The following is a 125,821-nucleotide window of genomic DNA, read 5'->3' on the forward strand; positions in this document are numbered from 1 at the left end:
CTAATGTTTTAGTGTAATTTTTCTTGTAGCCATATACTTTTAATGCACTTTTACACAGCTGACTTTATTGTTTTAAATGTGCTATGTAAATAAACATGACCTTGACATGATAGGAAGGCAACAGCAATTTAAATAACTACTTGTTATATTTAAAGTATGCAGAAGAGATGTACGCCTCGAAGCAGAAGACCACACCGTGATTTCTGCTGCAACATTCAGATAGGAGTGTCAGAATCTGGTGTAAAGTATATGAAAGCATGGGTCAGGCTGCTGGAGGTGTAATGGTGTGGGGGATAATTTCTTGGTTTATTGTGTTTCCCTTAGTTAAACCCACAGCCTATCTGAGGGTTATTGTTGTGGGAGATCGTCATCACAGTTGAGCAGCCGACAAATCAGCAGTAACTGTGATGTCATCATATTAATATGGGGGGAAAAGTCTGAGGAATGGTTGCAGCATCGTTGAATCCCACGAAGAACCAAAAACGAGAGCCAACCATGTACTAGCAAGATGCACCTGATAAAGTGTTAATTGAATGTATTATAACGTTCAGTGATAGACAAAGTTCCAGCTTCTAAATGTTCAACTGTTTTTCAGCAGTTTGAGTGTCTTTTTCTGCCTTAAAGGTAATAATTGATCACTTAAGAATTTCTAATTTCCCACATAACACTCTTCCCTCTCGCATTTTCAAGGAAGCTTTGGAGACTATTGGGCCCTGTATTTTACTTTTTTTGAGTGCATCACTGACATTAGGTTGTGTACCAACTGCCTTCAAACATGCTGTTGTGCAAACCTTCACCCTAATGCTCTCTCTAATTACAGGCTGATCTCCAAATTCCCTTTTATGTCCAAAATCCTGAAAAACATAGTTCTTAAGCAACTTCAGGCCTTTTTAGATGTTAATGATATTGGTGAAAACTTCTAGTCTGGTTTCAAACCCCGCCACAGTACTGAGACAGCTTTATTAAGAGTTTTTAATGATCTTCTTTTAACCGCTTATTCGGGTTGCTCTGTGGTTTTAGTTTTACTAGATTGGACTTTGCTTTTCATGCGGTTGGTCATAACATTCTTTTATCAAGGCTAGAGGTCGTTCTCCGTTGCTATGGTGCAATTCTCCTCCTCTTCTTTCCGTATTTACTGTGGTGTCCCACAGGGGTCTGTTTTGGGTCCAACTCTTCTCCTTGTACATGCTGCACTTGGGATCCATTTTCAAAAAATACAATATCTCCTTCCACTGCCATGCCGATGACATCTAAATTTACTTTCCCCTGAACTTGGATGTCTCTACCACACTGCAACCACTGTTTAACTGTCTTCACGATGTCAAAGTCTGGTCATCAAATAATTTTCTCTCCCTGAATGAAAATACAACCAAAGTTATTATTTTTGATAATCATAGCCCTTTGGGCCAGCAAACTGATACTCTTGGTCCTCTTGCTAGCCATCTCTCCCACACTGTAAGAAACCTCGGAGTATTTTTGGATAGCTCTTTCAAATTACAGAATTTTACCAGTTACGTTAGATTTCCAAAGCGAAGCCCTATCTTCCTCTGAAATACCTTGAAAAACTTATTCATGCATTTATCACCGCTAGACTGGACTGCAACTCTCTCTACTTGGGCCTCCACGACTCTTCTCTCCATCGTTTGCAGTTAGGTCAAAATGCTGCTGCACGCCTTTAAACTGGTACTAGAATGTATGATCACATCACTCCAGTTTTAGCTAACTTACACTGGCTCCCTGTCAAATATCACATTGATTTTAAAATTATCTTGCTTACTTTTAAAATTTTAAACAACTTGGCACCTAGCTATCTAACTAAAGTCCTCTACTTGTATAACCCCAAAAGAGCACCAAGATCTTCTTGTCAGATGCTCTTAGTACAACCAAGGTCTCGGCTGAAGTCCAGAGGTGATCGTGCCTTTGCAACTGCAGCACCTAGACTCTGGAATAACCTTCCTGTTGATATTCATACATCTTAAAACTCACTTTTTTACTTTGGCTTTTGAATCAAACTAGGGATAGCTCAGTAGGTAGAGTGGTTGCCCCATGATCGGAAGGTCGGGGGTTCGATTCCCCTTAACAGCTACCCTGAGGTACCCCTGAGCAAGGTACCGTCCCTACACACTGCTCCCCGGGCGCCCAATGGCTGCCCACTGCTTCACTGAGTGAATGGGTTAAATGCAGAGAGCAATTTCCCCACGGGGCTCAATAAAGTACAACAATGTACACACTTTCTTCTTCATCCAGCTTGTTTTTTAATGTTTGTCACCTGTGTTGTTTGTTGGTCTGTTTTCTTTCTTAATGCTTCATTTTTTAATTTTTCCATTCTCTTTGAACCTTCACAAATGCCCCTTTTTATGTAAGATTTATCAAGAAGTATCATTCTCATATATTTACATGTGGAAAATGACCAGTAGCTGGATTATTTGCGCCAGCTTCCTCCTGATTGCCTTTCCCGCTGCCCGAAAGTACCAAAAATCCAACTTAAACACTACGCTGTGCTTCACTGTATCCCAGTGGACATGCCACACATACACAACATCGAACACTGCTGCGGCTCAAAGAAATAACAGGGTAATATCAGACTCAAGTAATAAAAGAGTCAAGTTTAGTAACTCCTTTACTCACCACATAACATCTAAAATTTTGACAATACAAAACAGTTTCAGATTATTGTTAAAGGGAGTTTCTTTTCCACATTTAAAATAGTCCTGGATCAACCAGAATAAGCAATGTTTTCTTTGTGGATACTTCTTAGCAACATGTAATCATACTAAAAACACAAATATTCTTTATTTAAAAAAAAATGTTATTACTATAACAACACTACTTTATAATGGGATCAGCTCACAAATACGTTTAAGCCTAAAATAATAAGAAACAGTAAAAAATAAAGGTGTCTACAGCAGGACTGAATAAATAGAAACTGAGTGTCTGGAGTTCTCATTACTGCTCACACAGCGAAGCTGCTAATTAAATCTACATTAGAGGACGTTGTTTCTCTTTGTGGTTTCTTCACATCATTAATGCTCATTTAGCAATTTTGGCACTATATAACTGTGTGTGTGTGTGTGTGTGTGTGTGTGTGTGGGGGGGGGGGTGGGGGGGGTGGGGGTGGGGGTGGGGGGGTGTGTGTCCATCAGTGCAGTATGGTGATACTGCGGTCAGTCACGGCAAAGGCCGGCAGCAGCGGGGCACTGAAGTTCTGTGAGACTGAGTACAGCACAGCGCAGGAGTGTGGCTCGTAAAACAGCAGCGTCTGACTTTGCCAGTCCAGCAGCAGGCCCACCCTCTCTGGCCTCCTCGCCACTTGTAGCGGCACCTTCTTCCCTGCGTGGCAGAAGGAGTAGTCTCCGTCGTAGTGAGACAGCACCCAGGACTGACTGTTGTGGCCCAGTCGAGCTTCGTTCCCAGAACCTTTGCGCTCCAGGGAGGCGTAGCAGACCCCGACTTTAAAGGCGCCGCTCTGGCCCACGTCTACCACCCAACTGTGGGTGCCAGAGGACATAGACACCGAGCCTAAGGCGTTGGGCCAAGAGTCAAATCGTGCTGGGTCGTAGGGTGGAGACTGGCGCGGTTTTTTGTGGAGGAAAGTTAAAGTGCAGAAGTCCTCAGACAGAGAGAGAAGAGGGCTGACTGTGCGCTCATCGAACTTTAAACATGATGATCCAGAAGCTGTGAGAAGAAAGGAAAAGGGTGGATTACTATCATGTTTTTGTTTTTATATTGTTTCGTTATTAAACATGAGAATATGCATGAATACAGAGAATATAAACAGGACATCAAGCAAATTCCGAGCGCTGCCAAACAGATGGCACATGGCCTCTTCTCCAAACACAGAATACCTGGAATTACTTTACAGTACTGCCCCGTTCATCTTCCAGATCTTCCTGATATACCAGTAACTCCTGAATTTCTAAGTTGCACAAGTATAATGTGTTTCAGTTTACCCTACATTCAGATGTCCAGGCACAACAAACACACACGCATTAGGAAATCAGATCATCTTTGGAGATAAATGGGTGATTACATGCTTAAATTTGTGTCGCTAAAAAATAAATGTAAGTACTGTATGTGCTTTATGTTCAATTTGCTACAGTTAGCAGGGATATTTTGTAGGGTGTCAGTCTGTGTCTGTATGACAACGAGAGTGACGATGTCATCATCTTATTATGAAACCTCTGTCTTTCTGCATACTCACCCTACACAGCAGGAGTAGCACACATGTGTATCTTAGGTGTCTGAAGGTTGTTATCTATATCACGCATTATGATGTCATCATGTTGTTTAGCAACCACCTACCAACGACCTAAAATGATCCACTTGTAGAATTTGTGCATCAGTAACACCTTTTGTTTTGATTTCACCACAGTAACACCTGACTGAAGATATTCTATCTGTTTTTTAGGAGAGGGACCACACCCCAAAAACTCCTTACACACATACATTTATGAACTTGCCTAACAACCACCTTACAATGGACTACAATAACATTTATATAGTAGAGCAGGACGTGAGCACTGCAGGGGACCCACAAATAAGGACTCTAAGGATTCTTCCTGCCCAGAATTTATTCATCTTCAATTTATTTATATAAACAAGCTCCAACATCCCTGCTTTTAAAACTTTTATTACAAATTTAGTAGACCAACACATATAACATTTATGCAACAGCTGCAAATGAAGAGTAATGATATTTACCAACATTTTTTAATAAAATTATATTTTTAATGTTAGTATAATTGTTGTAAATGTAATTATACAATTTAAAATTCACTACTTTACAAAAAAAAAAAAAAAAGCAGGGGAAAAAAAATGAAGCACATTTATTTTTAGATTAAGATGCCAAATTATTTAGTTGGATTCCTGAATAGAAAAATGAGTTTTAGTAGCTGAATGTTGTTCTTCATGAACTCCTGACCTCTCAGACACAAGTGCCAGATCAAATTTGGGTATAAAAACATGAACTCAGTTTGTTATTTCTCTAATAAATAACACAACTTTTTAAAAAATCAATTAATTCAGAAAATATTGTGCTAAACTAAACTTAAAATGGTAATTATTTTTATGCCTCATTTCAAGGCATAATTTTACTAACCGTCACATTTTAAAGAGTATTTTAGAATAATCATTGAGTTTCAGTTAGGTTTGACTCTGCCATTTCACTGTGGCGGTACAATAACTACTTTCCTTTTATGTGAGAAACAAAAAAACATAATTGGTTTTAACTAGGGCTGGGTATCGTCACTGATTTCTAGAACCGATTTGATTCTGATTCACAAGGTCCCGAATCGATTCGATCCACGATTCGATTCAATTCGATTTGAATCTGGGAAATTTTGCCTTAGACAGTCAGGAATATTATAATTCAGATCAGTACATTTACATATTTTTGTATCTATAAAAAGAAAGCTGACACTCGCAAGACTTTAGCAAAGGTGTGAGCATCACAGCAGATGCCTTTGTGTCAAAGTAGCTGAAGATAAAACACAGAAAAACATGAAGGTGATTTTCCTGGCCTGGGATTTTATAAAAATATTCTGCAGTACATCAAAAACGAAAGAAAACCATTGATGAACATTACCTCTGAAGTTACAGCGGTTTTATTAGAGACACGGCTAAGCGTTTTGCAAAATTTTAAAAAGTTTAAATTTGTTCAGAAGCCTACTGAACAGCAGAAATTAGGTTTTCTTTTTGGAAGTAAGCAAAAGGGGAAAAAAACAGCGACAGTGCTGTAAACAACGGCAGACTTGTGCGTAACAAGCAAGGGAATAATGAAGAAAACATCAGAATCAGCGAGCTGTCGGCTTTCAGCCCCGACCGTGTCCGTGCCGTCGAGTGAGAAAGGCGACATCTCACCGATTCTGATGCGTCGGCGGTCTTTGTGCAGAATCCGTGCACCTGCTCTCATTTACTGTTTTAGCTGTTTGGTGGTTGTCGAAACTGAGATTCTGGCATTTCAGGCAAAATAAATTTATATTAAAAAAAATCTATTCAGGATTTTAATGAATCGATATCACGTTATCCAAGCCAGAATCGATTTTAATCGATAAATCGATTATCAAAACCCACCCCTAGTTTTAACCATATTTTGGATATTTAGTTTATGGAATATAATGTACTGTTGTTAAAGAATGGGGTTGCATCCAGGACAGAAATATCTGCATTATGCTGCTAACACAATCTCGACTTTGCAAGCACCTACACAGACGCTAAGCTAGCCAAGAACCCAGAGTGATAAATGGTAAATGGCCTGTATTTATATAGCGCTTTACTAGTCCCTAAGGACCCCAAAGCGCTTTACATATCCAGTCATCCACCCATTCACACACACACATTCACACTGATGTTAAAGCTGAGTGAACACTGACCCCAGCCCAGCAGCCAGACCCTGAACTTTAACAGGTAACAACATGATGAGCAGTCAGGCCTCTGTTTCTACCTGTTCATGTGTCTAAAGTAGAATCTGTGTGTTTGCAGCCTCAGGTTTATATAGTTAAATGCTGATTATGAGACAATGCATTTAAGGTGATTTTATGGAGAAATGTGAAATGAAGTAGTAAAACAAATTACTTACTCCTAGGTGTAATTAAGTAACATACTGCAATACTTTTAATAGAAGTGTTCTGTGTAATAATTCCTTTTTTTTTGATTGATGATCCCAACACTTATCACAGGAAGCAGGGGAAATGCCTCCATCGTGAATAACCATTTGACCCTCAGCATGAATGTAATATCTTTGACATGCTGCTTAGCGATGGCGGTGACACTCAAAGCCGAGCCAATGAGAATCAGTAATGGAACAGGAGCCGTTTTCTTACATCTGTATAAACTGTAATCGGATATTATACTTTTTTCTGAGCATACTCTACAAAATCCACTCCGTTCATAGATTTTTAAGGTTGGTAAATACACCTTGTAGTGCTGCAGTGAAAACTTTTATGCTTTTGAATTTTGAATGTGCTGCATTTACACAAAATGATTAACAAGTATAATAGAAATCTACTGACTGTTTGGCCCGAGCAGCACTGCAGTAGCCCACAGACCCCTCAGCAGCTTGCTTTCAGTGCAGCACGGGTTCAGGCTGAGCTGGTCTGTGTCACAGGGCTCCCCGACCCCCTCTGCCTCCTCCACCCTGAGCAGAGAAGCAGAGAAAAGAGGTTTAATGATACAGCTCCTGAGCAAGAAAATAGTATTCACAAAATATTGCTTCATAAAAAAGAAACATTACCTTTCAGCTATCTCCTGGACACTGGTCTGAAAAATGAGACATTAAGCAGGTGATTACTCTCAGTGATTATGACTGTTATCAGGATACAGTTATTAGAGCCGCCCCTGTTAACCCCTTCCTGCTAAAGCTTCCCGAGTCTCTCACCACCAGCTGTGCGTCGGGAGTGTGCGTCAGCGTGTGCACCAGACGGGAGCGTGTTTGCGACAGATTTGTCAACGCTTGGCCCCAGTGGGCTCTCTGGGTCAGGAGACACTGCTCCACACGCTCCTCCTCTCTCTGCACCTCCTCTAAGAGACGCTGCTCCTCCTCCTCCAGGGCTTCACGTGCCGCGCTCACCTGAGCCAGCACCTGCTCCCTCGCCCTGCTCGCCGCTGCCTGCATAATAAGACAGCAGGGAAGAAGAAATGCATGAGTGTGAAGTGAATACTTGTGGTTTGGAATCCAACTGCATAAATGATAAATCCTTTATTGATTTATCAATGATTTTAAAATGATTTCCTTTAAAATCTGGCACGAGAAAACTGAAAATGAAACATTTACTGTCTCCAAAATTAAAATCTTTATCCTTGTGCATGTCTGTGAAGGTTCTCAGTCATCCAGGTCATCGTAGTCAAAGCGATGACCTGGATGACTGAGAACCCTCTAAGCCTGAAGGGAAAAAGAAGGAACACACGCATGTAAAGGAAGCACTCAAAACGTGCGGCTATCCTAAATGGGCGTTCTTAAAGTCAGCAAAGAGGCACAGAAAAGAAGACCAGACACCAGCGAGGGAGGATAAGAAAGACAGACGCAACAACATTGTCATCCCCTATGTAGCCGGTGTATCAGAGAAACTCAGGAGAGTTTTCTCCAAGCATGACATCCCGGTGCATTTCAGACCCAGCAACACGCTCAGACAAAAACTGGTTCACCCGAAAGACAAAACGCCAAAACACAAACTTAACAATGTGGTGTATGCTGTACAGTGCAGCGAGGAATGCCCAGACCTCTACATTGGAGAGACCAAACAGCCACTTCACAAGCGCATGGCACAACACAGAAGAGCCACCTCCACAGGACAAGACTCAGCAGTCCATCTGCATCTTAAGCATAAAGGACACTCTTTCGAGGATGCCAATGTTCACATTTTGGACAGACAGGACAGATGGTTTGAAAGAGGAGTGAAAGAAGCCATCTATGTCCACTGTGAGCGACCATCTTTGAACAGAGGCGGGGGTTTACGACACCAACTCTCTGCCATCTATAATCCAGTTTTGAGATCCCTCCCCAGACGCCTTAACGCCCACTCACATCCTGGGCCATCTGACCTCAGGAATTCGCATGATAAGGTGGGGCCAGGTTTCACAATGAACACACCCGAAACTCTGGCTGATTGGGACCCACGCCCAGTTTCCCACCTTGGCTCAGGCGATTAGAGGATCATCAGGGGGTCCTTTTGTCCCTCTGTGGGGGGAAACTCCCACTAGGTTTATATCTGGGACTCTCCACCATTTGACCTTAGAACTGAAGAAGCTTCTCGGATGAGAGGTGAAACGTCTTCAAGCAACTTAAAGAAGTCCAGACGCTTTTCTTTGCAAGATCCTTGTGCATCTCCTGTGAATTAGTCTCACATGGTTTTTACTCTCTTTTAATCATTTAGCGTCACTTGTACAGTTCTTTGAATATCACAAATGCGTGAAAAATGCCATAAAAACCACATCCACAGTCCCAGCACTAATTTTCACATCTTCATACTTTAACTGACTAACATGACAATATACATACGGCACACCGTGAGCCAATCAAACTGTGTCAGCTATCTGAGATGTTGGCCTGCAGTAGCATGGGTATTATTTTTAGTTAAATAGAATAAAAATAAAAAACAGACTTTAAAAAAAATGTAAATCTAAGTGAAACGCTTTGTGAAATCTCATTATTAGTATCATAGTAACATCCCTCCTTTAGTATCTATTATTTTGGTAACAATTTTATTACAACTTGCCTGATGGGTCAGTAGTGGATGGTTGAAGGTCTACAAGTCTGTTTTTTTAAAAATGTTTTAATGTAACACCTGCGCTGCTGTAATAAATTTAAGTGCACGTAGCATATAATTTATTTTCTATTATCCATAGCATAAAATTTGTCATACTGTGACGTCGTCTCTCTTTTTAATGCCCACTTCCTATCTGGTATTCTCTCCTATAACTCAAACACTGGCCTACACCTGCGCCTAATGGAAGCTGCTGCTCCTCATAAGCAGTGACACAAGCGCTCGTTAATGATACTTGTGACTCGCACATCTGACCAAGCACAGCAAAGTGTACAGAGATTCACTGACCACGCTCTCCCCCCCCCACCCCCCACTGTGTAAAGCTATTTTGTTACAGAAACATTTGATTCCTGCTCAGGTGTGGTGGTAGTTTTCCACTTATCAGACTTTTCTTGTTTGCTTGAGGCTCGATTTGGTCTCTTTAGTGCACAAGCACGACTTGTCCTGAACACCCATTAAGCTAAGAGAGGCTGCAGACTTTGCTACGTGCACTGAATCAGCAAGACTTGCCCCATGCTTTGTTGTTACAGTCTTCATCTGTTACATTTTTATATATTTTTAAGTCAGTGATTATATCAAAGTCTTTTAAACCATGTGAAGCACATGTTATAAAATATATTATCATTATCTTTTCATTATTATACCCCCGGGTTAATACTTAATTGTAAGAGAAAATAAATAATTGCCTCCTAATATTTATAGAACTTACACATACGGTCATATAAAGGAATAAACGGGTAAATGCATGTTAAGTTTTGTTTTACGTGCAAAAAAATTCAAAAGAAAAATTTACCAATAATCAATTAGTTTGCATATTTATCAAAGAAATGTCCCAGTTTTGTTTGTTTTTCTGAAATATGTCGATTTGCTTCCGTTTCTCTGCTCTAATGTGAACTGAATAATTTGGGTTTAGATGGACAAAACAGTCAAAATAAAGACTTCCCTTTGGGCTCAGAGAGTTGATTTATATATGTATATTATACTAATAGTAAAAGAAAAAAAATTTATAAATTGACTGATCAGTAGAAACAGATAGCAGCTTGTAGAAATTTCTATCACTATACACAAACCCAAAATGTGGCCAAAAATTCACATCTGAAACAGGATCCAGCAAATGTCAACACAATGCACTTGCTAAACAGGTTCCATAGCATTTGGATGCTGAGATCATCATGAGTGTGTGGTGAGCCTGGGTGGGTGTGGATCACCTGAAGCTTCTGCTCTTTGGCTGCCAGTGTCTGCTCGATAAACCTCTCAATCCTCAGGGCCTGCAGCTGCATTTTCTCACACACGTCCACCAGTTTGTCCTGATAAGAAAAAGGAAAAAAAGAAAAACCTAAATAGCCTGCACACTGTCTGCAGTTCAGGAATAAAAAAAAACACATTAAAAACCACGTGGAATTCATCAGCTGGAAACACAGCAAGAAAATCCTGTATTCTCAAATACCGCTGAGAGGAATCAGCCAGTGTGGCACTCCCAAAAAAGCCCTAAGAGCTACACAAACAATAACTTAACAAATATGGAAACACCCGGGCCACTTTGTTTCATAATAACTGTTATCTGGATAACTGTTATGGTTATACAACTGTAGGTGAAATATAAAAATCCACACTTTGTCAGTCATGATGGGCAAAATCTTTCACAAAAACTCAATTAAATCAAAGTATTTTTACTTTTTAAACATGTATTTTGTTAAGTTTAGTCAGAAAAAGGTCATTTTATGTTAAATAGGGTTAGAAGAAAATAGTTGCCCTTAAAGATAGTTCCACTCAGACAAAGTGAAACCTTCCTGAAGCCATTTGGAGACCTGCAGGCAGATTATTGCGGGTGAAAATGTGTATTTATTGTAGCTATACACCCCTGAACTGAAAATGATCACTATGAGTGAAATATGTTAAAACAGCTGTTGCTTGGCTGCCCGAGACTCACCCTGACTCTGGTGACTCTGGTGGCCAGAGGGGTCACGGTGTGTCCCTGGCAGGAGCCCACGGTGGCGCAGTGGGAGCAGATGAGTTTCTGCTCGGTGCCGCAGAACCAGTCCAGCTCGGATTCGTGGTCTACACACAGCTCACTCTCAACAGAGTAGATCCCGGACTCGGTGTCGGAGGTGGCCGCAGCCAGTGAGGTTTTTCCGGGACTGCCGCTCATAGTCGGCCGCGGAGCGTCGACTGTCTTCTGCAGCTTCATTCCGCCTCCCAGCGCGGAGAAAATGGGCTGCTCGCACTCCATACTCCAGCTTTTAACTTTTAGAGTCTCCTCTGGGTCACCCGATGGGGACGAGCATGTTAAATCACACGTTTCGAAGTCCTCGGTCATGGCACGAAAGCAGGACAGGTGCACCGGCGGAGGAGGAGTCGCATCAAGAGCGTAGCAGTAACACAGGTGTAACAGGTGAGCGGAACGCGGAAGTAACAGGGATCTCAGAGGTCAGAGCTCAAAGAAAGAAAAAAGAAAAAAAAAAGCTTCTGGTTTTCACACGAGCGTCACCTGATAACCGTCCGTAGAGTCTGAAATCATGCCATCATGCAAGCAGGTGTGCCTTATGGCCTAATAGCCTGCGGTTACATATTCATAGTATCTCTCATTTCCCTGTTTCACTGGTGTTCCTGATTTTGGCCACTTGAGAACCTTTTTTTTTCTTTTTCAATATGCAGATAACACCTTTGGTTTTAAAACAGTTACTTTGTTTAATAAAGCACAGCTCAAAGGGCAGGAGTTCAACCTTAGTCAACTTTAATTCATAGCCCTACATTGTGGTTATTTCAGAAGAAATTCATATATAGATAATATTTTAAAAATCCTACTAACTGAGCAAAGTCCCTAAAATTCAGCATGAGTAAAAACTGAGTGGGATATTGTAGAACAGGTCAGGGTACATTAGGTAAATCACACTCCGATAATTAATGAGAATGTTTCTTTGTAGACATTTATACTTTTTATATACTTAAAATGTGTCAAATTGAGTTTTGCTATACTTCAAACAAAGTAAAACTCTCACGTGTAAAATAAAAAGGCTTTATTTCCTCATTTTGGCTCATTTATGGTGAGTTTCTGACCGTATCAATGCAACAATAGGACCCTGGAGTGTCTGTTAGATACCTGTGTGTGAGCAGAGCGTAATTATATTTTTCAGGAAGGACAGGTGTGATAGAAACTCATGGTTCATTTTATGACTATGTGCAGGGATCGGCGGTGCGGCCACACCTTGAGACAGTTCATTTAGCAATACTGAGCAACACCCACTCCCTGGAAAAGCCAGTGAATCCAGAGAGACCTGGGAATACCCAATGTACACTTTGGAAGATGGTCTGCTATCACATATCATACCACAGCCAAGTCCATTAACAAAAAAATGCCACTTGCTTTGTAAGGTGTGCCATCCAAAAAAACTCTTTAGCCGCCTCTTATTTCATTACATTTTGCTGGGATGAGAAACAGGTGCAGTGATTTATTGAGCTTCAGGCTTCTTGAGGACGTTCAAAGCTCTTCTTTGGATGTTGGTTTCCTTTTGTTCTGTTCTCTGCCCACATGATCCCACGCAGCTCCATTAATGTTGAGGTTCACGCTCTAATCAATGAGTCATAGTTTTCCACTGTGTGTCTTTCTATTCAGGTAAGTAAATAAGTAAGTAAGTTGAGTAAGTAAAGTTTATTTATAGAGAGCTTTTCACAGATATAAATGTCACACAGAGCTGTACAACAATTAAAACACAATTAATAAGAAAAACAGACTAAAAATAGCCCTGATTAAACAGAAAAGTGTTTAATAGTTTTTTTAAAGACTCCACAGACACACACTGTTGTGACTCTCCCCTGATGACCTCCATATATAGATAATATTCAAATTTGGATTCATCGCTCCATCAGACCTGTTGCCACTGATTTTCAGTCCAGTTCTTGTGTAATTTGGCACAACTCAGCCTTGACTCCTTGTTTCCCTTCCTTAAGAATGGATTAATGACAGCCAGCTGAGACCATTTCTGATGAGGCTTCAGTGAACTGCAGATAGATCAACTGAAGGTCCAGATGCATCTCTCATTTCCTGTTTCATGAGGAAATGTAGATAGTTTTTTTTTTAGGTTTGGCATGTCTTTTTTGTCCTCCACTTTTCCAGATTTTTCCATTTTTTTAAGTCACACTGCACGCCATGCTGAGATATATTAAGCATTCATCTAATAGCTAACTAGCAATCCCCTTTCTGGAGCAATGTTATGCCTGTCAAACTGTGCTATCTTTGACTTCTTTTGTAGATGTGCTATTGTGATAGGCTAAAAAAAAAGTGCCTTAAGATACGTTTTAAAATTGGTTCTTTGCCCAGTTTTCATGTTTAGACACAGCTCTGGTTCATCCTTTCAGTTAGATGCTTTTCTTATGCTTGAATGATTTACGTGCCAGTGTTATGCAGTTCAGCAAATAAAAAAACACCCCTTGGAAAATGGTCACATACAAGGAGTACAGTGAAAAGTGAGAAAAACAGCTGATGTCCAAAGAAAAACTGACAGACATTTGGAAAAAATGAATAATGGTCAAAAGCACTTTAAATAGTAACAAGAAAGTCACCTGTACATTTTGGAGCAAACAGATCAGATCTCAAGAAACTCAAACCAGCAGGAAGAGACACCCCCACCCCCGACCCCCACCCACTCCTCCCAGAGCCATGTCTTTAGAGAAATGAATAGGAGTGATTGACAGGACAGCATCATGCCTTTTGGCTCAGATAAGGTGGGTTTCCACTCAGTTCACTTTGAACTGAGAACAACAGAGAAACAGGGCTACCATTGTTATACTGACATAAAAAGCTGTTTTGTAAAGGGGAAACAAGTAAACACAAGACAAAGAGGTGCTTATATCATGAAATGATTAAGGGTTTCCAGCACACTGAGTTTGTTGTGGGAGAATGATGACTATGTGATTACACAGTAAAAGAAGGAAAACAATAAAAAGATTTTTTATAATCCAGACAAAAAACAAATGAAGCTCATGCTTTTCTGTCTCTTGATGCATCCTGATGAGTTCCATTAGAAAATAAAGTTACATCTGATATGATCTTCGTGATCAGTGATCTTAAAGAAGTAACTGCAGCTTCCCATCAATCTGGAAAGGGTTATAAGACCATTACCAAATGATTTAAAGTCATACATTATACCGTTATGCCATTATAGAGTATGAAAGATTATTCACAAGTGGAAAACATTCAAGACAGTTGCCAGTTTTCCCAGGAGTCGACGTCCTAGAAAATTCACTCCAAGGTCAGAGTGTGCCGTGCTCAGAGAAGCTACAAAAGCTGAGAGCTACATTTCAGACTCTACATGCCTGAAAAATGTTCAGCAAATGTTCAAGTTCATGATAACACAATTAGAAAAACACTGAACAAGTTTGGCGTGTTTGGAAAGGTTGCCAGGTTAAAGCCACTTCTTTCTCAAAAGAACGTGGCAGCACGGCTTAACTTTGCAAAAGTGCACCTGAACAAACTACAAGACTTCTGGAACAATGTCCTTTGCAAGATGAGACCAAAGAGACCATTTTTGGCCATAAAGAATATCAATACAAAAATCTAAATTTAACAAAAATCAAACAAAGCATATCAGCACAAATGCCTCATATGAACTGTCAGTGTGGTGGGGGAGGGGAGATCATTTGGGCTTGTTTTGCAGTAACAGCACCTGAGCAACTCTGTATACCAAAGTATATGTCAAATGTGAGGCCATCTGTGCAAGAGGGATCCTAACAACAGCAGCAAATTTCAACAGAATAACTTAAAAAGAAAAGGAATAAAGAAATTCTTACATATTTGCTCTTTTATTAAGCATTTCTTCTACATTTTCAGTCTAACTCAAGCTGCTTGGTTTGAGGTTTCTGTAATACTGTTCCTGATCTCCAGAGGGCGCTGGCTCCCCTTAACTAAACATAACGTGTGTTGGTGTGAGGTTCCAGACTGAGAGACCACAAAGATTATTCTAAATGAGGACTCTACATGATAGGCTTCCTTAAAAAGAATTCATTTTTAATGGCTTCATATTCCAGATTTTCCATGTTTTCTCGGCACATTCACTTTGAAGAAAAAAAACTAATGGCATCTAAGCCATTAGTTTTACTTTGTCTCTTTTCTGCAATTGCAAAATTGTTAGGATTCTGTAATCAGGGGTGTCGAACTCCAGGCCTCGAGGCCCAGTGTCCTGCAGGTTTTAGATCTCACCCTGGGTCAACACACCCAAATAACACGATTAGTTTATTAGCAGGTTTCTGGAGAACTACAAGAGTTGAGGAGGTAATTTAGCAATTTGAACCAGCTGTGTTGGATCAAGGACACATCTAAAACCTGCAGGACAGCGGTCCTCCAGGCCTGGAGTTCGACACATGTGCTGTAAATTGTCATGATCCCTGGGTCTTGACCCAAGGTGTTGTTTGTCTGTGTGTTTTGTTTCCATTTTATCTTTAAGGATCACATCCCTGCGTCTCTCTGTGTTCTGTCACCATGTTTGTCTTCTGTTCCTGTAAAGTTTGCATGTTTTAGGCTCAGTCTCAAAAGTAGTTATGCTTTCTGTTTTATTGTGATAACCTCTTGTCTCATGTGCATTGTGTTGACTTTAACTTCCCTTGTCATGTTATTCCTGGTTTGCTCCCGCTGTGTTTTCCGCCCGTTTCCTCCTCCCTCGTTATCTGTGTGTATATATTGTCTTAGTCTTCCTTTGTTTTGTTGTCCCTTGTCTCACCTTTGTAACTTCCTAGTTAGCAATTTTCTAGTATCTCCCCAGTTTAAGTTCTTTTACATTTTTATGTAGGGAAGTCCATAAATAAAGCTGTATTATGAGATCAGTGCTGCTTCTGAGTCCTACAAAGTAACAAAATGTTTGAACTTGGAAAAGTAATTTTTAATTTGATGGCAGCAACAGATCTCAAAAATGTTTGGGACAGGGTTGTGTTTCTTTTAACAACAGGTCATAAGGTCTAGAAACTATGAAGGCTAGCTGATGGGCTTTTGGTAGAGAAATGTTGCACCTCACACTATAGAAGTGCAGGCTTTTGAATTGAGTGCTGATAACATGCCAAATGGTCCCAATCCTTTTTAGTCTAGAGCAGGGGTCCCCAATCCCAGTCCACGAGGGCCGGTGTCCCTGCAGGTTTTTTTTTTTTTTTTTGCCTGTCCCATTTGGTTCTTTAGCCATCACAATTGTTGTCTGAAGACCAACAAGGATACCCAATGGATTTATTTTGCCAAATGGATCATCATGGCATTGCCGTATTGGTCCACTTGATCGACCTTTGTTTTTATTATTTATTTTATTTTATTTTCAGTTGTTACAGACAGGACAGACATGAGTGAGGGATAGGAAAGGGAGAAAGAAAGAGGAAGAAAAAGAAAAACAGAAGGGGAGAGGGACAGTGAGAAAGGGGAAAAAAATCTCCTGGATCACCTGTTGAGAGAAAAAGAATAGAAAACAAGCAAAAAAAAACAAAGCAACATACTAAACACAACACCATCGCATTAATCTAGCTAAGTGTAAACAGCAGTACTACTAATACTAAATATTGAATGTTGTTGTGCAGCATGCAGGACAGACAGCACACAATGTGCTTTGAAGTAGCAGCCAAGAAAGGTGTAGTTTATGTCTATGAACAGTGAACACCCGTGTGCACACCTGTGTGGATCAGCGCGCTTGTATTCAAATGGTTTCCACATGTAATGGTCTGCAAGAGGATGTAGAGAGCCATAGCCCTGTCCCCCAGGGCATGCAGCAGGCATGGAGGAGATCCAGGCCCCAGACATCCAGAGGCCCCAGAGTGCGAGAGCCCAAGGAGGACCACCAGAGGGGCATCCGTGCCACCCTCATGGGAAGGGCTGGGGATCCCCAGACTAGGGGTCACCCAGTAGCCACCGAGCAGAAGCTAGAGGGGGCTGCACTGGCGTGCCCGCCGGCTCTACCGGCAGCCAGCTGTGCCAGAGTGAACCGAGCTGCAGGCCCAGAGGCCGGAGGCCCGAGGGCCCCCCGCACCCCGGAAGAGGCCTGACTGAGCAACAGGCGCCAGGCCCCGCCAAGTAGCCACCGGGAGTGAGCCGGTACATACCTGAGCGCCCAGCCCCGGACACCCTGCAGGTTTTAGATCTCACCCTGGGTCAACACACCTGAATCAAATGATTAGTTCATTACCAGGCCTCTGGAGAACTTCAAGACATGTTGAGGTCATTTATCCATTTAAATCAGCTGTGATGGATCAAGGACACATCTAAACCCTGCAGGGACACCAGCCCTCGTGGACTGGGATTGGGGACCCCTGGTCTAGAGGATGCAGCATCCAGAATTTCCAAAAACAATTTCAAATTCTGACCAAAGAACATATGGCTTCTTCTTTGAATGATGGAGCTTTAATCTGCATTTTTGGATGCATGGTGTTGATAGGCAATGGTTTTGGAAGCGTTCCTAAGCCAGTGCGGTAATTTCCATGACAGAATCATACTTGTGTTAGTGCATTTCCACCTGAAGACTTGAAGCTTTCAGGCTTCCAAGATTGATTTTTGGCCTTTATCCTTGCGCGCAGAGATTTCTCCAGGTTCTCTAAACCTTTTAATATATTACACACTATTCATGACACAATACTCAAAATCGTCACATTTTTACACTGTGGATCATTATTCTGTAATTGTTCCACTACCTGTGGATGCAGTCTTTTGTGGACTGGTGAATCTCTGCCTCTCTAAGATGCCCTTTTTATAACCAGAACCAAAATATTCCCGCAGGTGTTTCTTTTTATTACCACCTACTTTTGCAGTCTTTTGTTACCACATAACACATTTCTGGGATGTTTTACATACATTAAATTCAAAATAAGCCCATATTTTTCATGAAATAATTAAATATTTGATATATTTTTTATGATCTGTTGTCAATTTAAAAAGGGTTTTGAGAGATTAGCAAATCATTGCAGAATGCTTTTATTTACAATTTGCACAGCCTCCTAACTTTTTTGGAATTTGGTTAGTAGTTCCTGAAAACCCCCTTTTGTTTGATCATCTCTTAATAAATCTAATTACACTATATCTACTTCCTTCTCTAATATATATCTAATATCAACCAACGATTTCTTTTCAGCAATGTAGCCAGGCTGCTAAGAGTCAGAGCTCTCTTGAACCAAGTATTACTTTAATAATAATGACTTAAAATGACTTAGGTTAATGACCTCCAGGATACAAAGTATTGAATAATCAGGCCCCACCATATGTTAAAGACCTCATAACGCCATATTATCCAAACAGAGTACAGGCTTACTTATGGTTCTTTGTGTTTGGCAGAGGCAGACTGTATGTATTGTGAAGAGTGGACCCAAAATGCAGACGCGAAGGAACTTGGACCAAAGCTTGAGTATTAACAAAAACCAAGCAGTTTAATAAGACTGGAAAAAAAGGTACAAACAAAGGGCAAGGCATACTGAAGTAAAACTAACATTAACCTAAACTGGGAGAACTAAACAAACAAACAACAAGAAAAACCTAGACATGAAACATGGCGTGGACAACAGATGACCTGACCAGGAATGAACAGAAACACACAGACTAAATACACACAAGGGTGATTAGGGGAAGTGGAAACACATGGGGAAACAGCTGACACTAGTCTGACATAACAAAACAAAGGAAGCAAAGCTGACTACACTGACATAGGACACAGACCTTCAAAATAAAACAGAAAACATGAGACAATATAACCTTGACAACATAAGACACGGAGCATGAAACACATAAAGGGCAAAAGGAGACTAAAAGAAACTAAACAACCAAATAAACAATCTGGAGCACTCAGTCCAAACACAAGTGCATAGGAGTTCAAGAACATAGTTCAGGAAGGCGACCCAGATCTCGGTAGAACAGGAGTTCATGGCGAAGCTGTTCAGGTGGCTGACCAGGGGGTCGAGGGCACAACAGTCCGTAGTTGAAAAGTTCAGGGGGCCGACCCGGAGGCTGACAGCACAGGAGTTCATGACCGAAGAGTTCAGGCGGCCAGCCACAGGTCCAGCGATGGCGACGGAGCAGATCAGGGGGCCAGCCACGTGGAAAGTGGCGGTGGTGAAGCGGGCATGGCTGACCACACTTGGATGACTTGGCAGGCGGCTGGCGGCATGGACGAGACCTGTCAGGTGGCTCAGTCAAAGTCCAGACAGAAATGCTGTGGTGTGACCTTAAGAGAGCTATGTGTAAATGAATAGTCCGTCATAAAGAAGAGTGGGGTAAAATTCCAGTGCATTTATTTTACACCATATCACAACTGCTGACAAACACAGAATCCAGTATAAGGTGCTGAAAAGCCAAAATGTAATGGGGTTGTGTAGCAAGAAATGCTACACAATGTAGGAAGAAATGCCTTCTATTAACTATGAGCAAATGTTATGCAGTCAGTGAATTAAGTGATTGTAAAAAGAAACCGATCTTTCAAAATACACAAAGAACTATATCAGATTCAGTGCGTCTGTGTAGGTTCTCAGTCGTCCAGGTCATGGTAGGTCTGGCTAGGTCAGCTATATTCCACACATGTAAAGAAAGCTCTTGAAACATGTGGTTATCTCAACTGGGCCTTCATTAAATCATCAAAAATGCACAGAAGAGAAGGGCAGACGCCAACTAGGGACAAACAGAAAGACAGCTGGACAGCAATATTGTTTACCCTTGTGTAGCAGGTTTGTCAGAGAAACTTGGAAGAATTTTCTCCAAACTCCCAAGCACAAGGTAAACAACATAGTGTATGCTGGGCAGTGCAGTGAGGCGTGTTCATACCTCAGTATTAGAGAAACCAAACTGCAAAAAAAAACCCACAAACACATGGGCCCAAGACTCATCTCTAAGCCTGCACTTAAAGGACAATGGGCAGTCTTTTGAGGACGCAAATGTTGACATTTTGGACCGAGATGACAGATTGTTCGAGAGAAGAGTGAAGACACCCATCTACATCCCCTGTAAACGACCATCGTTGACCCCATTACCAGAACATAGTCTTGAGATCCCTTCCCAGGCTCTTAAACCCCCTTCCACACTCAGCCTTGACTCAGGTGACTTCAGTAGCTCACATGGGTTGAGCCAAGATCACACAGTGATTTCACCCATAACCCCGGGTGACAGTGAAGATTTCACCCTTTTTTCACACCTTGATGATGTGATTACTCACATGATCAATAACTGGTTAATGACCATATCCATGGCACACAACACTCACTAAGGTTTAAATAACCGGGACTCTCCACCTTTTGTTAGTAAAACAAATTAATCAATGAAAGATGAAACGTCTTCACAAACCTAAAGAACTGCAATTACCTTTTTAAGCTCTCCATATCAGGTTTTTCAATTTGTTTTTTGCTCCTTAGATGCTAAAGTAATAGTAAACTATCATCTGAACACTGGCCAATTTTCTCATTTTATTATGTTTTTGTTCTTGCATTGAGCTATAAACTGAATACACTGTGTACTTTATCCTTGATCCTGAAGAGTAAGTGGCCCAGCTTTCTACTGACTCTTTTTTTTTGTCCTTTTGTCTTTATTATATTTATTATCTCTATTTTTCCAGTCTTATGATGTTCTTTTATCCATGTGTACCAGTTTCTCTTATTCCACTGGGCTCAGTGTTTACCTTATGAATCATTGTTAGCCTCCTCTATAGGCTTACGCAATGCACATTCAATGCCTGTCGCCAAATTTAGCAGCAAACGGCGCATCATGACGTCAAAGCCCTCTGCAATAATCCCACCCAGCCATCAAACATTTCGCGCGAAAATGGCTGGAAGTGGTCACGAGAGTGTGATGACGTTATAACTGAAAATAGGCGGTCTTTTGAAACTGCCGCTTCCTATTTGGCAGCGTGAGGTGACGTGTTGTATTAAAAAGCCTTAACGCCACGCTTGATTGGACGCTGCAGTTAGAGGTACCTCCCGCCCCTCCCAGCAGCGGCAGCTCGTTCGGCTTTCCTGCGCCAGCGGCGGTGTGTCACCGAGGCTGGGCTGCTGCCGGAGAGATCCGGACTCAGAATATACCCAACCATTTAACGCAACCTGGCAAACGGGGCTAAGAGGCGGGTTTTGAACCTGAATACAGTTTAGGCTGGACCCTACGCTTCTTCTTGTCGCCTCCGCCCGTCCTCCTGATGTCGGATTTCAAGCTCGGGATCGTACGGCTCGGCCGTGTGGCCGGGAAGGTGAGCTGGATCCCAGGACTGCCATGTGCGGCCGGGGGAGGGCCCGCGGGGAAGAGAAAAGTCACCAGAAAAGATATAGTTAGCGATGCTCAATCAGCTCTAGCCAACAGAGTTGTTTATTATGAAGCAGTCGCAAATGCGGGAGTAGTTCGGCTTTACCGATTTAAAGGCGTTTGAGCGGATTAGAAAAGCCGGCCGTGCCGAGCCAGACTGGTTTCTCAAACTCCGCCGCTAACGCTAATTAGCATGTAGCGCGTTACGCTAGCCGCTGGCTAACATTTAACGACCAAACAGCGCCAGAAACGTAAACACGTGCTCAGTTTTTGTCACAGCCGCTGTCGGTGGACTGGAAACCCCTCGGCGGTCGTGTCATACCCAAACACTCGGCGGTGCAGTTAGCAGAGCCACGCTAGCCATGTTACTAGGATTACCCTCAAGTGTCGGCTAATGAGGAAGCCATTGCCATCAACTGATTCTTTTGTGCAGTGTGACAAAGCACCGATAGGACGACACTGCCCAACATCTGTGCCTGTGTCGGCTTTGGCTTTAATCGTACTAATTAACGCTTGAAGCAGAAACTGTGGCGAGCGGTGGGTCAGAAAGCGCTCCCAGCTGCTAACGCTGAAGTCAGGGGACACACTGGGAATAAACCGTATTTGAACCGTGAGCAGCCGGTTGCCCACCTGCTGAGTGGCAGGGCTCCGGTCACTCAGCTGTAAACATGATGTCACTCGTGGAAACGCCACACACATGCAATCATAGAAAGAAGAAAGTGTCACACAGGTTTCATCTGCTTCATGTTGTGTTGCTGGAGAAGAGCTCAGGTGTCTGTGAGACAACTGGGACTGCTTCAGAAACGTGTTGCTGCTGTGGTCAGTGTAAAAAGTTTGGAAGGTTGAAACTTGTCCTAGAAGTAGTGCCCCCGTTTATGACTCTGCTAGTGCTAATTCACAAACAATAAAGCTCCCCTGAGAGTGGGGATTCTGTTGTTGCAGTTGTAGGTTTAAACATGAAAATGAACCTGAATTTTCTTATTTCAGACAAAGTACACGCTGATCGATGAGCAGGACATACCACTGGTGGAGAACTATGCCTTTGAGGTAAGCGTGTTTGATTTTTCACTACTGCTCTGATATCCGGATACAGTTGAGAAAAAATATAGAGCAGTGTTTTTCTGTTTCCAGGCACGCATGGAAGTAGATGCAGATGGCAATGGAGCTAAGATCTTTGCTTATGCTTTTGACGTCGGCAAAGGACGCTGGGCAGGAAGGCCGCTGCACGAGCTGCTCTGGTAAGTCTGTTTAAACTGTGTCAAGGTGTTGTTTTTTTTCTTCTGTGACTGCATATCGTAGTCGTTTACACACTGCTTTAACAAGCGACAGGTCTCAGGTTTGCAAGCTTGTGGACTTGCATCTGGGATTTAAAAATAGACAACCTGCCAAATCAAACATGTGGAACTGCCTGCTGGAAATGGCTTCTTCTGTGGTTTATCCTCTGCTGGAAAATCTATGAGCATGCTTCTTGTGAAAGCGCCCTCCATTGTAAGGCTCATCTTAGTTTAATCAGTGTTAAAGTTGTCAGATAAGATAAGTGGGTGCTCATGAGAATTGCTTCAGCTTAACAAAAGTAGGGGAAGGGGCTAAAATGGCAAAACGTATTCTCTCGGCGCAGCGACACAGGTGTCACTTAAACCATCAACTGTTTAGCGAGCTAGCTTTTCAGTTTTATCACTAGTCGTGAGAAATAGAGGTTGTATAGTAAACTAGTGCATGCTCAAGCTCTGTAGTGGACTTGGCTTTCAATAACGCTTCATATTGGATAAGAAGTGTTCTGAGCTAGCATCAGCTCCTTACTGAGGAGTCCTTGGAATAAACACTCTTCTTATCCAAGGTCAGATTTTCGTCCTGCTGGTTGCAGACTGGCTAACTTTTAATGTCTTTACCCAGGGAGAAGCACAGAGGAGGCATCGCCCCTAGTTTTCAAGTTATCCACATCAACTCTGTGACGGTGGACAACCGACTAGACAACCTTCGACTGGTTCCAGTAGGCTGGAGCCCTAAACCAGAGGAGATTTCCAGCAAGCAGAGGTAAAACATTGCTTATAGGTACATGTGAAAATGCTAGAAAGGACACACTGCTGTTGAGGGGAAATGAGTCTTAAATCCTTTTGTGATTTATTCCAGGGTTATCCAAACAAGTAATGCATGCCGAACATTTCTCATGTTATCTGTACAGAGAGCAGTCCCTCTACTGGCTGGCTATCCAGCAGGTACCAGCCGACCCTGTGGAAGAGCAATATCTGGAGCTGAGTCGCACACGTTACTACAACGCAAATGGGGAGCTGGTGGAGGAAGAGGAGTGTTCTTGCACCTACTACGAGTGTCACTACCCTCCTTGTTCGCTCATTGAGAGGAGGGTATGTATTCCAACTCGTGTAGCAAAGCATTCCCATTCGAAAGCTCCGTGCTCTCAGAGCCAAAGATGATCTTCTTCCTTGTCTTTCCACAGCTGCGGGAGTTCAACATATGCGGCCGCTGCCAGGTGGCGCGCTACTGCGGGTCCCAGTGCCAGCAGAGGGACTGGCCGGCCCACAAGAAACAGTGTCGCGAGCGTAAGCGGGCGCTGGCCCTGGAGTCTGAGCCCGAGCGGTGATCCGTCTTCATCCTTGCTTGGAAGGGGAGGAGGAGGATGATCATCGGGGAGGGAATGGGGTTACACTTGGGAGGGGGAGCGGGGATTAAGTGCGGGGTGGGGGGGGGCTTCCTGAGAAGAGACAATGTTGATTGGTTGAGTGATTGAAGGAGTTCAGGACTGAGAAGACGAGGGCACGGAGAGTAACGCAAAAAGACATCTGCCACTTCCCAGGACTGGTAATTCTCCATAGCTTGCTTTTCATGTGGATGACAGGGATGGGATTTTTTTTTTTTTTTTTTTCGGTTTGTTGGTTTTTGTTGTTTTTTGGGGGGGGGGGTCTTTGTTTTCTCTCGAGGGAGAACCTCGGGCACTACCTGCTGCTACGGTTTTGTATGTAAGGAGGAGAAAGTCATCTTGTTGATGAACTGAACAAGCTTCTCCGGACCACAGTCGGAATACAGACCGCCGTCATCCCATTGGGTGTCACTTCGTCTGTCCAAACAGGGGACTTGGGGGGCTGCAGCATCTGTCATTCAGCTGGTACAATGGGACATGGACCTTTTCACTGTATCGCTCCCTTTTCTGACCTCTCTCGTGCACACGGCTGCTGCGCTCACAGTCATCGACACTTTAGCTGCCATCGCCGCGGCCTCCCTGTCTGTATTCCCCACACAGCAAACCACGACACAGATTATCAGAGATTTCACAGAGTCCCACTACCAGTATTGTGTGTGTGTGTGTGTGTGTGTGTGTGTGTGTGTGTGTGTGAGCGCCTGTGCTGCCAACATGTACAAAAAAGGACTTTGAGGTGGTCACCATTGCTAATGAGTCGAGGTTAACGGACATCTTTGCTCTACTTAAAGGGGGCCATATTACTTAATTTAAAAATGTCCTATTTAATTATAAATTGGTGGTCTGACAGTAAGATCATTGTTCTGTAATAAAGTAGCTGCCAAATAAAGGCGTCACTTTTTTATTTTTTATATATATAATTTTAATGGTTAAAGACTTCAGTTTGTGCTGGAAGTAGGTGGTGTGTGTGTGTGGTTTTTTTTTTTTTTTAAGAATTTCCAGTTAACATTTAAAAAAAGAAAAGTGGTTTCTATGGAAGCTTGTTTCTGCAACTGTTAAAAAAAAAAAAAAAAATTAAATACATTTGGGGTGGAAACAAACAAAACTAAAACATTTTTAAATTTATTGCATTTATGTTGAAATTTTGACTTATGAACTCAGTCTTCTGAGAAAGTAACTGGCGTTTTTGTTTGTTTTTCTACTTTGGCAGAAACCAGCTTCAGTACGACCAGTGTTGTTGATGCTCTTACACACAATTTGTCCCAGTAAAAGTGAGCACTGATGGCGTAATATAAAAGCAATTTATTATTTGATGTTCAATAGCTTAACCTGTAAGAATGATCTTTACCAAAGTCTTCTCTGACCTTCCGTAGCTTACCACTCCTGTCAGCTGGTATAAATCCCTCTTGGGCTCAGTTTGCTGGGTTTTTTTGGGGGGGAGGGGGTTGTTTCTTCCGAACAGACACCTGCCTTTTCAAACTGTATTTTTACATCTCCAGGGTTACGCTGAATGTGTGCATTGATTGGCGAGGAGGAGCTAGTGCTCAGTTTCTCGCATGTGTGTTTGTAAGGGTTTTTTTTTTTTTTTTTTTTTTTGAAGAAAATCTTATCTATGGAGCTATATTTATTTTAAAAAATTGATTGTGAACCTTTCTTTTGTCCTGGTGATATTTGAAGGCATAAGTCATCGTTATAAAAAGTGCTCATTGTGGGACCTTTTTTTTTTGTTGTTGTATATCTGTGAGGTGATGAGGTTAGATGGGCTGAAACATTTCATCGCTGTTACTTGATTTATTTTACTTTCCTGATTCTAGATGGATGATTGAATGATTGAGTTCTGGCTGTTGCCTTCCCAGTGTTTTTTTTTTTTTTTTTTTTTTGTAAATCCCATGAGAACACTGCACACAGTCATGTGACAAAAAAACAATCTTCCACGTGAGAGGTGTCTTGGAGTGTAAAACTTGAATCCCTCCCACGGCCCTCTTTTTGTGACTTTAATTTTGGAAAGTGGTTTGATGAACTGAACCATTTCCTGCTCTGGAGCTTTTTTTATTTTTTTATTTTTTTATTTATAGACATGGTGGTCCTTGTCGACTTTATCCACAAATCACCTGCCTTCCTTGTGTTACCTACAATGCACACCTGCTTAATGTGTCCTCTTGTTTCTTAGGTGAGAATTCCCAACACTTAATAAGCATGTGTATATGTGATTTATTTGCTTTCCTTGTGTGTGCGCGTGTGTGAATGTGAAAGTTTTTGAACACTGCACTAAAATTTGGCTCTCGTGTTGGCATACCTGTCGTAGATGAGGTGAGGGGTGTGGTGTGGATTTGGACAGCGTGTACAGATTGTGTCTAAAATAAATTTTTATTTTTTTTTTTTTTTGGGTAAAAATATACGCATTAATCACCTAGAAATAAAGAGCTACAATATGTGAATGGAAGTACAACTGGGATAACCGACAGTTGCTTTTCCAATGTTAAATGATAATAAATAAAAATGAACCTCATTTGGTGGAGTTTGGTTCGATGTGCATACAGGGGCCACATACAGTGAGAGCAGGGAGCAGGTAGAGGTATGCACTGCAGAGATCGGTGATAAAAGCGAGACAAGGTGAATGAGAGGGAAGGTGGACAGGTTTAAATACCTGGGGTTGACATCCAACGCAATGGACAGGGCGCAAGAAGGGAGTGCAGGCAGGGTGGAGTGGTTGGAGATGAGTGTCAGAGGGTTATTTGTGAAAGAGGTTTAGAGGAGCATAATGAGACCTGCTGTGATAACAAACAGGAGGCTGCGGTGCAGATGCTCAGTCTTTCTCTGGGAGTTAGGATTACAAATGAGTACATTAGATGGACAGCTCAGCTCGAGTGGGTTTGGACATGGTTTTGGTGCAGAGGAGGGATAGTGTTTTAAGGCGGGGGGGAAAGAAGATCACAGTGGTGATGGAGGCAGATGATCCGCTGTGGTGACTCCTGAACGGAGCAGTTGATTCCTAAAGTGTCTTGATTATCTGAACTCTTGGTATCACAAAGAAATGCCTCCAAGTACTAGAATGATTCATTAATTGAGTGGAGGGGATTCATCTGTGTAACTTTGTCATGCTCCGATCAAAAATATCTACAGTCACCAGTTCGCACCCGAGTTATACTTACAAATGTGCTGTCTTTCTGCTGCCTCAAAACCATACATCATTGCAGGTGTGAGCATCATAGTCCACAGAAACTCCTGCCTGACCTCATCTGTCAACCTGTCCATCACCATCGCAAACGAAAATGAACTCAAAGTCAATACGTGATGTAATCCACCTCCCCATCTTAAACCTGTGTCAATCCTACTGCACTCCTCACCGCAGTCTCACCACCCTCACTCCAGACTTCCTCATACAGTACCACAGTTCCTCTCTTGGCACCAGCCATACTGCTGCTCATCACTTGTCTTCATGACTGAGCATAACAACTCTTTCACAACTCTTTTAGATATTACAGCGCTGCACATCAGCCTGCTTCTTGACCATCAACACTTCATTTCTTCAAGCATGGTGTTAAATAATCTGGTCTTAAAGGCAACTGCTCTCTCTCCACTCTTCATAGCTGCCCTCACTTCCTCTGCACTTTACGATTCTCTAACTTTCCTCACTCAGCATACCCGGGACATCTTTCCCTTTTCTGAATTCACTTACGATTGAGATGAATAGTCACACAAATAGGGTGGCATTGGCAGCATTTGACAAATCAGAAAGGGAGGAGGGAGGTCCACGGATCATATGACTTTTCTTCCGCGGAAAACCATCACTGTGAGTGCCACCTACTCCAGACATGTCATCAAAGGGTAATAAAAAAATCTCTAAAGAGCATAAAAATATACCAGCAAAATCCAACACTGCTGTAAATGCAAATTCATCAGCTTAAATACAGTTAATGATTTTGTCACTGAGTGAGCTCCCAGTGCTGTTGATTATTTATAAGGTGACAGCAGCACATTAGATCTCTGATACTTTAAACTGGATCCATTTAAACATTAAAGCGTGCTGTGGACATCGCTGCAGTTTGTCGCAGATCAAAGTGCGATGAATGTGATTGGTTGAACGGGTTTCCTTTGTGTGTTTCCAGGAGTGTAAAACAAACCAATCAGCCGGTTAGAATGAAGCAGAACAACATTTATAATATTTTTTCATTACGAACATTCCCGCGACAAAGAAACATTACACGACATTTATAAAATAAAATAAAAAGTACAGAAGTAGAGTCAGGGCTAACCTGCAGTTACTTGGACAAACCAAAATCAGGTACGGGAGAGTCCGCTCGCTACTACTTCTTTCTCCATCTTTACCTCAACTTCCAGCACTTCTTCTTTTCTCAGCTCCATTCTCTTCCGCGTCAAAATTTCTCGCCCGAACAGGGACTTGAACCCTGGACCCTCAGATTAAAAGTCTGATGCTCTACCGACTGAGCTATCCGGGCTCTGACGTGTGTTCAGCTAAAATGTAGACTTTACCAGGATGTAGTGTATTTAGCTATTTTTTTTCATGTCCGCTGTATATGTTTCCATTCAGTCCAAAAGACCTCCTGGGGTAAAATATTCTTTTCATTATTATTATTATTATTATTATTGTTTTAATTTAGACCAAACTCTTCACAAATATGCATGTCTTGTAAATAACCCACTAAAATTAATACTAAAGATACAAAAACCAGCTTATGTTCTGTCATGCATATGATGTCTTAAAAGATGCATATAAAATGTAGCTAGTTTGCAATAATGACTGACGTCATTAGTGCTGCCTGAGAGGGGCAGCCAATCAGGAGCAAGTTGCTTTAAATGGAAGGAAAGAGATTATTTTGAACTGTGAATCAGCAAAGCTAGTCCACTTTAAGTAAAAATAAATACACTTAAGAGTATCAAACCCAAAATTTGACCAAAAACATACCAGCTGTATTATTTTACCCCAACTGTCTGAGGCAGAGCTATTACTATTTTATCACTCTGTTTCAAGGCAACAGACCCGGGTCTTAAATAGAGCCACTGGATAAATCAAAGGGAAAGGAAGAAAATAAGTAATCAGATCAGTATTTATTTTCAGTTACATTTTACATTTTATTGTGAAAAATTTCTTTATTAGTTATATGAATGAAAATAGAGAAGCTGAGAAGATTAAAGGGGAAGTCGCTCTTTAATGGAGCTGTTGTCTTCCATCACGTTGCTTTGGCACTGACTGAACCTATTAAGCCTATTAGCTCACTTTTAATCTCAATATTTATGCTCTTATTGTGAAAGTATGATGAATAATAAATGAAACATTATATGCATCATCACAGTCACCACCTTGAGAGCTAATGTTTTCTTACAGTCTATGCTTCATGTATCTCCAGCAGTCCTTTGCCCTTTGTTTTCTCTCCTCTGTAACAAGCAACAGATGTTCGGATGCTCTGCTGTGGCCTCCCTGTAACTCTACCCTTGGTGTTGTTTCTTGGGTCTCAGCAGTTGGATTCTTTCCATCTGCCTGTTCTTTCTCTTCTAGGACAGAAACTGCTCTCAGGTCTTTAAATCTTTTAGGCCACTGTGGTGTCAGAGTTCAACAGACCGGTCACAGACATCAGCAGAGAGTCTGGGCACTTGCAGATTATTGAGATTTGATCTATCTGACATTTTTGTAGTGCTAACAAGAAGAATTTTTATTTCTGAGTATAGATTAGAGACCATTTTGGTGAAGTAGTTCAACAGTGAAGCCCAGTGGTACCCAACAAAGGAGATAAATACAATCCTGAATGAAAAGTTTGATAGTTCAAGTCTGCATTTGTGCTGAAAGCGCCACATGTGGTGGTTTAGGTGCCCTTTGTTATGTGTCTGCTAGGCAAAGAAGTTTGGGTAGCACTGGCTAAACCATCTTTTTTAAACGTCGAGATAACATCCGAAACACCCAGAGGTCAGGTTCTGCACATGCGCACAACAAAGAGGAGAAAACCTTATTCTTATGGAAATGAGGAAAGTGTATTTCCATAAGAATACATTTTTTGCTTTGTGTGTGTGTGTTCCTTGTCTACTGCACGACTTAATGCTGGTATTGTCTGTTGCTCTAAATTGTGGACCTTTACCACTGCAGAAGATAAATCTCCCCATCATGTGTAAGTACAGCACTTAAATTTCTTCAGTCTGGGGGAAAATCTTAAATGGACCCTCTCTAATATATAAGTACTTTCAGAATGAGTGTTTGTTGTCTCTCATATTATATATATTTTTTTTCTTACTGTTGAACTTCACAACACCAGGCAAGGATTTTTTTAAAAAATGTTTTAATCTTCTGGGAGCTTGCATGATTTGTAGCCTCAGTTTCCTGTTCTTAGTTGACAGGAGTGGCAGTCTGCTTCTAGGTTCGGTATGTTATGTATTCAGAGATGTTCTTCTGCATACGTTGGTTTTAACAAGTGGTTATTTAAGTTACCATTGCCTTCTTATCAGCAGCTCAAAGAGTGGCTGTTTTTCCTCAGCCAGGCATTTTCTCACACAGAACCAATACATATTTCCTCTTTCCCCAGAGATGGCTGTGTGGGACAAACCCAGTAGATGAACAGTTTATGAAATCCTGAGACCAGCCAGTCTGGCACCAACAACCACACCACAATCAAAATCTGTTAAACTACCTTTCCTGACAATGCCCACCATGTGGTTGGCTGATTAGATATTTTCGTTAGTGAGTTAGTATATATTTCATTCATGTATGTATTTTCTTGTGTTTTTCTTTCTTGCAACCTCTAAAATGCTACCTTGAGTTAGCAAGGGTGCAGTACCACTCTCCCTCCATTAGATGACGCCACAGTTTTGGACAGACTGCTCTATTTTTCCTTCTTCGGTGTTTGTTGTTCTCAAACACGGAACTTTCATAATAGTACATCTACAGCAAGCTGTGGACTAAGAAGTTAGGGAATGAGTTAAAGTGGTTATTTCTTATATATAAAAAAAAGTTACCTCCAGCTTCAACATGGTTAATCTGGGGCTCACCAAAGTGGACGACGCGTTGGTGGCCAAACATCCGGTGGGTTTTGTGTTTGTTTTTATGCGTTTTTATTACCTGTGCACTCTGGAGGACACTGTCCCTCTGCACACTTGGAATAAACCAGCAGCTGCTCACATTGATACAACAGAAATGTGTAACACAGGTGAGAGCTGTTTTTATTTGTTGTCTCTCAGGGTTTGGAGAGCTACGCCGCCTGTCAGTCTCATGCTTTCATGAAGGGGTCTGGGACCTTTGTGCTGGGTAATACTTTTATTTATTATTTATTAAAAGTCACACACTTAAAATAAGAAATATTTCAGTCCATGTTACAATCTTTGACTTTCTCCTATTTGTACATTCTTAATGCTTTCATGCTTTCATCCAAATTCTTGTTGGCTGTGTTGCTCTAACTTTGACCCAGTCAGTGCTGCTGTTTTTATGTGTAATTCTGAACCTCAGTTGTTATAATTTTTTTTCTGCATTGTGTTGACATTTTTAATGAAAATCAAGACACTGAAGTAAGGTCAAAGTGAATGTAGGCAAACAATACAGATGTCAGGATTTGCAGACAGAATGTACCACAAGAGGGAGCTGTATCACCCACAATGATCACACTGATCTCAGCACAGGGAGAAAATGATTGTATTATTAAAGTTAAAATAACTATTGTTGTTATTATATCTATTTATGTTTTTGATGTTGCTTTTTAGCATCCTGGACTGTTTTTGTTTTTATGCCAGCAGTTCATACTGTAAATGATTTAATGAAGAAATGATAACAGAAATGTACTGAAGGATACCCAAACATAGCTCTGACAATATACTCACCGATCACTTTGTAATGTACATTGATTTAACTGTTTCTTAATGCAAATATCTAATCAGCCAATCACATGGCAGCAACTCAGTGCATTTAGGCATGTAGACATGGTCAGGACGACCTGCTGGAGTTCAAACTGAGCATCAGTGTGGGGAAGAAAGGTGAAGCTGCTGTCCTAGTAAAAAAAATTGTAACAACCATCTCTATGATTGATAGAGGATAGTGTGAAAAAGACAAAATATCCCGTGATCAGCACTTTTCTGGTTGAAAATACCTTGTTGATGTCAGAGGTTGGAGGAGAATGGCCAGCCTGCTTTGAGTTGATAGGAAGTCTAGAGTAACTCACTGCTTCAGTAACTGACCATGTCCGTTCCTCTGTGACCACAGTGTAACCATCTTCTAATGGCTGTCACAAAGGTCAGGTCATCTTGAACTGGTTTCAAACACAAGGACATAGGACAAAGAAATAAGCCATTTTTGAAGGCCTTGTACTAATAAAGTGTCCAGTGAGAGGATTTATGCCTTTTTTGTCCAAGGGAAACTAGTACACCTACCACCCTCCAAACAAAAGCTTGACTGTTTGGCATTTTCAGTTTTATTCAGAGCCAACAAGAGACAAGAAAGTGAAAGAAAGTGTGGGAATGACAGTGAATGTCCAGTCAGCTGGGAATCAAATCCAGTGCCCACTGCTGATGGCATTTACCCGTCTGTGTCCTACCCACTCAGCTGTCAGGTCATCTGTCATTTTAGGTTTAACCTAGAAATTAGTTTAATTGAAAAAAACAAAACAAAAAAACCAACCAGCAGCAATAAGAAAATCTGCACAGTTACAAGTGTAAATGTTTCTCCCTGGTTTTAGATGTGTGACAGTGAGTTGTGTTGTTGGTGCAGGTGTTGCAGGTTTTTTTGCTATTCAGAAGGCCCTACAGAGGAAGCTTCCTTATCCCCTTCAGTGGAACCTGCTCATTTCAATAGGTGAGGAGTAAAATATTTGGATTGTGCTATTAAAAATACATAAAGAAATGTATTTAGCTCTCAAATGTAGATCTTACATCAGTGCTGCCACTGAAACCACTGTCTCTCCCCTGTGTGCTCTCAGTGGCATCATCAGTGGGCAGTTACGCAGTGACTCGCTGGGAAACGCAGAAATGCTCAGACCTCTGGTTGCTCCTAGAAACAGGCAAAGTCCCAGACAGGTCACCACCTCCAGGTGAGCACAGTGCAGAACTGTATGAAATGTGAATTTAATGTTGTGTTAACTGTTGTCTTGGATATAAGATTGAAGAGTCAACCTATTGAGGTATATAGATTTATGATCAGAAAAGTTATTGGCGCGTATCATTTCATCACTTATGATTCACCAAATGAAGACCGTATGCTTCATCTCTACCTTTCTCTTTACTGTCTTTCAGTACCCCAACAAGAGGAACCAACAGCACCACAGAAGACAAAATATGGTGACGTGATGGAATGAAGAAGTTTCAAACAAATTTTATTATCTACAATATAAAGATTATAAATATGTAAAGAGAAAGAGCTCAGTGGTGCTCTGCACATTTTGCATGGCCCACATGATTGTGTATTATATTTATTCTGGTTGTGGAGCTCTTAAATTTCATAACAGTATCAATGTGTGGATTAAAAAACAAACAAACCCTGGGTTTTCCTGACTCAGAGATGTAATGCTTGTAATCCGGTGTTGTTGTTATTAACAGGGTTCGTACGGGTGCTTGAAACCTTGAAAATGCTTGAATTTTAATGTTGTCTTCTCAAGGTTTGAAAAGTGCTTGAATTTCAGATGTGGTGCTTAAAAGTGCTTGAAAGTGTAACTGTATTTCATTCACCACACATAACTATCTGATTGAATAGTTTTCTTATCAGATAGAGAAATAAAATGAGTCGCAAAATGTAAAAGCAAAATTTCGCCGTCTGGGCTGCCTCGTGTCTGTTTCAACGTGTGACCCCGCCCCTCCGTCGGACAGTCGGGGATGAGTGCGCTAACATACCTGTAGGTTGCTGTTTTAATGAGTGTTTGATGGAACAAATGGCGGAGTTTGCGCTCTCCGGTCGCATGATGAGTCCTAGTAAATAATATTCCAGTGCGTGTACGTTACACACGCTATTTTTATTTTTTTTTTAAATTATGATTATTATTTTGCCAGCTGTCAAACTCGCTGGAGAAATGATTGAAATGCACTGAGTGTGATGCAGTATGGCAGCGCTATTATGGAATATGCTGTGAACTTGGCTAACATTACTTAGCAGTAATATGAGTTCATTTACTCAAGTGAAAGCTTTAAACATTAGCCCGATACATAACTAGCCAACTTAAGGCTTTATTCTGATTAACCCTCTGGGGTCGACGGACCCAGAGTCTCCATTTCAACTTGGGTCGAACGTGCGGACTTCAAACTATGTACCAGGTTTTAAATTGTGTTGATAGGCCACGTAAAGCCGATGTTTGTTTGTTCTTCTCTCTCTTCTGAATAGAACTGGCGTTTACTCCGGGAAGAAACGGTAAAAACAGCCTTTTCTAAGGAGAGCGCTAGCAAACACGCTTTGATTGTGAGTGAAAAAAGAAAAAGAAAAAACACTCCTTCCCTATTGGTGGAAAAATGTACCGTGTGGACCAATCAAAAAATCACATGGCAACATGTGGTATCTGGTTGTTTGGGAAGAGGGGGAAGTTTTAGGAGTGAGCGAAAGAGAGACAGAGAGTTTTGATACGTGAGAGATTTGTGACGTTTACGGTGTTTGGAGTCTCAAGTTAGTTTGTTGTCTTGTGTAGTTAGTGTGCGGTGTAGTCGTTGTTTTGTTTTGTGTGTCAGTTCTACTAGTGAACATCACAGTTGCTGCCTTAAAGCCACCAAAGGCAGATTGTAGTGTAAACACTGAGTGACACACCTGCTGTCAGACCTGCAGGTTTATCCCTGTGCTGTTCTCATCTGTGTTATAGTGGACACAAACAATTTTTTGGAGTTGCATAAATAATTTAAGTGCCTTCTTCTTTGATGCAGAACACCTGATTGTTCTGTAAATAGTTTGAAATGGTTATATTGTGGTGGACCAGTAGAGGGCTCCACTCACACCCAGTGTATAGGAAGTGTGTTCCTGTGTATTGTGGCGCGATATGCGCAGTTGATGTTGGAGACGAATAAAGGAGGAGTGAGAACTGAGAGCTCTGTGTCGTTGATGCTTACCTCCACATTGGTGACCCCTGACTCGAGCATGCAACGAGCCGCAGATAACGCAGACTCCGCTATGGATGCATCAGCGGCCGCCGGACCTCCGCCTCCTGTTGCAGCTACGTTCGCTGTGGCGCTGAAACTGCCGGACTTTTGGCTCCATGACCCCCCGTCATGGTTTGTACTAGAGATGGACCGATCCGATATTACGTATCGGTATCGGTCCGATACTGACCTAAATTACTGGATCGGATATCGGAGAGAAATAAAAAATGTAATCCGATCCATTAAATATCAGAAAAGCACCTCACAAAACTTGCAACACGGCGCAACTCGGCTCATAACCGTAGCATGTCGGAGCAGTATGCGTCACGTGATAGAGCGGCTGTGTGTATTTGTAGCCTCACTACCAAACCAGCGTTTCATCTCTGAAGTGATCCCAGAGAGAAGTAAAGCAAGTGTCTAAGTTTATCTCTGAATGTTTGTAAAGCATTCCCACGCTAAGCTTAACAACCGATATATGGAGCGACTGGCTCTTCTCTCTTCCTCCCTCTCCTGCTGCTACTTCAATCATGAAACTGATCAATGATCAGCTGATCGGCTTTTCTGTTGTGAGTCTGTCTCTCTTCTTTGCTTTTGGCCCACTTTGCACCAGAAAGACGAAACCAGCGGCTGAACAACAGCAGCACGTTTAAGCTTGATAAGCTGTTGTTAGAATTTATTTAATATTACTTTCTACACCAGGATCCTTTTCTACGCAGCTGACGGCTAGTAACTGTGCAGGGGCGGATCTAGCAAAGTTTAGCCAGGGGGGGGGGGGGGGGGCGATAGGGCACGAACAGGGAAAAGGGGGGCACAAAGGCATACTTTTCTTTCTTATTCTCATTTAAAATGTCTAGCTTTTAATAAATAATTATCTGAATCTTACACCCAAAATTTTAATCTGATGTAAAATGAATAAAAGTCCATTACTGTATACATTAACTATTAAGTCTAATATACCCTAGTAAGCTATAGTACTTTTTCCTTTGGGAAGGTACCATCTAAGATAAGATAAGATAGAACTTTATTAATCCCTCGGGTGGGTTCCTCTGGGAAATTCGACTTCCAAAAAAAAAGCACAGCAACGACCGAAGTTACAGTTACAGAATTGTTATATATACACACACACACACACACACACACACACACACACACACACACACACACACACATATATATAAATACAGAGACAAATATAAATAAAATATACAAAGGGGATAAATAGAATAAATAGGAATAAAAAATAAAAATACAAGTGAATTGCACATTTCAAGTATTGAGTCTATTGCACTGTTGACTATTTACAAAAAGTATTGCACAAGGTATTGTACAGTGAGGTGAAGAGGCACTACAGCTTAGTTGTTCCCCCCTCCTTTGTCCTCCTGTTTCCTGTTTCCCCTCCCTCTCCCCTCCAGAGAGGAGTTAAACAGTCTGATGGCGTGTGGGACAAAGGGGTTTTTAAGTCTGTTAGTTCTTGTCTTGGGGAGAAGCAACCTGTCACTGAACAGACTCTTCTGGTTGTTTATGGCCGTGTGCAGAGGATGCCCAGCATTGTTCATAATGTCCAGCAGTTTCTTTAATGTCCTTTTCTCTGCCACTGTCACCAGAGTGTCCAGCTTCATGCCGACCACAGAGCCAGCCTTCCTGATCAGTTTCTCCAGCCTGGATGAGTCCTTCTTTGCTGTGCTGCTCCCCCAGCACACCACAGCATAGAAAAGTACTCCAGCAACCACCGACTGGTAAAACATCCTCAGGAGCTTCCTGCAGATGTTAAAAGGCCTCCTGAGGAAGTACAGTCGGCTTTGTGCAGTCTGTGCAGTCTGCAATTCTGTAGAAGAAAGATGTTGAATCTATTTAATTATTCTTGAAAAATAATTGATTTCTATGCATTTTTTCCCCCCACACTGCATCAAATTAAAGTTGATTACGTCGATTAAGCATCATGAGGTGGAGGATGGGTGGTGGTTCCCTATTTTTTTTGCTGGGAGTTTGCAACCCTATTAGTTAGGTTGCTTAATATTTCTGCTAAGTACTATTTAAAATACCAGAATAGGGAGGATGGAGTAGGTTTAAGTTTATTAGATTGATCAGTATTGCTATTACTATGAAATATTTTGTTGTACTTTTTACATACAGGTATAACAGAATAGCTTTAGTGTTGTTGTTTATTTAAACTTGAGTATGAACTTATACAAAATGCAGCAAGATATAAAAAAACAGTTTTGTTGATTAAAAAACACTATATCGGATTCATATCGGTATCGGCAGATATCAAAATTTATGATATCGGTATCGGTGGCCTCAGAATCTCATCTCTGATTTTTGCAGATGATGTGGTTCTGTTGGCTTCATCGGGTGAGGGCCTCCAGCTCGCACTGGAACGGTTCGCAGCCGAGTGTGAAGCAGCGGGAATGAGGATCAGCACCTCCAAATCTGAGGCCATGGTTCTCAGCCGAAAAAGGGTGGAGTGCCCACTCCGGGTCGGGGATGAGTTCCTGCCCCAAGTGGAGGAGTTCAAGTATCTCGGGGTCTTGTTCGCGAGTGATGGGAGAAGGGAGCCGGAGATCGACAGACGGATTGGGGCTGCAGCTGCAGTAATGCGGACGCTGCACCGATCCGTCGTGGTGAAGAGGGAGCTGAGTGTAAAAGCGAAGCTCTCAATTTACCGGTCGATCTACGTCCCTACCCTCACCTATGGCCACGAGCTGTGGGTAGTGACCGAAAGAACGAGATCGTGGATACAAGCGGCAGAAATGAGCTTCCTCCGAAGGGTGGCTGGCCTCTCCCTTAGAGATAGGGTGAGAAGTTCGGCCATCTGGGAGGGGCTCAGAGTAGAGCAGCTGCTGCTCCACATCGAAAGGAGCCAGCTGAGGTGGTTCGGGCATCTGACAAGGATGCCCCCTGGGCGCCTCCTGGGTGAGGTGTTCCAGGCATGTCCCACCGGGAGGAGGCCCCGGGGCAGACACGCTGGAGAGATTATATCTCTCGGCTGGCCTGGGAACGCCTTGGTATTCCCCCGGATAAGCTGGAGGAGGTGGCTGGGGAGAGGGAGGTCTGGGCCTCTTTGCTTAGGCTGCTGCCCCCGCGACCCGGCCCCGGACAAAGCGGATGAAGATGGATGGATGGTATCGGTATCGGACATAAAAAAGTGGTATCGTGCCATCTCTAGTTTGTACACGTGGAGGCTCAGTTCGCCCTTCGCGGCATCTCGGCTGACGACACGAAGTATCACCATGTAGTGGCCTCGCTCGACCCGCTGGCCACCCGTCGCGCGATGGCGCTCCTCCGGGACCCACCCGCCCAAGGGAAATACGCCGCCCTCAAAGAGCTGCTTCTTCGGCGCTATGCCCTCTCCAACGCTGGACGAGCTGAAAAGCTCCTCAACCTGTCAGGCTTGGGTGGCGGTACCGTGCTCGAGCTCATGGAGAACATGCTATCGTTGCTTGGGCCGGATGACGGTGGTTTCCTCTTCGCCCACCTCTTCCTCCTCCAACTACCGGCCGCCGTGAGAGCTGTCCTCGCAAACTCCCCGCTTCTGCCTGCGAAGGATTATCGCTCTCTGGCTGAAGAAGCGGATCGCATTCTCCTGGCTAGCCGCACTTTCGACGTTCACGCCCTGGCTACGGACTCGCCGGCGGCACCTTCCACGCCTCCACCAGCATCCGCCCCCTTGCTGACAGCAGGGATTGCTACACGCCGGCACCGCGGAAAGAGCATCTGTTTCTACCATCAGCGTTTTGGCGACAGAGCGCGTCGCTGCCTGCCGCCTTGCGCTTTCACGGCCCAGGGAAACGGACCCGCCAGCGCGCCGTAGCAGCCGCGACCGCTGACAATACAGAAAGGCTGCTCTTCATAGAGGACTCGCACTCCGGGAGACGTTTTCTCGTGGACTCCGGCTCCCAGAAGAGCCTCCTTCCCCCTACCGCTGCTGACGGACTAGCAGCGAACTGTGGGCCGCAGCTCATTGCAGCTAATGGCTCTCCCATCAAAACGTTTGGGGAAAGGTTGGTGACTGTTTGTTTTCATGGCCGGGATTTCCAGTGGAACTTTGTTGTTGCCGCTAGCTCTGTACCTATTTTAGGTGCTGATTTCCTGTGTGCTCATGGACTGCTTGTCGATGTTGCTAACAGACGTTTAATCGATGCTCTCTCGTTTTCTTCGCTACCCTGTTTTACTCGGGCAGCCGAGCCCCTGATTCGGGATAATGTAGTGACCTCCGGGGATGCTTTTCAGCATTTGCTTTTAGAGTTTCCATCGCTGTCTGTCCCTAATTTCTCTAGCATGGTAACGAAGCACGGGGTTGAGCATTATAGTCCCACGGTCGGGCCCCCAGTGTTCGCGCGCTGCCTCGACCCCGCGAAACTGTCCGTCGCTCGGGAAGAGTTTGCAACCATGGAGCGCCTTGGCATTGTACAGCGTTCGAACAGTGCATGGGCCTCTCCGCTTCACATGGTGCCCAAATCGGACGGTTGGTGGCGGCCATGCGGAGATTTCCGCCGTTTAAATAATGCCACGGAGAATGAACGTTACCCCATCCCCCACATTCAGGATTTTTCTGCCAATCTCGCCGGAACGTCGATTTTTTTCTAAAATTGACTTGGTGCGGGGGTATCACCAGGTTCCCGTGCGCGCCGAAGACGTTCCTAAAACCGCTGTCATTACCCCCTTCGGCTTGTTCGAGTTTTTGCGCATGCCGTTTGGCCTGAAAGGTGTCGCCCAGACCTTTCAGCGGTGGTTCCCCTTTCGTGGCGTCGTCGTGTTTTTGACTTGGTGCATGCCCTCTCTAATCCCGGCGTCCGGGCCTCGGTCAAACTGGTCAGCGCCAGGTTTGTTTGGCCGGGCCTTCGCAAGACGGTGAAAGAATGGGCGGCGGTTTGTATCCCATGCCAACGCTCAAAAATCCACCGGCACACACAGGCACCCCTCGAACCTTTCCGTGTCCCGGGTAGGCGTTTCGATCACGTACATGTGGACCTGGTTGGTCCCTTGCCGCAGTCACAGGGTTTCACGCACCTTTTGACTGTGGTGGACCGCACAACCAGGTGGCCGGAGGCGGTACCCCTGGCGTCCATGACAGCGGTGACGGTGGCCAGGGCATTTTTGTCAACATGGGTTTCACGTTTCGGGCCCCCTGCTGACATTACCTCGGACAGGGGCCCCCAGTTTGTTTCTGAGCTTTGGTCTGCTATGGCTGACGGCCTGGGAGTCAAGGTCCACCGCACCACAGCATACCACCCGCAAGCTAATGGGATGTGCGAACGGTTTCACCGGTCACTTAAGGCTGCGCTCTGGGCTTCCTTAACAAGTGGCGACTGGGTCGACCGTCTTCCGTGGGTTTTTCTGGGATTGCGTAGCGCGGTTAAAGAAGACCTCGGGGTTTCCCCGGCTGAACTGGTCCTCAGCCAGCCTCTCCAGGTCCCCGGGGAATTCTTACCTGAGAGCCCTCCCCCATGTTTCGATACCTCTTTGTTGCCTTTTCGCCCCCCAAGAGACTCATTTCCTGTTCCTGGTCCTGTGCACCACTTCCTGCCTGACACTTTTGTTCCGAGTTCGTTGGACTCTGCTCGTTTCGCTTTCGTCAGGCACGATGCCCATAGGACTCCGCTGCATCCACCATATGACGGGCCATACAGGGTTCTTAAACCAGGCAACAAACATTTCATTTTGGACTTTGGCAGGAGGTTGTCTCTGTTGACAGACTTAAGCCTGCACATGTTATGCAGGAGGATCAGGTGGTCCCGGCCCAGGCCCCTCGCCGCGGCCGCCTACCTGCCACCGGGCTGACGGATTCCGTTTTTCCCCCCAGGAGCGACCCAAAATCAACGGAGTCCGAGTCGTCTGCAGCTTTTTCTGACCGCCAGTGCCAGCCTCGCTCCCGGGCTGGGTTGCCCTCTGTCAGTTCCCCACCCCCCCAGTTCAGCCGTTTGCTTAAGCCCCGGGTCCTGGACTAGTTCTGCTGGGTGTTCGGGGGGGGGGATGTGTGGTGGACCACTAGAGGGCTCCACTCACACCCAGTGTATAGGAAGTGTGTTCCTGTGTATTGTGGCGCGATATGCGCAGTTGATGTTGGAGACGAATAAAGAAGGAGTGAGAACTGAGAGCTCTGTGTCGTTGATGCTTACCTCCACAATATAAAAACCGCCTGAGCCTTGGCTGCATTTTTAAGTAAATAGTACCATATAACTTTGTTGTTTGCTAAACTTGTGCATATTTTTTAAAAATGTACAATTTTTATTTGCATTTCAAGTTATGAAAATGATTCATTAAACATGCTTGTGGTTTTTACAGTCAGAAATATCACTTTCTACTCATGTTTTAAGCACAATATTTACATATTTACAGTATGTCAAAATGAGTAAATAACAGATTGGCAAGATAAACAGTTTTTAAAGGTGAAATATAGAGGCCAAATCAAAAGTAGTCAGAAACGGCCAGTTATACCCTGGACCCCAGAGGGTTAAAGGCTAAAAGCAAAGTTGCCACCAAGTACTGTTTATATTTGTGTGTATTGCTGCAGCTTTTTTGAATATTAATTTGGTGCCTTTGGGTGAAATAATGGTAATATGAGTGATCCATATGGTCACAAAGAATAGCCACTTGTTTCTGTGCTACCAAAGTTTCATTCAAAATGTGTTTATGGTCGGCACCTACACATTAAACTACTTAAACATTATAAATGTCTTCAAGCTCACACTGAGGCCTGTGGGGCACTATCAGCCACTGAGACAGTACACACATTTATATGTGTATTTGTATATGAATATTTCATACTTTAAGGCTGCCTGTTTATTTAAGTGAGATGAACAAAATACATTAGAATTGTACATAATAATATGACAGATGATAAATTAAATAATTTTAAGTAGATGCTTGTGCATTCTTAAAGTCTTATATGTTGAATTGAACTATGTGATCTGTTCAAAGCCTCCCAGTCAGTGCTGTTCTCCATGCCTGTCTGACTGTACATGATGGTATTAGCACAAACACTTTGAACGTGACGTTTAGGACTTCAGCAATAATACAGACAGCAATGTAGTTAGCAATAAAACAGTTTTATTGGGAATTAACTTAAAAAACAAACAAACATCTGTCTCCTATTTTCTGTCACACAGGAAAGAAGCATCAATATCTGATGAGAAGACTTATTTATTTCTTTTTGGGCTTTTTTTTTTCAACAGGAGAAGAATATCCCTAACAAGTTGATTTGTTCACATCTTAATTTTTAAGTGAAATGTGCATTTTGAGTTTATACACTATGTACATAAGGCGACCGTCCTTTTGCAGTATTTTTGTGTGGTGTGTTTCTCTGTCTTAACAAAAGGGGATCAAAGGTGTTCAAGTTCACCTAGGATGATTTGTTTTAATTTTCACATGGTCTTACAGAGGTGATGCGAATTGAAACATGCACTTTTTTTTGGGGGGGGGGGGGGGGTGCTGGAAAAAAGCTTGAAAAGGGACCTTGAAAGTACTTAACAAGTACTTGAATTTCACCCAGAAAAAGGTGTATGAACCCTGTATTAATATTTGGATGTGTTGGGTTGTCGTGCAACAGAATTAACAGTGCACTTCCAAAACCAGCTTCTACTTGTTACTGTAAAGCTAATGATGTAGAGCTGCTTATTGGACTCTCTGGTGGGCCAAACCAGTAAATGACAAGCAAGTTACTAACCTTTTATTTAAACATGTGCCTGAACTACACAGAGTAAATCATGTGGGGACAGTTATTCCTTTTAAATCCTTGCTTTCTCAGAGTAGCAGCATATTAATCCTGACAACATTTAGCTTTCAGCCCCTGGACGTCTAATGGTTCAGGTGTGCTGTAATAGAGTCTTTAGGTTACCTTTTTTTGTCTGCATTATGACAGACTGAGAAGAATTCAGTGTTTTTCCTTTGGAAGTTTTTGCTTTAACTCTATTCTGCTAATAACCTTGTAATATTTTCTTCAATAATATGTAAAAATTACAAAGTATTCTGTTTTTCAGTATTTAAACTATACGGCCACTATTTAAAATATACAGTACCAGAACCAAACATTTATTTCATACATTGCATTCATTCCACACGTCCACACATCAGATTGAGGAAGAAAGGAGACTTAAGTGACTTTAAATGTGGCGTGGTTGTTGGTGCCAGAAGCGTCTGAGTGTTTTAGAAACTGCTGGGATTTCCCCACTCAGCCATCTCTAAGGTTCACAGAGAATGGTCTGAAAATGAGAAAATGGCTTATTGATACCAGAGGTCAGAGGAAAATGACCAGGCTTCTTTAAGCTATTGTAGATGGACAACAGCAGCAGAAGACTGCTGTTGGCTATTAGGCTACTTTCATGCAAAAAGAAGACTTGCATTGTCATGCCAGATGCAAAACAAAATCTAATGTAAATATGAATAGACTCGAGCTATTTATATAACAACCAACTAAATACTGCAAATCCTGCATTACTGAGACTGCATTATTTTAAGATTACAAGGATACCTCGAAAATGGGGACCATAAATATTCACAAAGATAGTATTCTATCAATATGGGATTTAGTGGACGCAAACATGAACAGTCTGTTTTCTCCAGCCTTATTTGCACAATAAGGCATTAGTAGTGTAAATTCTGAACCATGCAGTGCAACCCATTGAAACAATAGAGTCTTTCAAGCATACTTTTAATACCTTAAGTGAATGAAAAATCCAAAGTTCAAGCCTTCGAAATATAGAGAATTATTCTGAGAGCTGGAAACACAAACTCAAACCAGAGATGTGGAAAGCACGTTTGAGAGAGACAGCGGATATGGGAGATTCTCATAGTAAATGAAAATCTGAATAATGAACCATTTTGGCTTCGTTATAATATTCCTTTTATTTTTCCTGCTGCTCAGCTTGAGTCAACCCCCACTCTTTTAATTCCTCTCGCTCTCTTCCTCCCACAATATTTCAGATTTGATTTAACACCTCCAGCATTTGAAGGTTTTGAAGTCTCTTTGTGTCTTTCCAAAAAAAAAAAAAAAAAAAAAAATCATGCATCATGTACTGAATAAGCTCTCAAATCCTTTGTCACATGCACACCGATACTGCTGAAGGGGAAGACTTTGAGAATCAGAGCAAACAGGAGATAATGAGAGGAGAGAGAGTGTTACATGAGAGGACTGACTGGCCAGTGAAGCAAAGGATCAGTACATGACCACAAAACCCCCCCCAAAACCTTAAACAGCATTATGGACTGGCCTTTCGGGGCACCCTCAGCAAAACCTGGCATGATTAACAATGCCCAGTGTTTGTTGGTTCGAGTCTGTCTGTGTGTCTGGCACGTGCATGACAACATGAGAGGGAGAGATGGGGGAGAGCAGGAGTAAGCGCTCAGTTGTCTGACCCTGTGAGCGATTACGCTGAGCTGTAGCTGGACAGTGCATCCGTCTCTCCTATTTCTTTCACTCTCTTTCAATGGTTACATAAAAATTGAGCCAGGGATGCAAAAAAATCCTAAAAACGATCTTGGGCCCACAGTGGAAAAATCAAAACCTCTTTAATTTTTTGGCTCTTCTTTGTGGCCTGCAGTGGCGATCAATCCACAGAAATCGATGTGTTAAGAAGAAGAACTGGTGTGTGATTGACGTGCACTGGAGGGGCAGGGGGTGGTATTGATTATGTGTCCTGACTGTGCATTTGGTACACGAGGCAAGGAAAGCGTGCAATTTAAAATCTGGACCAACAGGAAAAATAACTGTAAAGTAAGCATTAGATGGTAATTACAAGACATTCTTTAGGACACGGCATGTTTCAGGTAAATCACCGGTTCACCCTGTGTTGATGACAATGGTAAGGAAAGTTCAAGCCTGGGCAGGTCCGAGATAAACATACATCTGTGCACACAGTTTTTCCATGTTACTCACTGCTAAAGTGGGAGGAAAAGTGTCAGAAAAGATGTGTTTCGACTCTGTGTAAACATTGGATATAAAGACTGAGTCAACTCGCTGAAAGAAAACCTTGTCATAATGCATGTTACATAATATTTAAGCTGATGTATGATGAAGGAAGTCGTAAAGATGCATAGCACACCCTGTAACCTGATTTAAAGGCCTTTAAATCAGGTTACTATCAATTCCTATTTACATACTGACAGAATCTCCCCTGTTAAAGGTGTATAACAATAATCTTTTATCTGATGAGAACGGTTCTTGTGCCATTTTAGTGTTGATGGACCTCAATCAACCATAACATTCTTTTAAAACATTTGGTGCTTGTGGTCAGTCTACAGGGTCACGTTTTACGTGGGTTTTCCTCATATTTGAAAAATATAGACCTTTTCTGTTCTTGTGGGAAACCCTTATCCCCAGCTTCCGTTAACCTTGGTATCCCTCAAGGATCCGTTTTAGGTCCTCTTTTTTTCATGATATGTGTTACCTCCTTGGCTTCATCTTTCAAAAACACAAAATTGACAATCACTGTTATGCAGATGACACACATTTTTATCTATCTGCCACACCTAAACAGTGACCACTCCATTAGGAACATATTTGACTGTTTGGGTGGTTTGAAATCCTGAATGGCAAAAAAAAATAAAAAATCCTTCAGCTAATGAACTGAAAAACTGAAGTTTTTCTATTCAGCTTGGATTGTTTTTTATCCAGATGTGGACAAACTGTAGTGAAAAATGTTGGGGGTTTTTTAAATGTAGATTTCCTTGTCTTTTAAATTAAATCTGGAAATTTTGTTATGGGAAGCTTTTACCAAATGAGAACCATGACTAAATTAAAACCTGCTTTGACACCAAAAGATTTTGAAACAGTTATCCACACCTTTATTACCTTTTGAGTGTATTACTGGAACTCCCTATAGGATTGCCCAATTCCACTCTCTCTCGCTCTGGTTTGCAGATAATTCAGAATATGGCTGTTTGTCAAGAACACAAAGGATCGTCTCACATAAAAAAAAAAAACATTCTGATGATCCCCAGGCCTTTTGGGAAAATATTCTATAGAATGGAGATATAAAAAAAAAAATAATAATAATTTTGGAAGATTTGTGTTGCGTCACATCTGGCATAAAATTAAAACAGCATTTCATAAAACATAAAAAGAGCAATGCAGCAACATGGTGGTGGTAGTGTGATGGTCTGGGGCTGCATTGTTGCTTCAGGACCTAAACAAAGGCATATTTGATGAAAACATGAACTCTGTTCTCTACCAAACAAATTCTGAAATAGAATGACTGGTCATCACGGGACAATAATCTGAAAAGATACTAGGAAGTCCACCTCTGAATTAATAAAATAAATAAATAAAATAAAGGTTTTGTGGTGGCATAGTGAAAATTTGGACTTAAATCAAATTGACATACTTTAGCATGACCTTAAACAGACTGTTTATGCTCCAAAACTCTACAATTCTGCAAAGAAGTATGAGCCAATTTCCTCCACAGTGATGCAGAGACATGTTTCCAGATATTGCAAATGCTTGACTGCAGTTCTTGTTGCCAAGGTCGGCACAACCATTTATTAGGTTTAGGGGACACATATCAAGACTTTTAAACCATCATTTAAAAACAGCATTTGTATTTATTCTGGCTTTCTTTGTCTAATATCAAAAATATTGAATGATTAAAACATGTTAATGTGACAAATATGCAAAACAAAAATTAAGAAACCAGGAAGAGAGCAAATACTTTTATTGCAATACTTGACACTGCTGCCTGCAATGAATATCTAGACCATGCATGCAGGCACCAGAATGATGAGGAGATAACTTGAATACCTGCAACAAGCAACTTTCTACTGTCTTGTAGAATACTTGCCTTTATTTTTGCCTGCTAGACTTCTTTATGGAGCACAGAAGTATTTTTTATACACAGTCGGTATGTGTTAGTCAGTTTAATGCAGACAAAGAGATGTTAAACAAATGTTAATGTTAAACAAAGGGGTTCTGTATCGGATATGACGTGTGTAAGGTGAAAGTTTGCACGTCTTTTTTATTTAAAAACGCCCTGTATGTAATTATATCCAGGCTTTATGAATAACGTCTGCGCAGCTTTAGTAATAACAAAAGCACAACTCAAACTGGAGCCTACCTAAGGTCAGAGCCAATGAGCGCGGAGCTCGTGCACACCGCGGCCAATGGCTGGTCCCGGGATGCTCGCGCACAACCGTTTGAAGGGCGGTCCTGGGCAGAAAAAGGAAAGTATGGATCTCAGAGCGGCGGAGGTAGTTATTCCCGAAATATATGCAGCGGAGGCGTTTTGGGGGATAAAAGTTAATGAACATATATGTTTTCTTGCTCAGTAAGTAAGCGGGAATTTATTTTACACTCTGTATCTTCATCTTTGCGTTTACACGCAGTTAGGCAACCCGTGTAGTGTGTTTTTGACTGATTAGCTGGGGACTATCAATACCTTCATGGCTCTGATCGCGACTGACCAGAGCTGCAAGCTGAACGGGACTTCAGTGATTTACGGCAGAGCTGGTTCGAGGAAAGAGGTGTTTCGGGGACCCGCGGACGGCTTTAAAACTGCCAAAATGCAGCCCAAAGAAAGTGAGTATTCAACAGATGGTTTGCCCAAAGCCTTTCTGCACAGCCTGAGGACCCTCTTTGACATTTTGGATGACGGTGGTCGGGGCTACGTCCATATCTCAGAGATCGAGAGCCGCTGGCAGGGCGCAGACACTCGGGACCTGCCAGGCGGAGTGCTGGGCTGCCTCAGGAGGGTCACACCACCGCACGGCTGCCTCACTTTTGAGCGCTTTGTTGCCGGGCTCCGGTACTCCATGCTCAACCCGGAGAACAGCTCCAACTTTAAGGCCCAGGCGGCCGTGCACCCGCAGCAGGCTCCGAAGCAGCACCACAAACTCGCACCACTGTCCAAATGCAATGTCGGGACTCGGGTTGAGAACAAGGTCCGCCCGCTGGGGCCGAGTAACGTAACGAACACCCAGCAGCACCGGGCACCCCCTCAGCACAACCGGGCCAGGCCGGAGGAAGGGTCCGGGTACCCGGCGTGTGGACCGGCGCGGTACAGCGCGGGCCTCGATAGACCCGGGCGGAGTTTGGAGCGGATTCCCGTCGCTCCAGAGGGTGGGTGTTACCGCACCGACACGAGCCATGTTACCAACCCGAGCCATGTTACCAACCCGGCACAGCACCAGCAGAGCAGGGGCAGGTCCATTGAGTCGCTGGCATTGGAGTCTCCACAGCTCCAGAGACCAAGTAAGTGCCACTAGAAAACTGCAAGTGTGTGAGGGGGCAGCGAGTTCATGCAGGACTCATTATGTCATCATTTATAACAGCAACTCATAACTGCTCACTGAAAACAGATCCATATTTGCTCAGTTATGGATCTGTTTCTCATGCTCAGATGCAAAGACTCACAATATGCTGCTTTCATGTAATTATATGAAATTCCGCGACCTCTGAAATTTCTAGCCAGAGCGATGAATCTTTCAAAGTGTTAATAACTTACTAATAAATGCCAGACATAATTATCAAAGTCCAGTATGATGGCTTTAAATTAGTCTGACTGGCAGAGATTGATCTGAGGTCTGTAAAACAAAGACATTTCTGGCATTTCTTAACCAAAATTAACAATCATTTATTAATGTGCTCGCAGATATTTTGGGGGGCGCATTAACTAAATCGATTTTTATTGTTCCAAAACTAAAGCATCTAATCTGCATCTGAGAAGCTGCTAATTAAGAACACCAGGGCTCAGAAGTAATGACACTAAATTTCTGTGATGAGTCCTTACATTGCATGCATAACCTGAGCTGATATGTCCACTGCAGTCCTACGCTCTTCATTCCCCTATTATAATTTGACTGGGGCTACTGAACCGTGATGTCCACACAAGTGCACAATATCTTCAGAGTTTCTTGCAAGTCACTGTTTGTTATTCAGCTGGGGTTTTTCACATGTGAAAAAAGGGAACATTGAAGAGAGTCCAGTAACAGTCTCTGGGATTTTGATAGCACGTTATGGCATTATGTCATGGCTTAAACAGAGGGTCTGCTGCAGTCACGAGTGCTTAGTTGAATAATTGCCATCGTTAACCCTAAGATAGGTCAGAGATTATGTTAGAAACTACAGAGATTTAGAGTTTCATTCGAGTCTTCAGTATTTAGCTTTCTGGTCTTACACCACTACTGTGGTGAAGTTCTTAAATATATACATGCTGTCATATATGGAATGACAGTTCTTTTTTGCCCTTTCATATAGTCACATACACTCAGCTTGAGTCTGTTCGAGTTTGCATCATATCTGTACACTCAGGCCTGTGCGGAGCTACAATAAGAGTGACACTCTTGCCATCTCTCTGTTGAGCCCACAGGGCTTTAGTTGCATATACCATTTGAGAACAGTGTGAATTCTGATTTTCACTCATGCTCAGATGCAAAGACTCACATACGTCTATTCTGCTTTTTGTCTTTTGTGGCGCTGTGATTAAATGAAATCGAGGGAAACCCTTACATTTTAAACAGCATTGTTCTTCCAGCTTTGTGACCCCACCTCTGGGATGAACTGGAATTAGGTGCTGACTACGATCCGGATTCCAAAATCAGCAAAAGTTTGCATGCTGATATAATGGCGCATTAATGGCAGAAATGTTAAAGCATCAAAGCAAGAGTGTGCAGCTTATGTGTCCACACACTTTGGGGCATAATACAGACTGACCAGCAGTGTTCATGCTGTAATCTCTCACATGCAGCCAAACCCTGTTGGATTAGTCCAGATTACAGCACACAGGCCAGGACTTTCTGAATCACGGCAGCAGTGAAATCCTCCTCAACGCTGTGAACTTCATCACATATCCCAGACACTCACTCTGTCTTTCTCTGTCTCCTGGTTTAGTGAAAGCTGTGCACTCTAATCTAAAAATCTGATGATGATAAAATACCACAGAGTACCACTGAGATGTGGTACATATAGATTTTGAATAGTTTGGAGATAGTGCCCACTTAACGTGAACCTGCATGTACTTCAGCTGTGACAGCATGATCTTGGAAAGAGGAAAACATTCACTTAACTCCACATTCATAGGTATAGAGGCCAGGAGAAGAGTTAAAGTAGATGTGGGCAAAAGAATAAGGATGATTTTTAATTAGATTAGACTGATACCAGCGCTGCTGTCGAATCAGTTCACAGCTTTGATTCTTTATTGATTCGCTCACTGATTCCTGATTATTATTCATGTGGAAAAAAGCAGGCCTGTGCAGATTCAGTGTCAGTGATGCAAGAGTTTCATTAACTCTCTGTCTGAATGGAGTGTAGAAACAGTATTTTAAAAAAAAGGGCTTGACTGCCTCAAGTTTGACATCACTGTTTTGCAATTTGCTACTGTTAGACAAACATTCAAGCATTGGTGAAAGAATGTGATACACCTCAAGGGAAGAGATTGTGACGGATTAGACAATCTGGAACCAGTTTGCAACCTGAACCGCTTCTCTGTCACTGCAGAGAAACCTTGTTAGATCTATAGAGTAACTGGAAGCAGATCTACACCTGCTTGGACTGAAATCAAAGTCTGTCCCTTTTTTTTAAGAAATAATCCTAACCCGATGTCTTCTGTCAGTCCTTCCCTTGTTAAACATTAAAGTGCTGCACACTGCTGGCTTTAGAAGCACCAACAAGGCTCAGGAAACAGCTCAGATGCTTTACATCCCTATAAGCATTCACACAAGGGACAATGACCATATGCACACTTTAAAATAAAACAGAAAATAGAAATGCTGCCACATCAGTGCACATTTACAGAGTGCAGCTCCCTCCTGTGGTAAAAACTGGCAGCCCAAATACATCAGTTCAAGCATTTTCTTACTCTTTGTGAACTGTTAGAGTAACATGCATTCTCATATGCGACGTTTTTCATCTGAAAGTACTTTGGAAATCAGAGTATGACAAACAATTAAATAAATTAATTAAAAAAATCTTTTAAAATAACTGGAAAAAAGCAGCCAGTGTCCAAAGAAAACATTTGATTTGAAAGACCTTCAAATAGCCTGAAGAGATATTGCTCAAGACAACAAAAAATTACAAGAAAGTTTCCTAGAAAGAAATGAGGAGTGGCTCAAGAGGAACAGAGTGTTGGTGTGACAGAGGAGGATGCTGAGGATAGTGTGAGATGGAGGCAGATGATCCATTGTGGCGACCCTTAAAGCGAGCAGCCAAAAGAAGAATAATTATAGAAGTATGTCATAGTGCAGCAAAGAATAGGAGTATTTTTACTTTACTGTGCAAGATTGTCACTTTTTCAAATGTTTTTACAGCACAGTGTATTGTGTTTTTAATCCACTGTCATCAGGAATAACCGAGTGCACGCCAGACTGCATTGCTATGCTGAAACTGTCTGTTTCACGTTTGTCTAGGTGTTGTGAAATCAGGTTTGCCGAGGTCTCAAAGTGAATCAGCTACAGGATTTACCGGCGGCTCAAGGAGACACGGGCGGAGCCGGGAAGAGCAGAGGAGGCATACCATTTCCAATGGAGTGGATTACGGAATGGTTGGTGAATGAAAAGCAGACAAACACATTCGTTTCAGGTTTTTATGAAGTTACCATGCAAACGGGAATAAACAGACCAGCTGGAAAATGTTACATGTTTAAGCCTGTTTGGAAAAGCAAAGATAAGTTAAGCAGTGACCCTTAAGCCATATACACGTTGTAGTTTAGCAGGCGGCCCTTTTCACTGTTTTATTTGTGCTGGAGTTTCATAGAGAGACTGAGGCCTGTGTGGAAACTTAATGAAAAACAGACAAATATCTATTTTGACAAGTTTAGAAAACATTTCCAGAGCAGGCTCTATTCTGCTTCACCTCCTATTGGCCCACACATTCCCCTCCCATCCCTCTGCCCCCCTGCCTCCCCCTCTGACTTCGCCCCTCCCACCCTCTGGTCCAGCGCTCGCTCTCCCTCTCTCCCCCTGCCTCAACGTTTTCCACTCTTTCCAGCTCACCTCTTCTCCCTCTTCCTTTTGCGTGTTTTTGTCAGCGTCTCCGTGTCTTTCTTTTTCCCCTGGCCTCTGTGTCTGGAGAAATTTACTGACCGGCTCCCCTCCTTCTTCCTCTATCCCAGCCCCTTTCCTCCTCCTCCCCTCACTCCCCTCTGTCCCTCCCACCCCAGGCCGGCTTGGCCCGCTGCTGCCCTGATGGTAGTGAGCCGAGTTGGGCCCAGGGGCCTAGTAGAAGTAGAGGACTCGCTTGGCAGGCCTGGCCCAGCTTTAACGGCTGTGTGGGTGGCCTACACTACCGTCTTCATCCCCCTCAGCAGTAGCCTCTACAGCAGCAAGGCCCTGCACTTTTTCCTCTGGGTGAGTAGGTTGAGAGGGATGGAGAAGGAGAGGGAGAGATAGCCTCTATCCTCTTTGACTATCTGTGAGATGGTTTTGTAAAGAAAAGGTTACACTGTTGAAGATTTTGTATTGGTATTTAATTGTGTCAGCGTCAGTAAAGATTTCCCAGTAGCTTTTTGATGTATGAGCTGAAATGGACAGTAGAAATTAACGATTTGTACTTATGAGGTTTTTCTTTGTGCCCAAAATTGTGAGAAAGTTACAAAGTAACAAAGATTTTTTTTGGTGGTTACAGTGTCTCCATTGTGAGGATTTGATACAGTTTGAGTGTAAGTTTGACTTTTTGGGTTATGATTTTTAAAAAAAAGTCTCTAAGAAGTCTGATTAATTAAAGAAAATGTAACTAAATGATGTGAGTTAGCTGATTGACAGCATGCCATTTTAAACCATTTCTTCACCAATGTATGCACTTCCTGCCTTAGTTTCTTTAATATTCAGGTATATTAAATATGTCAGGAAAGGAGACTTGCCAATTAATCAAATGATCAGAATAAGTCTTCATAAATATCCTTGTTTTTATCACTTTTAGCTTGAAAACACCTTGTGTTCTTTGAATCAGTTTGGTATCTAATCTGTGCTTTTGTGTGCATTCATGACAGCACGGAAGCACAAGTCTTCCATAACCCTTTAAGCTTTTTGCTGTTCTACTTCTTCTGTGAGTATTTTCTCTTTTTTGCACCCTTTGGGAGATTTGATACTGGTGCTTCATTCTAAACATGGACTCCCCCCTCCGACCATTTCATTATCAGAGGCCCCCTCCTCTCCTCTTCATTTGTGAACACTCTCACTTTAGTGTGAGTGAGAGTGAGTTTTGGTGAAGGATTTTAGTGTGTTGTCAGGCAGTGTTTCCCGCATGTTTACTGGTGTATGAGCGATGATCTGTGGAATGTAGGGAGCTGTGCAGGGTTGGCTGGATGGATGGAGCCATGGGTGGATAGATAGACATAGATGACACACCAGGTGGCTGAATGCCAACAGTGAGGCCTTGACTGTGGCTGCTTGCTGCATGGACAGCCTGGTCAGCACAACTCATTGCAGCCTTGCTGGGCTGCAAACACACACACACACAAACATGCTTTTTCTCTCACACATCTCTTCCTCTCTGTCTCTCTTTCACAAACACTGGGGTGGCCATAGCTGAAGTGCTGTTTACCCCATTCTTAGGTTGCTGTGCGGTTGCCATAGGGCTGGGGGTGATTGCTCCTCTAAACATTGTTCATGATGGGAGAGAGTCCCACACAATTGGTGTGGCGCTATTGTCTCAGCCAGCACAAAAGAGCGTGCTGCGGATGCCCTTGTGAAAGGACTGGAGTTTGTCTACCATGCAGAGTGCTGGCAAAAAAATAAAAATAAATCAGTGATTAGATTTCATCTTGATTCGAAAGCGCACTTAGTGATGTCACGAAACTTAAATGTTTTCATTCATTAGAGTCTCAGTGGGGAATCTATCCAGAAATTAACTTCAGGCGAGTTTGGTTTAGGTTCTTAACCAAGCTTTTCTCTTCCTCTTTCTTTTCACTCTCCTACATCTGCTTTTCAATTTCAACTCACGCAGTTGAAGCAAATGAAAGAGCTGGAGCAGGAGAAGGATTCCCTGCTGGCGGGCCTGGAAGTGGTGGAGCGGGCCCGAGAATGGTACCAGGACCAAATCCACAATGTCACAGAGAGACAGCGGCACATCGGCCAAAGCTCACACTGTGCGGTCAGTTCAAACACTACTGTGAAACAGCTACAATGTGTGATATGCATTTAAAATAAAACTTATAGACCATGTTGCATCACAAGACGGTGCTTCTGAAATATCTAGAATAAGGACTAATTGTTTAAAACAATTATAAATTGTTAGTCTGTGAAATGAATGAAAACACTAAGAATGAGGCTGCGACTGTCTCAGTAATTTGTTGTGATATTGCATTCAGTGTGAACTGGAGGTTGCACGGTTTGAGTGCTCTTCGTGAAAATTGAAGTAGGCAATATGTTTTGTTTTATTTTATTTTTTTTAAATTAACACAAGTTGCCCAACAGGGATCTACGACCGTGCACTATTTCAGGCTTTAGAAAATCTAGTTAATTATGGGTGACTTTAGGGAATCACATTTCTTAAAAGATCAGCTGAATATTATGAAGCATTAGAAAAAGTACAAAAGGCTGTATTCTATCATTGTAAAGTCTTTACCTTTCAATATAAAGCACCTTAAGGCAACTCCTGTGATTTCATGATATGAATAAAAATGTGAATATAAATAATAGACATGGTGATGGAGCTGATTAAAGAGAAGACTTTCATGTCAGAAAGTTGGGTTTGAAATGTTGTATTTATTTGTTTTTTTAATTGAAGGGCTTATAGTAATCTGCAGGATGATGGTGGAGTCTTTATTTTCTTATTTCTGCCTACTGCAGCTTTGATATGATTTGACTTTGCTTCAAATCAGTTATTAATTAATCAACTTTGCTCACCTCGTGTCACAGAAGTATGACATTTTTTCAGTCATTTATATAGACTGTATATAAAAGATGGATGTGGCTAACATCTGATCCTTTTTTGAAGTCACTAATTTAGTAGTGCATTGTTAGTCACAGAGTAAAAGAAAGTGCTTACCAAGGTTATTATCGTTAACGAAAACTAACGAAATAACGAAAACTAGAAGTGAAAAAACATTTTCGTTAACGGAAATAAAAATAAAAACAAAAAAAGGAAAACTAACTAAAACTGTAATGAGTGTTCACAAAACTAACTAAAATTAACTGAATTTATAGCAAAAATGTGTTTAGTTTTCATTGATGTGTGCGTGTCATACAATAGTCAAGGGTGAAAATGAAGTTTAGTTTCTTGCTGTGTCTCATTATGCCAGCAGGTGGCAGTACGTTAGTCGAGTCGTCTGTGTTGCTGCTCCGTCCACGCGCAGAATCATGTCAGGAAAAGTCGGGAGAAAACGCCAGAGTCCAATTTGGGATTACTTTGAATATGACTGTGTTTTGGATAAAGCAATTGTCTTGTAGTGGAAAGAGACAAATTATGAGGGACATTTCTAAAGGGGAAAAAAATCCCACAAACCTTAAAGTGCACTTGAAAAGCTCACACAAGAAGGCTAACCTAGCTTACCTTGAGAAGGTAAGGGAGCGCACTCAAACCTCATCCCCAGAAAACAGAAGCTAACCCCAGGCAGGCAGCGTGATGCATCCCGAGACAACAGGACGGGGATATCTACATAACTGTGTGAGTCAATTGCCTTCAAAAGGTTTATCAATTCACTTGAACCAAAATTACGAACACCCGGTGCTGCAAGAGTTAAGTCTCATTGGGGCCAAGATATAAATTTTATATTTGCCTGGTATCAATGGTTGTTCATCTGCCTTTATTTATTTATTTATTTAAAGAACCCATAGGTGGGAATGTGAGTTGTCTGTCTCTGCGTGTTAGCCCTGCGACAGACAGGCGACCTGTCCAGAGTGCAGGGTATGGTAGCTGGAATAGCAACATACCCAAGGATAAGCAGAAGAGCATGACTGATATGATGAAACTGGGATTTTGTTGCACTTAATTATTGCAAACACAACTAAAACTATAACTGAAACTAATCAAAACTAAACTGAAACTAAGGATTTTCAAAAAAATAAAAACTAAACTAAACTAGCAAACAATTGGTAAAAACTAATTAAAACTGATATAAAATTGAAAATCTGAAGTCAAAACTAAATAAAAATAAAAACTAATGAAAATTGCAAAACTATTAAAACCCTGGTGCTTACTGAGCAAATAAATCAAAGTCACTTTCACAGTGGTAGGCTGTAATGGTACTGGAGGTGGGGTGAGGGGTCATTTAAAAGTTTTTTTTTAAAAATATAATAATAACAACAACAACAACAACAACAACAACAATAATATGAATAATAAAATATATAAGATTATATAAGAATTTAAGATTTAAAAAAATATATAAATACAAAGGAATTCATAATGTTAAAAATGGCAACTTAAAAAAAACTAGTAGCACAAGCTGATATATACATATATACATTTTTCCCCCATTATGTTTTTCTTTTGAAATCCTGGGGGGAAAAAAACGTTAGTATCTAAAAGTGATTTTTCATTTTTCTGACCAATTTTTGATCTTAAACTTGTCTTATCTTTTGTTATTAGCTTGAAAGAAATTTAAATGGGAAAGTAAGGCTGTTGATGGAAAATCATCAGGATTAATGAATGAGGACACATAGGAAATGCTTTATTTTCCACAGAGTCTCAGTTTTAAGGTTGGGCGGATTAAGCAGTGTGAAGTTTGGGAATGGCTGCTACATACAAAAAGAAGTGACCCCCTGCTGGCCATTAGAAAGAATGCAGGTTTAAGGCACTACTTCCATCTTTTATATACAACTTTCTGCTATAGCCTTTCCAGTCACTGCTTGTAAATGTGAGCGAGAAATGCAGGAAACTGATAATTTAAGGGCAGGAGAAGAGTAATTCAGTTACCTCAGACAAAATAAAAATATGTAACAAGGCTTGGTTTATGTCTCTGCAACTGTTTTTCAAGCACTTTTACCTGATTGGACACAATTTTTGACCTGAGCTTACAAATGCTTTGTCAAGTCACCATCCCAGCTTGCCATGGGATCTTTCTTTCTCTTGATGCTTGAATGTCACCCTGATCGTTTTTTCATGCTCTCTCGTTTGCAGGATTTTTTCACAGAAGCCAATCAGAGTCGCATGAATGCTCTCATTCCCAAATTACAAGAAGCCAACCGCTGCCTTAATGAGCTTATTTCCTGCACGGGAATGGTGAGTTTATCTTTTGTTTTTCTTTGTTTTAGGATTTAAGCAGAGTCAGGCATTGCTAATGATTTGGGATTTATTAGTGTAATCTAATTACAACCCCTAAGTTTGGATTTAAACTTTTCTCGACCTTTTCAAAATGTCCAATAGCCAGAACATGCTTAGCACGCCCAGCTCCTGAGGAACTCTTTATGTGGGGTTTCAATATTGTCTTTCTCTGTTGTCTGTAGATAAAGTGCAATGTCAGCTTGTGTAAATTGTGTAATGTTGTAATGTATGTGTTTGTAATAAGCCAACCACAACCCTACCAGGCCTGAATATTTGCTACTCTAATGAAAGACTTGGGGTTAAGAATCAGCATTTTTTAGAATAAAATCCCCGAGAGTCACAAAACCTGAGAAACAGTATGCTTATAATCATTTAGCTGTAATAAAGCACGTGGGTCTCGGCATTATCAGAGTTTTATTAAATGACATTAAATGAAAGAAATTAAATAAAAATAAGTGGAATGTATTTAAAACCTAATTTTGTCCTACTCAGAGTATCTCTTTTCTTTTTGTTACCTGGAAATGTTGAATGCAGTAAATATTTCTCAAAATAATAATAAATAGCCTGAAGCAGGCAAAGCAGTTAAAGGGAAGCCAGGTTAATGTTCAACATGTTAATTTTGTTACTCTGTGACACACTGTGGCAGAGCTGAAGTGTAACAGGTTCCTGTTCGTTTCTTAGCAGCCATTTCCTTCCAGCGGCGCTCAGACAGCAGCTCTCTCAGCTAACGCCCAGCCTCCTGCTCCAGCTCCTCCACAAGCCATTCAGAGACTGAAGGACCAGAACCGCCTCCTCACGCAGGTTTTATATATTTAATCTGTCACCAATAACCAACCAAACATACTGTTTGTTTGTTTTTTTTAAGCCTGCACACTTATTTTCTCTTCTACCTTTTCTTTAAGGAGGTGACGGAGAAAAGCGAGCGGATCACCCAGCTGGAGCAGGAGAAGTCTGCTTTGATAAAGCAGCTTTTTGAGGCCCGAGCCCGCAGTGCACAAGACACAAGCACCTTGGATTCCACCTTTATCTGAAAAAAAAAAGAAATAAAAAAGAAACTCCACCCAACACCAAACGTCAGCTAGGAGACAACACGATGATGTCATATCAGCACGCCGGTAATCTGAAACTGACTCCTGTTTACCCAGCTGCCCGTTCAGGACAGTGATGCACATTTAGCCATAAATGCGAGCACTCCAACCCAAATCAAACCACGCACTGCTGCTAGATGCAAGCGCTCCTGATCCTAACCCTGATCTTGTCTAAATCCGTTTTCTTTTTTTTTCTTTTTTTACTTCTCGTTGTACGAGTACTGCAGTAACACTCCTGGTAGGGTTAGAAACTTGAGGCTCATGGTCCCATCACTCCATTTCTTGCAGGATTAGAGGATCTCCACTGCACAACAAACAAATAACGAGAACGTTTACATTCACCGGGAGTCCACCATCGCTCCTTAAGTAGCGGTTTGAGAAGCTATTGGACAGTGGAAGTGGCAGGGAGGAGACATTTCTCTTGGAATAAAACGCCATACTCTTAAACAAGGAAAACAAATCATTAGCTGGATACACTTGCTGTGACCTACATACATTTTTTTTTTAAGTTTGGTACTTTTATTTCAATCTGTATAAGAAACACTGTGTCCCCGACTTTCAGTATTTCTCCCCTTTGATGTAAATGAATCCTTAATAGCACGTTTCCCTGATTTCAAAAGCTGACAGAGATGAATTAATGAAAGAGCGGTTTGTATTTCATAGTAGCATGTTAAATGTTCCTCAATTTTTGAATGTTATTATCTTTTTTTAAAGACTGGAGAAAAAAAATATGGAAGGATAGCCTACTATCCAATGAGAGGCAGAGGTGGATTAGGGAAATTTGGAAGTTTGCATGTGGAAGAAAGCTGCGGAGCATGAACGTAGTAGATGGTGAATGTTTCGGAAAAGCTGCTGCCCGAAAAAAACCCAGTAATACAGATAAACAAAAGAAGCACTGATCACTTCGATACAATGGAGTGTTCTGTTGGGAAATATTATTCCCTAGAATTTGCGCTGGTGTTGCTTTGACTTATAACATTTGCTTAAACACTCCTGATGGTCAAACTGATAGCAGCAGCCTGCCACCCTGCGAACGCAGCTGAAGAGAATGGCAGACATCTGGCTTCCAGCCTCGCTGATGCAGGACAAGCTAGGGCTGTGCGATATGACCAAAATCTCATATCCCAATATAAGAATTCTATCGTCCGATAACGATATAAATCACAAAAATGTAACATTTTCTGTAAATTCTGTGAATCTCGGGCGGCTCGACTTGCGGGAAGTGTTTCCAGCTGCGCGTCATGTAGCTGGAGTCGAGTGTTTTAACCGATGCATGAAACGATACATTTTTAGACATAAGTTGTAAAGGCCGCCGTTTTCTTTGTGAGTATTTATTACACGGCGTGCTGCGGGGAAAAGCCTGTTCTAACGTTTGAGTCTACGGTTTAGTTTTTAGCACCTGGCGGCTCTTTTTTACTTCTCATCCGTAAATAATCTGCTCTTTCACGTGATTCAGTTTATTTTGAAAAGTCTCAACAGGATATTGAGCTTTATTGTGAAAGGTTTATGTGGAACATAAACAAGCGGACACGCGATGCTGTTACCGTCGTTGTTGTTAACCACAACGCATAAAAACAGGCGCTTGTCCGTCCGTAGTGTGGTTATATTACATATAAGATAAAGAGAGAACTTTAAGAAATTAATATAGCCACAACAGTGACCATCAAAATGATGAAAAAATATTGCCGTAAAGTTTATTTTGCGACACCACGAAACAAACGATAGCGTAAAATGAAACGATAGATGTTTTTATATCGTCATCCGATATATATCGTTATATCGAACAGCCCTAGGACAACTTGATCCACAGAGGCTCAAACGATCTGGTGCCAGACACCACAGGACACCCCTGGAGGACCTGCCTCGATGACCTGAGGGATCAGATTTTAGGATTTAGAAGCCAGGTGGGGGAACTATACTAAATCACTCTATTCTCTGAAAAGATTTCACTTTGAATCTTAAAGATTAAAACGCTAGCACAGATGTGAAAACCCTGTTTTGTCCTGTTATGTTTCCCCTTTTACCAGCAGTCTGCAAGTTTACAGGAGTACTGTTTAGTTTGTGGGTGGAAATAGAAATAATTAAACACATTATGGTTTAATAGCAACTGTATGGTACTGCTGGGATGTCTGCGTATAACAGTTTCTGTGCCGTGTGGGTGTCCAGCCCCAACTTGTTTGATTGTATGTTTCTTGCTGCTCAAACTGCATGATGTGTGAAACTCTTTTTCCTTCTGCTTTCTATTGAGAGGACTTCAGGTTAAATGTCAGAAATAAACATGACAGCGATGACACTGGTTCTGTGGTTCTTCGAGATGCATTTTCCCACAAGCTTTGCTGACGCTAAACACTTAAATTAAAGAATAAACATTATAAAAACAGCACAATATGACACAAACGAATGATAGTTGTTTGAATCTGAGCTCTTTTCATATCGATTATCTTTCAGTGTGAACAAAGCTTATTTAAAAGAAATGTGGATGCTGATGCAAACGCAATATCAGCTAGTCTCTATATCAGAAAAGATGAGCAGCTCTGTGGTCTTGCTTCTCTTTTTCTGCTCCCACATTTTGATGCAGTTTGCTAGTCACGAACTGCAATTGCAATTTACACGACAAAGCAGTTAAATATCTTTACAAAAGAAAAACTCAAGTAGAACTGATATTCAAGGATAATCTGACCCGTTTAGCTCTGCTGTGAATTGTGCTGTTAATTCTGGTCATAATTCCAGGAGATTTCCCTTGTTGGCTGTTAGTGATGATTACCTGATGTAATTAATGCAACACATTTGCACTTCTCCCACAGATGGCAACAACTCACTGCCTTTATGCATGTAGACACGATCCAGATGATCTGCTGAAGTTTAAACTGAACTTCAGAATAGGGAAGAAAGAGGATTTAAGTGACTTTAAATGGGGTGTGTTTTTTTTTTTTCTGGTTTCTGGTGTTTATTTGGATGGTAGGGTCAGAATTTGTTGCACCGTACATGAATATTTAGGTTTGTGGTGCTGTAATGGTGTGGCAGATATTTTCTTGGCGCACTTTGGACCCCTTGGGACCAACTGAGCATCATTTAAAGGAACCTAATCCAAGGGAGGAACCATTGTTGTGTCTACACATAACTTTGGTACTAGCAGCCTGTTGCAAAAATGCATGATTTATTTCCATGTCTTTAGTTCAATCTGCAAAAAATGCCAAAGATAGCACAGTTTGACAGGCATAAAACAGTATTTGTGCATCAACAAGCTGATTCCCAAAGAGCTATTAACTGAAAACTTGGCATATCTCAGTGTGGTGTGCAGTCTGTCCAAGTGGAGGACAAAAAAGAACCACGAGGAATAAAATGAATCCTATCTACTGAAAACGTACAGTATCTAAAGTTCATTACCTTAATAAATAAGACAAAGACCTGACACAGGACTGAGCGATACATCTATCAGTGCGCCCCAGGGCAGCTGTGGCTACAATGTAGCTTGCCATCACCAGTGTGTGTGAATGGGTGAATGACTGAATGTAGTGTGAAGCGCTTTGGGGTCCTTAGGGACTAGAAAAGCGCTATACAAATGCAGGCTATCTAGACCTTCAGTGGATCCATCTACTGTTCACTGAAAGCACTTCAGAAATAGCTTCAGTGGAAAGGTGGAGAAACGCCTGAGGTATGCCAAACATCACAAAAACTGGACTGAAAACCAGTGACAACAGGTGGAGGCTCTGCCTCTGGCTTCATTTCAGTCAAAGGTGTTGGAGATCTTGTGAAAATCTACAGAATTATGAACACAGAAAAGTGCCATCAAATTCTGATCCACTGTGCAATACCATCTGGAAAACGTTTTATTGGCAATGGCTTCATTTTTTAGCACGACAATGATCCCAAACACATAGCAAATGCAGTACAAATATAACTGGATAGAAAAACAGTGAAGCATTCGTGGATTGGCCTCCCCAGAGCCCAGACCTCATCATTATTGAAGCAGCGTGGGATCATGTGGACAGAGAACAGAACAAAAGGCATCCAACATCCAAAGAAGAGCTTTGAAGAAGCCTGGAAAACTATTCCAGAAAACTATTTAAACAAAATACAGGAAAGCTGCCTAAGAGAGTTCACGCTTTGTTAAAGAATGAATGTGATCCTTCTAACAAGTTGTTCCCAATTCACACTATTTTCTCCTAGAAAAAATTGTAAATAAAATACTTTATAAAGACGCTGCACTGTCATGGACTGCGAAACCTTGGCGGTCCAAACAATGTAACTCAGTGTGACGTTTAATGTCAAACTGCTCGCAGCCAGATGGTCATACGATGCAACAGATGTGGAAAATCACGCTGTTCCTGGACAGGTCTGTGTGCGCACAAGGAGGCTCGCCAAGTCTAACTTATACTCGAGTCACCGTCGACACCGACAACTGACACCGATGAGGGATATCAGTGTGATCATTATCTGCACAGGAACAGCATAGATATAAAGGATTATGCTCTACAATATGACCAAGGTAAGAGTCTTTGAACTTGATGAAAAACACTAATATTCATTTAAAAGTTATGTGAAGCCACAAAAAGTGTCTGGATTCAGAAAACAGCTGACATGTTGCTTTCATTGCCATCTGCTTTTGTTCTTTCTGATGATAGAGTATCAGAGCAAACCTGTGGAAATCTTCCATCTTTCATGAGGGAGAAACACCTCCTGTATACCTGACAACAACACACACACACACACACACACTCAAACTCAAAGGTAAGCAAACCTCAGCAGGCACCTTGTAAAGCTGTTCAAACAACCCAAACCAATGAAACGCTATAAACGAGCAGGACGCCATGAAGGGACTGACAGAATGATTTACAGGCATTTACATATTCAGAGACTGTAAACTTCACAGCGGTCTTTTAAATTAATTGTGATTAGTTGCGAAAAGGTCAAAGGTCACCTGAGAGGTAATTCTGTAATCCTCCACATCAAAGGTCTCCATAGATCCTCAAAGCATTCATGGTGTAACTGTGAATCACTGCGTGAGGTGACGTGCAGTATTTCAGTAGGAATAGGGACGCGTCCCCCATTTGGCTTGCTTGATAACCCACCCGGTAGACATCACACCATGAAACCTGACAGTCTCATGTAACCTGTTACACATGTTACACCAATCAGAAGTGATTTTTCTGGACTGTTGCATCAGTTGTTTACTGCCGATTTTCCGTCAGGCACCATTAGTTTGTTGCATCATTGCCAATCGCTGTGAATGGATGACGACTTGCCGCAACATCTGCTCCTCCCTTAATCTTTGTTTTAACCTGTTTTTTTTTTTTTCCCTTTAGCTGTTTATTTCAAACCGCTTCAACTACCTTTCACCCATTTGAGAAATTACTTGCGTTAGTTTTGTCAGTGTTAATTTTAAAGGTGGTGCACGCGGGCCCAAAAAGACATCGTGGCATCCAGAGGGAAAGCCTCAGCCTCCACGCCCTCATCTCCACGCTGTGATTGGATGATCCCCGAAGTGTTGGCTCATGTTCTTTCATATGTTTCTTAATCATTTAGAGGTAAACAGGAGACACATGAATGATTCGTGGAGATTTTGGGCACCAGCCGCTTCAGGAAGACATTAATCAGGTGAGCACCCGGTAACTCCTGATCGCTAGATTATAGTAGAAACAGTTTTGCTTAAGTGTCTGCATCCTGTGTTAGCTCATAAGTCTTGGTGGCCATGTTTTCTTCATTGGCTAGCGCTGCAACCTTTATGAGCACTTTTGTTCTACATGAAATGGAGCTCTGTTCAGCTTAGGCTGCACATTTACATGCCACAAATAGAAATGGTGTGGTGCATGGAAACATGCACAAACCCACACACACAATTCCAGCAGCTGTTTATTGAACGTTTGATAATATTATGCACAGTCTCGTCACAGCTCTGTGGGGGGGTGTAAAAACTTTGTATATGAGGTTGCGAGGCTATTGAGGGTGTCATACTTGAACAGTTAAAGGCAAAAGAGGCTGAAAGGTAAGACGATTTCTGTTCATAACAATATGAATAAAGGGTGAGAGGTGTATCATTACTGAATTAATCAGCTGTAACTCATTCTGTTTATGATATTTCTAACATTAGCCAGCTGTTATTAGTAAAAAAAAAAAAATTAAATAAGACTTCAGTTTTACTTGCAGCATCAGGATGTTCACTTGGGTATTGAAGAGGTTATTCTTCACGCGTTCATTTATCTCTGGCTCAAGTGTCAAAAATACAAAAATAGGTGCCGTGCTGCTGTAAATGCAAACGCATGTATTGTGACAGTATAACTCCCAATATAGCAACAAAATTAGCCACACATAACTTAAGCTTAAAGAGACACAGTAAAGTAAAATGTTAAAGCAGCAGTAGGATAGCAACAGCTCTATGTCAACTCGCCTCTACCAACCATCACCCTGAAACACTTCAATACTGTGTTCCTGCTTGACTCTTGATTCTAACGGGCCTTGCTGGCCTCTTATCTTACAGATCTTTGCACATCTTCTCAATACTTCCCTTTCTGATCTAGTTGAGAGGTCATGGAGGTTTTCTACATCAATTCGTCTCTGCTCTTCATCTCTCACAGACCGCTCAACTCCACTGCGGTTGAGAAGACAGTGTATGAGTCCTGCAGAAACATGCCTTCCGTACTTATCTGGTATCTGAGCCTGCAGTTCACTAACATGTTCCTAGGCATCCCAGCCAACGTCACGGTGCTGTGGCTCATCCACAAGAACAAACGCGACTCTTCCACCTCTGACATCTTCATCCTTCATCTGGCAGTTCTGGACGTCCTCTTCTGTCTCATCCCTCCCCTGGAGCTCGTAAACCTCGTCTTCCTCACCACGACTACCAGCACCTGGTACGTCCTGCGCTTCTTCTACGGCATCAAAGACTCCTCGCCCCTCTTCCTTTCTTGCATCTGCCTGGACCGCTACATGGCCGTGGTCCACCCCATCATCTTCACTAAGCTCAAAGACCGTCTGCACAGGGCAGTCCTGGCCATTGTGGTCTGGCTGATCATTCTGGTCTACGCAGCTGCCAAATGCGCAGGAAACATCGTTAACTTCGACAAGGTTTTCACGGTGATGATCCTCGGAGCGTTCGCCTTCATGGTGTACTGCAACGTAGCGATCCTCTGGGTGCTGAGGCAGTCGCGGCCTGGCGGAGATGCCATGCATCCCGTGAAGAAGAAAGCCTTCAAGATGGTCCTCATTATCCTGGCCATCATAGTGTTCAACTACTTCCCACCTGTCGCACTCTTCCCGTTCAAAGAGTACTTTTCCCCCGATGTGTTTCGCTGCTATATTCACTACATCGCCTTCGGCTTGATGGACTTCAGCAGCACCATTCAGCCTGTGCTGTATCTGTCCAAGGAGGGGCTGCCATGGAGCATCACCTGCAGCCAGAGGAGCAACACTTAAATCCAGCGGGGCTACATGTATGTTGGATGTATTCGAACAAATGTACTGCTCCTGCTTGATTGCATGTTGAAAATTATGATTAATGAAACATTTACCAATGAGGTAAATAGATCTAAGCGCCCTACAAGACCCCAGAATTTTGAAGTTCTTGGTTTAATTAACAAGAAAGGTCAGACCTACAGATAGCTCTGAAATAATACATCTTTAAGGGCTGTGGGAAGTTATAAAAATCATTGTTATTTTACTAGATTTCATAGGATAATTAATAAAGGAATGAGTATCTTAGAGGTTAGTTAGTGACACCCTCAAACAGCAGTTACAGTGGGTGCTGTCAGTAGGTGTGCTGTGACACTTTATGTGATTTCACTCTGCCACTGTAACATTTTCTTTAATTCAATTTTTTAAAAGAAAACCATGCACACCTATTTCTTTATATATCTGATTAAATAAACATGCATGCCCTTTTCGTCCTCGCGTGTAGCCATGTCCTCAGTTTGAGTCGCAAACTACAAGGAATCTAATGCACATGAGCGCAGACAACAGAGACTAATTGCATTTAAGGCAACGAGGAACACCAGCGATAAAATATCATGTTTGGAAATCAGGCAAAAACAATGGTGGACAGATATGAGTACACGTTGGTGAGATGATGTCGCCGCTTCCTTTTGGCAATATTTTACATATTCAAACCTCAGATACCTGCAGTCTGACCGCGATGAGGCAACAGGTCATAAATCCCTTTCATAAAGATGATAAATTTTCACATGCAGCCTCCCTTAAAATTCACGGTGCCATGATCTTCCCTTTAAATTCACACAAATACTTGATACTGGTAGCAGCAGTGGAACATTTGATGGTGTTGTGGAAAATCTAACAATAACCTGCAACACACCCAGTGAGCTTGATTTGAAGTGGGTTTAGTAAACGCACTGCAATGTGGAGAGAGCATCCCAGTGAAACACTAGGTCCATCTGAATTGTGGCCACCGCCCTAACATCTTATATACAGAGACACAGACAAAGAACATTCCACAAACTCTTACATGTTGGCCCTCTCACGGGGGGGGGGGGGGGCTATACCTCCTCCCTCACAGAGCCAATTATGACCTTGTTTTCTGCTTGATCCCTGATAAGCAGAAGGAGTCCCACTATCTGTTTAACGTCTCCCATTACAATGGAGTGCTCTTACTATAGTAAAGTGAGAAAGTGATATTACTGTAACTAATGTGATATGATTAAATATGTGATTAATACACGAGAAAAGAAATCTGCCACCACAATGGCTGAAAGGACTTGAACCTAGAAGACAGGGAATGTGTAACCATTTTGCACAGAAGCTATTATCTAATTATTCAAGGCTCCTTATTTTATGATTTTAAAATAAACTTTTTTTTTAAAATTATCAGTAAAACCTACACTCAGTAACTCTTAGGCGGGTTTTTTTTCTAAATGTATTAAAATCCAAAAATGAAGCTCCAATTTTCTCACATTTGTTTAGTAGAAATCACTCTAGCTGCGCTTACAGCCCAGTCTTTATGTTTCTGCAAGCATTGCACACCTGGATTCTAGCACTGTTACATACCTATCAATGCATGAGACACTTCAGTGAAAGTAAAATCAGTTCACCTTACCACAATCTGAATACCACACTGTGGTGTGTTTTATTTTCATCGTGCACTGAATGCGTTTGAATGTTTCTGTGTTTTTTGTGCTTTTTTTTAAACGTATAAAAGCTCAATAAAACATGAAAATCTGTTTTCGTTAATGCATCTCTTTAATTTAGACACAGATCACACAAACAGGCTTTAAGTAGCACACAGGCGGACAAATCTGTTCATATAAACTGATATACAACAAGCAGGTACCACAACAATCATGAAGATGGGCTTTTACCCAGCCGTAATGTAACTGTTAGCAAGCCTAAGCTAATCCTCTAAGATCAGCATGACTTACAAAACAGTTACAATATTTATAGAAACATTCTTTTAGTGACGTTATTACACAGATACATTCCTCTCAGGTCAAAGGATCATGTGCTAACTCTATAGTTAAAGCTATATACAGCATTAAATTAATCTAATTTGACCACGCTGCTTATTATTAAGTGAATGTGCCTGTGAGTGACATAATTATAGTGTTATTCTGGTTAAATTAAAAATTTTAGACAGAGCCACTGTTGAAGTTAATCTTGTAGCAACGACTTAGTGTCTTAAACAAAGTCAATAATTTGTCTTTCAAAGTAAAGCATTTTTAAAAACAAGTCACCATAATGGTAACATAGAGGTACATTAAAAAAAACAGTGTGTTATGACAGACAGGGCTACAAAGGAAACAGATTTTCTTCCATTGACAATACATTAATACAGCACAGACTGGACAACAGTGTATTGCACTGAAACACACACACACACACACACACACACACACACACACACACACACACACACACACACACACACACACACACACACACACACACACACACACACACACACACACCAGTATCAGTAGTTGCACAAATTAATGTTAACTTCAGTTCCACTTACAGGCTTTTTAGAGCTTTTAACCACAGCTCACAGTACTGCAGTACTGTGAAGTAACCTTCAGTCTGTTGTTTTCATGCCAGAATTAAATGATAGATTTTTTTTCTGCAGATGAGGCTTTAGAGGTTCATACAATGAAGCAGGATTTGGGCTTATCAAGGTAACTTCAGGATTAACCCTGTGTTTTAGCATTAACGGGGTTCATGCTGAAACACGTGGTTAACGGGGGTATATCACTGGGGGTTTATCACTACGGTAACTCCAGAGGGAATAATCTTTCAGATCAAACTCCACTGACCAATCAACTCTCTGGAAAACTGGATCAACAATCCTGGAAGATCCCTCAGTGCAACGACACTAAGAATGTTTGTAGTTTTTAAAGACCATCTAAAATCTTTATATTTATGTGACAAGCACCAGTAAGAAATACTATAAGATTATTATATGCACATTTTTTCCTTTATTACAACCATATTATGACAATGTAACAATATTATTGTTTTATAAGCATTCATATATGGTCAACATATATGATCCTAGAGAGGGCGGTGTGTTCAAATCTGCAGGCCGGATAGTTTGGCTTTTATTTTCTATTACATTTTAAGTTTTTTAATTATGATAAGCCAAGTGATGGAGTCGTGACCAGCGCCCTTGCAACCCTGAACTGGATTTTGTTTTTTCAATAGATGGAGAATTTATGAGACACTAGCAGTACAGCATTTACATTAGGAGTTTGTGCTTAGTGGCTCTAGACGACTTTGGCACCTGAAGTCACAACTGGCTCTGTTGCTTATGTAAATGCAAGTTTTTTTTCTGCTTTCTGATCAAGTTAGAAATCCGCCACTTACTCAGCGTCTTGTCTCACATCCTTTCACTGGAATTCCCCCTAAGCTGAGATATAAAAGGTGACAGCTCATGCACCTCATTTACATGTAGTACACTCAAACTCCGTCTGCAGAAGTAGGCAGCTAGATGTGCTTAAAAAGCCCTAAAAAAGCTTGTAAGTGTACCATTATCGCATTGACTACAGTCACATACAGCACTCATTGTCAGTTTTTAAATGACTCACCTCCTACAGTTTTAATTTCTAAGAGTGTCTGAAAGCATCTCTGAGGCTGCGGGTCGGTCCGAGTTCCTTTCAGCCCGACACGTGTCTCCTTCACTCTGAGCCTCCTGCTCTTTTGTTACGTGCATCTTCAGGTGCTTCTTCAGGGAGGACTGGTCAGTGTAGGTCTTCCCGCACTGACTACAGAGGAAGATCTTCTCCTTGGTGTGGACTAGCTCATGTCTCTTCAGGTGACCGGACCTGCTAAAGTTCTTGCTACAGTATGAGCAGCTGTACTCCTTCTCGCCCGTGTGAGTCCTCTGGTGCAATTTAAGGCTGCTGGCCACTGTAAACTTCTTGCCGCACTCGTTGCAGCTGTACGGTCTTTCCCCCGTGTGCATCCGCATGTGGATGGTGAGGTGGCCCGCCTGGCTGAAGGTCTTCTTGCACAGCTCGCAGCTGTACGGCCTCTCTCCAGTGTGGATCCTGTAATGTGTTTTCAGGTCACCCAGGCCATTGAACCTCTTACCACACTGGGCGCAGCAATACGGCTTCTCACCGGTGTGGATCCGCTCATGGATGCGCAGGTTTCCCGCGTTGCTGAATGTTTTGCCACACTCCTGGCAGCCGTATGGCCTCTCCCCGGTGTGGGTCCGCAGGTGGACTTTCAGCTGGTTGTGTTCGTTGAAGCGTTTCCCGCAATGCGAACAACAATATGGCTTCTCTCCGGTGTGGCTGCGTTTGTGTATCCGGAGCTGGCTGGGGTGAGCGTAGGTTTTACTGCACAGATTGCAGCTGTAGGGTCTTTCTCCCGTGTGAGTGCGCTTGTGGGCTTTGAGGAGGTCGGCCCGGCTGAAGCATTTTCCGCAGTAGCTGCAGCTGTGAGCCTTCTCGCCGCTGTGGGTCTTGATGTGAATGTTGAGCGAGGTCGCTCGACTAAACGTTTTGGGACAGGTGGGACAACGCAAAAAGTTGTCACAAACTTCTAAAAACTCCTCTACAGGAACAGCAGGTAAATCGTCTCCTTTAGGGGTCACTGCTTCTGGCTCAGACACATGCCTCGTCCCCACCGCTGAATCCCCCTCTGCTTCTGGGTAATTTTTTGACGCATACTTCAGTTCATGCTGGTGGAAACTGTCCCCATTCTGCTCCTCTTCCTCAGTCTTTATGAACTGACCGTCCTGCATGTATTGATCTGAAACAATGGTGACTTTAACATCGCCTTCATCACCACCGTACTCATGCCTGGGCCCCGGGGATGGCTGCTGATGTGCGTATTCATCACGACTGTCACACCTGACCTCTGTGCTCTCATTTTTTATTGGCTTCATTGTCATATTCAGAAGCACTGACGCCTGAGAGAGATCAATAGCCTGGCTTTCATCCATATCTGACTTTATGGATATCCCAGTTTCCATACCTGTTGAGTTCACACACAGATGCTGTACTGTGTGGTTAGTCTGCAGAAAAAGGGTTGAAGGTGGCAACTCCCCCCTCATCTTTTCTTTGCTCTTCCTCTTGACGCTCTTCTTGTCACTGCTGCATATGGACACCTTGAACATACCATTGGGATGACTCCCCCATTCTGCAGCTGAGAAGTTTTCAGTGGCCTCTTCTTCATGTAGATCTGTGAATTTCAAGCAAAATAATGAGCAAAGCAGCAGCTTTTAACACAGCTAAATGTATGAATAGTATACATTAGTAAGTAGAACTGACCTAACCCCACTGACTGCATGTCTCTGGACTGTGGGAGAACATCAAACTGCACACTGAAAAGCCCCGGCCAGATGGTCGATTTGAACTCAGGACCTTGCTGTGAGGCAACAGTACTTTCTTGCTATGTTTGCACATGTTTCAATAAATCCCTGCATCTACTTTCAATTTTTTCTGGCAAAAATTATAAATAAATGATAGGTTGCTCAAGACGTTTCCATTGTACTGTATTTTTTGCTGGTTCTATACTAATTAGCATCCATACTATACACAGTATTACTACTACATATTACAGTAGACATAATTGTCCTTTACAGCGTTGGCTATAAATGCATTGTGCGGTGAATTTGCGCATCAAAAATCTATTTTATGCACAAATATATAAATCCAACTGCTTAAACTATTGTTTGTTTGTTTGTTTATTTTATAATTATGGTCATTTTATTTGGGGGAAGGCCTAAACCTCTTAGCACAAAATCTGCTTTTTACCTCATAAACATTTTGGCACTGAAACTAATTGCTGTGTTCTTTACTGATAAATAATTGGACAGTTTTGCCAATTATTCAGTCATTCTTTTGGCAACAAACAGTTGAAATAAGTTAAGTTTAATATTCATAATTGATAGAGGATTCAGTTTTCTTCTCATATTTTATTTTCTTCTTCCGGCTGCTCCCTGTAGGTGTCACCACAGTTGAACATCTGCTTCCTCTCTGTCCCTAGCATTCTCCTCTGTCACACCAACCCTCTGCCATGTCCTCCTTCACTACATCTACGATTCTCCTTTGAGGTCTTCCTCTTTTCCTCCTGCCTGGTAGCCCCAGCTCTTCATCATCCTTTGTCCAGTATATCCACTATCCCTCATCAAACCATCTCAACCTCACTTGTCTAACTTTGTCTCCAAACTAAACCTGAGCTTCCAGTCAAAGAAGTAAAGTAATCAGCTGAAGTTGTAGCTGTAAAACATGCACAGCTCCATTATTTGCATGTAAATGTTCATGGGTATAGTGTCACGTGGTTCCCTTGTACATAAGTCTATCTGATGATGGTCCAGGGCATGCTTTAACTAACATGTCATGAGCGACAGCAGGTCACCATACCTCCAGGTGCAGACTCTGTGCTTGTCTGTGCAAAAAGCAGCCGCTTCAGGCCCTCGTTTTCAGACTCGATCCTTTGTATTGTGCCCTGGTACTCGGACAGTGTCCGGTCGACTGAGTCCAGGATGTCGCTCACCGTGGCTTTAAAAATCTCATTCAGTGAAGACTCTAGGAACGTTTTTAGATCCACGGTCTTGGCCATTGTAGCCTGAGCGGACACAGCTGCACACACTTCACCAGATGTGTGTTTGCGCAAGGTTGAAAGTCTCTGGGTAAAAGTGGGTGTGTGCGACCCTGCTGCCGTGTGCGGAACAAACAAAGCAGAGACAGCGAAGAGAGGACGATTCTGCTTGTAAGACGACTCCCAGGTTTGTAGCGCCCCTGCTGGTGTGGAGGGCAATTGACTGTTTGTGTTTGTACAATAGTGTTAAAGTTTCTTTAACAGCAACAAACGTACTTGTAGGAGCAGTAATAATCCGCATTACCCCAGCGGCAAGGATGTTCACCTAAAATGTTAGGTAATACTAATATTTTGATACCAAAGGCCATCCTGATGCTAATAATGCTAATAAATTTCTAGAGTATAGGTAACAAAGCAGTTCCTGGGATTCATATTTATATGTTAAATATATAAACCAACTTAACGGTATAAAAATGGTAACAGGGAATAAAAGCTTCAGTAAAACATCAGTTATTCGTTAGCAAACTCTTGCTATGAGTTACTGCAGTTAATGTGTTCGCTAACTGCTAACGAAGCTAACAGAGTGCTAATGCTAATAATATTAATGCCATTTAGAGACATTTAGAGATAAAAATTGACATGTTAATATAGCTATCACCGGACATTTTTATGTATATATTTGTAGGGCTTTCAATAAAATTCTTCATCTTTAGTTGCAAATTAAATTGAATGAAACTACCATAGATAGTTGCTCACCTCCCATTTTTTCGTATGTATACAGGAAACAGACTAACGTAAAGAAACATTTTATTTTATGAGCATTTTTCATGACTGACATGGGCAATTTTCACAAATGTAACACATATGTCAAAGTGCAGGCCTGTGCAGTCACAGACAGCTCCTTCATGGTACTGCAGCAAGGTGCCAATAATAACAATTAGATAGTATAGCTAAACATTTACACTTTTCATTCATAAACACAGAATTTGTATACACCCAAATACAGGCTATCCTCTTGCTTGGTACTTGTTGGACTGGCTTCTGTGAAAGTGCTGAGTAGACAACTGCTAAAGGAAACATTACATTTGCAAGTCAGTATCCAGCCAACCTACCAGGAAAACAGTAACAGTGAAGTGTAGCTCTACTGAACAAGAAACATTATAGACATAGAAAACCAATAAATGCAATTTAAGTATAATAAAAGTGCTATAAGGTCGTAAAACAGACAAAGTTGAATGATTTCTCTATTGATACCTTGAAAAGGTCTATAGCTAGGTTACATTGACATTACATTGATTATTGTTGCTCTATGTTTATAATAGATACTTGTGCTTGTGCTAGTTTTAGTTAAACAGGTGTATGATTGGATATGGTGGTATCATTTGTAGGCCATTAACTCTAGAAATTATACACAAACAACACCTGTCTCAACGGTTATTCTCGCTTTGTCACACGCAGTTTTTTGCTGGTTTTACAACTAGTGAGATACAGAGAGGCCAATTTACGTGGTTCCTCACCCCAAGTTTTTTTTTTTTTTTGTAAGATATTTCTTTGCATTTTACACCAGTGAAATAAAAGGCATACGCACAACTCTCTGAGTGATTTGATGCTAAATATAGGATGAATTGATGTGTGAGAGAGGAATGTCTTAAAAAATGTCTTGTATGTGTCAAACAGGCTTTTCTGCTCACAGTTGGCACCAGCAGAAAGAGTAACTGCTAATGAGTCTGGATACCTTCTGGTTTTTCCACATTGTTCCTAGTGGCATCTGAAAGAATGAAGTCGGGCCACTCCCCTTACCTCACTGGTGTCTCTGTGGTTGTGTGTGTATGTGTGTGTGTTTGCATGCATGCCTTTAGGCCAGTGGGGCGGGGGCCAGGCCTCTCAGGTGTCCTTTTAGTTCCTGAGTCATCTGCCAATCACAATGAACCTTTCCTTCCTCCTTGTTGCTGCCATTCAGCAGATCTTTTCCTCCTTTCCCTCCCTTTACTTGCTGTTCAGAGTGAAAAAAACGACGCAGGGAGACGTAACCACGAGTTTGGTCTAGTTAATATGGACAGGAAGCATGATGAAGAAGGTAAGGGAAGATGGTCCAGACTTGGGCTTGTAACCTACACTTAAAGGCTGCTAGGTGGATATGAGACTTGTTTGCTATACACAGCTCTGAGGCTTACTTGCAGGCTTCTCTGTGTCTGCGTGTTGAGTGGCTGTTTCTGTGAGTGCACAGCGATATAAAGCCGGTATAACACAGTGGTTTGCTTTTCTCTCCACAGGACTTAAGAACTCACAAGCTGGCTGATCATATGATGTCGCTTTAAAGAACCCAGAGGGGGTAAGTCACGCTTCACATTTGAAAATATTCCTCCTATAATGAGATTGGTTTTACTTTTATTTCTCTGAATACTATTATTATTATTAAGCCATTTCAAAACTTTTACTTCATTCGATGTGCCTGTGTTCCCTTTTTTCCCTCTAGTATCTTTTTTTCCGTTACCATTTATACTTCTCCTTTAATTTGTGTTAACCATCCCCCTAGCATGTAATTTTGGTGAGTATATTCCCATGCAATCTAAGCAACTTCTCGTGACCACACTCAGCTCAGTCAGAATATGTCTAAATGTTTTGGCTGAAGTCACCAAGTTTTATTCTTGTTCTCTCTTTTATTGTGTCTGAGGAATGTTTCCGCAAAGCTTCACAGCCGTCTGGCTTTCACTGGTAAAGTTTTTATCATCAACAATGCTACCGCATATAATCTGGTGCAAAACTGTTGCTGTATGAAACAAAAGTCTATCAAGGAGAGATTGAAATCAGGACAGCGCCATCGATGTTCAATGTGTGAGGGCTGCCCGTTACTTTTTAATTTTTATACCGTGCATTTTTATTACCGTCTGGAGAAATTAAAAGAAAAAGAAAAGCAACAATTTAAGCATTTTGTTTTCAAACACAATCTGACTCATTTAGAGTTTTCTCTCTTTGTTGCCTCCCATAATGTAGCACTTGCTGCACGCTAACAGGAACTGAGAAGTGAGCACCCACACAGGAAATGTGGTCTATCCCGGATGTTGGTTATCTGACGTGAATAAAATAATGAAGATAGACAGAAACTTTTCAATAAAAAGGCATTTTCCAGAGAGAGAGTGGCATAGATGAAGGTGACATTAAAGTAGTTGAATAATACTGATTATTATTTCCTCCCAAAGTGCAAAGGCAGGTGGTATTTTGGCCTCTGTGTTGACAGGAGAGACATCCATGACACTCTTTTGTTTGTGTCGATAACAAGCATTGTAATTAAAGCAGAGACCCGGCTTTATCCACAAGCCAGGTTCGCAGTGCGATTTGGCGATAAAACGATAAACGCAGAATGCAGACAGTTAAACTGCTCACCAGAAGCAACCCCTCAGCCCCTCCCTAGGCCTCGATTCTCTATCCTCACCATGTACACCTCTGACTCTCTCTTGCTTGGCTGATTTTCTGTGGTCAGGAAGTACAAGCGTGCTTCTGTGACATTTTACTTAAAGCTTGTTGCACTGCATAACTGCAAACACACACCAAGAGTTTGAGATCCTTGCCAAATGAACATGATGGGATAAAAATAAAATTACAGACAAAACTGGATTATGTTGCCATACAAGTGGTGAGTGCAGTTTAACTATAATGATAATCTGTATTTGAATGGCGGCAGTTTCTTTACAACTAAATATAGCAGCGTTTTATGAATGGCTTTTTTGTCTGTCAGCTAATCATCTCCCCCCGGGGGTGTTTCTCCATTTTCTTTTTAATGCGAGATTCAAAGAGCTTTAAAACGTGGTAGTAGTTTGATCTTTTGTATTTTTTTCCTTTTTTTAAAATTGTTACAGATCTGTGAAAGGCAGCACCCGGAAGGGGGCTCACCTTAAAAAGTTCCTGTCTGTCATTTGGCCAACGAGGACATTTTGTAGCCATACATCTGCAGATTTTACACCTCTCACCACAACCCACAAATACACTGATAACTACTGAGAGGCGCTTATGGAGGAGGACAGCTTGTGCACCTCTCAGACAGTTGCTACAGATTCAGTGCTTCAGCAAGAATCGAGTAACTGTATAGATCATCAGTCCATCAATTGGGAAGAGGAGGCAGCAGCATTGTCGGATCAGGCCAATCTCAGCCCTAAGAAGGGCTGTGATGCCTCTGAGGAGGCGGAACAGTGGGGCCAAATGATGTGGCCAGTGTGTCATGTCAACTGTACCAGCCCCCCACTTTCCTTTGCTACAGTTCAATGGGACATGCCCGATCCCGCTGCAGAGCAGCCTCTGCTCATGACTGACAGCAGCTCAGCCAATGAGCTGGACTTTGAGGATGTCAGCGCTGTGACGAATGAAGGCAGCACTTCCCCATCACTTCACGAGTCTCAAGAGGATGTCAGCGCTGAGCTTTTCAAAGCGGAGAGCAGGGAGGAAGAAGCTGGCCTCGATCCACAACCTCTGAATTCAGAACCTGAGTGGACAGGAAGTGACACTGACGTAAGGTTTTTTATTTATTTATTTATTTTTAGATAGATAAATAAATAAAGATAGATGGATATAAAGAAGGTGTGTGTGAGGTTGTTAGGTTGTTTAGGATTTTCTTTTTCCTGAGTGAATGTTCACACATTTACCTACAGTTTCCTGTATCGTTAACCCTTTCTTTACTGAGCATAACTCAGCATCTCTGTCTTTGGGTTGCTGTGGCAGGTTGAGCAGAGTTAGGTGGATCAGGGTGGATGTAATGTTAGTCAGATGAGCCTCAGCATGTATCTTCCTGCTCGCAAACCCACGGGCAATCACAAGTTTTTCTCTCGCAACTAATGTTCAGTGGCTCGTCTTGCAATTTTCAGCCATGTGATGCTGCAGATGTGCAAGAGCTGGAGACACGGTGGAAAGAAGACGAGCTGGTAGAGAGTAATAACGGTATGTATCACTCAGAGTTGTTGTTAAACATTCATGGCCTTGATGGCTTGCCTTTCAGTAATATTTTCTATAAGTTAACTGCATGCAGTCGTATTCACACGCTTCTAGTCCCATTGAGAGCAGAATCGGAAGAAGAGGAGGGTCGCTCAGTGACATCACATCCCGCTGAAACTGAGGAACTAATCGATACTGCTCTGGGAACTGGAAGCTCGGATGAATATGTGGACAGCTTTGTAGATTTAAAGCTAGAAGAGGAACAGAAAGACTCCTGTGTTCTGCTGACTGGGCAGGAGGAGTCAGGAGAGTCGGAGGAAAAGCGAACTTCAGCAAATGGTGACAAAACCGAGGAAGAGAACGAGCAGTGGGGCGAGGTAGAAGAAGGGCAGAGTGAGGCAAACGCATCCTGCAGTGAAGAAAGTGTCATTTGTCTGATGAATGTGTGAGTATCATGAGCTTGAAAAAGAGGAACAGGAAGCATGTGCTAACATTAAACCCACTGAGTGAAAAGTGTGAATAAATCATCTGTAAAACGCTGTTGATATTCTATACCGTCGCTTGATTCTGAAACCAAAAAGAACTCGGTATGTTTAACACCGATTGCATGACAGAACATCGTTTAATCATTTCTGACACCAAGTCAGCAATGATTTTTCAAACAAAGCTTTCTGGGTGAGGTCGACTTATTACAGTAACTAAATAAAACCAAGAAAAATCTTTAAGTCTACAAGATTGAGAACTTGACATTGTTCACAACATGTCAGTAAATTTAAAGGAGATTTGTTCAGCATTTAATGAAAAATGAAAATGAAAAATATGTTTGCAGAATGTCAGCTCAAATATAATTATCACATTATTTTTCTTAACAAGAGTGTGACTGGGTATTAGGTCCATACTGAAAGAACCAGAGACTTAATTTTGCCAGAACATCTTGAAAGTACTAGCAAATGTTGTCTCGTCTCCCGAGAGGAGGATGTTTTCACACCCATACAAAAATTTCTGCTTTCTGACCTTTTGATAGTCAATTCTGCATTTTATTTAAATTCAGGTAACAAAATCTGTCACAGTCATACTCTCAGCTACTCCTGTCTTCCTCAAAGGGGGTCGACAAAGAAGGATCCACGCTAGCTTTTGACCCCATGAGGCTGGGTTTGGGTCTCCTCCCAGTCCCAATTCTACATTGCTCACTCAGAAAATTTAAGTTATTCTGACTGCTGTCCATTCTCAAGAAACAATTTCTCCTAATTTAACCATGTAGTCTAAACTGTATGCAGATTTTCTAAGGAAACGAGTTTGCATAATTTTTTAAAGAAATGTTAATCTAGATATTATGAGGAGGGAGTTGCATAGCAACATAACAGCTCCTATGCAACATAACGATTTCTGTGCAACTGAGTGTGGTGGCGATATATTTTGATATATTTCCTGGTAATTTCTAATAATAGCTCAATACTGCTTTTAATAATAAATGCCACCACTGTTGAATTTTAGGTGATGATTATTAGAATAGTAGGTAGTTAAACTGTAAAAATAGAACAATGATGGCACTGACACCTATCAAATAGTGCTATCACAACTCCAAAAGACCCGAAGATTGTGGTTGGTATGTAATGGTATGTCTTTAACGCCTACGTGCTGTTAGCTAAATATACTTCTTTGACCGAAGACCTCCTACTCCTCATCTGGGTTTTTGTGATATAACACTTAATGGTTACTAATACACAGTTTCTCAGCTGCATTTTGATGTTTCTATGTTGCATTTAAATTATTTTGTCATCTAACACCAAACAAGTTGCGAGCATGATCGCTAAGAGCAGCTTTATTTAAAGTAGTGGTGTTGACAGAAGCCACACAGAGAAACAAGTCAGTAAATATCATGCAGAAGAGGTTGATTGACATCTCTGGCCCTCTCTAACTGCGTATCCTTCCATTGTGTCATGCAAGTTTTGTTTTTTTACTGTATAGTATTTTTTGCAATAACTGCACTGCATATTTCGTGCACTTTTTAGGGAGGTACATCCAGAGCCCCTTCCAACTGATGACACTGGAGTGTCGACAGAGGCAGATAAGCTAGTGGATCTGCCACCCCCAGAGCTTTTGGAGGAAAGCCTGCAGTTCAGCGCTGAAGAGGACCAAGAGATACTGAACCAGTTACATGAAGATCTCACCAGTCGGACAGAAATGTGTGAAGATGTCGAACAGAACGTGGAGCCTGAACAGCCAGAAGCTGTGGACAATGACGAGGGAGCAGCGTTACAGGTTTTAGAAAATGCAGAGAGGATAGAAAACAAACAAGAGCTGGTTGAAAAACTGGAGGATTTAAATTGTTTAGAGCAACAAGACTGTGTTCAAACAGCTTTGCAGGACACAGACGCTTCACTGCAGCTTGAGGTGCAGGACAGAGAGCCCGAGCATCTCGAGGTGACTGAAAACCCAGAGCAGATACCAGTAGAGGGGTCACATGAAACCGAGGAAGACGCTGACCACTTAGAACCACCCCAGCATCTGGAAGAGTCACCAGAGATGGAACTGACAGACCAGGTAATCCAACCTGACGATGCAGAGCAGCCAGAGGAGTCTCCTCAGTTGGAGCAGGCTGTTTGTGTTGAAGCTGAAGACCCTGGAAAGGCAGGGCAGCAAGAAGAGACAGCGCCTTCAGAAGACGATAAGGAACCAGTAAATACAACCGAAACTCAGGAGTTAAATGAGGAGGAAAAACAGGGTGAGACTTCAGATCTAACAGAAGATGTTAGGGGGACTGAGGATGGAGATTTAGAAACAGTAGTGGCAAACGGAAAGCAGCCCACGTCCCTGGAGATAGCGGTGCCTCTTATGAATGGAGGCGAGGTGGACAGAGAGAAGGCCCGCATCCTCGCTGAAAAGCTGTTCAAGTTGGACGAGATTCAACGTGGAGATGTGGTGAAGCACTTAGACAAAGAGTAAGAGTATATATTTTAATAGATTTGAATCATTTTAGTCTTTTGGTGGTGGCTCCACAGAAGAGCTCCAAGATCCGTATGTTTGCAAATGTGTGCTCAAACACAACAGATTATATCTATGTTAAATTTTATTTTTGTGACACATTTACAGTTTCCAACTTGTGAAACGCTTTAAATTAACTATAACCAGGTTACTTAAATCCATGTTCAAATGCTAAAGAAATCCAGAAGTGGAGACTTCGACAAATCTTCACACCTTTTTAAATGCAAAAGCATCCATTATTATTATGATTATATTATAATTTAAGCGTGCATACGTGTAGTAAATATCTCATAATTTTAATCTACATTGAGTCCTATCTGTTTTTGTGCAGAATACTTTTAAAAATGTAAAAGAAAATTCTGAATTTTGGACTAAATACTAGGACATATGTTTGTGTCTATGCTAGCTACCACCTCTCACCACTGCCAGGTGACAGAAGTAGGCTATGACGCACATATTATATGCTTTTTTTAAGTCAGCATATGGGTTTCACATTTTTTCAGATGTGTATATATAAATGAAAAAAAAAAGTTAAAAAATGTTACTAATCATCTAGTTTTCTGCCAAAGGCGGTGGGCCACTGCTATATATTGTATATTTTAAATTATTTCATTTATGATCTTAAATCATCATAATTTGCCCAAAAGAGACAACTTTGCGTTGTTTCGAAGGTGCTGATTTACTCTCAGCACCTTAGGGTTAGGTGCTGAGAGCAGGCAAGAGCAGCCAGGGATCGCACACCAACCCTCTGAGTAGCAGATGACCTCCTCTACCTCCTCAGTTGCAGCCACCCCAAACATATGAAACCTTAAGACCTAAAAGGCCCGCCTGAATTAAAACTCACTCTTCCCTCAAATTGAAAAAGCCTCATAACATTGAGTCACTGAAGCTGTTGCGGAGTGGGGTTGGGTAAGGAGGTTTGAGTGTGTTAATGCTTTGCCGTTGTATTGAAGAAGTCAGTATTTTTTCGTAACACCACATCCTTCCCCATGAAATAAAATTACAGATGAATGTGGCAGATAAATAAAGCGGTGACAGTGCTGACGTAGTTTATTTTTTCTTCTTCTCTCTTTTATTTATTTATCAATTGTTTTTATTTAGTAACGACTTCAGCCGCGCTGTCGGAGAGGAATACCTGAAGTTCTTTGACTTCACCGGCCAAACTCTGGATCACTCCCTGAGGTAATAAAACAAACAGAAGCTTGGATTGCCTCCACCGACATCTCCTTTTAAAACGGAGAGGTTCAGAGAGCGTCTCCTAGTCATTTTCTTTCTTTCTTAGGTCTTTTCTCAAAGTGGTGGTGCTGATAGGAGAGACGCAGGAGAGAGAGCGCGTGCTGCAGCATTTCTCCTGCCGCTTCCATCAGTGCAACCCTGACTCCTTTTCCTCCTCGGGTGAGCCTGTTGTGTCGTGCTGCGAGATACAGAGATAGGAACTTACATTTAACAGATTCTTGCGTCAACATCACTTTTCTGTTTTTTTAATGTCCTCAGGGGCTGTGTTGGCTCTGACATGTGCCCTGATGCTTCTCAACACTGACTTGCATGGACAGGTAGCAGACATTTGTGGCATTTAGAGCAATCATTGTAAACTTTGTGCTGTAATCAAACATGTGTTGTGTGTGTTGACAGCATGTAGGAAAATCCATGTCGTCTTCTAAGTTTGTGTCAAACCTGGATGGAATGAATGATGGAGTGAACTTCAACAAGGATCTCTTGAAAGTAATACTTTCCTAGATTTTCAGTTTTTCCTTTGGAGAGCTCCTTGAGAAAAGTTCAGTCCTGATTGATGAAGCTTTTTCTCTCTTTGCAGAGTCTTTACAACTCCATAAAGAACGAGCCGCTGGAATGGGCTGTGTAAGTAAAGCGATTGTGCGTTAGTCCTCCTCGATTTTAATGCGTGATCTCACTCGCATATTCTTCCATTTTATGTCAAAGTGATGAGGATGAGCTGAAGAACGTGGTGAATGAAGATCCGGGCGACAATCCACGGCTGCGCTCAAAGGTTAACCCCTTCCTGGACATTCCTCATGACAAAAAGGCTGCCGTCGTCAAAAACGGGTTTCTCCAGAGAAAGCTACACGCTGACATCGATGGCAAACGCAGTGAGTGCGACACAGATACACATCTGAGATTCACGCTGCAGCTTTAGATACACCATCTACACATTACAGCTACAGAAGCTGCTCATGCCACGAAGCTCCCAGTGCACTGTTTCTGTGCACCAGAGGAGGTTTGGAGCTCTGCAGTTATTATGTCAGCAGAGCGTTGCTGACTTTTGCTCACAAAGCGCCTCAGCACACTGTGACTTCACGTGGTCTTCCACTTTGTGGCTAAGTTGCTGTGATGCCTAAATGCTTCCACTTTGCAATAATTCCACTTCCACAACTAGTCATGAAATATCTGTGAGTTAGGGACTTCCTAACAAAGTATTCCTTCCTCAGGATGTTTTCCATGTTTTAGAACAGATAAATAAGGTATGTTTTATCCCATCTGGTCTGAAACTTTGAATTTGAATTTGAAACTGTAGATTTTAAACAATAAAAGTGAAACTGAAAAGACTAAATCTGCTCTGGAAACCAACAAAATCTTAAATTAATTTGAAAATAAACTAAAAATAATCCCCTAAACTTTACTCTTTACTTGCCTCAAACATATAACGCTCTTAAAAAAATGGAAATAAATGTATAGATGTGCGCATGAGTACAGTTATTTTGAATTATCAAGAATATTTTGTAAATCGTTTGACGTTTTATCGTTCCAGTCTGTGCCTCAAAGTTACCGCTTAACCTCGTGAGGCAGAACTCTTACCTGTAACACCTCAAACTGAGAATGAAGCAGATGGTACAGTGGTGTAACGAGATTTTACAGTCACTGGCCACTTTATTGAGTACACAGGTTCAACTGCTCGGTAACACAAAGATCTAACCATCCAGTCGCATAGCAAAAACTCATGTGAATAAGATCACACAATGAAGTTCAAAACAAACATTAGAATGAAATGAGATGAGGTTGGTTGTTCGTGACAGACGGGATCATCTCATATTTCAGAAACTGCTGACCTTCTGGGATTTTCCCCACACAACCACCTCTAGGGTTTACAGTAAATGGGCTGAAAAAAGGAGACAGTAAGCAGCAGTTGATGCCAGAGGTCAGATGTATTGATGCAGCAGCTGAGTGATGCTGTCATGTCAGCGTAAAGCGTAATCTCTGAGGAATGTTTCCAGCAAATTGTTGAATCTGTGCCATGAAGACTTAAAGCAGGTCTGAAAGCAAAAGCAAAGTGAAACTAATAAACTTCCCACGAGGGTTTATTTAACTAAACTGTGATTTAGTGATGCAGTCAGATATTGTTTTGAACGCTTAGCTGTAAAAGGCTAAGCGTTCAAAACAACGCTTAGCCTTCCCTGCCGGGCGGTCGGCACGGACACCTCAGTTTATAAATGCAAGAAGTTGAGAATGAGGCGATGTAGGATTTGAAATTGACACCATAGGTGCATCTACTAAAGATCTCGAAAAACAGTTTTGAATCTCAGTGACCTTGAACAAGATTTTCAGAATGTTTTGAAAATCTTGTGAATGCGATAATTTGAGAAGGAAATCAGCTATGATTTTGAGATTTATACCATATGTGCATCTGAAGGCTGAGGGCTAACGCTGGCAGCCACCAGTATTTCTTTGCAGGAGGAGGTTTGGCGAATTTTAAAGAAGTTAACGTCTCCTTTGCATGAGTTTTGTTACTAAATGCTGGATGCTTCTGTGTGGTAGCACCATGGGGAAAGAGAAGCTGGAAGACTTTTGATGGAGTGCTTAAAGGAATGGTCCTTTACTTACAGAAGGTCAGTAACTCCATTCCTGCTTTGTTAATAGTGTAACAGAGTCTATTATACAGACTATAGCATTATTTCCTGTGTTTTGTGATTGTGCGTTTCTTTATGTTCCTTCTTATGTGTTAGAATGATTATCGAAGGGATCAGCACATTATAGAGGAGGTGGTGAGCGTGCATCACTCTCTGGCTGAACCAGCAGCTGATTACACCAAGAAGCCACACGTCTTCCGTTTGCAGACGGCCGACTGGAGGGTTTTTCTCTTTCAGGCCTCGTAAGTCGCAGCACGTCCAAGCCGAGCATACATATGCGGGTTTGTGCCAAAGAGTCCAACGGCCGGTGTCAGAACAGCCATTTGTTTTTCTTGTCAGGTCCAAAGCGGAGATGAATTCGTGGATCAGCCGCATCAACTTAGTCTCGGCTCTTCACTCGTCGCCTCCGTTCCCCGCTGCCGTCGGCTCCCAGAGGAAGTTCCGCAGACCGATCCTCCCCGCATCGCAGTCGGCTGAGACTCTGGTACACACACACCGAGCTGTCCACTCAGACAAACCACCACTTTGTGTTTGTGTTTTGCTGTGGACATGCTTCATTAACCTTCACGTGACTGAACTTTTTGCTCACTAGAAGTGACAGAGTAGGCCTGTTATATTTTAATTTGTTTTTAATGGCTCTATTTGTGCTTCCTTTAGTCTAGAATAATGTTCTAATGTATTTATTTACGGTTTTCAATCATCTTGAGACAAAATGGAGTTAAAAATAGCAAATTAGGTTTATTTAGATAACCCTTGTCTTTTACTTCTCATAAAACAAGTGTTCCTTCGCTCGATAATATTAGAAAAATGTACATTTTAATGTATTTTGGTGTCTCCCACAGCCAGCATAAACATAAACGCTACAGTGATATCATTTCTTTGTTTCTTAAGTCCTGTTTTGAAGATTAGCCTTTTCTGCGATCTTTGTTTCAAAAAAACGGATAACACGAGGAGGAGCTGGTTAGACTGGGAATCCACTGACTCAGTTGTCAGAAAATAAACATACCACAGATAATCCTCCATTTTGAATTTATACAAAATAAACCTCATTTTTTTTGTCATTATGAGCTGAAATGAGAGAGAATTAGACTCATCAGGAAAGAGTTTGACCTCCAGATAGAATGCAGGTTTTAGGCCAGTCCACATGGGTTTTATTTTTTCCAACCTGGGAGCTACGTCCATGTTTTACACCAGCGATGTGTAACTCGTTTTACATCGCCCACTTTGACCTTAAGTGGGGCAGACCAGTGAAAATCCCCTTTTCAGTGTAAAGAAGTTTAACTACACATTGAATCCCTCAGATATTGTCATAGGAGAAAAAAAGAAGTGCAGTTACAAAAATGCTGCTGTAGTAAATGGATGAAAGCTGTCAGCATGACTCTTTGGGCTTAAATTGTAAGAAATAGATGTGTAAAATTACAGAAAAAGGTTCTAGCAGATATGTCTCGATGCATGCTCAATCACCCGGGTAAGGAAATCTGTTCTAGGAACTAATTCATTCGTGACTTCACTAAATGTTTGTTTTGTTTGATATTTTATCAACAGCACAAGTTGTAAAATCTATGAAAATACTGTAAAGTACAGAAGTCTATGCCCTCCTTATAATTTTCCACTGGGCCAGGTTGGCCCCCCAGCCCTATGTTTGACACCCCTACTGTCTGTGGTGGCTGTAAATATTGAAACCATTAGAGGCATTTTATACATTTTGTATTTCAGTAGACGCATAGTGTGTCCAGCTATAGTGTGTCCAGCTATAGTGTGTCCGATAGTGCTTCTCTGCTGTTGTTTCTGTTGGTTCCTCACCAGTGTTTGTGTCACATTTATTTACATGAAGCCTCTCATGTGTTCCCTGTGCAGGAGCATCAGCTTCAGTCTCATGCAAAAATGCTGGAGTCCTTCAAGGTGGACCTCGAAAACCAGCAGCAAAGCACGCTGGACAGCAAAAAGGCCAAAGCCCGGGATATGGAGGAGCACCTGCAGTACCTGCAGCATGAGGTGAGATGGACCCAGGATTTTATATCCATATATGATTATTAATTGAGCCACTCATCAGCCTGTGTCCCACAGATATGTCGCTATGAGACCTACATTCGGGTGCTGGAGGGGTGGAAGAGCGTGAAAAAGACAGGCGACAGCGAGTTAAACGCACCAGACCTGAACTCGTTTGATAAAGCTGTATGCGCTGACTCTCTGGGAGAGGAAGATGATGTGGATGGCATGCTTAAAAAGTCCCACTCAAGCCCTTCTCTGGAATTGGAGGTGGCGCCTGCAGCAGTGGTCAAAGTCAGACGAAACATCTCTGAGAGACGGACGTATCGCAAGCCCATCATTCCCCGATGGAACAAAGAGGTCTGAAAGCTGCTTCGCTCACAGATCACACGACCAGTTTATATCCTTTGAAAGTTTAGATTCATGCACGCCGGAGGTGTGCTGACGTTACTCTTTTTTTAGTTTGTGGAAGCACCGAGCAGAGAACAAAGAAACACCCAAGTCTCATCTAAAAACTGCCTTAGCAACTTATTGATCTTGTGCACTTTTCAATAAAGATAAACCTCAGGTAATCCATAACCTTCAAACTCCCTCAGGACCGAGGGGAGACCCTGACCTAATTTTTTGAGTGACTTAAATTCCTGGACCTAATTTATTTAGTATTGTTTTAATTTTTGAATTTGAATTTTTGTTTTTCGGTACTCAGAATGGCACAGATGTTTTTCACCGTGCTTTGCACCACAAGAGGGTACTGTAGCACAGGATATTGCGCTGTGATATCGCCCTGCTGTCCTGTCTGTTGTGAAGTGGTTTTTCTAAAGAATCCTCATTGCACTTTTGTTTTTCTATACCATATGTATGAAATGTTTATTTTCTCTCTCTGTTACATGTTTTGTTCAAATGAAAGGTTCCTTTTCCACAATAAAATATAACTTACATTTATTATTCAGTATTCTGGAGACACTTTTGGTTTCAGCTCCTGTTATTTATCATCACTTTTTAGCACATTTTCAAGACAACCTTGTTTTTATAGACACAAATGCTGTCACTGATATTAGAATATCTGCCATAAAGCTCACAGATACTTGTGTGGCACTTGTTTTCACAACAAAATGAATCTGAATCGATTTTTGGACTGTAATTTATTTGTTTTGTGCCGTCTTACATATCTTATAATTGTATTTTTGATCCGTTAAAGACTAAAAGTTTAATTGATTTTATTAGTTACCCCTAATACGGTTAAACGTGTGTGTTTGTTGGTTGGATTTCTGGCCAGTGTACTCTGTTAGTTTGACGACAAAATGCACACTGCATCTTAGCTCCTCTATTTTTGTTTTTAACTACAAAACTCGGTCATAATGGACTCATCAGCCATGTTATTGGGCACACATTGTCAGTACCTCGCTGGATCCAGATTCCTCAGAGATTTTGGGCTATAGTAACATGAAAGCGTCACACAGGTGCTGCAGATTTGTCAGCTGCACATCCAGGATGTGAACCTCCCGTTCCACCAGATTCTAAAGGTGCTTTTATGAACTGAGACCTGATGACTGTGGAGGCCATTTGAGTACAGTGAGCTCCTTGTCATGTTTATGAAACCAGTTTGAGATCATTTGAGTTTGAGCTGGGATCAGCATAGTCAACAGCAATAATCAGGCAGGCTGTGGTGTTTAAACAATGCTCAGCTGGTACTAAGTGGTCCAAAGCATGCCTAGAAATTATCCCCCCTCCCCATTATGCTACCATCAGCTGCCTGAACCCATCCATGGTTCAGGCTGCTGGGTCAGTGCTTTCATGTTGTGTACTCCAACCTGCGTCCCTACCATCCAGATATAACAGCAGAAATATAGACTCATCAGACCAGGAATTGGTTTTCCAATAGCCTCAGTTTCCTGTTCTTAGCTGACAGGAGTGGAATCCGCTCTTCTGCAGCTGAAGCCCATCTGCTTCAAGGTTTGGTGTGTTGTGTGTTCAGGTATGCTCTTCTGTATTTTTTACCTTTTACCTTCATCTCAGCTCGAACAGTCTGGCCATTCTACTCTAATCCAGAGTCTCCTGTTTGAACTTCAGCGTGTTGTCTTGATCACATCTGCCCACATAAATTTGTTTCTTGTAAACTTGTTTGGCTGAAGTGTATACAGTGGGGCAAAAAAGTATTTAGTCAGCCACCGATTGTGCAAGTTCCCCCACCTAAAATGATGACAGAGGTCAGTAATTTGCACCAGAGGTACACTTCAACTGTGAGAGACAGAATGTGAAAAAAAAAAAAAAAAATCCATGAATCCACATGGTAGGATTTGTAAAGAATTTATTCGTAAATCAGGGTGGAAAATAAGTATTTGGTCAATAACAAAAATACAACTCAATACTTTGTAACATAACCTTTGTTGGCAATAACAGAGGTCAAACGTTTACTATAGGTCTTTACCAGGTTTGCACACACAGTAGCTGGTATTTTGGCCCATTCCTCCATGCAGATCTTCTCGAGAGCAGTGATGTTTTGGGGCTGTCGCCGAGCAACACGGACTTTCAACTCCCGCCACAGATTTTCTATGGGGTTGAGGTCTGGAGACTGGCTAGGCCACTCCAGGACTTTCAAATGCTTCTTACGGAGCCACTCCTTTGTTGCCCGGGCGGTGTGTTTTGGATCATTGTCATGTTGGAAGACCCAGCCTCGTTTCATCTTCAAAGTTCTCACTGATGGAAGGAGGTTTTGGCTCAAAATCTCACGATACATGGCCCCATTCATTCTGTCCTTAACACGGATCAGTCGTCCTGTCCCCTTGGCAGAAAAACAGCCCCATAGCATGATGTTTCCACCCCCATGCTTCACAGTAGGTATGGTGTTCTTGGGATGCAACTCAGTATTCTTCTTCCTCCAAACACGACGAGTTGAGTTTATAGCAAAAAGTTCTACTTTGGTTTCATCTGACCACATGACATTCTCCCAATCCTCTGCTGTATCATCCATGTGCTCTCTGGCAAACTTCAGACGGGCCTGGACATGCACTGGCTTCAGCAGCGGAACACGTCTGGCACTGCGGGATTTGATTCCCTGCCGTTGTAGTGTGTTACTGATGGTGACCTTTGTTACTTTGGTCCCAGCTCTCTGCAGGTCATTCACCAGGTCCCCCCGTGTGGTTCTGGGATCTTTGCTCACCGTTCTCATGATCATTTTGACCCCACGGGATGAGATCTTGCGTGGAGCCCCAGATCGAGGGAGATTATCAGTGGTCTTGTATGTCTTCCATTTTCTGATGATTGCTCCCACAGTTGATTTTTTCACACCAAGCTGCTTGCCTATTGTAGATTCACTCTTCCCAGTCTGGTGCAGGTCTACAATACTTTTCCTGGTGTCCTTCGAAAGCTCTTTGGTCTTGGCCATGGCGGAGTTTGGAGTCTGACTGTTTGAGGCTGTGGACAGGTGTCTTTTATACAGATGATGAGTTCAAACAGGTGCCATTCATACAGGTAACGAGTGGGGGACAGAAAAGCTTCTTACAGAAGACGTTACAGGTCTGTGAGAGCCAGAGATTTTCCTTGTTTGAGGTGACCGAATACTTATTTTCCACTCTAATTTACGAATAAATTCTTTACAAATCCTACCATGTGGATTCATGGATTTTTTTTTTCACATTCTGTCTCTCACAGTTGAAGTGTACCTCTGGTGCAAATTACTGACCTCTGTCATCATTTTAAGTGGGGGAACTTGCACAATCGGTGGCTGACTAAATACTTTTTTGCCCCACTGTATATCACGTTTTAAACTGTAAACCGTGAACAGTAATTTATGCTGGTCATTTACCTGATCATACCTTCTTCAGACTTTTGGACTCCCTGAAACTGAGGCAAAGAGTTTTCAACTATTGATCAGAGGATGATTAAACCAATAAAATTATTCAAGGTCTGGAAAAAACAAAACCTGACACCCGAAGAAGAAAAAAACCCTCAAAAAGTGAAAAATATAAAGTCTGTCTGTGATGGTTACCCTTAACCCATCTGTGCCAGCAGTGTCAGACAGCAGAGCTCAAGGTGTGTACACGTCGGTTCTTGTCTGTGTGTCTGTGCATATGTGTGTGTGTGTGTGTTCCTGTCTAGCTATCTTTGTGAGGACTGAAAATCTGCATTCTACTATACTTGTGAGAACCAACAGTGACTTGTGAGGACACACTCACCGGTCCTCACAAGTTTGAAGGCCTTTTTGAGGCTCAAAATGTGGTTTTAGTGTCAGGGTTACAATTAGGTTACGGTTAGGTTTAGGGTAAGGGTCTGGGTTAGGCATTCATTTTTAATAGTTAGGGTTAGGGTAAGGGGCTAGGGAAACCATTATATCAATGAAGGTCCTCACTAAGATAGCTGAACGGGCTTGTGTGTGTGTGAGTGAGATCACTGCTCTAGGTGGCACGGGTCCTATTTTGTGATCTCTCAGGCTGACATGTCGAGCAGCGGCCGACCTGGGGTGACCAACAAAAGAGCAGGATGTCTAGAACCACCACCACCCCCACCTCTAAAGACACACAAATTCCCCACACAGGAATGTGATGCGACAATAAGGAAACACAATGAAGAGCACAGACAATACAGACAAGCACACACCGTCCCGTCTGCGGGTCAGAATCGGATGAACGCTCTGAACAAATGGACGTTTCATTGCACCTGAAGCTGTTTTTGTATATTTAGATCTTTTCCCCTCCTGGACGGACAGACATGAGAGAAACCCGGGATTCTCCATCAGGCGATGAAGCCCAGCTTGTCCTCTGAATGGAAACTGTCTCCATTCATTCACGGAAATAACAACAGCTCATTAAGATAAAGTCAGATTGTGCAGATGAGGGTGACTGATTGGCCACATGAGTGACGGGGGCCCGGGGCCGTCACAGCACCTCCAGAGGGGCGGGGAGGGGCCGACGCCATCTCGGCTAACCTACATGCTCTCGGGCCTGTGACGAAATGTTACAGCGAGAGGCAGCCATTAGCGTCTCCTGCTTTTCCAGCTCAGACACAAACGCTTTAATAATGGTTTACATTCCGGGGTCGCAATCTGTGCCGAAGGTGCCCGTTTGGCGGTGGCGTCGCAGAGGATCTCTCGAGCGGGAGCACTTCTCACATGGCCTGTGGACCATGACTTCAGCCGGTGATGGTGGTGGGCCTGTTTTGGAGTGACCCTCTCTCTCCTCCTCCTCTCCAAGAACAATAACGAGCAGGCTGGAGCAGCAGGGGCTGCATTAGCTGCTGGGTTCAGAGGGCATCCTTTCCAAGGAAGTGGCCTGTTTTTTTTGTCCAATCTGCGCTTCTCCATTCTGGAGCTTGATGCGTCTCAGTCAGGCCTGGATGGGTAATTAAAAAGGCAAGACCTCAAGTTGTGATCATTAGGGGCCAATCCAGAATAGACCCCCTTTCCGCTATGACTCGTAAGGCTTCCTCATTTCATTGTGCTTCTCTCCTCCCCTTGTGTGTACACGAGGTGGCTTAAACATTGCTCAACCTCCACCCTGGGTCGCACATAAGCCGCAAAACACCTGAAAACACTGCCAGCAAACATAAACTTCACCACAATCAATCCTGTGCCCTTTTTTTCTGCCCTCAATGCTCCTCCTGATGCACATTCTCCATCTGCCGCTGACGCCTTGCACGCTCTACTTGTTACTTTTTATCTGCACTAACACTTCATTTCTCCCACTCTAGCTATTGAAATGTTTCTTTGTCTCCCCTCCACCCACCCACCGCCTCCACTGCCTCTGTCTTCACCCTCCGCTCTTGACTGCTGCTGTTGTGCTGTGTGGCTTTCACCGTCCAGGGCCCTTGAAGTCTCTTTGCGGTCCTCTCATGAGTTTCGTCTCCCCACTCAGACCCCACTTGCCTCTTTCACCGAGACATTAACTCCACTCTTATCCTCTCACGCTCTTATCCAGCGTCCCACGCTCGATATATTTTTTTGAGGCAAATTTATCTTTTTGCATCGTTTTGGGAAAAGTCTTTTATCGCTGTAATCTGTTTTACAAGAAACAGGAGGTACTGTAGGAAGACATCTGCCTTTTTTACTCCCATTTTTTTCCCTTTTAACTGCACTCATTAGTGTGGCTTCTCTAGCGGCCAGACATTCTCATTTTATTTGCCAATCAGACCCAGTCCAAAGAAGTAGAGCTCCTTTTCCTTTTAGCAGCAAAGGAGCCTCTCTTGTTGAAAAGAGTTAAGCCAAGTGCCTTGCTTGAGGGCATTTTAATGCATGACCTCTTTTTACCCTTCATCGTCCACCCACACACACACACACACACACACACACACACACACACACACACACACACACACACACACACACACACACACTCAAGAGTCTGACAGTACTCCTCAGGCGCAGACTGTGGTTTTTTTAGATGCAGGACAAACAGAGGGTCAATGCGGCACGCAGAGCGGATCGGGAATGTTTAACTTCTTTATCTCGTTTCATCTTTTAGCCCGTACAAGAATAAGTTTTCGAAGCAGTTCTAGGAATATTTGTGTTCTTCCTTTGCTTGGTAATCTTTGATCTTCTGTGTGCGGGTGGAGGATAAATCAGCACAATCAGCATGTCTGTGTGACGTTGAATGAGGTGTTTGTCGGCCGGGTGTTTGACTGCACTGGCCTCTGCAGGTCAGTCCTCTCCCTCGGGGCAGGACCTGATACCTGGAAGATTTTATCCACCTCCGTCGTGTGTGTATAGTGCTGCATGTGTGTGTGTGCTTTGAAAGGTGCGTTTTTCTTGATGTCTCCTGGTCAATAGTAGCTTCCTGCCTTCGGGGTCTGAGTGTTGTTTAATAGGCCGGTATGACACAGGGCACCTGTGTTTCCTCCTTCTACCTGCTCCGACACAGAAACAGCCTCTGTTTGGCCACTTTGCTCTGTTTGACTGGCACATTTGTTCCAGCTGCATTAGAGTTAAAGATGGAGGAGATTAGATAACTTCTTGAAATTTGAGAGAGGTGATATCATTTGAAGTCTGCTCAGGTGTTCTGAGGCCTCTTTTCGGGCCTATGAGAGCAAATTGACTTACAGTGAAATTTAGATGATGATTGCAGTAGGTGGTTTGGTCCTCCACCTTGAACTAGATAAAGGTCATAACCACAATATACAGTACTGTGCAAAAATCTTGAGCCACTCCTTCTTTCTTTTTTTTCTTTTTTTTTTTTTTTGAGGAACATGGGAAATGCGTGCAGCAAGTTATTGAAATACGTGTAATGGATGCTGGCAGCCTTTTGATCTGTTCTCGGTCAAATTGATCCCACACTGCTTCAATAATGTTGCGGTCTGGGCTTTGGGGAGGCCAATCCATGGCTGACAGTGTTCCAGGTATGCTTTCATCATTATCAGGCTGAACAACAAAGCTGTTGCCAATCAGAGCCTTTCCAAATGGTATCGCATAGCAGATCAAAATCTGATGGTTTTATTACTCCACCAGACCTGTTGCCACTGATTTTCAGTCCACCCACATGGAAAAGAAATAGTAATAACTTATATGATTTACTCATGAAAGTGGCCACTTTCTCATTACTTTCATATATTGTTGTAGGAAGTATCCAAAACATACAAGTTTCATTTATATAATTTTTCAAGGGATCTTATATCTGTTTTCCCTCTTGTATGCTTTTCATACAAGTTTCACACAAGACAGATACAAACTTTATAAGATTTATATATATCTTTTCCATATGGGCAGTTTTTGTCTAATATGGCATACCTCAGCCTGCTTCTTAAGGAGATCATTTTTAGATACTGTTAATACTGCTGTGGATAGTTTTTCAGAACGGCTGCTTCTTCTTTTGTCCTCCACGCTGCACACTATACATAGATATACCAAGTTTTCAGCTAATAGCTCTTTGCGAATCACCTTGTTGATGCATAAAACAATTAAATGGGAACAAATGATGTGTTTGTGCAACAGGCAGATACAATTTAAAATGGGTTACTTGCTATTGTCTGTTGCTCTGTTATGTGTACACACTGCACAGGTTCATCCCTTAAGTTAAGAACTTTTTATGCTTGTTTGAGTGTTAAGTGGCTTAACAAAACAATGATGATATTAATAAAAACATTCCTCTGAAAATGGTCAGGTGCAAGGATTGGACTGAAAAGAAAATCACGACATCATGAACATGAAATTAGTTTTACTATTGAAACTACCCCATGATATTGATCCTCAAAGCTGGCCGTAGAAAAAAACCTCCTCTCCCTCCCCACAAAATGTACACTTAGAAGATCTGTTACCGTCTTTGTCTTGTCATTGTTATCGCTGGTATTGGGGTTTTGAATAGCGAGGGCTCAGAAATGCTGGATAATAATAATTAGTTTATCAGTAGTAGTGGAAATAACAACAAGAAGGCACGAGTATAGCATCCACATGATACTGGGTTTTTTTTCAATGCAACGTCAGTGGAGAGCCTTCACCACACCCGTGGTATCAGTCAGCCGTTGCAGTGCAGCCGCAGACTGGTTGGACATTTTCTGATCAACTTCACCGGTGATTATATAGAAAAGGTGAGTTTAACAACCTCAGTTCATTCATTCAGAGACACACAGTGACGACTGCAATAAGCTTCTGACATGGCGTGTGACGTTTCCCTGCTTCTGCATGGGTAACAGTTAGAGAGTCAGCCTGTGAAATCTATGGAAATATATGAACTGAGGCAGATCATACATTTCATACAACTCAGCTAAATGTTCAATAAGTCCTCCCAAACCACCACTGTGGTTCCTGTTATATTGGCACGTAAGATTGCTGGATAGTGGTCTGGACTGAGTAAACAGGCTAAATACCTGTACGATGAATCTCACTTCCATTAGCCTTTACGCTACCCTACTGTGGGAAGTAGTTGCTGTATCACAGAGCTACACAGAACCAACACTACAGCTGCCAACGTCATCACACTCGTACTCATCATTTTCTCGTCACATGTTCTTCTCTTAAATGCATCCATGGGGTTGCACATTTCCCTGTAACACACTTCTGCCCCTTTAACTCTGTTAAAGAAGGAGAAGTTCAGAATAATCATTCAGAGTAATTAGTGATAAGGTAATGGGTTCACTCACACAATCTGGGTCTAATCAAGGGTCACAAAGAGGTTGACCCGGGCGGGGCCCGCCTGGCAGCGCTGCCATTCACAGTTAAAAACAGCGGCGTGTCCTGCAGCTCATTTGGGTGGACAAACTCTGCCAGCCTACATTATACGTATTCGTCAGGCTGAATTGGTGGGCCAGTATCTCGGGCCCAGAGATAAGTGGAGAACTTTCCAGATGACTGGAGCAGGACAACCCCAGCCCGTCATTCCACTGATTGCCACACACTCCTCTGTTGCCTTTTTGGCAGCAATTTCTGCCGGGCCCCCCTCCATTCTGCCTTTCACTTTGTCCCAGTAATGATAATGGGACACATGCCTTCACCGCCACACACAATGTTATATCACACAAGCACACACTCTCACTCTGTCTGTCCGTCTCTCGCACACACACACTCACGGGCACAGTGTTAGTACGGTTTCTCTGTTAAATGTAGTAAGTCCCTGTCGCCCCATCCTGCCAGCTTTGTCTGCCCTCAGCTGTTCCGGCCCGGTGCCCGTATTGTGCTGCCGGGCTCATTACCAGAAGCACTGTGGCCCGAAACCTCCTCACTAATAGGCCCGGGGAGAGACAGAGAGGAGTTATTTCTGTTGTGTCGTCTGTGGAGCAGTTGTAATGTGTGGGGTTTTTTGGCAGCAGGACTGTTAATGTTTAACGCTCGCTGCTGTTATTTCTCTGGCTGGTCCTCAGCTGGCTGGAGAAGCTGAAAAAAAGGGTTTCACTTAAAAGATTTTCCTCATTCCAGCGAGGCACATGAACGCGAACGAGCGTATATGGATGTGTATCATGTCTCTGCATGCTTGAGCAAGGGACTTGCAACCAATGAGCGTCTGGGTGGTTGATGGGCTGTCTGGGGTGGACCAGGCCACTTGGACAACAATGGGATGAAATTCTGGTGTTGTTTAAAGTTTACAGAGCAGTGTGTGTGTGTGTGCGTGTGTGTGTGTGTGTGCGCGTGTGTGTGTGTCTACAGTGGTTTGGCTGGAGGAGCGAGAGGAAGCAGGGGGTGTAAAGGAGTGAGTCAGGAAATGGTGAAATGTGAGGAGATGGAAGACTTGAGGGGGGAAAGAAAAAGAAAGAGGAGCGCATACTGTAAACAGAAACGTGTCAGGGCTGATCTTCATCAGCAGATCCTCTGACTGAGGACTTCAGGTGATTGTCTCAGAGAAAACCCTTCATGCAGTCTGATTGAGGAGTTACATAATTAGACTTGAGGGTTTCTTTAAAGATGAATTAGGCCATGAACTGTGCAGAAGTTCGTGAACTAAAAAACGACTACAGCGATCGCGGTGGTCTAATGAGAGTAAAGAGCAGCTCAGAAGATCCAACACAGGAGTTCAATCAGGTTCAAGTGCAGGTTTCAAATAAATACTCTGATATTAAGTTACAAATAAAACAACAACAAAAAAAAGTTAGATTAAAAAAACCATTATTATCGCATTTATTTTCATAATAATAATAAAATGAAAATGTATTTATTTTATCGGTCTCATTATCTTTTATATTGTGTTTTTGTTTTGTTTTTTCTAAATTATCAAAAAATTTAAAAAGAAATGTATTTTTTTTAAAAAGGAAAAAATCGTCCCGACCTCTCGCCATTAATCTCGCGGTAGGTGGAGGTGGTGGTGGCACCAGGTGGGCCGCGGCACCGCCGAACCGTGGCCTCGTTACGGCGGCTCTATAATGAGGCCGCAAAGAGGAAAGAAATAATTGCAAATAAAAGTACATGATGCAGAAAATAAAAAAAGAAATTAGACAGATGCGCGTGTTTTTCGGGATCATTGACTGTGTCCTTTAAAAAAATGCTGAGTGGAAAAAAAAAAAGCATTTCAGGTTTTTTTTTCTGTTGTTGTTGTTTTTTGGGGGGGAGGGGGGGTCAGCTCACCGAAATAGCGTCAACGATGACGTCACCAATAATAATAATAATAATAATAATAATAATAATAACCGATTTAACGTATCACAATTTCCCTGCTATATTGAGCTCTGGAGAATTGAGAAAGCAAACAGGGAAAAAGCACATAAATTTGTCATGCTTTAATTAAAATAATTCTTTAGAAATTCATTATGTACATCTGCAATAATATTAATAACAGTATAAGAAAAAATAGTCACAGTTTTTACCAAACATCAGAACATCAGCATGACAACAAACTCAATTTAACTGAAGCAAAAACAAACGTATTTCAAGCCTTGTTGGTTTTTAGTGGCCAAATCATCATCACCCCCTCCCCTCTTAGTGAAACTGCATCACTTCCCCCATAAAGTAATTCTTCATTTACATTATGTACATATTGCTGGACAGATATGTAATTGTCTTTGAGGGGCGTATGGAGGCTTTTCTTCTGTAACTGTGATTTTTTTTCCCCCCAACAGTAAAATCAGAATTTACAGTAACAAAAAATAAAATAATAATAATCACAAACTGAATTTGCAGGCAAGCATACAAGTAGATTGAGAATAGAAATTGATTCGTGGTGATAGGATAGGATTCAGTTTTTTCCCTCTTCTTAAAAACAAAGAAAAACAAATAAAGGTTGTAAACAAAGCAGGCATAGTTCAGTACAAAGAAGTTGCATATCTCTTATTCACTGGATCAGTGGAGTCAAGTTGCAGATGTGCCAGGAAAAGAAAAGAAGAAGAAAGAAAACAGTCTTTGGCCAAAACAGCGCTGAATGGATTCATACTGAAAATATGCTCCCATGGAGTCTGTGGAAACAAGCCCTGGAGGAGGTCGTGGTTAGCAATGTGTAAACGTGCATGAGTCACAGCTACCCTGGGAAACGGTGTCTGTGACTGCAAATAAATACAGGAGCAGGCTTAGGATGACCATGAGAGGACGAGAAGGAGAGAAAAAATGTGTTGCTGGGTCATCAGTAGAAGTCTCGAGTTCACTTCCAGTTTAGAGCTGCGTGTCTCGGTCCACATCAGATCAGCTGATGGTAAGGTCTCCAGTCTTTACCGTGGCGTGGAGGCCCATCAGGACTGAGGCGAGCAGCGAGGACTAGAGGTGGTCGTAGGCGGCTGCAGATGGCGGGCCCGTGCGGGAGGCCGAGCTGTAGTAATAGGGCGAGCCTGCGGGGGGAGACACAGATGGAGCTGGATGATGCTGGTGGTCACAGCTTTGGCTCTGAGTGTTTTGAGGCTGAAGGCCCATCGCGACCTGCACGTAATGAGGGACCCGGAAACCCTAAAAGCATGAGTGATGCTGGGGTATGTTTCAAGCAGAAAATCAGCCATCAAACCTCCACCTATCTGTCAATTAATAAAATTTGGTGATGAGATGAGAATACAAAGCGAGTTTCTCCAGCAATTAGACTACAAGATGCCTGCCTGCACTCCACAAAACTGCAGTAACAATACAACAATACTGCATACACTGCTGTCTTTGAGGTAAAAATGAATACATTTCAAGCTACTGTACATTTCAGTGTCGAGAAATGGAAATGTTAAAGGTTTAGATGACTTTTTGCTCATTAGTTAATGAAAAGTTGTTTTACCAGTTGTCTGATGTTATATTGTTTTGTCTGCAGCCCAGATGTGGCTTTTAATACAGCAAAATTTTTACCAAGATAAATGAATATGTTAAAGAAAGGTAGGGGGGTCAAAAAGTGCATTAGGTGTCACGCGCGCCACTTCCTGGTAGGCCGTCTATTAAATTCTAGTCAGAGTGAAATGTTTCTGAATCATAAGGTCAGAGAGAAAATTCTCGTAAACCGTTTGTGAATTCTGGAGAAGCTCCGCAGGGGACACGTTCGCCGCCTTAGTAACAAATATGCACGGGGTTGGGCTTACGTGTGCTCAGTTACTCACCCAGCAAGCTGGAGTTGGTGAACCTCCAGGCTTCGCTGTACGAGGTGTAGGGCGAGTGGCTGTAGGACTGACCCGAGTAGTCTGCACCTGCTGCAGAGAAGGAAAAGAACATTTTAAAAATAAAGTTGAGCAAACAGTCCAAACGCTCCGAGCTGAAACACGCGAGGAGACGTTTTTTATTAAAATGCAAAGCTGGAGCATTGCAAGGAGCTCGGCAGGTTGTTTGTCTGAGTGCCAGCATCTGTTCAGCCTTAGCTCATAATTCACCGACAGTTAGTGCGGCCTGTAAACCATTAATCTGTGGTGCAGGTGGATGGCTGAGGGTAAAATCCCTCGGCCCAGTGGTGCGTGCACACAGCTAGCCTTTACGCCCTCTTTCTCCAGCGCTTAGGCCCCTTCCATCGTTCAGCCTCTGCCCTCTGAAATGTCCTCCTCCTCTCTCCATCCTGCACTTCCTGTCTGGCAACTCCTCTTTCTTTCATTTTTCTTTTCTTCTTCTTCTTCTTCTTTTTTTAAACATTCCAATATCTAATTGGTAATTATGTTGGCTGGAATGAATCCCTGAGCTCCCCACCTCCTCCTCCTTTTCTGCCCCCCCCCTACTCGGTAATTGTGTATCAACGCTTCCTCACAGCGAGCCCACCAGAAAAAATAATAAATCAGACCCTCTCATTTCGCGCTTCGGAGGGCAGACTTCAAATAAAAAAAAAAAAAAAGGCAGATCGCACACATACATGCACATACACACTCTCTCTCTCTCTCTCTATGCTCACATGCAGGCATCTTGACACACACACACACACACACACACACACACACACACACACACACACACACACACACACACACACACACACACACAGTAAAAAACAACAACAAAAAAACCTTCTACTCTTCCCAGCTTTACGCCCCATCCACCCACAACCATTGCATCTCCCTCCTGGGCCCCCTGGTTCCCATGGCGATGTGTGGTAAGAGGTGTCTGGGTGAGAGGGTGTGGGCAGCAGGGTGGAACCCCAGCCAGTTCCCTGTACCCCTCCCCATCGGGCTCACGTGCACCCCTGCGCTCGTTCACCCTGGCAAGACTACTCATTAACTCAGCCCGTCTCCTGGTTAATCTACAAGCCGCCATCCTGCCCTGCTCCTTCTTTCTGTTTCCTTTCCTTCCTCCTCTTTCTCTCTCTTTCTTTCTACTTGTCTTTCCATTTTTCCATTTTTAAAACAAAAACGTATTCCTTCGGGTCAGCTCCTTACCTGCTACCATTCCCGTGATTGCAGAGGAAGAGTATCCCGTCTGAGCAGGGGAGGGGATGTGAGGTGGGTAGCCAGGGAGGGTGGAGCTCACCATGTCGCGCCCTGAAAGCACACAAAAAAGCCGCACATCTTTAACACCGAGGTGGATGTTTAGATTGGTGTTTTGTGCTGGACAAACGTGTAAGATGCAAAGACTGAATTGAAGCTGAAACGATAGGATCAGTTTATCATTTAACTTTCTGCAGCATTCAAATGCCGAAAAATAAACGAATGAGCAAAAAGTAAACAGAGATGAGATGGATGGCTGCGTTACCTGAGATGACAGACTGACTGCTGAATTGCCCATACACTGGTGCATGATGGGAGAATGAGTTGAAGGCGTTGGGGAAATGGTTGGAACTGCTGCTGCTGCTGCCGCTGCAGCTGCTGCCGCTGACAGAAATGGGTTTCTGCAGCGCGTGCAGCTCCACAAAAGCCAGGTTACAGGCTGCCATGTTTGGGGAGGGGGTTGTGCTGGTCACTTCTGGGGACATTTCCTGTTTTAGACAAAGTGGCAGGGTCTGTACGGGCTCTGAGGTGGCGAGAGCCAGTGTGCAGCGCGTGGGTAAGGAAATAAAAAAACAAAACAAAGCAAAAACAAATGGTGAACATGGGTGGAAGTGAAAAAAGAAAAAACACGCAGGACTAAAAGAACTGTGTGAAATGCCAAAACTGAACAAAGAGTGAGCGGCAGCATGTGGAGGGTTCTGGGCCCTGTGGTTAATGGAGGTTAAAGAGCATAATCCAGCATTAAGAGTCTCACCAGTCACCATGGTGTAGCTCTGGTGTGCCGACAGATTTCGTCCAATGGCAGAGCTGGATGATGAGAGGCTGGTCTTGGCTTCGTCTAGGCTACCATTGATGAGGGACAGCGGGTACAGAGTCTGAGGATGATAAAGGCTGCTGTTACAAGTGTACAAGTAAAAAAATGAAATGAGGCTTTTCAGTCCAAACAGTCGGTACCTGCTCGGTTTTGCTGTTTGCTGCTGATCCAAATGAATCCGGAGGATAGTGATGACGATCGAAGCCGCAGTCCAGATGTTGCGAGGCGGGGGGGAAGTGTTCCACTCTCATCTGTTTCCTCGGGATGCCTCCGCTGCCCTGAGAGTCCACGCTGTGCCGACAGCTCTCCTGATCACCTGTGAGAGGCAACGAGGAGGATAGAGGAGGAGGAAAGCTTCGTGTTAAACTGGCAAACAGTAATTTTATCCTGAAGGTCTTTAAATGTCCTCTGAGAAGATTTTGGCCCCTTCAATTATTTGAAAACTAAAGAGCTAAAGAGCTTGTCTCTTTGGCACAGTTCCTAAGTGGCTCTAATCTTAATTAACTGGTTTGTAGTTCTTTGTGGCCATCTGCGTCCCTCAGAGCTCCATCCCAAGTTTGCGCTCTCTTACTACTTCTTTGAATTTATTAGAAATCACAACATTAATAAAACTAAAGCAGGCCATAAATCACCGCTAACAAATGATTACACTGATATCAACGACTTGATTGCCTGCGTCCCTGACAGACGTCAGCTTTTTAGTTATTGGAGGAAAAACTGAGATCTGTCTAAATGCTGAAGAACAGGACAGAAGCTGCTGTGTCACAGTGATTGGTGTTAAGCGTGCCCTGTCGTGCACAGGACCTTGCAAACCTTAATAAAGTAAAGCTGAATTTCCGTTCGAGGGACAACTTTTGGCCTGTTTTACCCTTGCAACAGGAAAGTGTTCTTACAGGAAACAAGGTCAGATTAATGATTAAATAAAGCAGCTGGGAGAGCCATACTTGTTTTCATCTTTAAAAGTTTTAGAGTGCATGCCTGCAGAAGACCTAGAAACAAGTTTTTCCAGCCATATTTGCCTTTGTTTTCTCAGTATTGTTAAGGATAGTGGGCAGTAACCCAGTCTTTCTTATGAATAAGCTTCAGATTGCGGTGTTTTGTTTGCTAGATTGATTTCTTACTGTCATCGTGGCTCCTTTTGCCTTCGCCGTTGGGTTGAGGAATACCCAGCAAGCCACTGATGGAGTAAGTTGAACCCAGAGAGTCCGACTGCGGGGATTCTGGAGGGGTGACCGCAGAACTGGGGACTGAGAGCGAGAGAAAGAGAGAACAACAAAGACAGATCTGAGACAACGATACTGCGCAGCTCTTTGCTGCTGATGTGACGAGAGGCCCGAGTTTAATCTCGCAGAGCAATGTATTTAATCCTAATCCTTTCCTGCATCCCTTGTTGTCGTGCATGTGTTCATAAGTGGTGCAGACTTACTCAAAGTTTGCCCTGGACTCAGGCCTTTTCCATCCAGAGGAAGGTTAAACGGCTGCTGGACCTTCGTTCGGATTATTCTGGAACAAAAACAACAATTTTTAATGGATTAAAGCATTCCCACTAATTATACCACACACACACACACACACAAAGGCAAAACAAAGGCAGCACACTCAGTCTCAGCCATTCAGCTCAGCCGAACTCAGCCAGTCACAGCTAAATGCTGCTTAACCACCTGAACCCCGGCTTACACGATTTCATTCATAATTCAGTTTGGCACCTGTTAATGGAGCTCACGCTGGGCACTGTGTCACTGTCACACACTCCCTCCGCCAGCAGCCGGTCTCTGATTTCCCAGGCGAACATGGTGGGATTCTGCCTCTTGTACTCAGCGATCTTCTCCACAACCTTAGGAGTGGCCACTTTGGGCTTGGAGCCGCCAATCACACCGGGCTTGATGCTGCCTGTTTCATAGTAGCTGGAAGGGAAAGATGATTTTGTAAGTGGAAAGTTTAGACGGGACATAAAAGTGCTCCTGATGATTAAGCAACCTCTCAGCTCTCGAGACTCTCATTAACAGGAACAATTAACAGGAAGTTGAGGACTCACCGTCCCAGGATCTTGCTGACGCAGCCGTGGCTGACTCGAAGCTGCCGGGAGATGTCACAAGGCCGAACCCCCTGATGGGCCATGTCCACAATGCGTTGCCGGATCACCTCCGGAAGCGGGCGTCCATTAACAAACATTCCACCTAGTTGGTTAAGACCCCCATGACCTGGGGGAGGAGGGGGGATGAACACTTATAAATGTCATGGAACTCACGTGCACCTGTCTGCACACACGCACACATGCATGTTGATTCAATCACACCTGCTGATTCACACATCATTTATCCAGGTTAACTCTATAAAAGCTGTTTGCATGGAAAGAAATGATCTAAAAGTTCACACACACACACAGATTTTACAGATTCATACCAGAACTTTACTCAGTGTTTTAATCTATTTATATTTTATTTAAAATATAACATAAAAATAATTAAAAGAAATAAAAAAATACTAATGATTACATATTAGTGCTATATTTTGCAGAACCGGGCATATTTAATTTATCTAAAGTAAACAGAATTTATCCCTAAAGCAAGACTGATGTTTTAGATTTAGATAATAAACAAGATGGCAGTGAGTCGTGGAGGTTAGTGAGACCTTTTGATACTTGGATGTGGTTAGCGTCAGTCTTTTCTGGAAGCTTTTTGTGTGTTTAAAAGTTTTATAAATAGGAAAAAAGCTGATATTGATCAAAACTTCAGTTATTTTGGGTGTGAAATTGCTTTTGTGTTTAACACTGGCAACAAACAGAAATGCGCATTCTGGAAAAACTAATGGTTCTTTGATGATCCCACTGGCTAATCGCCTCCTTATAAATAACACCTTCAGGCTTTTCTCCTCACAGTTCCCATTTATAGGCCGCTAATTTGAGGCTCAGTTGGCTTCAGTGACAGTGACTAATGTTATTTTACATTTCAGGAGAACATGTCACTCAGTGAAGGGGCGAGGTGGAGGGGGGTGGGGGTGGGGTAACATTTTAAACTGTGAAGTTCAAGTAAAAAAAAGAAAAAAATCGGATTGTCTATACTCAGTTTTTATTATTTTATGCGTTTCCAGCCTGTTTTTGAGAAGCATCTGTTCACATGAATTATTAAAGTTTAATATCTGTTCTCTGGCACATATAAAAAATATGTATATGTATTTTTTACACTACAGAAATGTGACTGGTGTTCTACAATAACGTGATTTTTTTTTTCATTTTTAATGCACATGAAGCTGATTTTCTGCGCGCATTTACTACAAATTAGGCACAAAGTGCTCCCCTGCTTCGCCCCGGCATATCCTCCATGTCTTCTCTAAAGGCTTGCACGGTGGTGACTCTGCAAGAACACCATTGCTTTTAATTTAACCCCATTGAGTCGCTCGTTTCTCTCAGCCTTTTCTCTTTTCCCCCCCAGCTTTCATTTCCACATCAAACAGCGGCCGGACGAGGCCGAGGCATGGAGGGAGGGCAGCCTCTATTAACGCTGCCAGCCGAGTGTGGAAAAAAATCTCCCTGCCAAGCTTCATCAACCTGCAGGATATTAAAGCGGAGCGGCCCCGAGGCGGACAGGGGGGTAGTGCGTGAACGCGCACGGCGCACTGACACCACGCACACACAGAAAAACAAAGCATGGGTTAATAGATAGATAGATAGATAGATAGATAGATAGATAGATAGATAGATAGATAGATAGATAGATAGATAGATAGATAGATAGATAGATAGATAGATAGATAGATAGATAGATAATCCACGGTCTTCATAGAAGAACACATCTCAGTATTTACCTCTCCCGGTGTTACTGGACATATCCCTGAGTTTGTGCTTGTTGCTCCACCAGCTGAACGTGACGCTCTCCTCCTCCACGCCGACCCGGTTAAAGTGTGTTTATACTCCTACCCCTGCCTGGTCTGGCATGAGTGTTCTCCCACCAACTTCGAGCTGCAGGACATCAAGGTGTTTGTGAAACTGGCTGCTGAACTGGCTGCTGGTCATATCTGTGCGGCCTCTGAACTCCTACTAAACAAACGTTTCCTCCCTGCGCGTTCATCTCACACCGTTAGGTCTACCTGTGGCCCACCTGCTTGTGCTAGTGGGCTACGGTGTGATGATTGAACAGTCTGCAGGAGATTTAGGCCATAATCTTTATGGCATTATAAAGACTGTATTTGATTTGTCTTATTATAGCGATGATTTGTTTATTATAGCGATACATTTATGTATATTCAGTCAGTACCGAATGAAAGCCGAGGTAAACATCATGGCAGCAGTCTCTACGAGACATGGAGCTGAAATGACAGGACTTCACGTTGGATGTGTTAAAGTGAGAGGCCAGCTAGAGAGATGAAAAATAACAATGTGTTATCATTTCTCGGTTTAAGGACACCCAGGTCTGTATAATGATTAGATCCATTGTTTTTGGCTGTGTGTGTGTGTGTGTGTGTGTGTGTGTGTGTGTGTGTGTGTGTGTGTGTGTGTGTGTGTGTGTGTGTGTGTGTGTGTGTGTGTGTGTGTGTGTGTGTCTCTTGTCTACAGGCTTCATCTGTTCAGCTGCTGTACACTGAAGGACTTTTCAGCTCTGGGAAATTCTCACGAAAATGAGCAAAAACATCAAGTGGTAATTTATGAGTAACGAGGGAAGAAAGAAAAAAAGAAACGATATGACGCCCGTCCTAAAAAAGCAGGTAAGCAGAAGTGGATCAAAAGTCAATAAAGCCGCTGCTGGTTTCTCTAAATGTTCAAAATGTTGTCATGACCTGCTGGGAGGCAGTTTTAAATGACGGACAGGACACCTGGACGGCCTGATTCAGTTCAGTTTACCTGCAATAACTTTAACATCGCAGGTACTAATAATCCATACAGCGCATGCCCAGGTCTAATTTACCTGATACTAATTCATTTATTATTAACTGAAACACACTTTTAATCTCGCTGAACAATCCAATGACAGTTATCTACTTTTTTTTGGTAAGTACTTACTTTATTTGACTTTATTTGACTTATTTTTGTTAGCAATTAGAAATATGTAATATTTTGAAACCTGAAACATGTGTGATAGTCTTAAAAAATAATCGAACTTCTAGATGATTATTAATAATGGAAATTGGAGGTAGCTGGTGAAGAAAAATTTAAAAGCATTTAAACTAATATGACATGACTCTAATGTAAAATTAAATCAAGTGTGTTTTATTTAATTTACTTCGATCAGGCCAAATAAAGAGCCGGTACACAGATGATCCACGGCGGGCTAACTTTTACGTTTGGACGTGAATGTATCATGGCTAAAACTGTGTAATTATTAATTTAATAAGCTGCCCGCTGTTTTCGATCGCTTGTATTAACGACGGTTATAAATGTTCAGTGTAAAACGTGATTTCCAGCAGAAATTGAAGGCCTCGCTGTTTTGCTCACAATTCCAAATTTAGCATAAAAACAAGACAGTTTGCGTTAATGAATGTATCATTGACTGTGATGGGGGTGCTTTTTATTTTAGGAGGAACTATTTATTTATTTTAAGAAATCAATGCACTTTGGAAAATTAATAAGAATTATTCATCTGTTTTTGCGCGAGGACCCGTGCCTATAAGGTCACTCGAATTATGTCACTTAAAGACACAAAACAGACACACTCTTTGTTTTTTTCTGCGCACATTTTTCAACTTTAATTAAATTCTTTAGATAACGTCTTGTTAAACAGCGTTTAACCCTGAGCTCTGTCTCGCAGCATTTTGCCCGGTGATTTCTCTCCGTGTTGTCAGGATTGTCTAACGTTCTCATTCAGACATGACAGATCACACAGAAAACATGTTCACTTTAGAAGAGGGCTTACCTTTCCACGCAGGAGCTCGAAATAACAGCAATAATCATAAAAAATGTTCCACAGCAAATATTCTGATATTATCCAAACGATCTCTGGTGGTGTGCGTCCGAGCCGCGTTGGAGGAGGATGGACCGCTGTTGTGCTGCGTTGTGTTGCGTCGTGTGTGCGCAGTCGGCACTGACTCAGGTTTTATCCAGCAGGGCTGCGCAGAGGATGGAGCACTGCAGCCATTGGACGAGGAGGATGGAGGAGGTGTGTTTTGGGTTGGTTTTGGGGTTTTTTGGTTTTTTTTGAGGAGGAGAGGGGAAAAAGTGGGACAGGATGACTGACCGCGGGCTCTGATGGCATCACACCCCCTGAGTGACTGTACGGAAACACTTGTCAGGAGGCGGCTTGTTTCTATTCACCTCCAGCGACAGCCCGCTTTGATTAGATGGTGAACCGGCGTGTGACACCGGGCCCGACTTCCACACGATTTGCTGCGATGCCTCCCTGACAGGCGACTCTGGAGGATCCCACTGAGTCCCACTGAAAAATGTTTTGCAAAACTTTTTTTTTTAACTGAACAAAGAGCAGAAAATGAAAGGTGGAAAATACTCTCAGGTCAGCAGGAGAGACTCTTATGTCCAAATTAAATCGGGGGAAACAAATTAATCTTCGCAACCAATGAGGAATCACGTTATTTATATAAATATAGTTTAACCAAAAAATAAAAGTAATAACAATTCAAATAATTAGTCTTTACCAAAATAAAATACTCCGCGAATAATAAATAAATAGATAATAAATAAAAACACGAAAATTAAATTAACCTCTGGTCCTATAATTTTTGTTGTACTTCATCTATATCTTATTTTTAAATGTTGCTCTCTTCCTTCATATTTAACAACAAAAATTAGCCTGCATGTCTTTAAAAAACGATACAAGGTAAACCTTTTACTGGTTGCATACAGCATTAGAATAAAAACAAAAAAACAACTAAATATGACGAGAAAAAATAAAAAGTTTTTGGCTCACACAGGAGACAGAGGGGCTTCTGAAATAAGCTGCAAGACACTAAAGGATTTTTTTTGCATTTGAGCTTTTTCCAGCTTTTATGTAAAGAACGCATCCGTGCTTCAGTGTGTCCACGTAGTGGTTTTGTGTAGTTGAAAAAAAAAGTAGTTCTTGGTTTGACTTTCTGCACCGTACTTGCAGCAGGCCCCTGCGTGTGCGTGATGTGACAGCAGGGTGTCAGGATCCCGGTGAGTTTAAGACGCTGTTAAACGTTGTTCTCATGAGCCTGTAAAACAAACACAACACCTCTAATAACAGACACCAATGGCACCGTGTCGTCTGTCTCAAATTCAAGTGGCTTTACTCGGCCATATGGACTTAAAAGAATACGATCTGGGAAAGAAAGAAAGAAAGAATCAACTTTGCGCTCTGGAAATCGTTCATTCGTCGTCTTTGAAAAGCTCTGCCACTGCACATGGTCAGGTCAGAGCCGTTGCTGGACAAAGGGTCGAGTGTTTTAAAATAAACACAAACGCCAGCACATTAAAGGAATCGTAGTATTAGCTGGAAGCAGAAACAGTCCTCTGTAAAGTGATCGGAGCGCAGAGAAAATGACAAGTGCCTGAAGGGAGAGGTGGCAGAGAAGAGAGGGAGAGAGGGACAGAGAGGTTACCGAGAGTTTAACAAGGGATTAAAACTCAACGATTGGTATCTATCGCGATCATACTCTGAATTAAAATAGCCTTTAATTATACGACTCCATTTGCCAAGGGGCGAAATTCATACACGCCCCAAAATCCACCGGCCTCTCCGAACGCAGGAAGACCGACATGAAGAAGTTACTGTTAAATATGTCAAAAGTTTCTTAACCTTAATTTTTCCCCAGCTGGAGAATGTCAAAGTTGAGGCTGTAAGATATCATTAAAAAGCATAAAAACACAAAAAGGTTTGCGTTTTATTTGAAAACATAAATTACTGAAAAACATAAATTCGCACGGAAGATGTAAGAGGAGAGAAATGAATACCATGGTCCAAGATTTACAATCCAAATGTTTTCTCTTAAACTATAAATTCAGTTTGAATTATTGCGCATTTAGGTGTAAAAATATTATAGAAAAAATAGAATATACTTTATTGTACAAGAAGAAGATTTGGCTTTACACTATAAACAGCTCATCATAAGGTTGTATTTGTGTAATTAACGTACTAAATCCAGTGTGTTTACAAGATAAAACAAGATCACTGCTAAAACTCTATTTACACGCAGACTGGCGCATTAGACTGGATTTACTGTGTTCATTTTGAATAAGTGTTATAACTGCAAGGCTATCCAAATGCAATCCTCGCCAGACAAGATGTGCACTTGTATGAACATCACTCCTCATATATCCCCAAAGTGAGCAAATGTTAAATCGTTCCTCATAAAGACTCGCTAAAGGCTTGTTGGCAGACTTTTAAGCCACTCTCTGCTTCCTCGTTCAGTTTTCATGTCTTTGGAACTCATCGTCTTCCCTCTTGATTGCTCTGCCGGCCAATTTAGAAAAAGTGTACTTATTTACCCTGAGCGATAACTGTGGGAAGTCTCTGAAACGTGCAGAAAATGTTCAGTGGGACACACGCAGGGGGGGTGGGGGTGGAGGGGACTCAAGAGCAGCTCGGTCTGTTTGGGTTAAAAATTAAAAGGCGCACTCAGGACAAAAGAAAAATTCCACTTATAGGACTATTTTATTTTTCTCCGGGTGTGTCGTGTTTGTTGTGTATCTCCGGACTGATTTCCCCGAGCAAAGTGTGTGTCCCTGTAAGAAACCTGTGACCTGCGGCTACAGGTGGCAACAAAAGTTGGGGGTAAAAGGTCAGCCAGAGCGAGCATTTCCGACTCCAGAGATAGGAAATCATCCTCAACTATCCTCTTTATATTTCCTTTATATCCTAGAGTTTGTGAAGAAAATTGGACCTGGAAACGATCTCCAGGTTATTCAGGTGATAAACCTGGTCTCAAAGCTAAAATATGTCATGAAAAGGAGGGTGGGTGGGTAGCACGGGATAAATCAGGTGTGCAAGGAGCCGCCGAATGCCAAGGACGCACAGTCCGCCTGGGCACGAGCTCGATTTCGTCATTTCGTCAAGATACACGCGCACGCGCGCGCACACACAACAAAGTTTCCACAAATATTTAACAGCTCAGACTCTCTCACTCAGATTAAGCAGAAGTGTGCGGGTGTCCGTCTCATTGTGCACGCGCCTAGAAATCGCCTTCTGTGCTTCTGCGCGCTCCCGTAAAGATAAATGGGAGAGGAAGAAAAAAAAAACATCCACTTAATGACAACTTTAATAAATCTAAGCCTTGTGGGCGCTTGTCTCTTTGTGGTCAGCGAGTCGAGATGAGCCACATAATTAGGCCATAATAGCTGGAGAAACATCTCAGTATTGATGATCCCATTAGGGCAACGATTTTAGCGCACAACTTCTAAAACATACATTTTCTATCCTAATCTTATCTACAAGGGGCTTCTCACACTGACAAACGCTTGAGGAAAATATAACTGCTGCTTACATATCAAGTATTTCTGTTATAATGAATGTTTATTCACTCAAATTCGGACTTGATGGCTTATTCTGTTAAGCTGAAGCTCCTCAGGTGTGTCACTGGGGCCATGAGAGGGTTGATAGAAGTACACATTCATTGGGGGGAGTTTGATTCACACTTTGCCCACAAAGCTCCAGACATGTGAACCTTAGTGATCTACAGTGTAGCGTATATGTTACCATATGGCATCCAGACATGTTTAGGTGTCAAGCCTTCCTTCCTTGCTGTTACTCTCGTGATGCATGTGTTGCCAGCAGCTTTTCAGTGCCTCCTCTCTCTCTCTCTCCAACCAGCCTTTACCATCTGTTGTAGCTCCCCTCCATTCTGTCCCTTCATCTTTTTCTTCCCATCTTCCTGTGTTTTGTGCACTGTCCACCCTCCCTCCAGCTTTGTCTGTCTTAGTTCATCCCTGTCCATTGTTCTCCCTTGTTCCTCCCCATTTCCGCTTTGCTGTTACCCTCTGACCTCACCCCCTTCCACCCTGCTGACCCCCTCCATCACCACCACCTCCGCCGCCATCACCCCACACAACTTGGGACCCCAAATCTTCTTGTTCTTCTCTTCACTGATTCCCCTTTTAAGTTTCTTTCGGAGGGCTAATAACTGTTGCCAGCAAGCTCCACACAAAATCCCAGCATGATTGCTATTGTGAGACGTACAATGGCGTGCTGGCAGTAATAGCCATTAGCAGCAGAGGGGCTTGGCTCGGACGTAATGTTGAGCTGTGTTTAGCCCACATGCAACTTGGACCGGTGGTCAGATAGGAACTTTCACTTTCATGACCGATCACCATCAAGTTTTTAATTTCCTCTGAGTCTTTTTCTCCAGTATTTTTCTTTCTTCCCCCCCTAAAACAACATAAAAGTGGAGGAACTTATTAAAACGTGCAGTTATTTCCTTAATAATTTACACAAAGCAGGAGGGTGGGTGATACAGGCCACAAACTGACAACAGCACTCTCTGGGTAAAAGAAGGAGACTTTGATCAGAGCAGCTGGTGGACCTTGTCTTCATACCTGTCACTCAGAAGAGATTACCAAGGAGACGTGCATCACAAAGCTTGCAATTGGCTGCAACAGTTGAAGGGGTGTGGAGCCGAGTGTCCTCAGGGGAACTCAGGTGCTCTCCTTGCAAGAAAAAAAGAGTGAGACCGCAGAGCTGATCGTACGTAAAGTAAAAGAGCCTCATTATCCTCGGAGTGGTATGTAGCCATAATGCAGAAAATATCAAAGAATGTGAAGCAAATGAAAAAATAAAGAAAAACAGAGCACTTTGTGTCATCCTCTGGATTAGTGCCTTATTACTTCCTGCTTCTGATGAACTTGCTGAAGAGACGTGACAACAGGAACACAGCACATTGGGGTCACTTAAGAGAAGAACTTATGCTGTGCAAAACTGCCAAGGAGAAAAAGTTAGTTTCCTAGTTTCCTTTTTAACCCAATAGTATCGCTGTGAAGTGTCCTTGGAGAGTGATTTTATAGCTCCAGTTAAGTTGCTAGGTTTCGACAAATACAACCTGCCTGTCACGAATGAATTACAAAGGAGTGTTATACGGGACGTTTAAGGTTACCATTTGTGTGTGGATTTGAAGCAGACACGATGTTGCCTCTCAGCATGAATTGTATTAACTTTGGCGATCTGCTCTCCACATTCGTGCAGCACCGTCCATCACGGTGTCAGTTTCAGATTCTTCCAGCCTCAGCTGAGTTTCATGTTCATGGCTGATTAGGAAATGCTAGCATGTTACCAAGCTAAACTAAAAATGATGCACATGGTGAACAGGATCGTAGCTGTATACTGTGAGCATGCCTTAGACTCATGGATGCTGCGCGTAAGAGCAGCTGCACAGGGTATCTGGACAAGCCTAGTCATCCTGGTTTTGTTAAACTGGAACTTAAACATATCTGGATAGCCAGCTTGGTCGTCTAGGATCATTTTTATTAATTATGACATTAAGGGCTGTGCATATTTTCACCAGTAACAAAATGTGCTCAGAAGAAAACCTAAAAGCAATGTTTACTAGGGTACAAAAAAAAAATGCTGAACAGGACAAAATTGCACCTATCTGTCACCAAAGCAAACACTTCCTTTATTATATACAATTTCATGGGCAAATTTAATAAAAAAAAAAAAAAGTTTACCTCTCTACTGTTATCCTAAAGGGAAAACTGATGTTTTTTTAACTAGGCTGTAAACATAATTATGTTTTCATTTAGCATGGGAGTCCATAGGGACTTGGATTTGTAGCCAACCTCAAGCAATCACTGGAGAAACGTTTAAATACTCACTAATTTAATGAGTCACAAATGTTTTAAATCCCTTTTGTCCATCGAGATGTGGCACAGGAATGATTCAATTCAATTCAATTCAATTCAATTCAATTCAATTCAATTCAATTCAATTCAATTCAATTCAATTCAATTCAATTAATATAGTGCCAGTTCACAACAACAGTCACCACAAGGCGCTTTATATTGTAAGGTAAAGACCCTACAGTAATAGCAAGAAACCCAACAATCACATGACACCCAGTGACCAAGCACTTGGCAACAGTAGGAAGGAAAAACTCTGTTTTAACAGGAAGAAGGCTCCCACTGGTTGGTCTGTGTTGGGTGTGATAAAGGACAAAGGACACTGTAGAGTACACATAACACCAAACCACCTCACCTAAAAAGAAGTAGATCCATATATAATTTGTGACATTATTTAGCAATTTAGCTGCTTTGCTACTTTAGGTCGGCTGATTATGCCTTATAAGTTTGGCATATTGAACAGAGCGTGAGCAGCTAAAATAAGAGGTTTAAGTGTGCTGTCAGTGCAGGCAGACAGAAATCCCACGCAGCATGATGGCTTAATGGTAAACAGGTTCAGCAGGACATAAAAATTACTGTAGACATGGGGCAAAGTGGGATATCCATCCTGCAGTATCCTGGCATCTCTGATTTTGGTATATTACCTGTTGTCAGCTGCCAATAAAGTGAAAGAAAAGTGAATGTCATAATACTAACAGGCATTAAGAGAGACAGACTGTATGCCTGTAGATTTACAGCGGCGATGTCCAACTGATGCGTTGTGTTTGACTATTATGAATAGCCCAGGGTAATAGCAATGTAATTAGGCCTTTACTGTCGTGTAATTCTCTGTCAAGCACACTGTCGATATCTTGGTTGATGAGGTTGAAAGTGAGATTGGAATCCAGTGACCCGGGCCAGCTGCTGTAATAACGGTGCACGTGCACACATGCACGCACACATGCACATACACGCACACCCATACACGGCGCTTGTAATGCAGTGTTGATGCTGTGATATTTGCTTTTGTCCCTGTGTTGATCTAAGCTGACATTATGCTGTATGGCAATGATCGCTGTTTGTCTGAGTGTTACATTTGTCATCTGTGGGAGGGCAAACGAGGGATCAGGGGGACTGGAGAGCCAAGTGAGGGGGAACTTGGGGAGGAGGGGGGGCTTGGTAGGTGTACGAGGGTGGGGGAAACAGAGGGAAGGATATGAGGGTGGGACAGCGGCGGTGCGTGAGCTTATCTTTTGTGTGTCAGTTGCGGATCTGCTGGTGTGGAAGCGGATCTTTTCCCTCAGTGACTCTATTAATTTACCTCATTTATCTTAACCACCTCCCCCTCCCCCCCAATAAATACTGGAGACCTCAGAGTGCACGCGTGAGAGTGTGTGCGTGCATGAAAAACCCTACATCTGGATATGTGTGTGTGTGTGATGGAATAAAACCACAGCAGCTCCCCTTTCTATTCCCAGAGGACAAATCCGTGGCGGAAAAACTCATTTTCCTGCAAATAGTTTGTCAGCCAAGCTAGGAGGAGTGATAAATTATCACAGACGTTAGGTGAAGGAGGACGACAGGAAGAGGGAAGCCCCCTCTCTCTCTCTTTCTCTCTCTCTCATCTCTCTCTTTTATCCAAACAGCTACTTCCTCTATTTCATCCCATCATTTCTATTTACCTCTGATTTCCCTCATGCTGCATCTCAGCTCTGATTACAACAGGATGCATGCCTTTCATGTTCATATATACACACTCGATCATGAACACAAACAAACACACATAGCTTTCCAGTCCAAGTTGGAATTGGGAAAATGTGGCTGCCCCTACAACTCAAGTGTGACTCCCCATTCCAAATGATAAATTGATGGCCAGAAAAATGGATTTGTTTTCAACTGGTAACACATCAAAGAAATAATAATTCTGTGTGGGGGAGAGTGGCGGGATGATGAATGGGGGTGGACAGCTGGATCACAGTAGAGCAATGGAGTGAGTGAAAGCGAGGGAGAGAGAGAGAAGAGAAACAGAGAGATGAAGTGGCACGGTGTGAGTAAGAAAGTGCAAAATCAACAAGCAAAAAAAGAAAAGGTTTTATATGTTTTGTAATAAGCTAACTTTGTGACATGAGATCATTTGACCTAGACAGCACACCCATATCTGAATACTGGACACTTCATATCAGGATTGTGCCGCTAACAGGCTTCAGTCTCCTCCTGGGAACAATTCCCAAGAAAAATGCATTCTCTGTCAAAAGTGTATTAGCGGGGCTGCTCACTGATGTTGTGAGAGAAGTTTGTCTCTCAGTCACAGCTCTGATTCATCCCACAGGTGCTGGATGAAAAGGTGGGTGGGGGCGACTCTCTACCTGACTTTGCAGTGTAGGAGTTCTCAAAATGCTGCCAAAAAATTGGATGATAACAACATATCACATCGAGGTCTCTGATTATTATTGTATGTTGTACTAAATAAAAATAGTTCAGCTTAGATGTCCTTTTGCCTTCAGAGCTGCCTTAATTCTTATTGCAGAGATTCAACATGTTGCTGGAAACATTTTTCTGAGATTTTGGTCCATATTGTAACACAGCTACTGCAGATTTGCCAGTTTCACATACATGATGTGAAGCTCCTGTTCCACCACATCTTCTCTATGATCTTCACTGGAAGCAGCAATCAGAAGATGGGTGGTGGTCATCAAGGGATGAACATGGTCGGCAGGTACACTGTGGCGGATCCCCAGTTGGTACTAAGAGGCCCCATGTGTGCCTAGAAAATATCCCAGCCCGAACTTCTCATATAAACCAGGATGGATCCGTGTTTTGATGTTTTATATGCAAAATTTTGTTCCTACCACCTGAATGTCACTGCAGACTCATCAGACCAGGCAATGTCTTTTTAATCTTCTGTAGCATCTGTGTGAATTTCAGCCTCAGTTTCCTGTTCTTAACTAACAGGCTCAACAGTCAGTGTGGTCTTCTGCTGCTGTAGCCCATCTGCTTTAGGCTGGATGTGGTGTGCATTCAGAGATGCTCTTCTGCATACCTTGGTTGTAATGAGTGGTTACTTGAGCTGTGTGCCTTCCTATCAGCTTGAAGCAGTCTGGTCTTTCCTCTGACCTCTGGTATCATCAAGGCATTTTCACCCAGAGAACTGCCGCTCACTGGATATGTTCTCTTTTTCAGACTGAACCTGGGAGATGTTTGCATGGGGAAATCCCAGTGGATCAACAGTTTGTGAACCACTCAGACCAGCTTGTCTGGCATCAACCACGATCCAAGGTTTAAATTCACTTAAAGTGTGAGTTTCTCCATTCAGTTTGAACTACAGCGTGTCATCCTGACCATGTCTGCGTGGAATAGCTGGTGTGCCATTGGCTGATTAAATGTTTGAGATAGCAAGCAGTTAAACAGGTGTACCTAATGAAGTGGCCAGTGACTGTAATTGAGTTCAATTTAAAATTACATTTTTAAAAATAAATAAATAAATAAAATAAATCACATATTTTTTGAAAACATGCTGAATGTTCTTGCACAGTAATCTCATGACTGGTTAACTCAGAGAAAACTACAGAAAAGTGTCCGTAGTCTTGACAATCCCGTTTTTCTCTTAAAAACATCATTAAAGTTTTAACATTTCTCACCAGCTCTTTTACAAACAGCATTTTCACAGCTTCTAGGATTTAAACTTTGAAAACTTTCATTGGATATTTGTTTTAACTTCATTTCTCATCACTGTCACTAGTGTAACTATTGTAATTCTTTCCCATAAACTACAATTTAAGTCATCTCTGAGTAAAACTCACAGCAGCCAGCGTTTGAATGAGCTGATGCTTATTTTTTAAGACAGTGTGCACAGACGTTATTCTTTCTTATCCTGGGTAATTCAAAAAAGGGGCCTGCTGCATCTGCTGTCGCGCTTCTACTACATGCTCTCACATGAGGTTTTGTTTCTACAACTATGAAAACAACATTATCTCTATCTCTTGCTCCCTTTTCATCTGATCACATGTAGTGACCCTTTTACAGGGCTTGGTGAGTAATTACTGAAGCCACAGTGACAAAGAAAAGTAAAATAAATTCTCTGACAACCAAATAAAAGGAAAAAAGCTGAACTCAAGTTGAAATATAACTCCCAGAAACTACAAAATAATTTAATAAATAAAGTGAAGCTTAATCGCAACCACCAAAGAAAAATGTTTTTCTATAACTACCTCACATTTTGTAGATACCTACTGTATGTTAGATTAAGCACATACAAAATTTTTGGCTCCTACATTTAGCAAACAGTAAATTATGTTGCTCTTGGATTATATCCGGTGGCTTTGCACGCCCTCACATGTAGCTTTGTTGTTTTAAATCTCTGACCTCCCCCTCCACCGCCAAGCCAAAGACACACATCTAAATTTTTGCGGGTTTTCATTGAAAACTACAGAGGATATAAAAATTCTCATAAATTAACTGTAAATGTCTACTTGCTTGTAAAAAGTTCATCATTTTATCTTAAAGGTGACTTTGGTGACTACTGCTGACCCCTGTTATCTAGACATCTGAGCAAAGCTCCAAATGCCACAGATGTCTGCAGGATCAACATACAAAGATGTTAAATCTGCAATCCTCAACTAAAGCTACTTCCAACATACAGTGGAGCAAAAAAGTATTTAGTCAGCCACCGATTGTGCAAGTTCCCCCACTTAAAATGATGACAGAGGTCAGTAATTTGCACCAGAGGTACACTTCAACTGTGAGAGACAGAATGTGAAAAAAAGAAATCCATGAATCCACATGGTAGGATTTGTAAAGAATTTATTCGTAAATTAGGGTGGAAAATAAGTATTTGGTCACCTCAAACAAGGAAAATCTCTGGCTCTCACAGACCTGTAACGTCTTCTGTAAGAAGCTTTTCTGTCCCCCACTCGTTACCTGTATGAATGGCACCTGTTTGAACTCATCATCTGTATAAAAGACACCTGTCCACAGCCTCAAACAGTCAGACTCCAAACTCCGCCATGGCCAAGACCAAAGAGCTTTCGAAGGACACCAGGAAAAGTATTGTAGACCTGCACCAGACTGGGAAGAGTGAATCTACAATAGGCAAGCAGCTTGGTGTGAAAAAATCAACTGTGGGAGCAATCATCAGAAAATGGAAGAAATACAAGACCACTGATAATCTCCCTCGATCTGGGGCTCCACGCAAGATCTCATCCCGTGGGGTCAAAATGATCATGAGAACGGTGAGCAAAGATCCCAGAACCACACGGGGGGACCTGGTGAATGACCTGCAGAGAGCTGGGACCAAAGTAACAAAGGTCACCATCAGTAACACACTACAACGGCAGGGAATCAAATCCCGCAGTGCCAGACGTGTTCCGCTGCTGAAGCCAGTGCATGTCCAGGCCCGTCTGAAGTTTGCCAGAGAGCACATGGATGATACAGCAGAGGATTGGGAGAATGTCATGTGGTCAGATGAAACCAAAGTAGAACTTTTTGGTATAAACTCAACTCGTCGTGTTTGGAGGAAGAAGAATACTGAGTTGCATCCCAAGAACACCATACCTACTGTGAAGCATGGGGGTGGAAACATCATGCTATGGGGCTGTTTTTCTGCCAAGGGGACAGGACGACTGATCCGTGTTAAGGACAGAATGAATGGGGCCATGTATCGTGAGATTTTGAGCCAAAACCTCCTTCCATCAGTGAGAACTTTGAAGATGAAACAAGGCTGGGTCTTCCAACATGACAATGATCCAAAACACACCGCCCGGGCAACAAAGGAGTGGCTCCGTAAGAAGCATTTGAAAGTCCTGGAGTGGCCTAGCCAGTCTCCAGACCTCAACCCCATAGAAAATCTGTGGCGGCAGTTGAAAGTCCGTGTTGCTCGGCGACAGCCCCAAAACATCACTGCTCTCGAGAAGATCTGCATGGAGGAATGGGCCAAAATACCAGCTACTGTGTGTGCAAACCTGGTAAAGACCTATAGTAAACGTCTGACCTCTGTTATTGCCAACAAAGGTTACAAAGTATTGAGTTGTATTTTTGTTATTGACCAAATACTTATTTTCCACCCTGATTTACGAATAAATTCTTTACAAATCCTACCATGTGGATTCATGGATTTTTTTTTCACATTCTGTCTCTCACAGTTGAAGTGTACCTCTGGTGCAAATTACTGACCTCTGTCATCATTTTAGGTGGGGGAACTTGCACAATCGGTGGCTGACTAAATACTTTTTTGCCCTACTGTATATACAACGAGCACCTATATCGTAATAAACCGATGTAAATATCAGCAGATGGAAAACACCAGTTTAAATACTAAAAAATCCTCTTTATTCCTGTTTCTTGCACTCCTCCACAGCGGCAGGCCTTCCCACTCAGGTAGTCATCTGGCTCAGGTAATAACATAAGTGCTGAAATGAGATCATCATAATCATCATTTTCTTTATTGCCTCAGATCCCAGCAGAGGATCATCATAGCGAGAGCCAGAAATAACACAATTACGTCCATATATTCTCGCAGTTTTCAAGCAGTTATTTGGACTGTCGGCGCTCTCGGTGGATCATTAAATGTATCGAGGTGTTCTTCCCACTCGTTTACTCACTTCCCCTCCAGCTTCCTAAAGCTGTTCCTGTACAATGTCTGTTTTCATCTTGCTCATTTTTTTTCCCCAGCCATATCTTATTTTTATTCTTTTTATCACCCTCCCTCCACACGCTCTCTTCCTCTCCCTTCGTGGTGATTGATGGAGTTAGGCAACAGTACACAGAGCAACGTGTGGCCAACAGTCCAAGACAGCCTGCGTGAGAGGGAAAGAGAGAGGTTGGTGAGGAGGAGGAGGGGGGTGGGGATTAAACGAAAAGAGAGGTGAAAGGAAGGGAAGGAAAGAGGAAGCAGGGAGTCAGTGAGTGTGTGAGAGAGAAGGGGAGGGAGGAAGAGGGAGAGGAGTGTATGAAAGGAAGAGAAAGAGAGAGGGAGAGAGGGGAGCTCAGCTGAAAGCCACAGACTTAATTCTATGCATCATTAAGCAGTCTCACTCAATGCAACATCCCCTATACATCATCCACGCTCAGTAAACACAACGATGACATTACATTAGCAACTGCAAATGAATTTTCTTTTTAGAAGGAAATTGAGAATACTCTCTTACTCTCCCTCGTTTTTTTTTTTCAACCTCTCTGCTGCTTGCAAAGCTTGAGTGTAGGACATAAAAATACAGCGAGATATAAACAGAATAAAAACACAAACAATATTTCCCTTTCCCCTCTCTCCGGCACACACTCTCTCTCACTCTGTCACACAGAGGAGACTTCTGAGCACAAATACACACCTCTCCTTAGTCGCTCTTCCGAAATGTTTTTATAATAGGCGCTTCAGAAAGATACCTTATTTAAAGATAAGGTATCTTTGAAAATGCTACACGAAGCCATTTGTTCTCGCTTTGCCAAATTTAATCGAGCACTGGCTGCACCGGCTGCTGCTAAATTTCAACTTAGCTATAGCTAACGTTTGCGTTCCTACTGGGGGATCGTTTGTGCATCAGTAATAACCTAGATCTTGCAATGTAAATTCCAATGTGCCAATCTTAGTCAAAGCATGCAAACGGATTGCTTTCAAAAGATTTTGGGGTAACATAATTTAGACATGAGGCACAAGGTACTGAAAACAGCTTTAGCCTGCAAGAGGTGTAATTGTTTAGATATTTTAAAAAGTCAGAAAGCACACTTTGGCTTCACGTGTGCTTAGAGTTACACCTAACTCTAAAAGCTTTGATTTATAAAAGTTTGGAGATCAGATTTAAGTCTGAATGAGTCCTCTGAATGAAGCTGAAGGTGTTTTTCAAGGTAGATCAGGTGTAAAGGAGCCCAAACAGTTTGAGGTAAGTTCTTGAAACCGTTAAAATACCTCCCTTGATAATAACGTCAGCAGACACTGGATTAAAGTGGCGATGGGACAGAAAGGCACAGCTTAATCGATGAAAGCCAGCACTCCATCAGATACTTGTGCCCAGGTGTCATCACTGTCACAAACCTGCAAATACAAGAACGTCATAACAGGGAGATGCAGTTAGGCATGATCAATTATTAGCTTGAAAGAAATATAAAGAAGTTAAAAAGAAATTAAGGAGCCAGGAAAACGCTGTGATTAAGTACTACTTTACCATTTCAGTTGTTATAAATCAAGCTGTGTCCAGTAACTGAGGTAGGTTACATCACTCTTCTCTCTATGAACGAGGTCAGCTGTGAATCAGTGCTTTACCGGCTCCTCTTTGTGCTGGTGTCTCTCCTCCTGTCAGAAATCCTGAAGTGCTTTACAAAAAAACGAAACAAACAAAAGATGTGTAAAAGTTGGTATCCAGCTGATGTCCATCTTTATTCCAAATTTTTGTGTATATAATAAATAATCTGCATTAATTTCATCATCTAATGGTTTGTTGATGTCCTTAAACGTAAAGCAAATTTCGACACAGCTCTGTGCCCTCGTTTAATAAAAACGTACCAGTGTTGTAGATATTAGTAGGATGGATCATCACCAGGGAGGCCTCGCAGTAAATGGATGCACACTGCTGTCACATCTGGTTTATAAAACAACAAACCACAAATCAAGTACAAGACTAAGGAATGTTAATAATCCACTAACTGCAAACTGTGGTCAAAGTGAGTTTATATGACTTAAAAATGCAAATATTTTGTTAACCTTTACTCTCCTGCTTTTATATATCTTGTTATGTTAGTCAGAGGGCTTTTATGTAAGATAGAGAGAAGAAGGAGGATGATTTGGTTTAACACTTGCTGGGAAGCTTTTGTTATATTTATTTAAGATAAGGTGTTATTGAACTACATCTGTAGCTCCACAGACGTGAGCACCAAAATGAATTTATTTATTTATTTTCCATTTTGTTTTTCAGGGCCTGTTGTCCTTTAATAATAAATGCCAGCAATTCAATATACCTCTGTTCTTGGATCTATTTAGGTTTAACAATTTATTTGTATAAAGTTTATTAAGGTGTTTAGGTGGAGTATGACATCGTCTTACAGATAAAAGAATAATACCTCAAATTGAGGTTTAAACTCCATGACGTATGTAAGAACAGGAAACAGTTAGTCAATAACCCACAGATTTATGATAACACAATCTTTACATGGGTTAGTTCCTCCTTGTACACATGGGAATTTTAATTCTTAAATACTGTACAATACTTGGGTCAATATATCAACATAGAAATAAAAACAAAATCAAAAACAGAAGATGTGACTACATCTTTTTATGCCTTTACATATTTGACAAGAGCATTTAAGCTGAATTGTTCTGTGCAAGTTGAATATAATAACAAGGAAGTGACTTACCAGCCATGAAAATTTACCTATAGAATTCTATTTTAATTCAAGCTTCAAATCTTAAAGTCAAATACGTCCTTCAATTAATCAGCCAAAGTTACTACAATAACCAAATTTCATTTAGAGCTACCTCAGCAGCTATCACTGTGACTACTGCCTTTATTTGCAATTATTTCTCTGCTGCAGACACCAGGAGGGCCAAACTGCATTCATAGTGTAAACTTCAGCAAAGCTACATTTCAAATTTGTTGACTTTTCACTTTAGGGAGCAGTAAAAACTTTTTTGGGGGCACTGAAGAGAGAGCAGTAAAGATAGCTCGTCGTTACCGCCAAATATCAGCCAGTATGATATTATCCCTGTAACAGCCATTAGCGCTAGCAAGCTAACTTTAATAAAAAATGTCATCTGCTGTGAGAAAAAAACACAACTTATTGCTAGTTTTATAATTTACCTTACTGGTCCTCAAAAAATAAATTGTTCCTCTTCCACATATTCAGAATCCAGTTACTCTGTCTCTCTGATGATCCTACAATGACTGTCAACATGTCTTTTGCTATGACACTTGACAAGGTAGCCAACTACTTGAAGTAGCTTTTACATGCTCAAACCCAGCAGACTAGTTAAGGGCACTGCTTCCTCCTGCTTGTGGAATAACATATTTGTTTCCTTTGCTGTTACTGGATCGCTGGCCTTCCAAAGTCATTCAAAAGCAATGAGTAAACTGTTCATCAACAATTAGCTATAACATAATAACAAGTAGTAAAATGCACATGATTTATAACTAAGTCAAGTTATTTCATGTAAGCAAAGAAAGATATTAGTCTATAATGAAATTAGCTGCATCTTTGTATTTAGTCAGTACCAGTTAAATGCCAGATGTAACTTTTACTGTTTATAAATGCCAAAAATGAAAACTTACTTGAATTTGAATAGAAAATACCTAAAATATCATAATTTTATGTCAAAGTTAGCCAAAAACCCTTTAGGCTTGCTGTTAGCTCACTGTTAGCCTAACTTGATGATTATGTGAATACCACTAACAAATTTTTTAAAATATATATGTATGTGAAAGAATGACAAAAGCGTACATTTAGAAAGGACTTTTCCACTGTTTAACTTATTTCTTAGTCCTCAAAAACATATTTGTTTCATGATGCTTACCCCTTCATTTGATTGCACAAGGTTACTTTTCCCTCTCCTTTTAAACAAACATAGTTAAATCTCTTTTAAAGAAGCCAAGCCTGGACACTTAAATACAGAATACAGGCTAATGTCAAACCTTTTTTAGGACCAGCTTTCAATGCTAATAAGGTTGCAGTCCTTACTTTATTCAACTTTATTCAGCTTTTGACACAATTGATCATAAACTCTCTAATCTCCCTCTCAAGCAGTGGGTTGGCTTTTCTGATAGTTGTTGAATTCTAAAGTTCCTGAATGGTTTAGATCGTATATCATAGATAGGAAATGTTTCACTAGCTGTGGAGATCAGGTATCAAGCACTCATAATTTTTCCTGTGGAGTCTCCCAGGGAAGCTATCTGGGTCTCTTACGTTTGTCCTTAAACATTCTGACACTTGGCAATCTTATCAGCCAGCATGAAATTTGTTACCAGATTAACACAGATGATGCACAGCTATGCTATAACAGAGAACACATTAGTCCAGTTTTAGCAGAGCTATACTCGCCTCCAGTATCATACAGAACCGATTTTAAAAAATACTCTTATTTATACTGCATATAAAATCCTTAATGGTCTTGAACCTTCTAATATCTCTGAAAGTCTGTGACTCTATGTCCCAACTTGTTATCTTAGATCCTCCACTGTGAAATTGTTAGCGATCAAAAAATTTGGATGCCACTTTCCTAGTTTGTGGAAACAACATCTCTGGAACAACATTCCTTGAAAAAATTAAGGAGGCAAACTTTACAGATAATTTCAAGAACTTGGTAGCGACATACCTTTTTAATCTGACATTAAACGAGAGCTTAGGCTTAATAATTATAATAATACAGCCATACTATCTGAGTTCAGCCACATTAAGTAATCTGGCAGATAAGACCATATGCATAACTTACTTCTAAGATTTATATTTATTTTTGTTGTGATTGCATTATTACTATATGAATGTGTGTTTAGGGGTGCATGTGTATTTATATATGTCTGATGGGTTGCTGGAACTTCAGTTCCTGATATGCTTTTGTGCCTGTGCCTTTGAACTCTATATGTATAGTCCTTAGTGTGATATTGGGCTATCCAAATAAAATAAGCTGAAATTTCATAGCAAATTTCATAACATACACTTCAAAAGTTTTAATCACTTCATGAAACTAGTTAGTGGATAAGAAATTAGAGACAGTGACAATTATGAGTGTGTGCACACAAACACACACACACACATTTTAGTTTAATGTCTGGGAACACGCGAGTAACATAAATTATCAAGCAATTCACATGAATAATCATGTTTTTATTGCACAGATTATGGCTTTTTCCCCTAAACTAGCCTGGCTATGAGGCCTGGGAAATCTATTAAGGCGATGCCATAGATCATCCCATCCACTGTGGCGTGTATACAGATCGGCCGGCTCATTTGAGAAATATTGAATCGGTTACAGTAAAGTAAGCCCCTGGATTGAGTCAAATGTAAAAATCCAGGCATGTGTGAGGAGCTGTCAGCGTGTGCTGTAATGACGGATGGAGCCGGGTCTCCCTTTCAGCAGGAGGTGATAAAAAGTCAAATTATGAACGCCAGGGAGGGACAAGACAGCGTGCAAGGGGAGGAGGGAGGGCAACGACACGGAGAGAAAATTGGACCAGATCCGTTAAATGATAAGGGCAATCAGTTAATCAGGGGAAGACGAGGGAAAGTGTTATTTCCTCCCAGTGCAAGGGTCAGTGAGGGGTCAAGAGTATAACCTTTGACCTCAAACTACTGACGAGAACGAGACCGGTCAGCGGGTTATTGATTCACGCTCTGCAGTTTACCCATGTTATTATCTATTGGACTAGACTGGTTTACGGTTTTAGTGATTTCCTGTGAAAGTGAATTAAAACAAGTAAAGATCTGTTTATCTAATTATTCCTTAAACTGTGAAAAGCTCTTTAAGCTCCTGGAATCATACAGTGTCACCTTCTTAAAGTCACTTTGTTGAGGTCTGTTGTGACTTTACTGCCGTAAAAAAATAATAATAAAAAAATGCTTTTATCCCCCCCGAGGAAATGCCTCATCTTCATAAAAGCACCGGGGCCCAGAAGCATGATCTCGACCAGGAGCCCAACAAAAGTTTCTGATAGCACCCACTGCATTACTACACAACTTCTTAGTTCATCCTGACACAATCTCTACCCCTCTGCTTTCTGTCTCAGGTGCATCAAACAGAGCCCTGGACCCCCTCCCAGGCTAACCCCTGAGCTGACCCCCCTCCCAAGCTTTGAAACTGACCCACTCTGAGGTGTGAACTTCTGTCCCCCTGGCTGATAGAGACTCACGATTTTTATAGACCTCATCCCTCGCTGTTTATGACTCTGCAGTTTGATTATAGCAAAGGGGACTCGGAGAGGTAGGAGCCCTGCAGAGGCACACGCACATCAAAGGAGCTATGAGAGGAATGTGGGCAT

The 125,821-nt window shown here is 42.1% G+C and overlaps 8 protein-coding genes and 1 non-coding gene across 18 annotated transcripts; 5 read left to right on the top strand and 4 right to left on the bottom strand.

Annotated features, from left to right (window-relative positions):
- Positions 1 to 2,602: 2,602 nt before the first annotated feature.
- Positions 2,603 to 11,724, bottom strand: bspry (B-box and SPRY domain containing). Its single transcript, XM_026173750.2, has 6 exons — positions 11,191 to 11,724; positions 10,469 to 10,567; positions 7,376 to 7,606; positions 7,232 to 7,257; positions 7,011 to 7,135; positions 2,603 to 3,675 (listed from the first exon to the last, which is right to left on the bottom strand). Exons 1-6 carry the CDS (start codon positions 11,575 to 11,577, stop codon positions 3,140 to 3,142), a joined length of 1,404 nt encoding a protein of 467 aa, XP_026029535.2. The 5' UTR covers positions 11,578 to 11,724; the 3' UTR covers positions 2,603 to 3,139.
- Positions 11,725 to 21,146: 9,422 nt separating this feature from the next.
- On the top strand, positions 21,147 to 24,279 carry zmynd19 (zinc finger, MYND-type containing 19). Its single transcript, XM_026173751.2, has 6 exons — positions 21,147 to 21,433; positions 22,474 to 22,533; positions 22,618 to 22,724; positions 23,380 to 23,520; positions 23,669 to 23,849; positions 23,942 to 24,279. The coding sequence occupies exons 1-6, from the start codon at positions 21,383 to 21,385 to the stop codon at positions 24,083 to 24,085; spliced, it is 684 nt and encodes a 227-aa protein (XP_026029536.1). The 5' UTR covers positions 21,147 to 21,382; the 3' UTR covers positions 24,086 to 24,279.
- A 4,247-nt stretch (positions 24,280 to 28,526) lies between these two features.
- trnak-uuu (transfer RNA lysine (anticodon UUU)) lies at positions 28,527 to 28,599 on the bottom strand. Its single transcript has one exon. It is a non-coding gene; the product is annotated as a tRNA-Lys (tRNA).
- A 2,350-nt stretch (positions 28,600 to 30,949) lies between these two features.
- On the top strand, positions 30,950 to 33,869 carry tmem141 (transmembrane protein 141). Its single transcript, XM_026176917.2, has 5 exons — positions 30,950 to 31,169; positions 31,325 to 31,391; positions 32,841 to 32,924; positions 33,049 to 33,159; positions 33,362 to 33,869. The coding sequence occupies exons 1-5, from the start codon at positions 31,116 to 31,118 to the stop codon at positions 33,421 to 33,423; spliced, it is 378 nt and encodes a 125-aa protein (XP_026032702.2). The 5' UTR covers positions 30,950 to 31,115; the 3' UTR covers positions 33,424 to 33,869.
- Positions 33,870 to 47,325: 13,456 nt separating this feature from the next.
- sapcd2 (suppressor APC domain containing 2) lies at positions 47,326 to 60,687 on the top strand. Of its 2 annotated transcripts, none has more exons than XM_026173752.2 (6): positions 47,326 to 48,359; positions 51,512 to 51,645; positions 54,048 to 54,194; positions 57,165 to 57,266; positions 57,990 to 58,109; positions 58,211 to 60,687. In XM_026173752.2, exons 1-6 carry the CDS (start codon positions 47,552 to 47,554, stop codon positions 58,337 to 58,339), a joined length of 1,440 nt encoding a protein of 479 aa, XP_026029537.2. In that variant the 5' UTR covers positions 47,326 to 47,551; the 3' UTR covers positions 58,340 to 60,687. The 2 variants fall into 2 exon arrangements, with proteins under 2 accessions (XP_026029537.2, XP_026029538.2); XM_026173753.2 differs by having other exon boundaries at positions 57,993 to 58,109.
- A 2,034-nt stretch (positions 60,688 to 62,721) lies between these two features.
- hcar2 (hydroxycarboxylic acid receptor 2-) lies at positions 62,722 to 67,563 on the top strand. Its single transcript, XM_026173764.2, has 2 exons — positions 62,722 to 63,994; positions 64,875 to 67,563. Exon 2 carries the CDS (start codon positions 64,925 to 64,927, stop codon positions 65,807 to 65,809), a length of 885 nt encoding a protein of 294 aa, XP_026029549.2. The 5' UTR covers positions 62,722 to 63,994; positions 64,875 to 64,924; the 3' UTR covers positions 65,810 to 67,563.
- Positions 67,564 to 72,555, bottom strand: LOC113025700 (uncharacterized). Of its 2 annotated transcripts, none has more exons than XM_026173762.2 (2): positions 72,208 to 72,555; positions 67,564 to 71,023 (listed from the first exon to the last, which is right to left on the bottom strand). In XM_026173762.2, the coding sequence occupies exons 1-2, from the start codon at positions 72,404 to 72,406 to the stop codon at positions 69,432 to 69,434; spliced, it is 1,791 nt and encodes a 596-aa protein (XP_026029547.2). In that variant the 5' UTR covers positions 72,407 to 72,555; the 3' UTR covers positions 67,564 to 69,431. The 2 variants fall into 2 exon arrangements, with proteins under 2 accessions (XP_026029547.2, XP_026029548.2); XM_026173763.2 differs by lacking the exon at positions 72,208 to 72,555 and adding an exon at positions 71,113 to 72,200.
- On the top strand, positions 72,502 to 87,094 carry LOC113025699 (uncharacterized). 4 transcript variants are annotated; one of them, XM_026173754.2, is made up of 18 exons: positions 72,502 to 72,572; positions 74,387 to 74,462; positions 74,659 to 74,717; positions 76,243 to 76,888; positions 77,242 to 77,314; positions 77,423 to 77,753; positions 79,321 to 80,250; positions 81,395 to 81,475; positions 81,576 to 81,688; positions 81,788 to 81,846; positions 81,926 to 82,015; positions 82,107 to 82,150; positions 82,232 to 82,398; positions 84,062 to 84,132; positions 84,250 to 84,395; positions 84,493 to 84,637; positions 86,011 to 86,148; positions 86,221 to 87,094. In XM_026173754.2, exons 4-18 carry the CDS (start codon positions 76,394 to 76,396, stop codon positions 86,506 to 86,508), a joined length of 3,171 nt encoding a protein of 1,056 aa, XP_026029539.2. In that variant the 5' UTR covers positions 72,502 to 72,572; positions 74,387 to 74,462; positions 74,659 to 74,717; positions 76,243 to 76,393; the 3' UTR covers positions 86,509 to 87,094. The 4 variants fall into 4 exon arrangements, with proteins under 4 accessions (XP_026029539.2, XP_026029545.2, XP_026029541.2 ...); XM_026173760.2 differs by having other exon boundaries at positions 77,438 to 77,753; XM_026173756.2 differs by lacking the exon at positions 72,502 to 72,572 and adding an exon at positions 72,704 to 72,722.
- Positions 87,095 to 97,254: 10,160 nt separating this feature from the next.
- Positions 97,255 to 107,163, bottom strand: pax8 (paired box 8). Of its 5 annotated transcripts, none has more exons than XM_026173767.2 (12): positions 107,008 to 107,163; positions 104,966 to 105,119; positions 103,197 to 103,338; positions 102,868 to 103,065; positions 102,588 to 102,664; positions 102,283 to 102,408; positions 101,302 to 101,477; positions 101,102 to 101,222; positions 100,613 to 100,870; positions 100,300 to 100,401; positions 99,046 to 99,135; positions 97,255 to 98,307 (listed from the first exon to the last, which is right to left on the bottom strand). In XM_026173767.2, exons 2-12 carry the CDS (start codon positions 104,985 to 104,987, stop codon positions 98,237 to 98,239), a joined length of 1,383 nt encoding a protein of 460 aa, XP_026029552.1. In that variant the 5' UTR covers positions 104,988 to 105,119; positions 107,008 to 107,163; the 3' UTR covers positions 97,255 to 98,236. The 5 variants fall into 5 exon arrangements, with proteins under 5 accessions (XP_026029552.1, XP_026029551.1, XP_026029553.1 ...); XM_026173766.2 differs by having other exon boundaries at positions 103,197 to 103,362; XM_026173768.2 differs by lacking the exon at positions 100,613 to 100,870 and having other exon boundaries at positions 103,197 to 103,362.
- Positions 107,164 to 125,821: the final 18,658 nt, after the last annotated feature.

This window comes from Astatotilapia calliptera, chromosome 7 (genome assembly GCF_964374335.1).
Source record: "Astatotilapia calliptera chromosome 7, fAstCal68.1, whole genome shotgun sequence".
NCBI lineage: Eukaryota > Metazoa > Chordata > Actinopteri > Cichliformes > Cichlidae > Astatotilapia > Astatotilapia calliptera.

Bases quoted from the DNA above. Each gene is read 5' to 3' on its own strand.
- sapcd2 (XM_026173752.2), top strand. From the start codon at position 47,552: ATGGCTCTGATCGCGACTGACCAGAGCTGCAAGCTGAACGGGACTTCA. The intron at 48,360-51,511 runs GTAAGTGCCACT...ACGTTTGTCTAG, and splicing joins TCCACAGCTCCAGAGACCAA to GTGTTGTGAAATCAGGTTTG. The intron at 51,646-54,047 runs GTTGGTGAATGA...CAACTCACGCAG, and splicing joins ATGGAGTGGATTACGGAATG to TTGAAGCAAATGAAAGAGCT.
- pax8 (XM_026173766.2), bottom strand. From the start codon at position 104,987: ATGTCCAGTAACACCGGGAGAG. The intron at 101,223-101,301 runs GTACCGACTGTT...TATCATCCTCAG, and splicing joins CAAACAGCAAAACCGAGCAG to ACTCTGTACCCGCTGTCCCT. The intron at 100,402-100,612 runs GTAACGCAGCCA...GTGTGCTTTCAG, and splicing joins CAGTCAGTCTGTCATCTCAG to GGCGCGACATGGTGAGCTCC.
- LOC113025700 (XM_026173762.2), bottom strand. From the start codon at position 72,406: ATGGCCAAGACCGTGGATCTAAAAACGTTCCTAGAGTCTTCACTGAAT. The intron at 71,024-72,207 runs GTATGGTGACCT...TGAAATTCACAG, and splicing joins CACAGAGTCTGCACCTGGAG to ATCTACATGAAGAAGAGGCC.
- zmynd19 (XM_026173751.2), top strand. From the start codon at position 21,383: ATGTCGGATTTCAAGCTCGGGATCGTACGGCTCGGCCGTGTGGCCGGG. The intron at 22,534-22,617 runs GTAAGCGTGTTT...TTCTGTTTCCAG, and splicing joins TGGAGAACTATGCCTTTGAG to GCACGCATGGAAGTAGATGC. The intron at 23,850-23,941 runs GTATGTATTCCA...GTCTTTCCACAG, and splicing joins GTTCGCTCATTGAGAGGAGG to CTGCGGGAGTTCAACATATG.
- hcar2 (XM_026173764.2), top strand. From the start codon at position 64,925: ATGGAGGTTTTCTACATCAATTCGTCTCTGCTCTTCATCTCTCACAGA.
- LOC113025699 (XM_026173754.2), top strand. From the start codon at position 76,394: ATGGAGGAGGACAGCTTGTGCACCTCTCAGACAGTTGCTACAGATTCA. The intron at 77,315-77,422 runs GTATGTATCACT...ACACGCTTCTAG, and splicing joins GCTGGTAGAGAGTAATAACG to TCCCATTGAGAGCAGAATCG. The intron at 84,396-84,492 runs GTAAGTCGCAGC...TTTTCTTGTCAG, and splicing joins GTTTTTCTCTTTCAGGCCTC to GTCCAAAGCGGAGATGAATT.
- bspry (XM_026173750.2), bottom strand. From the start codon at position 11,577: ATGACCGAGGACTTCGAAACGTGTGATTTAACATGCTCGTCCCCATCG. The intron at 7,607-10,468 runs GTGATCCACACC...CTTATTATGCAG, and splicing joins CCAAAGAGCAGAAGCTTCAG to GCAGCGGCGAGCAGGGCGAG. The intron at 3,676-7,010 runs GTCAGTAGATTT...TTCTTCTCACAG, and splicing joins AGTGCTGCTCGGGCCAAACA to CTTCTGGATCATCATGTTTA.
- tmem141 (XM_026176917.2), top strand. From the start codon at position 31,116: ATGGTTAATCTGGGGCTCACCAAAGTGGACGACGCGTTGGTGGCCAAA. The intron at 32,925-33,048 runs GTGAGGAGTAAA...GTGTGCTCTCAG, and splicing joins GAACCTGCTCATTTCAATAG to TGGCATCATCAGTGGGCAGT. The intron at 33,160-33,361 runs GTGAGCACAGTG...ACTGTCTTTCAG, and splicing joins AGACAGGTCACCACCTCCAG to TACCCCAACAAGAGGAACCA.